This window comes from Caretta caretta, chromosome 1 (assembly GCF_965140235.1).
Source record: "Caretta caretta isolate rCarCar2 chromosome 1, rCarCar1.hap1, whole genome shotgun sequence".
Classification (NCBI taxonomy): Eukaryota; Metazoa; Chordata; order Testudines; family Cheloniidae; genus Caretta; species Caretta caretta.
This window is the reverse complement of record NC_134206.1, coordinates 172,709,267-172,853,445: the sequence shown is the minus strand read 5'-3', so window position 1 is coordinate 172,853,445 and position 144,179 is coordinate 172,709,267.

Genomic DNA, 144,179 nt, shown 5'->3' with positions numbered 1-144,179 from the left:
TCTGACTGGATATTAATAAATAGAAGCTGCATAACTTCTATTGTTTATATTTTATATATTTAGATTTATTTATGTATAAAACACTATAGGGGCTTCCTCCTGGGGTTTTTTTTAAGGTGCCTGAGATAGGTGCTCCAATGGTTCCAAATTGTTCAGCATTAAGGATTTTTTTTCTTTTACCCTGCAAAAATTCCATAAAAAGCCCTTCTAAATTAAGGGAATGGTAAGGCTGCATGGTTAAGTACCCAAAAGTCAGGAAACGACATAGTTATAGAAATGACATATATATGGACATATGACTTGTACCCATAAAAATATGGTCTTCAATTACTTGATTGGATGTTAACTTTCAGATAATACCATTTCATATACTTTTTATTCTAGAATTTTAGACATGTAGTATATTTTAGAACTGAGTATATGCTAGTCTTTTTATGCAGACAAAGTCTAAGAAAGACATTTTTATGAAAAGCACACAAAAATACTATAGATTGAATGTAACAAAGAAAAGCAATAGCAAAAAGTGTGCTAACACATTTAGAGGCCACTTACGTGTTCTGTTAATTACCTTTTGGATTTAACAGCTTTATTCCTGGAATTGCACCTAAGGTAGTAGGACTGGTAGCTGAAAAATAAACATAAAGCACGTGAAAGTTGATTAGGGGTTCAAATTTCCAAAAAAATATTACAGGGTGTAATGATTATGACTGGGCCTTTTGCTATTGACTGTATCTGATAATATGTACCACCCCCCAGTAGTAAATTTTTGTTGGAAGAAGCACAAAATTATTTAAATCTAAGCTTACAGAAAAGGCCACTTTTTTAAAAGAAATTGATGCATGAAGTCAGACTTCTAAATCTGATTTTAAATAACTAAATAAAGTACTGAGACCCCTGTGGCTCCCATTAACTTCAATGGGATTACTCATGTGGGTGAAGCTATGTGCTTGCATAAGAATTTGCTGGGTCAGGGTCTTAATCAGGAAAACTTTCCTTATAATTAGCACAGATGTTATGTTGTGTCATTGTAATCTCAGACTCAGTAACATGGGTAGTTTATACAAAAGAATAAAAATGTTAAGCCTGTTTTATTCATCCTGTGGACTTTGTCTTGAGCTACGTATTAGGTCATATTTAGAACATAAATTAAAGCAGAACATCATCTGAGGATTCTTTACAAATTAGATTACCATGGACTTTTAACTGTATCTTCAGTTTCATTGGATTTTAATTGTGAGTATGAGCCTATTTTCATAAAACCATAATTTGTTTAAATGTGTACTGGTGGATATTCTACAGAGCACTTTTAAAAATGTCATGTTATATATTCTGTTAAATTATTACTAATACCTTAATACTTTTCTACTTCACTCCCAAACATTTTACTTGATTTATAACTTCTGTTCTTTGGCACCTCTGACAGTCCAAACCAGATTAAGGTAACATGGGCTCTCCCTATGACTCTGTTTTGGGGCCTTGCACCCCGATTGGCATGGCAGTGGCAATCTCCCTCACCTTTATCCCTCCCGAAGAGTCAGTGTAATGGGTTTACTTTCTCCTCCCATAAATGGCAATAGGGATTATAGGGATTATAAATTCAGCTCAGTGTCAGAAGCAGTAATTTATCTAATCCTTCCCCCAAACAGAAAGGGAAGGCATACCGGCAGAACATTCCAGTACTTACCCCAGAAGCAGCTGGTCTGTTTGTGATCGATGTGTAGTCAGGAAGCCTGAGTCCACTGTACTCTTGTCTTCTTCCTATGCTTACAGACCTTTGCTGAGGTGCTGATGATAGGAATCTGAGGGCAGTGGAGTTGAGTTAACACTTTACTAAAATGAATGGGGCTCCTACCTGGTCAATTGTTTCAGGCTGTCTACAGGCATTTGGGTCATGTTGTCAAGCTTTTCTTCACAACCAGAAGGCTGGAACCTTTTTTTAATAAAAGCTAATGTTTTGTTGTAATCACCTGACTCCAGAATCTGGGGCCATGAACACAAGCCTATAATGCCTCTGCTCATCTGGTCCAGCTCTCATTATACCCTTTCTATGTGGCAAATCAAAATGTGAGTTATTTATTTATTTATTTATTTTGTTTCATCTGATTCCATCAGTATCCAAGTAATAGTTAAGCATTTCATACATTTTAATTAACAGTAAAGAAACATGGATTGTTACAATTTTACTACAAAAGGATGACTATGGTGAAAAGGAAATTGACACTTACTGTAGCTTTTCTTCTATTTTTATACATTTAAACAAGAGCTTAAACAAATTTGTGTGTATAAATGCATAAATAGCTTCCCTCAGCCCTAATCTGGAGAGGATACATCTGGGGTATGACCATAGTTTATTCTCCATGTGTTGTTCTACCCCCTCCTGACATTGCACTGTGTACACTTGCTGCAGCATTCATTTAGAAATATTTTGTTGCAGATTTTGGTACCTAAGTGAATGCTGATTTTTACATTGGCTATACATATTAGTACTACAACAGACTGAATGAATTGAATCAATATTTTTGATAGGGATGCTCACCATTTTCCAATTAAACGTTTGCTTTTGATGGGCAATGTGGTTTGGGAAAACTGAAATTTCTCCTAAGAACATGTTTGTCAAGTTTATTTGATTTTCCATTGGGAAATTGAAACAAAATATTTAGAACTATGTCACGTAATCTGGTATTGTAACATTTTGGTTTGTCAAACTTAATCAACCTTTTTTGTTTCAGAAAAGTTCCATGTTGTGTCTGCCTGAGCTGCCAGGGTGCTTCAGGAGAGTGATCATTTGGATGCCTCACTCTCCTCTATGGGATGGTCTCCCTCCCTGGCTAAAATACATATCTCCATGATATGCTGAAGTTTCTCTTATGGCAGCCTGTAATTTTAACATGAGTTGCAAGTTGAGTTAAAGAATGTGCGAGACCCTAGGGTTTAACTTGACCTGCTGGCTTGTGTTAAAACTACACACTACCTTGTCTTCCCCTAGAATTTTTCCTTGTGTTAATTAGCATGTCAGTTAGCATGATTTAAGAATGCACCTTTGCTAGTGTAGACAAGGTCTAAATTAAGGTAGCTGAACTGAAAAAAACAACAAACCATGCTCCCTTCCCCTCCCCCACCCCCCCATCTTCCTTATCTGGACAAGACCTTAATTGAGTTAGATTAACGTTACTGAAAAGCTTCCTTAACCTGAGTAGACACAGTTCAACACCTTTTCCATTCTATTAACTGATCATATTATTGCCGCTAGGCTAAACCTAAGATTCAATTTACATTTACTTTAACTACAAGACAGGCAGCTAACATAATTGTAACCATATTAATATCTGTGTAGACACAGCTTAAGGGTGTCTTCAACTTGTTAAACTAACAGTTGATAAGAACACTCTTGTGTTGTGTTCACATAACTGAAGGAAATTTTCTAATGGAATGTTTTTTCATTCAGAAATTACCAATTAATAGAAATTGAAACATTTTGCAGGAATGTGTTGATTTCAACAAAATTTCATACTGACCTTATTGGAACTGAACAGTTTTATTTCTAAACAATTTTTCACTTCAATTTTTATGTATTTTTTGTGCATATATAATATTTTATTCAGGACATTTGCTTTGAAATGTGGACTTTCCATCAATACAGAAATTCCAGGTTTCAAAGTGCTCCACCCTAGGGGAATTTTCTCCCCAGTAATTGAACAAAACAGTTGAGTTCGGATGGTTTGGAAAAGTTGCAATGATAATATTTCATTTTTGTAAAATTGTCTTGTGTTAAGGGAAAAATAAATAAAAATTATCTAAAAACTTCTGTGTTTGGTTTGTTGTTCTCAACAAGAGCAAAAGGTTTTAAATATTTTAGAGGATACTGTTGACCAATGCACTGCCTTTGTAATATACTATGGGGTATAGTATGGATAAGTTTGAAATTTTATTAGCTTGATACATGCTGGCAAGTCGGAATACATACATTATAGGAATGTTAGGCTTCGCCATTAGAGAGAGGCCTTGTTACCCTGGATTTTAGGGGTATGTATACCATAGAATGTGATCAAACTAATTGCAACCATATTATGTGCATTCAACCACCCTGAATTAATTAAATAGAACACCACATAGTTAAGGTTTAATCGGAAAACAGGCTTTTAGAGGCAAAGTCAAAAGTAGCTGGCAATTTCTGCTAATCAGAATGGGAGGAGAGAGAATTAAATAACTGAGAATGAAAGAAAATAAGTGGATGGAGGGCTTTGAGTCTGGACACCTCTGATATTAGAAGTTTATTGAAAGTTAGGAAAAAATACCCCTACTGGATCATTACATGACCTATGTGTTTTGTAGAAGTTAGCTATAAAAACTATAGATAATACAGTGTACTTTGGAGCATTCCTCTGTAGCTATCCTTAGAGAGACTTCTGACACCTTTACTCCCCAGAAGGGAGGTGTTTGGCCAGCTCTGACCCATTGTTGATTGCTCAATACTGTCTCAGAATTTAGGTAAATATGTGGGATGTTCTAAACTTATTGCTTATATCTGTGTGTACTTAAATCTAATAAACTTCAGTGTTAGACAAGAGCATGCTTATTTGTATTAATCTTTGATCAGATGGAATTGCTGTGTTCCCATTTATTTATTCTTGACACTGGCTGGAGTGAAATAGTTAAGTTCCCACTGTGAGAGGTTCCTAAACCACTGGAACCAGCCTGTTTTATTAGTCTAAGACCCAGTGTGATGAACTTATGCTAAGGGTGGCTTTTTCGTTAGGCAAACTGGGCCCTAGGATTTAACCCCACATCAAAAACTGTTCCTTCTTATTACGTGTGATAAACAAGTGACTGCAGAAAGACAGGTACACCACAAGCTTGCAAAGTTATCGCAAAATAGTGGGACAGTTTGGGGGTTTTGCAAGATTTTGTAATATAGGAACTAAACAGTTAGACTGCATTTTTGTATGATAGTTATTAAGAAACTGATTGATGCAAATGCTTAGGCCAATGATTAGAAGTATAATTATGGATACCAGTAATGCCACATATGGATGGGGAAAGAATAAAGTTTATAAAGTTTATGATGGTCACGGAAAAGGGTCAGATATGGGTTACAAAAATGGTCTGTATGGTTACAAAAGGTATAGGTATAAAAGATCTGACTTTGTTTCCTAAATTTTTGGTGCATCGAGTTCCTAAAACTGTAACAAAGAGTTTGTGATCTGTTCTAATGTGCTTCACTGACTGAATTCTTATATCTTTTTTTGCCATAAGGCTTAAGGATATATGAGTATGCTATCAGTCCTAAAAACCTGTATCTCTGTATATTGCTTTAGGTTGTTTGGTTATATTAATGAGTGGACTTATTTGGTTGATAATATCTTATATTGCTCTCTCTAGTGTATTCCATCAGTCTCCCAATCAACAAGAAAGAAAGAACCTTTGCTAAAATAATATTAGTAATCTTGGTACAATAATTGATTGGGCTACAATGCTGAGTGTTTTGGTTCTAAAATTATTTGTTATGGCTTTTTTGGATAGCTGATATCTCCATTCAACTTGATGGAATTTAAAAGTATTTAAATTCATTTAGATTCCCAGACTAAACTTAACTTTGACACCTTATCATTGCCCAACCTTTTCCTATAATCAGTTATCTATTTACACTACAGCTAGTTGGAAATGTTCAACTAAAAACATGTTGGCTATCTGAAAATTTAGTCGAATTGAAATTTTCTGTGGGGAAAATATTGATCTCAATTAAAAGTTTCTATTTTCTAACCAGAAAATTATAAACTAAACATTTTGTTTCACACACTATTCTTGGGGGGAAATGTATTGTTGACCATCTCTGATTGATACATTATTGAGACATAAATTCAGGTTGTTCTACAAACCTGCTTAATCCTAATATGATGAACACAAAGCTACTAAACTTGCCCCCCCTAATACCTTTCCTTTTTCTCCTTTCTGAATTGTGGTTGATAAGAATACCATCACCTTTGCCTCCGGGCTCACAGCCTCTGTCTCTTTACTTCTTTCTTCCCTGCAACCAAAGATATTGCCAAATCCTGCTGGCCTTTTCCCCTCAATATGCAGAGGACCCAGCCGCCACATTTTTCATGAGATTTCCATGGGTGACCCTGCTTTGGAGAAGTGGTTGGGCACGGAGTCCAGGCAAAACATGGAGGAGTCAGAAACCATAGGCTCTTCCTCTTCCATGATAAGAAAACCTGAAAGGTGGTTTGAAATGGTCAGGGTCCGTTTGGAGAGAAACTGGCAGGAATTAGTAGGGCTCCACCTTGTGGACAGTGAAGTTGGCTTTGGTTGGAGATGAAGAATACCATTGAAATAGAGAATGTTAGCTCTATTTATAGGAACTCCAAATACTTTATTTGGGTATAAAATTTATTTACACGCACATAACGTCAGTTAAAAGTAGAGATGGACGACATACACCCAACCAACAAAAAAAAATCTCCCCTTCCTCCTCGTTTTCTGTCCAGCTGAGCAGCACATCAGAGATGTTTGTTTTTTTTTAATTCTGAATTTTCATTTTTAAAGGAAAAAAATTGGAAAAATTTGAAAAACATGGCCTTTTATCAGCTTTACATAAAAAACAAGGTGTTAACATACATGGGGAAAAAGGAAGTTCTGTTCTCTACTGGCCCATTGAAGGCCATGTAAGCACTGTTAGGATCCCTAGTGTAGACAGAGTCAACAGCATTTAGGTGCCTAACTCCACATTTCACACAGTTATTACACTTAGATTACAATGGTAAGTTGTCAAATGAAAGAACCAGATTTTAGTACCACGGTCAGATAGGATGATGAGTATGTATTCAGCTGCATAGATTTTTTTTTTTTTTTTTTTTGCTGTTGTCTGCATGAGCATCCAGTGAAACTGAAACTAATGAGCTGGCTGATCTAGGCAGATATATATATATATATATATATATATATATATACTTTGAGAAATGCAGCTCTCTTATGAATGCATTAATTGTTTATAACCATATTTTGTCCTGTATATAAAAAATAAATGAATACATTTGATTTGAGGAGGCTAGCAGGTCAAAAAGACTATTTCTTTAATTTGGTTGGAATTATATCCTGAGAATTTCTGCTGGAGTCTGTTAACAATATAATCAATAATTGATGAAGCAGAATGATAAACACACACAGATATTGATTGTATCAACAAAGTGACTGTTGTAAAATAGAGAGCTTTCCCCCCTTTGCCTTTTTCTATTACAGAGACTGCTTGCTATTGTAAAGATATACAAATTCTAAACTGATACAGAGCAAATTTTTGATAACAATGTAAAGTTAGATTTACAGGCTTTAAGAATATGAAGCACTTTTCATATTCCAAGCTTCCACAGCTCCCCTCAAACTATGGATAGCCAATTTTTCCTCTCTTTTATTCATCATCACTACTTGGGCTTTGGGTTCCACTGCTACAGCAAAAATCTCAATAATGGTTTGGATCCAGGTCCCATTAACTCAAATTTGAATCACTGTCAACTAGAAAACATAAATCAATTTTGGGGATTAAAAATTGGAATTTTGCTTTTATTCTATGTTAAACATATTGTTTGGTTTTAGCCTCTTTCCTGCATATGCACTAGAATCAATCATTGAATGCTACATTGTCCATAAAATGACATATTTTCAGCATTACTTAGGCCTCTTTGATCCTGATGCTCATGCTTTTCAAAACGTTCATTTAAGTCAGTGTGCATTTTACCTTCAGAGTGACAGAAGAATTAGCCTTCTGGAAAAATGAGTTGTCAATGGCAGGAGGATTGAAAATGCAATGTAAAGATGATTCTCATTGACTTAAATGGCTTTGGATTGGGGCCTTATAGGAGATCCTTTTATTTTTATAAAAAGGAAACTTCAGTATTGCAAACCTAATGAAAAAAGTCATCAAAGTTGTATCTTCATTTTCTGAGCTACCAGACCGTTGTTCCACAGCTCCCCTTCCCCCAGAGAGCCAGTGAGGAACTGCATCACTTCCTATTTCTGCAAGGCAATCCTTTGCAGCCAAATGCTTTCTTCTGAATGTTGTACCTGTCTGGGCTCAGTACATGACTGGATGGACCCAGCCACCGTCTGGCTAATCTGAACCTACAGTTGGTGCTATAGCAATGTCATGTTATGCTTATTCCTCCTTTAGCCTGGCCCAGTCTCACGAACTTTCTGTGCCTGACACATAGATCTTTGGTGACATTGGAGGTGGGAGTCCTTTTCCTCTCTGGAGCCTCCTGATAATTTCCTTGCTCAGTATTGCTTCCTCATTTTTCCCTTCTGCTGCTGCTTCTGGGCTAGTGCCAGGGGGAGCTGCTTCTTGTAAACCCCCGGAACAGTGAGGAAAGCGGTTAATACTGATTAACTGATCTGATACTGTAACTGTGGGTTTACTTGTGCATACTTGTATGATACCTGCAAACAGCATTGGAGAAATATTTCCCTTTTCTGTCTGGAGCTATGCCTGTAGCCTATAGGAGTTGGGCAATATTCCAATAGTTTGAAAGTCCTCCAGTAGGCCTTTCTGTCATCTGTTGCAGAAGCCATTCAGAACCCTGCCACAGCAGTAGTATACACAGGTAGCTAGGTTTTGTATATTTGTATGTAGATAATAAATAATTATTTGGAATCCAGCTATGCCATTCTGGTTTCCCCATATTCTTAATGTTGTGTAGGACACAACAATGCCTCTATGCCTGCACACTGAAGGCTAAAGGTGATGTAAAACTATTAAGAATTATGTACCAGGCCAGTCCTCGCTAGCATGCATGGTATGAATTAAGAGGGAGTCAAGCACTCAAGAGAAATTCAGTTGAGTAGTGAACTCTATTTCCAGTATTAACTCTTTTAAAATGGAGGTTGCAAATTATAGTCATCCTTTTTAGGCACAGATTTCAAGTGAGGTGACAAATTCACTGAGCTACATTATCCATGTGAATAGAGCAATTTCTTGCATTACACCACAGACAGGGTGGATGAGACAGTAAATTTATTTTTATAGCAGACAAGTGCTTAGGAATCTGCAAAAAGTATTCTGGGTTATTGCCAGGAGTACCTCTCATGCCGAATAAAGGAAAAAAAAAGTTAAACAGGGGAAATATTTGTCTCATGTGTTCTGTCATTACCTCTCTGTGCCCTTCCTAAGAATGGAATGGGATTATCACCCGAGTAAAGCTAAACTTTAGTTAAGGTCAATATGAATTATAGGGAATGGATGTCAGCTACCATTATTAAAACAGTCACTAATCTCCTTGTTCCTTAAAAAAATGTAGAAAATTGGCATTCAACCTTTAAAAGATGATGAACCAAAATATAAGAATTAAGCTGACATCTCTCTGTAAGGCCACTGAAGTTAATTGAGTTACACCAAGGATAAATTTGATCCATGCTGTTCAGATGACAGAAATTGCATAAAAAGATTATTTATAGAGAAATAGTTAAAGCATTTATCAAAGAAGCTGAACAAAATATCCTATTTCAGCTAAAACATCAAAACAGACATTTTCACTTACTTAATTTAGCTACCTGTATAAATAACTATGTAACCCATCTTAATATCTTTTTTGTTCAACTTTAGGGCACTCATCATGTCTATTCCATACCATTATGCTGTGCCTTACTTCACCATCTAGATAAACATTCACTTGAGAGCTACAGATTGAGTATTCTTCGACAACGTAGAAAATTCCATTTGGTACGCCAATTTGTTCTTTTGCTCTCAGAATCTTATGTGTCTATAATAGTATTAATTGAAGCTCAGTTTTGCTCTGTATTAGTGTCCATCAAATTCTCTGATGGGATTAACTCCACACTAAATTCCTGTTCAAAAGCCACTGAGATCAGTGGAAATACTCTTGTTGAGTTCAGTGGGTTTTGAATTAGGGCTTTAGGCATGATCCAGCAAACACTTAATGCTTGTGGTTAGTCCCATTGAACTCAAATGGTTAGATATGTGCAAAAAGCCAAGCATGTGCTTCTGTGGCCTAAAATGACATATAAATTACAATATCTCTAAAATACTGCCATTTTCTCAATGACAGTAATTGAAAATTGAATAACTTTGCGACATGGCCGAGTTGGATGGATGAGGGGAACAAAGACAACTGGAGACTGTGAAACTAGTGAAAGATGTGCTAAGGTTCAAGATTTCTTGATTCACCTAGGTTAGAAAGGAACTAAATCTGAAACTTTCTACTTCTCAGTGATGTTTCTCTGTATTTTTAGTGGCAACGTATTTAATCTTAAACTGAGTTCAGTGACTCTCAACTTTTTCCGTATTACAACCCCTCCCAAAATAAACTCCCAGCAACTGGGGATCCTCCTCCCTTCAACTTGTTTAGAACAGAAGGTGGCTAAAACCAGCTAGATAGCCTTTTGTGATCCCATCGTCTCTCATAACTCTGCAATTAATTGCGTTGGATTACCATTTACTCTTATTTCCTCTACACATTTAAATTCCTAAATGTGACCTCTTCCTGGAGAACTGCCAGAACCAAACACCAATTCTTTATGCCATCTGAAAAAGTGCAATGCCACTAACTGAAGTAGTTAATGAATTGACTGCTAAGATCTCATTGTGGCTCATGTAGGGGGGGAACGCAAGAAAATAATGAGAATAATATGATTAACAATTGTATCATCTATACAAATCAAAACAGACCCCTGACATTGACCATAACTTGTTCCATTTTTTTCTTAAATCCTCCAGAAAGGATGAAGTTCAATATTACAGCTGGATGAATAATTCTCCAAAAACATGTTTCCACTGAAATTTGCTTATTTTTGAGATCATAAAGTGTTCACAAATTGGGAAATGTTAGTAAAATTCAGAATTTAAAATAGTAAAAAATCCATCAAAAAAAATTGCTGTGGGGACAGTTGCAAATATTTTCACATCCATTAACCATGCTGTCTCAGAAGCATATGGTTATAAACAATTCTCTTCTCTGTTATGGCCCACTCCTTATCTCAATAATGGGGAAAAATAATCAGCAGTGAAAGAATTAAAATGATAAATTCAACATTATTCCTTTACCCTTTAGTCTCCAAATCACTTCTGGAGCTAAGAATATTGTGTTTTCATTTGCTCAGTCTCATTACTGGTTTATCTTACTATGTTCTAAGTAAGCCACTTAGCCCATATCTCAGATTTATTTATTTGGGATGCACAATCCTTTTCATATTCTGGAAAATATTACACTTCCATGATATCTACAATTTTTGTATTCCCAATTCCATAAAAATGTTGAAAGGAACAAGCCTCATCATCTTCCTAAAATATATCAGTATCTTCATTGACAGCTATATACACTGGTAAAGAAAAGGTACTATGAACTCTTTTCATTCTCCAAAGATGAGGGTGGTAAAGGGAGAGGGGACAGCTCCATTTTCTAACAAGCTGTGTCTTACTCTCATGACTTTTTTTTCCTCAGAGAGGGGAGTGTCACTTTAACAAAACTGGGAGAAATAATGTTTCCGTCTGGGGTACATCTTAATCAGGGAACTATTGTCGTGGTTCCCTACTTTCTGTGTAGATAAAGTTAACCAAGTTTTAAATTCAGCTAGCAGTTATACTTGTTCTACCCCTGCTGGTCAAAAATGGGGTTGCACAGGTGTAAATAAGGACCATGTTTATGAAGTAAGGGACGATTGTTGTCTGTGTCCTTGGGAACTAGGACGTTATTGTTTTCATTTTGTAATTATTGGTTAGTATCGGAATGATTTTGATTGTCTGGTTTTTTATAAATATGCAAACAAATGAGTACCTCAAAGCCATAGTCGTGGGAAAGGTTAGCACAGGAGTATGAGACAACATGTAAAAGTGTGCAGAAAATGTTCTGTGGGGTGGGGAAGAAGAAAGAGTAAAAAAATGTGTTTTCCTTTTTTTGAATGTATGGAAAATAAAGTCCACAAGGGTGGGTGTAACCACGTAGAACTTGTGGGAAGAAACCGGATTTTGTTTTCCTATTTGCTATAGGAAAAAAAGGTGCAGGATACCTGGATAAAGACTGAGAACTTGAACTTGATTTGAAATTCTATGAGAAGCCAATGTGGAAAGTTGAGGACAAGTTTGATATGTTTGAGGTATCCTGTGTTGCTGAGGAGATGTGCTGCAGTCACATTCTACCATCTCCATTTGGAAGGGAAACTCCATCCCATTCTGGTGGAAGAAGACCTGGCCTCAGTTATTCATGCCTTCAGCATCTGTTGGCTGGATAACATCAATGCAATATACCAGCATTTAGGAAACTCCAGCTCGTTCAGAACATTGCATAGAATTTCAACTCATGTTCAAGTTCCCAATCCTTATCTTCAAAGTGCTTCATGACTGGACAATGTATATCTAAAAGATTGTTTAAAGCTCTGGTATGAAGACCATGAGCAACAGCTATGCTTCTCTGGCACAATGGAACTCCCAACAATAAGAGTGAAGTACTTTTGTGTGAAGGACAGAACTTTCTCCAGGGATGGTCCAAGACTGGGAAATGAACTTCCCCAGGAACTAAGGACCATCACAAACCTCACCATTACCCAGTCCAAGAGTGTGGCACATTTCTTTGACCTTGCCTTCTAATATAAACACAAAGCAATAGAAGTGTGTGTGCAAGTGTGTGTAACTGCAGAAGCTTCTCCCTCCTTCAACCAATGGAGACTGAACCATAACTGCAAGCTCTTCAAAATATTGTCCTCCGCCCACCAGAATTACCTCTAATTTGCTTAGGTTCAGGTTCAGTCAGTTGTTCTTGATCGAAGAGCTTAACTCATCCAAGCACTTGGCCATCATGGAGAAGGTGTGCTTGTATGTAGTGAAGGACCAGAGAGAAAATTGATAGACCTAGAACTCCATAAGTGAAGAGTTTCATGGTGGAGCTGTAGTTTCCCATCACTACTCGTTTGGTGCATGCCCCCAGAAAGGGCTAAACCATTTTAGTGTAGCACCCTAGACACCTAGCATCTCACTCATATGAGGTAGCATAGTCTCATGGTTAGCAACATTGAATGTTGCAGAGAGAATGGGAATGGATGCCTATCCATTGACAGAAGGAGATCATCCATCCGTGCCAATCCATCAGTGCAATTTTGGTTCTATGTCTTGGCTGGAATCCAGATTAAGTTGGGTCTAGCGTGTTAGCATCAGTTAGATGAGCTTCTAGTTGGCCTTTTTCTAGCTTCTTAGTGAGTTTGCCCACACACACTAACACTGGGTGGTAGTTGGCTAGGACTGAAATATCTAGAATGTTTTTTTTTTCAGTGTTGGTCAGACTATTGCATGTTTGAAGGACAAAGTGAAGATTACTTTTCTGGATGAGATGTTGGATATTTTTTTTCAGGAGGGGCACCACTTGTCCATGACTCTCTTTCACAAGCCAGGAGAGTCATTGGTTGGATTCATAAGTCCTGGCTCAAGATTCCTTTAGAGTATCCGGAACTACTTGATATGTGAACATACTGAATTCTGGGAATGCAGCTGGGCTGTTGGTTGCTGGGTATAGATGGAGTGGATCCATGCTGTTTGAGAAGACTTCCTGAATTTGTGTGATCTTTTCAGTGAAGTAGGATGATAGTTCTTCACATCAATTCGTGCTTGGCTCTGATGCAGGTTGTAGGCATTCAGGATTAATGAACTGGTTTACGACCCCCAATAACTTCTTGGGGTGGGATTTGGCAGCCTCAATGGAGGCTTATAAACAAAGAGTTTCCTTAAGACTTGTCCTGGACCTTTCACACATAAAATGGACAGCAGATACTCAAAAGTACTCCTTGCACAGTCTAAGGTTACAAGATAGTGCATTTTTTATAGTGGATAAAAAAGATTAAAGATTAGATTCAAAAATAGTTATAGCAGCACCTCCCACTATGCACATGTGATTTTTTTTAAATCTGAAAAATACATTCAGGTTAATAGCCACATCCAAGTTGTTAACAATTGTTTCACACATACATTTAGGGTAGAATATGGCCTTTAATTTTTTTTCTGATTCCTTTTGAGTGCTCAAACAATTTATCACCTCTTAGTTCCTCAAAGATGGACCCTGTGTAGTAGGATGCCAAAATGTACAGATAAAAGCACAATGCTAAGAACAGAGGTAAAGAACAGGTTGGGTAGCAGGACTGAGAAAGTCATTTAGTACTTGGGGACTCTTTGACATTGTGCTAATTATAGACTGATTCAAACTGAATGTTAAAAACCTGTTAAGATACATAGTCCTATTTAGCTTGTTTTTCAACTTAGTTAATTTCAGTGACTCATGTTATTTATTGTGACTAAAATAGACCAATTCCATCCAAAGTGTAACTATGCTGACTGGATTAAAGATAAAAAAGAGATGGATTTGCCTACTAGACATGATTCTGTCCTCCGATATACAGGTCTAAATCCCATTCACTTCAATGGGAGACACATCCACATAGAGCCATATAACCCAGCCTGAACCTAATGGGACCTGACTACAAGTGTTGGGTTTGGGTCAGATATAAAAATAGCTCAACTCTGTTGAGCTTGGGTTGTAGTATTTGATCACCTCTTGTTACCCGTGGGGTCAGGGTAATGGTGGCTGTGTGCCCCATTCCTGCCAGCCACTGCTGTCCTGCTGTGCTGTGTGCGCTGTGGAGTGAGAAGTGCTTCAATTCATCAGCACACACACTCCAAGCACATACAGCACAGTAAGGTGGTGGCAGCCAGCAAGAACGGGTCACACGACCACCATGCTGACCCCCTGGGCAGGAGGTAGCTGGAGTTGGATTGTGGGCATGGGGTTTGGGGAGTGGGAAGCTCCAGCTAGGCCAAACCCCAAGGACGAGGAGATGTCTCTGAGACTGGTTCAGGGTGATCAGCCTGGAATGAGGGGGGATCTGGCCACCCTTCTGATGTGTGTTGCTGGGCTGGAATATCAAGCTATAGGACGGAGAGTGGGTCTGGGGCATAATTAACCTAGGTGGCTCTTCAGAGACAACAAAGTAAAGAAAATGGAGACCAGTCTGACAGCGAGACCCTTGCAATGTGAACTGAACCTGATGGGTCCTGGCTAAAAGTGTCAGATCGACTCAGGTATGAAAACAACACACTTCAGCTTGGGTTCAGATTGGCTGAGTCTAGTTAGGTTGGGTCAGGTTTTAAAATTAAGGCAGAGCAGACCTTTATATCCATGTATCTGAGAACAGAATGTGATTTTAAGGGAAATAAGATATAATAAAAAGTAGGAACAAATCCACACCATCTCCTCATCCTGTGCAACCCCACTGAGGGATGTGGGAATGTGCAAGGTTTCTAACCAAAGGTATATTTCATCCCTTGGAGCTTTATGAATGCTAACAACTAGGTGCTGTACATGGTTCATCTAGAAATTATTACCCATTTTAAATTGGGATGGGTTTGGCATTGGTGTCTCTCTTATGCAAACATTGCAAGAGGGTTCCAAATCTGAGCTGACACTGTTGGTTCAGCCTGACCCACCACATCCCTGCCCCTTACCTAGAATGCCTAGCCTCCGGAAGTGTATTTTAGTGAAGCTGGAATATTCCAAGTGCCTACCTGTGCCTTCTTAGAGAATTTTCTTGTAAGTGTGAGTAGAACCTAACCCTTAGAAAGAATCTGCAGGGGCTAGTTTCTATCTGTTTCTCTGAATGGACATTGTAGGGTCTATGTTGTGTGACCTCCATGAATTGTACCCAGAAAGGCACACACAGTCCAGCTAATAACAGAAACTACAGATTACCTCAAATACTAGCTACCTGCCAAATCCTTCTCTTTTTATTACTTCCCATATGTTTATGTCCGAGTCAAGTAAATGGGTCTTTAAAAAAACAAAACAAATTACACGTCCTATTTTATTAAGTGAACTCAGCTCTTTCTGGCACTAATCTTAAGTGGGTTGTACTCTATTACAGTGATTACATTGGCCTGAGTACTTGATTGTGAAGTAATAATACTTAGCAATTGTGCATTGCTTTACATGTGTCAACATAGCTAAGCATCATTATTCCCAATTTATAGAGGAAGAACAGGAGACAGAGAGGACCCAATCTAGATGGGTAAGTGGGTGAAATTACTCTGACTTCAGTGGAATTGCACACACGCTAACATTAGGCCAGAATTTGGCTGAGATTGAGAGAGATTAAGTCTGATATTTCCAAAGCAGTCTAGGAGATTTAGACACACATAGTCATAAATGTTCTCCTGGTTCTACCACAGTTTTTCTGGACAAGTCACTTAGGATGAGATTTTTAAAGCAGTCTAGGAGGATTTCTATGGAAGATGTGTGTCTAAATCCCTTCAATTCCCTTGAAAATCTCAGCCAAAGTGGTTTGCTCAAGTCTATACAGCAAGTCTATGGCAGAAATGGGAGCAAAAGCCAGGAATTTTCTCATCTCAGTTTCATGATTCAGCTATAATGGAATGCCTATGGTACCTATGGCAAAGGCGTATAGAATTTTATCTGTACAAACTGAGAGCCTCACCCCAGAATACCTCTTTAGATGCTGTGATTCATCCCTATAAAAAATCTTGTTGCGTGAAGGGTTGCTGACTTTCCCCTGCCCTCTTCATTTTTTTCCCACACATCAGTGGTAGAAATAGTGGAAATAATACATAATTTTATTAGGGCTGTCAATTAATCACAGGTAACTCACATGATTAACTCAAAGAAATGAATTTCAACTAAAAAATTAATTGTGATTAATCAGTTTTAATTTCACTGTTAAACAATAGAATACCAATTGAAATGTATTAAATATTTTGGAAAACATCCAAAATATTTAAATAAATGGTGTTCTATTATTGTTTAACAGAATGATTAATCGCATGATTAATCACAGTTAATTGTTTTAATTGCTTGACAGCCCTAGGTTTTATTAGTCTTCTTTTTGGCTTCATGGAATACTCAGACTGTAAGTCTGACTCTGTACTTATGTTTGTTTGGGTTTTTTTCAGTCACTTTGGATAATATTTATATGACCGGTTGTTCTCAGGTTGGCAATCTGGGTGATCTTTGTGTATTGTGGAACAGAATTCTCTCTCTAAGGTTAGGCCAGTCTCTCACCTTCTCTTCACTTTACTAAATAACACTAACAAATTAATCAGTTTGATAGTCTTGCTTCATTCCCCCACCTTTTATTTGTTAAAACCATTTGAGGGTTGTAACAGGGCGTAGCAGGGCCCCCCTTTGTCCTGCCTCTGCTCTGCTCCAAAAATCATTCAGAGACCTTCTGGTTCAGCAGCTGCCAGTGCAGTTTATTTACGTAGCAAAAACCCGCCAACTCTCACCACATATTGCTGGGGGTTCCCGCCTTAGGGGCTTCTCTTGCAGCCAGGAGGGGAAAGCTACTCCTCTCCTTCCACTTTCTGGCTTCCCCCTCCCCCTGCTTCCTTCTTCTGAGCCTGTATATAGCCCCTATATATGTTCTGCCTCTGCCAATCAGGCTCAGGTTCCTTGAGTCAGCTCCAATTCACCTTCCTTAATTGGAGCTGGAGTGACAGAGGGCTGGCTCAGCAGTTGCTGGTCACAAGGGTGCTCAGGAAAGGTGCTCCTTTGGAGCCTGAACTCTTTTTCTTCAGAAAGCAGATTTGGGCAGGGGCTACTTCCCCAAACTATCCCTCATCTAGAACAGTCTCTTGCCTCGTCACCTTCTCCACCTTCTGTAATAAAAAGTAGTTTCCAATGCATTCCAAGAACTTGTTGGATAAAATGTGTCCTGCTATATTGTTTTCCCGACAGATGTGTGGGTTGTTGAAGTCCCCAATCACCACCGAGTCTTGTGTTTTGGATTATTTTTTGGTTGTTTTTTAAAAAAGCTTCATGCACCTCTTCTTCCTGGTTAGGTGGCCTATAGTAGATACCTACCATAATATCACCCTTGTTTTTATCCCTTTTACCCCTTTCAGCAGGTCTGCCTCCTACTTCTATCTTAATCTCAGTGCAAGTGTATACATCTTTGATATACAAGGAACACCTCCTCCTTTTTTCCCTTCCTGTCCTTCCTGAACAAGCTGTACCCTTCTATACCAGTATTCCAGTCATGTAATTACCCTACCAGTCGCTGTGATGCCAATTATGAAATAATTGTGATTATTCACTAGTATTCATAGTACTTCCAATATATTCCCCATCCTTCTTGAATTAGTATATAGGCATCTAAGATGTTAATTGAATTTCCACTCTGTATTCCCTCTTGTCTCTCCTTTGGCTCTGCAGTGTTTCCCTTGTCCCACTCCCAGATAACGACCCTTCACCCAGGTCTCTGGGTTTTGAACTCAGCCCTGGGTTAGGTCAAATTTAGCCACGTTAGGTCGATTTAAAAATGACTGAGTGCACACAACCAACCCCGTTCCGTCAACGTAAAGGGCTCTTAAAATCGACTTCTCTACTCCTCCCCTCGTTGGGGAGTAGTGCTAAAATCAACCTTTCTGGGTCGAATTTGGGATAGTGTGAACGCAAATCAACGGTATTGGCCTCTGGGAGCTATCTCAGAGTGCTCCATTGTGACCACTCTGGACAGCACATTGAACTCTGATGCACTAGCCAGATACACAGGAAAAGCCCGGGGAACTTTTGAATTTCATTTCCTGTTTGGTCAGTGTGGCAAACTCAGCAGCACAGGTGACCATGCAGTCCCCTCAGAATCGTAGAACGTAGAATGTTTCTATGCTCCCCCTATCATTTCCGTCCCTGAGGTTATCACAGATTAGAAGGATGACATGTTTTCCAAGCTCATGAAGTCCTCCCACACTGATAGGGCACAGCTTAATGCATGGAGGCTTTCAGTGGCAGAGGCCAGGAAAGAATTGAGTGTAAAGAGTGGAGGCTGGACGCAACACTGAGGCTAATAGGGGAGCAAACGGACATGATGAAGCATCTGTTGGAGCTGCAGAAAAGCCAACAAGAGCACAGACCCCCACTGCATCCACTGTATAACAGCCTATCCTCCTCCCCATGTTCCATAGCCTCCTGACCCAGAAGCCCAAGATGGTGGGGGGAGGAGGCTCTGGGCACCCAGCCACTCCACTCCAGAGGATGGCCCAAGCAACAGAAGGCTGTCATTCAAACAGTTTCATTTTCAGTGTGGCTACAATAAGCAATGAGGCCTTGTCCTTCCCTCCTCCCCCACCCCACCCTGGGCTACCTTGTCCATTATCTCATTTTTTTTAATTAATAAAGGAAGAATGCATGGTTTCAAAACAATAGTTACTTTATTTTGAAGATGAAAAGGGGGCTAGCTTACAGGGAATTAAAATCAGCAAAGGGGGCAGGTTTGCATGAAAAAGAAAAACACACAACTGTCACACTGAAGCTTGGCCAGTCATGAAACTGGTTTTCAAAGCCTCTCTGATGTGCAGCACACCTTGCTGTGCTCTTCTAATCGCCCTGGTGTCTGGCTGCTCAAAATCAGATGCTAGGCGATTTGCCACAACCTCCCACCCAGCCACAAACATCTTCCCCCTTACTCTCACAGATATTATGGAGCACACAGCAAGCAGCAATAACAATGGGAATATTGGTTGTGCTGAGGTCTGACCAACAGCGCCAGGGAGCTTTTAAACATCCAAAGGCACATTCTACCATCATTTTGCACTTGCTCAGCCTATAGTTGAACTGCTCCTTACTACTGTCCAGGCTTCATGAGCCGTGGGAGCAAGGGGTAGGCTGGGGTAGGTGCGACTGCGCGGTGCTGCCGGCTGGGAGAGCAACCTGAGGCAGAAGCCTCCAGCTCGCAGGAGAGCAGAGTTGCAGTGGAAGCGGTGGAGCCATACGCCATGCCGTGGAGGTTGCTAGGAGCCGGGCGTTCCCAGAACCCCCAGCCAAGCTACATGTCCGACGAAGACGGCTACCAGTCCTACTGCGAAGGCACCCAGGAGATGCTGCTGTGTAGCAATGCCAGCTGCTGCAGGTGCCTCTGTGTTGAATGCTTGGAGAGCCTGGTAGGGCATGGTACCTTGGCCAACGCAAAAGAGCAAGAGCCCTGAAGCTGTTACAGGTATCAACCACAGAAGTGCTATGGGGTGTTACTGCGCCGACTGGACTGGAATGTATGGCTGCAAGACTTCTTCACCAGTGACAAAGGACAGGAATATGATGCACCTAAAATCTAAAAAGGCCTGCACATTTCCCAGAGTCACTACCCTTGATAACAGAACATCAATGATTGCATTAGCTACTTGGATCACAGCAACCCACACAATAGACTTGCCCACAACAGCAGCGGTGACGGTGAGCTGAGCGGGCTCCATGCTTGCCATGGTATGGCATCTGCACGGGTAATCCAGGAAAAAAGGCACAAAACGATAGTCTGCCATTGCTTTCAGAGAGGGAGGGGCAACTGATGACTTGTACCCAAAACCACCTGTGACAATGTTTTTGTCCTATCAGGCATTGGGAGCTTAACCCAGAATTCCAGTGGGCGGCGGAGACTGCGGGAACTGTGGGATAGCTACCCATAGTACACTGCTCCGTAAGTCGATGCTCGCCATGATAGTGAGGACGCACTCCACCATCTTAATGCACTTAGTGTGGACATATACAATCGACTGTATTGAATTGAATTCTAAAAATCGGCGTCTATAAAATTGACCTAATTTCATAGTGTAGCCATACCCTTAGTTGTGGGCTTCTGTCTCTTGCCCCTGTCAAACCTAGCTGAAAGCCTGCCTCAGTAGGTTAGCCAGTCTGTATCTGAAGATACTCATCCCCTTCCTTGAAAGCTAGACCACATCCCTGCTAAGCAGTCCTTAATATCAGAACAGTATCGCAGGATTGAGGAAGCTGAAGCCCTGCTGGTGATACCATCCTCACATCCATTGACCTCCAAAATTTGTTTGTCTCTGCCTGGGCCCATACCTTTGACAGGAAGATCTGATGAAAATATTTGCACCCCCAACTCCTTCATTCTCACTCTCTGAGTCCTATAGTCACTTCTGATCTGCTGAGGGTCATGCCTTGTGGTATCATTAGTGTCCACATGGTTGAGCAGTAAGGGGTAGAAGTCAGAGGGCTAGATAATTCTTAACAATCCTTCCGTAATGTCTCAGATATGGGCCCTTGCAGGCAGCACACCTCCCAGTATGCCAGGTCAGGCCCACATATAGAAAATGTAACCAATTTCATGTAACTAGAAAGTTTACTTCTCCCTCATTACTGTGCTTATATTCCTGAAAATCTTGCTTTTTATTTTTTTGGTTTTTTTCCAGAATTGTGAATGATAGAAAGGAAATATTAAATCTGTGTTTTTCTTCTTTTATGTATTCATGGTTATACTATATGGCAGGTAAAGCTAATTTCAGTGTAAGGTGAAAAAATGAAGTGCCAGAAGACATTAAAGATTAGGAGGTAATATGCCATGCTTCCATTCTTGCTCCCATGATCCTGTGGCATTATTCAACACTTTACTCTAAATTAGGGAAAATTGACTTTAATAGAGAGTGATGCATATTGATGTGGTGAGTAGTGACTACTCTATATGTAGTGCAGTTCCAGACTAGTGTTCTTCTACTCAAGTCAGATCCGTGTTTCATTTATATACTTGGAAATACACTTGACACATTTGAGTAACAGCACAGAATAAGAAGGAAAAGCAGTTGCTATTGAAATTTGCTGCCTAAAATTACTTCTGGACAGGAAATAAGAACACTTTGTTTCTCCATTCACATCACGAAGAGTGACATTTTTATCATAGTTTTGTTTTGTAATCCCAGTAAGTGCTGCTCATTACACTACACTGTCATTTAAACAGGTTAAGGGCTTTACAGTATTTGTTCAAAATACATATGCAAGCTTACTCTTATTCTACACTGATTTTCATAAAAGAAAATGAGTGAATTTTGGCTATGTAACAAACTGCTGCTGAAAAGGCAATTTGGCTTCTGTGCTAGAAGGTCAGAGGAACAGGTCAAAGAGTCTAGAGGACCTTAAAACAAACAAAGAAACAAAAATAAGGATTCCAGCCCTTTTTGACTTGGAAACTAGAAGAAAATATTATTTTGTTAATGTATTCTATCATGATTTAATTAGGTAGTCACTATGTTATACGGGTGCAGATAAAGATGGGCAGATTCTTTGGCATAAAGAGAGTGCAAAGCATCTACATTTTCCCTGCAGGGAATAGTTCTGCTATGGGCAAGTCCCTGCTGACCATAGAGTTGACATGGAGTATTCTGCACCTTCCTTCCCACAGCTTTTGGCACAGGGGATGTTGGTGCCAGGGAGAGTCCAGGGAGGTATGAGGAGCAGCAGTAGCGGGAGTACAATAAATTCTGGCTATCACTAGCTAGAATACTCATCTGGCACATAACCACCTTCATCATGCTCTACTGAGATCAGCAGAAGATGGATGACATACAAAATCTGGCCCAGAGGCTTTTTACACCATTTGGTTTCATATATAGCAGCCTGGAATATACTATATAGAGTAATTCTTCCTTCATCATGGACTGATTTGTCTTGACGTGATGGTGTGATACTATGTGATGGTACAAAGGATGCCCCTGTATAATGGCGAATATTGGAGAACTCTGTGGAAATTTCGGTCCATATACTTTGTCAAATGTATAAACTCCTTGATTTGTGACTTCAGTTTTTGCCCTAACACAAAATAAAGTGCATTCTACTTTGAGCAGAATCTGCTACTCAACTGCAACTACAGCTGAATCTGCTACCAAGAAAACTACTCAAATCACTATACTAAAGAACAAGACAAGCATTAAAAACCAACAACAGTTACAAAAATTATATAAGCAAGTTAAAGTAATGAAGCAACATATAATAACAAAGTGCTTCAATACATAGCTTTTAAATAGTTTTTCAACATTTTGTATTCAGAAAAGGCAAAACATGCCAAGGGGAAGGGCATTTCAATGATACAAGCCAGATTCTCATGTGGTTGAACTACTCTGACTGTTTTCAGAGTGGTAGCCGTTTTAGTCTGTATCAGCAAAAGAACGAGGAGTACTTGTGGCACCTTAGAGACAAACACATTTATTTGCGCATAAGCTTTCATGGGCTAAACCCCACTTCATTGGATGCATGCAGTGGAAAATACAGTAGGAATATATATATATATATATATATATATACACAGAGAGAGAGAGAGAGAGAATATGAAAAAATGGGTGTTGCCATACCCACTATAAAGAGAGTGATCAATTAAGGTGGGCTATTATCAGCAGGAGGAAAAAAACCTTTCGTAGTGATAATCAGGATGGCCCATTTCCAACAGTTGACAAGAAGGTGTGAGTAACAGTAGGGGGAAAATAAGCATGAGGAAATAGTTTTACTTTGTGTAATGAAAGCTTATGCTCAAATACATTTGTTAGTCTCTAAGGTGCCACAAGTACTCCTCATTCTTTTTACTCTGACTGTGTCTTCTAATATACTCATAGTTTATTTTTTATTCTGCAGAAAATTTCATATAGTCATTTAAAAAAATCATTTAATTTTGTCTGTTAGCTTATGGCTTTATTTATAGCTTATTGTTTTATCTTGTATGTACAGCTTCATATTGTTTCATTCATTGCAACTGTGTATTTGTTATTAAAAGAAGAGCAGAAACAATCTCTTTCTACATTAGAAGACAAGTTCAGCAGGAAGTTTATCAGTTGACAAGATTTGGGGCCAGATTGTGAACCCCTTACTCATTTTGAACAGAACCTTAACCCACAAATAGTCTCATTAAAATTAATTGGATTACTTCAGTAGTAAGATACTGATTAATGTGAGTAGCAGAATCACAATGTAGCCTTTTGTGATTTGACCTCTCTAGTCAATTTTGCTCTTCATGACCTGAATTGCCAACAGTGTTTCTTCTCTTTAAAACATTATACTGGCACCATTGTAAATACCTCTCTGAAATGTTACAAATTAAGTAACCCAAATGGTGTAGCTGTATACTAGAGTCCAAAATTGTGACACAGAATAGATTCACAGTTATGACTGAAGGGCTTAAGAGTGATTTCTGAGTAAAGATCAAGGGCTTGAGTGTGATTGGCTCTTAAGAGGCTAGGCAGGATGAAAGGGCACAAGGAGCCTTTTATTTATTGGTGGGCATTTACTCTTTGAAATGGGATAGGCAATTCATTATACTATACAATGATTTATATTGGACTAGATCTTCAGTTTGTGGTCTAGCCCTTAGTAAGGGGAAACAGGTTGCTGCAATGTACCTGAAGCAGCCCAGGAGTGAGATTGTGACTTGTGGAGTTAATCTCCCTCTTGATCTCCATACTGGTTGCAGAAGGGAGTAAACAGGGACATGTCTATACCCCCAGTGTGGCAGTAAAACTATGCCACCAGTTGCACTGGAGGATGGGGTCTAGGCTCTGCCTCCCCCAGCCCACTCACCTCGTGGCTTTGCTGAGAGCACATAGATGCTCATGGTTTTATGCAAGGTTTTTCTGTTTCTATTTAAAATACATCTGGCTTCTGATACAATACAATTAAAGGCTTCTCAGCAGGCATCACTGCATGCTTTGTCCCAAACAGCTAGATAAAGAAAGGGAGAGAAGAGTATGTGAATAAAAGAAGCTGCAGTCAGACAGAATTAGCCCTCAAACCCTGCAGTTTGATACTCACTGATATGGGATTAGGAGAAAGACATGCTGAAAGACTAAGGATTTTACTGGGACCCTTCAGAATGATATTACAGTGAGATCTGTAGCACCAGACTTGATGAAAATTAATGCTTGCTGTGGAAGTTGCTGTCATGCTGGACTGAGGAGCATGCTTTCAGTGGCCTCCAGAGTCCATTCACTTGGGATTTCTTGATATTAACACATTTCCAACTAACTTGGTGGAAAAACTACATCCTTGCCAATATTTACTTCAGCAGAACTAGTGGAGAGGAAGCTGCAGTATTAATGCTGAATTCCAGGTCTATTGTGGGGAAAAGGAGGCTTCCACTTTCAAACAGAGAAGAGGGATGATGAGAGGGAGAGAAAAGAAAGAGAGTCTAACTTTAGTTATCTCTTTTAACTTAATCTCCTTTTTTATCTGGGTCCCTTATTGACATTTTTCTTTTTTTTTTAAATCTCTTCCAATTTAATACCACTGCTCCTAACTGTCCTCTTTAACCTGCTTTATCAGGGATCATAAGGTACATTGTAAATGGGATTGCACTGTAACACAAGTGGTTTTGAGTTCACTACTTCCTACCCTTAGCATCAATGCTAAATGTACATTGTAGAATTGTCCACGGGGTCAGAATTTGCACTAGCGTGTGTCTTTTGTCTTTAGAGAGAGGGGCCCAATTTGAAAAATCTAAGTCTAGATTTGAAACACCTTAATCATGATCAGGGTTGTAGTCTATGCCAATATCTATTTAGTGTAACTATTTTTTAGTCAGCGTTGAGAACAATGGGCCAAATCATCAGCTGGTGTAAACTAATATAACCTCAGGGGAACTACACTAATATGCACCAAATGAGAATGTGCCCCAATATGTTCAGTACAGAGAAGTTATATACCACACAAACCTGATGATATTACCATAACATATGAAAATGTATGTTTCTTTTCTAGTTAAGTAGGTAGAGAAGTATGGACTTGGCCCCACCTTTTCAATGATTATTTCTAAATAAAAATGATAAATTACCATGTTCCAATTTTATTTGAATCTGCATTTTCTATGATGTCATGATGTTATGCCACTACCAGTGTGTGTGTGTATGGGGGGGGGGGGATAAAATGGAAATGTTGAATAATTCATGAAGAAAAGGGCTTGTTCCAGGGTTTGAGGTAAGAAGGACAAGGGCTAAACAACAGGTATAATAAAGAGAAAATCTGCTACTCTTTCCCCTGACTTTTGCAGTATATCACATTTGTCTTTTAGACTCTAAGCTCTTTAGTGCAAGGACTATTTTTATATTGTGTTATGTATAGTACTGAGCACATTTGCTGTGTAACAAATAAATAATTTCAGAAAGCCTCCTTTATTTAGAATCCAGTACTGCTGAATGGGATTGGGTAAGGAGTGTTGTAGCATTTCACTTTGGTTAATATACATACCGGAGGGGAAGGCTTTGTTAATCACTCCATCCACACTGATTACTACAGGATGAGAAGAACCAGGCTGTCCTCCCAGTATTGGAAGGTTAGCAAATAGTCTTGTAAGCTACTCCCCACAACATAGAAAAAGGTAAACAGGGGTTCTCATAGCATCTTGGAGGAAGGGGTTCTGAGGGCAACAAAAGGGAAAAGTGCTCTTGACTTCCACCTGAAACCATAGGAAACTTGGAATCTTAGCTGAGATCTGCTTTTAGTCCTTGGAGTTATTTGAGCCTGAAATGTTAGGCAAAACACAAACGATGTGAAACTTTATGAACTGGATATGGTGAAAAAGTTTTCTTAGAATCATAGAATCATAGAATATCAGGGTTGGAAGGGACCTCAGGAGGTCATCTAGTCCAACCCCCTGCTCAAAGCAGGACCAATCCCCAACTAAATCATCCCAGCCAGGGCTTTGTCAAGCCTGACCTTAAAAAATTCTATGGAAGGAGATTCCACCACCTCCCTAGGTAACGCATTCCAGTGTTTCACCACCCTCCTAGTGAAAAAGTTTTTTCCTAATATCCAACCTAAACCTCCCCCATTGCAACTTGAGACCATTACTCCTCGTTCTGTCATCTGCTAATACTGAGAACAGTCTAGATCCATCCTCTTTGGAACCCCCTTTCAGGTAGCTGAAAGCAGCTATCAGATCCCCCCTCATTCTTCTCTTCCGCAGACTAAACAATCCCAGTTCCCTCAGCCTCTCCTCATAAGTCATGTGTTCCAATCCCCTAATCATTTTTGTTGCCCTCTGCTGGACGTTTTCCAATTTTTCCACATCCTTCTTGTAGTGTGGGTCCCAAAACTGGACACAGTACTCCAGATGAGGCCTCATCAATGTCGAATAGAGGGGAACGATCACGTCCCTCAATCTGCCGGCAATGCCCCTCCATATACATCCCAAAATGCCATTGGCCTTCTTGACAACAAGGGCACACTGTTGACTCCTATCCAGCTTCTCGTCCACTGTAACCCCAGTTCCTTTCTGAAAAACTGCTGCCTAGCCATTCGGTTCCTAGTCTGTAGTGGTGCATGGGATTCTTCCGTCCTAAGTGCAGGACTCTGCACTTGTCCTTGTTGAACCTCATCAGATTTCTTTTGGCCCAATTCTCTAATTTGTCTAGGTCCCTCTGTATCCTATCTCTACCCTCCAGCATATCTACCTCTCCTCCCAGTATAGTGTCATCTGCAAACTTGCAATCCACACCATCCTCCCGATCATTAATGAAGATATAGAACAAAACCGGCCCGAGGACCGACCCTTGGGGCACTCCACTTGATACCGGCTGCCAACTAGACATGGAGCCATTGATCACTACCCGTTGAGCCTGAGAATCTAGCCAGCTTTCTATCCAACTTATAGTCCATTCATCCAGCCCATACTTCTTTAACTTGCTGGCAAGAATACTGTGGGAGACCGTGTCAAAAGCTTTGCTAAAGTCAAGGAACAACACGTCCACTGCTTTCTCCTCATCCACCGAGACAGTTATCTCGTCACAGAAGGCAATTAGATTCGTCAGGCATGACTTGCCCTTGGTGAATCCATGCTGACTGTTCCTGATCACTTTCCTCTCCTCTAAGTGCTTCAGAATTGCTTCAGGCCCTTGAGGACCTGCTCCATGATTTTTCTAGGGGCTGAGGTGAGGCTGACTGGTCTGTAGTTCCCAGGATCCTCCTTCTTCCCTTTTTTAAAGATGGGCACTACATTAGCCTTTTTCCAGTCATGTGGTACCTCCCCCGATCACCATGAGTTTTCAAAGATAATGGCCAATGACTCTGCAATCACATCTGCCAATTCTTTTAGCACTCTCGGACACAGCGCATCTGGCCCCATGGACTTGTGCTCGTCCAGCTTTTCTAAATAGTCCCGAACCACTTCTTTCTCCACAGAGGGCTGGTCACCTCCTCCCCATGCTGTGCTGCCCAGTGCAGCAGTCTGGGAGCTGACCGTGTTCGTGAAGACAGAGGCAAAAAAAGCATTGAGTACATTAGCTTTTTCCACATCCTCTGTCACTAGGTTGCCTCCCTCATTCAGTAAGGGGCCCACACTTTCCTTGACTTTCTTCTTGTTGCTAACATACCTGAAGAAACCCTTCTTGCTACTCTTAACATCTCTTGCTAGCTGCAACTCCAGGTGTGATTTGGCCTTCCTGATTTCACTCTTGCATGCCCGAGCAATATTTTTATACTCTTCCCTGGTCATTTGTCCAATCTTCCACTACTTGTAACCTTCTTTTTTGTGTTTAAGATCAGCAAGTATTTCACTGTTAAGCCAAGCTGGTCACCTGCCATATTTACTATTCTTTCTACACATCGGGATGGTTTGTCCCTGTAACCTCAATAAGGATTCTTTAAAATACAGCCAGCTCTCCTGGACTCCTTCCCCCCTCATGTTATTCTCCCAGGGGCTCCTGCCCATCAGTTCCCTGAGGTTGTCATAGTCTGCTGCTCTCCTTTCTTCCTTGTGTCAGGATCCTGAACTCGACCATCTCATTGTCACTGCCTCCCAGGTTCCCATCCACTTTTGCTTCCCCTACTAATTCTTCCTGGTTTGTGAGCAGCAGGTCAAGAAGAGCTCCGCCCCTAGTTGGTTCCTCTGGCACTTGCACCAGGAAATTGTCCCCTACACTTTCCAAAGACTTCCTGGATTGTCTGTGCACTGCTGTATTGCTCTCCCAGCAGATATCAGGGAGATTGAAGTCTCCCATGAGAACCAGGGTCTGCGATCTAGTAACTTCCGTTAGTTGCCGGAAGAAAGCCTCGTCCACCTCATCCCCCTGGTCCGGTGTTCTATAGCAGACTCCCACCATGACATCACCCTTGTTGCTCACACTTCTAAACTTAATCCAGAGACTCTCAGGTTTTTCTGCAGTTTCATACCGGACCTCCGAGCAGTCATACTGCTCTCTTACATACAATGCAACTCCCCCACCTTTTCTGCCCTGCCTGTCCTTCCTGAACAGTTTATATCCATCCATGACAGTACTCTAGTCATGTGAGTTATCCCACCAACTCTCTGTTATTCCAATCACATCATAATTCCTTGAGTGTGCCAGGACTTCCAGTTCTCCCTGCTTGTTTCCCAGGTTTCTCGCATTTGTGTATAGGCACTTGAGATAACTTGCTGTTTGTCCTGCTTTCTTAGTATGAGGCAGGAGCTCTCCCCTCTCGCACTCTCCTGCTCGTGCTTCCTCCCAGTATCGCACATCCCCACTTACCTCAGGGCTTTGGTCTCCTTCCCCCGGTGAACCTAGTTTAAAGCCCTCCTCACTAGGTTAGCCAGCCTGCTTGTGAAGATGCTCTTCCCTCTCTTTGTTAGGTGGAGCCCATCTCTGCCTAGCACTCCTCCTTCTTGGAACACCAGCCCATGGTCAAAGAATCCAAAGCCTTCTCTCCGACACCACCTGTGTAGCCATTCATTGACTTCCACAATTCGACAGTCTCTACCCAGGCCTTTTCCTTCCACGGGAAGGATGGATGAGAACACTTGCGCCTCAAACTCCTTTATCCTTCTTCCCAGAGCCACTTAGTCTGCAGTGATCCGCTCAAAGTCATTCTTGGCAGTATCATTGGTGCCCATGTGGAGAAGCAGGAAGGGGTAGCGATCCGAGGGCTTGATGAGTCTTGGCAGTCTCTCTGTCACATTGTGAATCCTATCTCCTGGCAAGCAGCAGACTTCTTAGTTTTCCTGGTTGGGGCGGCAGATAGATGACTCAGTCCCCCTGAGGAGAGAGTCCCCAACCACCACCACCTGCCTCCTTCTCTTGGAAGTGGTGGTCGTGGAACCCCCATCCCTAGGACAGTGCATCTCATGCCTTCCAATCGGCGGAGTCTCCCTCTGTTCCCTTCCCTCAGATGTATCATCTAGTCCACTCTCCGCATTAGTACCTGTGGAGAGAACATGAAAACAGCTGCTTACCTGTATGTGCGTTGCTGGTACATGGACGTTCCCCTTTCTTCTTCTGGAGGTCACATGCTGCCAAATTTCTTCACCGTCCTCCTGTCCGTGCTGCACAGCCTGCTCTGAATCTTCAGAACATTGTGTCCGTAGAAGCATATCCTGACGTCTGTCCAGGAAATCTTCAGTTTCTCTTATGCAACACAGGGTTGATACTTGTTTCTCCAGACCTTGAACCTTCTCTTCCAATATGGAGACCAGCTTACACTGTGTACAGACAAAGTCGCTTCTGTCCTGTGGAAGAAAGACAAACATGGCACATCCAATACAGGTCACAACAGCTGAACACTCCCCATCCATATTACCTTCCTTCTACGAGCTTCCTCAGGAGCTGTAGTGACTACTCAGAGAAGCCGGCAAGATGTAAGCCTCAGTGGGCTCTCCCCAGGTGAACTCCCAGTCAAACTCCCTCTGTTCGCCACTCAGCTGGTTCACAGCTGACTGGCTTTTTATAACAGTCAGGCCCACTCAAGGCTCACCTGGAACAAAGCACTCCCAATTCACACTTTTCAAACAACCAATCAAGCACATGGTCAAACTGTCAAACTGTCCCCACAACAGACACTCAGGTACTCACCAACACAGCCTCCCTAATGGAGCCCTTAGCATATCTCCTCTCAGACAGATCCCAGGCAAACTCTCTCTGTTAACCTCTCTGCTGTTTGCTGCTCAGCTGGTTCACAGCTGACTGGTTTTTTACCCAATGTGAAGTGAAAGCTGCAAACCTTAAAATTAGGGCTTCCATGGTCTAATATGAAAGGCAGACTTTTTTTCCCCTTCTCCTTTTTATATTTAATATCTGAAGCAAATTGTTATTTTTGAGGATTTCCTGTCATTGCTTTATGGGCACTTTATTTTTCAAAATCTTTGGGCTTTTTATTTTCATTTAAGAATATATTATAAAAAATACTGGCTTAACTGTTAGGTTGTTTATTTTTTGCAAAGAATACTGTACTTTCAAGAAAATGAGAAAACGATGAAAATAAAATGAACAATTGAGACTTCTGGACTGTAATCAATGTCAGGGAGAAATCTTATCATCCTTACATTGACTGAGATTAAAAAATAAAAATAAAAAAGTACCCAAAGGTTGGCTCCTAAATCTATAGTTAGGTATTAAACTAAGGACTGGATTATGTGCCTTACCATGTGTTCATGCAGGGGAGTGAAAGTCATCTATACCCACCTTCTTGAGCTACCCAGAGCTTGGGTTTGGAGTGTAGGTGTAAGCAGAGCGTGACAAATAGAGCAATCTCATGGACAAACATTGAATTGAAGTAAACCTTATCAAATTGAGTTCAATATTTTTGGAGTCCATTGTGTTAAATGAATGGTTTATGTATCCTTATGAGCCAGGAATTGTATGCATGCCCATGGGAAGGGTAAGTATAGCTTCTTCAGGAACTGAGAAGAGTTGACAGTGATTAGTGAAAGTCACTCAAGTTGTAAGACCTTTGGAGAAGCTCTGCCCCCTGGAGAAGTTTGCATAAACTCACTCAAACTGGATTCTCATGGGACCAACAGACAAGGGATTTTTGGATAGCCTGGTGGTGAACTGACTCAGGCCCTTCTTCCTGATCCACCAATTGGACAGGACCACTGGTCCATGGAGGGTCCCAATCATTAGGGAAGGGTTGGACGCACTTTGGACTACTTTGGCCCATAAAATTATGTTCTTATTCTGAGCAAAGGATGCTATGAACCTGAAACCACAAGAAAACTCCTCTGTGGGACTTGAAGAACTGCTCCTGACTGAGCCTGTGTTGGAATTGGGTTGATAACTGGTAAGCTTATTAGCATGAATATCAGTTCTTTTATTGTTTTTTAATTTGTTTTCTCTGTATTGCTTTTAACTTAAGAATAAAGTATGTTTGCTTTGAAAGATCTATATGGTGTAGATTAACTGTGATAGTTAAACTGTGTACTGCCTTGGAAGAGAAGGCAGACTTTTGCTGGGGATATCACAGCATGGACAGTGAATTGTTTAGCCTGGAAATATCTTGATCAGAAGGGAGAGAGATGAATGTCTCCACCCGAGAGAGGCAATGGTTGAGGAGCTGGAAGCTCAGAGTGGGTACCCTTGCTGGACCATGGAAGGGGAATACAGGGGCAGTTGCCCTGAACTGTGACACAGGGCTACTGCCTTGCTTCCCTGACTCCTCCTCGCTCATTGGCCAGCAGTAAATTACTGTCCTCCACATAATATCAAGGAGGAAGCAGTGGAGTAATTGTTATTCAGAGAACTGTCTGTGAGTCACATTACTTCACTGCTTCTGGGGTGTTGCCGTTTATGTACTACCCCTTGCTCAAGACCATGCCTAAGTTTTTAAAGGGCCAAATTGTGCCACCTATACCCACATTGGGTAGCATCTTATTTTGCAGATTGTCTTGATTTTAGCAGTGGCATCTCTCACAGTGTAAAGCACTACAGTGTGAGTAAAACTGGCACAAAATGGCTTCCAAAGTTCTGAGCACCCAGCAGCTCCCATTGACTTCACTAGGAACTACCAGGTACTCACGACAGTTGAAAATCAGGCCACCTATGTATATGGAAGGGATGGCAAAAGATTCATAGCTTAGAGGAACCTCAAAACATCTAAAGTTCATGTACTCTTTTTTAATGTTGTAAATAATAGATATGTTTGTGCAGCATCTAGCCCAATGGGGACCTGATCTGTGATTGAGCCCCTAAGTGATACTCCAATACAAATCACATGTGATATCAATGATGATGATGACAAAATGTAATTAAGCCTTCCTACAGTTTTCCATAAGACAATTATTTACACATTAAATGGATATTTTTTTCTGATGAATATAACAATATTTGCAATATGTTTGTCTCTCACAATCACATGTTTAATGTTTTGAAGATCTTTATTGTTGGATGGAAGTTTCTATAGAAATGAAAAACACTACTTTTGATTTTAGTTAGTAGATATAAGTGACCCGGTATTTAAATGGGTTATTCTGAGGTCAGGCATTAATTGATGTGACAGTGAAGGGACAGCAAGAGGAAAGGAGGAGCCTGTTTAAGAACATTGGGTAGATGGCCTGGGTCTTCAAAAATTTAAGGTAAATATCAGATATGCGTTGAGTCACTTGAAAGCTTTTCAAAGCTAGTGAATATTTTGAGAATCAGACATTGCTAATGCTGTATGAATCTTTATAGATTTACACAGCTTTAGGCTCCTGGAAAACAATAAACATAACTAACAAAGCTTCATTTATAGTAAATAAGTTGCATAGATCTGATGTCTTCAGAAAACAGATGAAATTAGGTATATTATAATACATCCAAACTATCACACTAGCCTTAAGTCATACCATTAAAAAAAACAAAACAAATAAGTTGCAGAAGCCGGATGACTATTGTACATTCAGAAATTTGAAGGCCTATGGCACAGAACATCATGAAGTTAATGATTATAACTAAATTATTTGAGTATGCCAGTGTTCAAAATTTAAACATATAATAGAATTAGGCATAATTTATTTTTAGTACTCCAGTATAACACAGAAAAGCAGCAGCACCAGCCTGTTATGATGTGACTGGCCATGATTAAAGAAAGAATGGAGACATTTTTCTTGATTTATTTAAATTATTCATCAAAACCTTAATGGAATTATCTAGCAGAAAGATTTTGTGTCTGATAAGCGTGTTTATCCTTGCAACTAGAGCTGTTTAATGTTTTAATTCTTCATTTTAAGCAAAAATTTGTGATAAATTAATAATCAACAAAGCCCAAATAAATCAGTACAATGACCAATTTCTCTCTCTTCTGTACCATAAATTCACTCCATCCCTTTTGGAAAACATCTAACAATTTAATTTTTATTACAGAAAGTCAAGAGGATTAACTAATAGAAAAAACACATCAGCAGTTGTATTAGAGCATGAAATTAAGTATATTGAATGTAAAACAGCAGTATTCTTTTTTTGCTCACATGGGTAGTATCATTCAAGTCAATGGGAAGGTGCACATAAAGAAAGGTTTGTAGGATGAGGACCTGAAACAATTGTTTGCAACAAATGAGCATAGTAATATTATGTATACTTCAATTGTATGATACTAATGTTCACAGATCCTTTCTTATTTTGCTAGCATGAGACTATTTTCTCCACTCAGTTAAGGTTGCTTTGTGCTTTCCTTAGGCTTTGATTCAGGAAAACACTTAAGCAGGTGCTTAAGTCCCACTGAAGTCCATTAGGATGGATCTAATCAAATGCTTAAATGATTTCCTGAATCAGGGCCTGACATCACAAAGCAACTCTTAACTGGACTTAGCTGGCTACTTCAATGACATAAGTCAGGGATCAGCAATCTTTGGCATGCGGCCCACCAGGGTAAGCCCCCTGGTGGGCCGGGCCCATTTGTTTACCTGCCACATCTACAGGTTCGGCTGATTGTTCCAGGCCAATGGGGGCTGTGGGAAGTGGCGCGAGCCGAGGGATGTGCTGGCTGTCGCTTTCCGCAGCCCCCATTGGCCTGGAGCGGCGAACCGTGGCCAGTGGGAGCTGCAATCAGCCGAACCCGCAGACACAGCAGGTAGACAAACTGGCCCGGCCCTCCAGGGGGCTTACCCTGGCGGACCACAGGACAAAGGTTAAGTATTTGTAGGTTTGGGACCTGCAATGTAAAGCAGTCAAAATTAAGTACTAGATAAATACAATATAAAAGATCAGTTTGTGAGGTGTGCCACTGCAATTCAAGACCATAAAAAAAGTAAACAGACTTTAGTGCTGTTGTGAAAACTTGATAGATAGCCAGTTCCTGTAGTATGGAATCAATCAATCTATTTAGCTTACCAAAAAGAAGAATAAGGGATGACTTGATTATGTAGTATACGTACTTTCAAAGGAAGAAAATATTGGTTACTAAAGGACTCCTGAAATAAGAAAGGTTTATCAAGAAACAATGGCTAGAGTTATAATCATCCAAATCAAATTAGAAATAAGCCATACATTTTTAAAGTAAGAGTCATTAAACACTAGAGGAAACTACTCAGGGAAGTGTTTGATCTCTTTTTTGTTTTCAGATCAAGACTCAGTGTTTTTCTGGATGATATGATATAGCCAAACATAAGTTGTTGAGCTCAAAGCGTGAGAAACTAGATAAAACTCTGTGGGCTGTGTTATACAGAAGGTCAGTCTAGACCAGTGTTTCCCAAACTTGGGAAACTGCTTGTTCAGGGAAAGTCCCTGGAGGGCCGGGCCGGTTTGTTTACCTGCCACGTCCGCAGGTTCGGCCAATCGCGGTTCCCACTGGCTGCGGTTCACTGCTGCAGGCCAATGAGGGCTGCGGGAAGCAGCGGCTGGTATGTCCCTTGGCCTGCACCGCTTCCCGCAGCCCCCATTGGCCTGGAGCTGCGAACCGTGGTCAGTGGGAGCCGCTATTGGCCGAACCTGCGGACACGGCAGGTAAACAAACCGGCCCGGCCCTCCAGGGGCTTTCCCTGAACAAGCAGCATCCCAAGTTTGAGAAACACTGGTCTAGATCATCTAATGGAGCCTTATGGCCTTAAAATCTATGCATCTGTTTTGTAAAACTAATAAGGGCCAGATTCTGTGACCCTGGAACATAGCTGAGTAGTATTTTATTCCACAAATCATCCATTTGAGCTCAATGCAATTACTTGTGCAATAAGGTACTTTCAACATGAGTAAGGATTTTGTAAGTTGGCACTGAAAATTAATATGTTCTGCATCATTCTCTTATTTTTGCTACAAAATAGCAAATAGCTATTGGTTCTTTGCTACAAAAATCAGCAACTTTCTGTATGTGGTATTTTATTCCTTAATGAGGCTATGTCACTGGGAACAGTATAGGCATGAGCTCGGAAAGAAATATTAACATGTGTTGACAGACTCAATGGGAAGGCTGCAAATTGGTACTGAGACCCAGGAACAAACCACTTGAGCATCTTAGTAATGCTCTTGGCAGGATTTTTGTTGGGAAGGAGAAGAGAAATATAAATGCTTTCAAAGTAAAATACAGAAAGGAACATACATATCTTTAACCTATGAGTTTAAAAAAAGCGGAATTCCGTGTTTACTGTTGCTGTCACTGAAGTTGTTTATTATTACTAGTAAATATTTACATTATCATAGTGTCAAAGGCCTAGCACATCATTATGCTTGTTATTGTATATACATGGAAATTGGGAGGGAAATCCCAAAATACTGCTGTTAAACTTTTATTGTGTTTGCAATGGGATATTCAAGTCCTCAGTCCTGAAAGCAACTATGCATGCAATTACTTCAATACCAATTTACTTCAATAGGGTTTGCATGGATGGAGGGATCCCCCCTGCAGAATTATTCACTGTACTGGGCCCAAATCTTCTGATGTTGAAACTGGAACATACAAACCTCCCCGCTGAGATACAGATGATAATTCAATGTTAGTTTTTTCCCTAATGTCACTAATAAATTAACATATTGGTAATGTGAGTAAATATTGGGGGACATCTGAGAGCAATATATCAGGTCTACACCATTTAATGCTGTTGGGGAAAATACAGCACTTTTTATTCAGGTAAGAAATGCTGGACACTTTTCATTCTTTTTCTTCTCTCCTGTAATGCAGTATTACCTGAATTCTCATTCGGAGTCTCATTGTAAATCTTTAAAGAAGTTCCTGTTCTTGGCAGGTGCTAGACTGAAAATGCCTGATAATTAAGTTCTCTATGCAGCAAAGAGATCAAAGATTGAATGGCTGTGGCATCTGAACTGCCAACTTATATGTGGCCCTTTAATGGGGCATCACTGGGCAGCAATGAATATCAGTGTGTAAAAGCATGTACTACTGCTAATTTTGTTGCACCTGTTTGTGAAGCTAAATGAAAATGTGCCACGAAATATTTCACTCGTTGTATGTTGCTACCAAGAAGATTTAGGATTTAGAAGATCTCTGAGAAAGGAGAGGAAGTTAAGCCTAATTTGGAGTAATCTTTAAATGAGTGCACAAGCAAAGAATTAGATTCCTCAGGTGAGTGAATTGAACTGCTGAGTATACAGCCAAAGAATTCTGTTTTGTCCCTCCCTGAGAATGAAAAGCAGGTCAGGCTGGATGGTTGACTCTGAGCTATCAAAGGATGGAGTCTTCATATTTCTAGGCAAACTTTTGAAAGGTTACAGAGTAGCAAAGATACAATGTTTCATTTTTCCTTTTGCCACCTTAACTTTTTCAGTTAAATAAATTTGAAATGTTTGAAAATTCAAAATTTTGCATTTTTAAAATAGTAATAACCCCCTCCACCTCCAACCTTTAATTTGTACCCTGTGAAATGGAAACAACTTTGAAATTTCAAAAAACCTCATGAATTATTTTCTATTTTTTGAGTAGGTCTCTTTATAATCCTAACTAAGGAAATACATAACAGTTCTAGCACCATCTCTTCCCTCCCTCCCCTCTTGTATCTCTGCTTAAGGGCTGGTGGTCTTAATATTTGTATTGGTATTTGTTTTTTGAAGTCTGTTTCAAGTACTATGTCTCTAGTTTTGCATCTTTGTATATAGCTCATTAATAATATTGGATTCTGCAAGTATATTATTTTTATGCTGGAGATTTGAAGCTCATTCTTTTCTGTATCTCCAAAATAGACACAACTCTGCAAGTGTGCCCCCACTCTCACCAGAAGCCCATCTCTGTGACAAAATGATAGATCATTAATGGTACTTTCAGTGCCTCTGGGTTCTATATGTGTGCTGGATACTACACCAAGTCAAGCAAATTCCTTTGAGGCAATCCAGTAGTCTTTGAATAACAACAGGTTTTCAAGCACTATAGAGTGCAGAATTGTACCTGGCTTGGAGACATAGCAGAGAAGGTGCAGCAACAGTCTCATGTGCTGTTCAGTCCCACTACTTTTTGACTTTATAGTCAGCTTTCTTTATACAGCTCTAAAATGAACTAAAATGCTTCCTCCTTATATCATGCTATTTATCTTTTGATAGTTTAAGTACCACAATCTGCCCAACGGTATATTTAATATATGATCTAACAATTCAGGGAAATAAAACACATGTAAAAGGGCATGCAGTGTGAAGCCATACTGATAATGGAGAGCTTTAATAATGACTTATTTAAAAAGGGGAATGAAAAATACTGTGTCTGAATAGGTTTCAGAGGGGTAGCCATGTTAGTCTGTATCAGCAAAAACAACGAGGAGTCCTTGTGGCATCTTAGAGACAAACACATTTATGTCTGAATAGAGACATATAAAAATGCTTTTAGTAAAAATTGTCCTTAATTTTACTTGATTATAACACTTCCCAGGTGGTGATTATTATAGTTCAAGTTACAAAACTGTTTCAATTATAAATCACTTCTTACACATTCACAACTTTCCAAAACACTGATGCCTGGGACTAAATTTTCCCATGCTTGTTGTTTGCTTGTTTTGTTTTGACTAGAGAGAGTGATGTTCCCCTGGTGTTATCTGGACAGGTGATCTTGTTATCTGGACAGGTGATCTCCTAGGTCACTCCAATCCTTGACTTTGGGAGCCAGCCTTACCCTGCTCTGCTGTGAGAACCCCCACTACTGAGATGTTCACACACAGCCTCTGGAATGTATACTGCTCCTTGGATTGTGTAACCGAATGACACTAGCCAATATCTCCCATCCCAGACACAACCCTAGGAACCTCCGTCTTGCAGAGTCCAGTTATGCCCACCGGACACTGCAAGCTTATATGAGTTCATCAGTTTAACAAAGAAATTGATATGCACCAGGCTTGTTATTCCAAGGGGAGTCTCTGACATGCTTTAAACCAAACACACTGCTTCAGGTAGAATAAACAAACAACTTTATTAACTACCAAGATAGATTTTAAGTGCTTATAAGTCAAAGCATAACAAATCAGATTTGGTCAAATGAAATAAAAGCAAAACACAATCTAAGTTGATCTTAACACTTCAGTGCCCTTACAAACTTAGATGCTTCTCACCACAGGCTCGCTGGTTGCTCTTCACCCAGGCTTTCCCCTTTGATCAGCGCTTCAGTCGCTTGGTGTGGTTTCTGTAGATGTGGATGGAAGAGAGAGAAAGCATGGCAAACGTCTCTCCCTTTTATCATGTTCTTTCTTCACTCTTATCTTTCCCCCCCCCCCCCCGAGTCAGGTAAGCATTACCTCATCGCAGTCCCAAACTGACCAAAGGAAGGGGGTGACTCACTTGAGAGTCCAACAGATCCTTTGTTGTTGCCTAGACCAGTGTCCTTTGTTCCTGCGAGCCTGGGCTGGATTTGTTCCATACGTGCCCTGATGAGGTGTGAACTGCCCCTCTGTTCTTGGAGAGTTTTTGCCTGGGCTTGCTTTAAGCCATGAGGACACATTCTCAGCCCCATAACTATATACATGAAATTACAACCTATAACATTACTATAACAACAATTACTATAACAACAATACTCAGTTCATCATAAGCCTTTGGAAGACAGACTTTGCATTAGATACCACACAATCATATTATGAGGATGAACATGGGAGTGCTGGTGTTCCCCTGAGGTACAGAATGTTACAGAGAGGAACTTAGGTGTAGATCCTGCAAAGCATTATGTATGTGCTTAATTTCAAGCACATAAGCAGTTCTATGGGACTTTAAAAGTAGACATGTGTGTACATGTTTGTGTGATCTGGACTAATTTTAAAAAGTATGGTAGCAGCTTCTGAGTTGTGCAAAGGTGGAAAAAAATGTTTCCCATTCTTTTTATAAAGTATTGCTATACTTTTTTAAATATGCAGTCTCAACAAAGAGTTAGCTTTAAAATTTACTTCAGTGAGCCTAGGGATATATGAAGTTAAGTGTGTGCCTTGTAGGATCAAGACCTTGTCTGGTAAATAGTCCTTAATTGGTAAGTAGTCTCCATGATGAAATTATCCCTTATGATTTGTTATTGTATAGGAGAGTGGAAAATCTGTTTCAACTTACATTTCCTGATAATTGTTCAGTTGGGAGTTGGAAGATAGGGAATGTGGGTTGCCCTTTGTCAAAAGAAGTTGGAGTATCTATCACCTTTAATGTGCCTTGTGGTCTGCTGGAGGCAATAAACATCTATGAACAGGTACATTGCCACTTGGATTCCACTGGGCCTTGCTGTCTGGAGCTCCCGCAACCATAGCTGTCCCTGAACTTTCCTAAAGATTTCCCTTCAGTCGACAGAGGGAGAAGCAGTGTGTATTACTGCAAGTTGTGTGTGTGTGTATGAGACTTTCAAGGAACTATGTTGCTCTCACCAGTAGGGCTTCCTTAAGAGGTTTGTGGGGTGGGAGACAATTAGAAAATATGTCATGTAACTAGCACTTTCCCTTTTGAGTGATCCCCAGCCAAAATTAATGGAGTGTTCTCTCCTCTGCACTGTAGAATTTTTGTAGGTCAATATTATATGTTTTGCCATACTTACAAATGGCTAGTCAACATAGTAATAATGGTTGAAATGGTTAGAAGTAATATCAAGTAAAGAATATTATATAAGTTTTAGAACAGAGTTGATAATCTCTGAACTATTTATGGACAATATCCACAGCAATACTAATGTCTGGGTGAAATCTATAGTTTGTGCTATGTAGGAGGTTTGATGAGGTGATTATAATGGTTCCTTCTGGCTGAAAATCTATGAAAATGAATGCATGTGACTAATAGGACTAGAAGTTTCAACTTTCCCTTTGTAAATACCTAATTTAGAAATGAAGTACCTTGATATGTGCATGCTGTTTTCCATACATATTTTCAAAAAGAGTCCTTTATGCCAGTGGTTCTCAAAGCTGGTCTGCTGCTTGTTCAGGGAAAGCCCCGGTGGACCGGCCGGATTGCTTACCTGCCGCATCCGCAGGTTCGGCTGATCACGGCTCCCAGTGGCCGCGGTTCACTGCTCCAGGCCAATGGAGGCTGCGTGAAGTGGTGCGGGCCAAGAGACGTGCTGGCTGCCCTTCCCGTAGCCCCCATTGGCCTGGAGCAGCGAACCATGGCCAGTGGGAGCCACGATCGGCCAAACCTGCGGACGCGGCAGGTAAACAAACAGGCCTGTCCCGGCAGGGGCTTTCCCTGCACAAGCGGTGGAACAAGTTTGGGAACCACTGGGTTAGACAAACACCTGTCAGGAGTAGTCTAGGTATATTTGGTCCTGCCTCAGCACAGAAGGAATGGATTGCTAAGTGACTTCTTGAGATCCATCCAATCTTACATTTCTATGATGTTATAATTTAAAGAAAGGTTACCACTTTTGATTTTGGATGAGCGGAGTTAATTCCACTCTTTATATTCTGGTTTTATATTTTTCCATTTATCTATCTGGGTCTTTCTTTTCTGTTTTCTTTACTTATAGGAAGGAGAAAGCTCTGAAAAGTTATATTCTTTTAGGGGAATATGTGTATTTTATGAGAATGTTTAAAATTCAGAAAAAATCAACTGTATAGTGATTTTATTCTAGGTATTAAACTGAAGAAAGATGTAACGATAAAGAAATGGTATCAGTGTAGTTGACTGATGATCAGATAATTATCGCCTGAAGTTAGATAAATGCTTAGGAAAAGGCAGACAAGATATCAGAATTAAACTTGATTTTGTGCCCATGTTTTCTTGAAATGACGCTATTATTTCTATGAGGCTAAATGCCTGATGTATGTTCTCTTGCTTTACCAACTCCACAGAGACTAGGTGAAGTTGTCATGGGAAGATCCTTAAAGGAAGTACTTGACTCAGAGTCCAGGCTGACACCCCAGAAGAGGACAGCTTAAGTCCACATGGAGAGTGGTACAAGAATCCCTTGCTAGTCCTAAATTTCCACTCTCATTGTAGCTGTACAGGGATAACTGCAGTCCATGGGCTGAAGGTACCTCCACGTGGTTGAGAGGGCTGTGAGATATGAATATGACCAGTTTAGGGGTTGGAATGGGGGAAGGAGATTGTTTGCCTTCAGCAAATCTATGGACTACACCAGGGGCTAGGTTAGCTTAACTATGGCACTCATGGGTGTGAATTATCCTCTGAACAATGTAGATAGGTCAATCAGAATCTAAAGTATAGGCCAGGGCTCAATCACAGAACTTTATGGATCTGTTTTGCACTCATTCTGTGGAGGTAAGACTGGGCTGAGGACCAGGCTGGTATGGTTGATTCTTATATGGAAGTAACTGGTATACATATTACTTTTGCTTAACACAGGACAAGATTTTAGCCCTTTGTGGATTGAGGGGTTTGATTGGCTGAAGGTTTGCCTAATTTTTTTTATTATTTTGTGTCTTGGGGAGACAGAAAGAGTGTTTTGCCAGCAGATATATCTATTTTATGCATCTCTTATGAGCATATGGCCTATAACTATTACTGCTTGCTTGAAAACCAATATATAAAACAGAAAGTATAAGGGAAAAAATCAGGAATTAAAACAAATGGGGGGAAAAGTTTGTTCATGTGCCCTTCCAAGTCTTTTTATTACTTTATCACCAACAAATGGAATTAATCAGGAAAACATATAGAGTATCTGCCTAGAATGAGAGAATTATCTTCTTAAGCTAATATAAGCTATTTCTGAGGTCAGCAAATAGCAAGTGAACATAATTAATTGAAAGCTACTCTGTGTTTGCACTGCAAGTTCCAAAGTAATTCCCTAGGATATGTGAAAAAATGTTGGATACAGGAGCTGCTTCAGCTGAAAATCCTCTTGTAATAGTCAATTGTATAATCAATATTTTAAGTGTGGATGTAACAGTCACTGTGGCAAATACTTCACAGCTTCAAAAATACCGTAAGCTATCATAAAAGATGGAATAGTCTCAACTGTGATAGAAGGACATGGCCAGCACAGACTGCAAATCCACTTACTCTAAAACAGTGTTTCAATAGTTTTATTGGGTACTCTGAAGTAGTATTTAATTGTATTGGATACTACCCAGAACATACAATTTGTGGAACCCATTGCACTTGTTATCAACGTCTACCACATTGTAAAGATACTACAAGCGAAGGAAAAACAACTAGTGACTAATTATTGTGAATGTGACATTACAACTCTGGAAAAACGCACACAAAAGCAGAGGAACAAAACCAGCTTAGCTATATTTTGGCAATGCACCAAATTCCATAATTAAATAGTGGAAAATATTGTCCTCATATATGCATGCACAATTCCCACTACCATCAGTGTTGGCCGGGATGTCTATAAAACTAGAGATGTCATCCATGTGGTACAGATCAAATGACACAAGAAAAGAGAATATGAATGCCCAGCTGTTTCATTAATAGACCTCTAATGAATGAGACCGTCAATTTAAAACTGTTGGCATGGAGATTAGTGCATTCTCAGGCTGTGTCAACATTTAGAGCAGGAAGTGGGGGGGATTCCCAGCGCTCAGAGACGTGCTCAGGCTAGTTCTTATCAGGATAGCGCGCTGGTAAGCAGGTGCCTGGCCTAGGCACCCTGATATGTACCCACCGGTTCGGGGTGGGTTTGTACTGAGGGTGGCTGGACTGTACTGCCACTGCTTGTGCAGTCCACAGCTATTTTCAGTGTGCTAGTTCAATGACAGCTAGTACGTGTGTGCGTCAGTGTGAGCTGGGACTCACGCCCCCAGCTCCAAGAGTAGATATAGCCAAAGAGTCAAAGCTTCAAGAGTAAAAAATCCAAATGGACAGAACCAAAGGCAGGCCTAATGCTCTCAAACAGTTTGCTACAGAATTTAAATACCAGTGATCAAGAAGCCTCCCATTTAAGGCAAGCTTTCTGAAGGGAAAGTCATAATCAAAGCAATATCTGCCATGGTATTACACCAGTGTTGAGAATGGAAAATATCCCTAGCCACATTCAATGACCATGTATTTCTTACTCCATATAAATCATGTTAATCTGATATTGATCAGACTCAGAGACTGATCCTGCACTATTGTCTCAGTAACACGCCCCTCTTCCCTTAGTGTATCCTAATGATGGCACAATAAATGTGAATGCTTAGCACAAACATGAATGTATACACTGCAATGCAGCATCAGAGAGATCCTTCCCAACTATGTGTTGATTGCTGGATGAGAGAGATCCTTGGCCCCAGAAAGTCTGGCGTGAGGTGCTCTGTCTTAACTGGCCACTTGAGGATCTCCCTGATGTGTGTTAATTCTCAGTAACACTCCCACCCCCCAAAAAGTGGGAGAAGAAGATGACTATAGGGGCTTCTCTGGAGAAGAAGGATGAGCTGCTGGTTAGGGCACTGACTGAGGAGAGAGACACCTAGGTAGCTGCTCTTCCACAGACTTCCTGTGTGACTTTGGGAAAGTAACTTAGCCTCTCTGTGCTTCAATTCCCTATCTGTAAAATGGACCTAAACTTGAGATGGCTGACAGTCAAGTTACCAAAGTCAAAAAACTGACAACGGTTGGTCCTAGCCAACCTTGGTATTAGAAACAGAAGATGATGATGATGAAATATGGAGCACAGTGTGAATTAGTCCTTCCATATCCAGTATTCATTTCATGCATCTTTAAGGCAACTGTCTTCTAGTACTCTGTTTTTGCTACTAAAGTTCTTTAAGAGCCATAATTACACTTCCAAATTTGCTAAGTAAGTCTTGAAGAGAACTGTCACCAGTTGGTAAAATGTCGAGCCATTCTGAGGCTCTTTTACTTTATGCTAGGGCAGAGGTGGGCAAACTACTGCCCGTGGGACCCTCTTGCCCAGCCCCTGAGCTTGTGGCCTGGGAGGCTCGCCCTCAGCCCCTCTCCTGCTGTTCCCCCTCCCCCACAGCCTCAGTGTGCCGTGCTGCCAGCTCAACGCTCTGGGCTGCCAGGGAGCGCAGTTGCAGAGCTGTGGCCTGACCCGGTGCTCTGAGCAGCATGGCTGTACCACTGCCAGCCACCGGTGATCCAGGCAGTGCGGTAAGGGAGGAAGAGGGGTTGGATAGAGGGCAGGGGAGTTCAGGGGTGTGGTCAGGGGTCAGGGGTGTGGATAGGGGTCACGGTGGTCAGAGGGCAGGGAACAGGGGGGTGGATGGGGCAGGGATCTGGAGGGGGGAAGTCAGGCATGGGGGTGGTGGATGGGGCGGCAGGGGGCAGTCAGGGGTGGGGGGGTCTGGGGGTAGTCAGGGGACGGGAGCAGGGATGGGGCAGGAGAGTCATCAGGGAACGAGAAGCGGGGGGGTTGGATAGGAGGCGGGGGCCGGGCCATGCCTGGCTGTTTGGGGAGACACAGCCTCCCCTAATCAACCTTCCATACAATTTTGGAAAGCCGATATGGCCCTCAGGCCAAAAAGGGCCAGGGTTGACAAATAGGGTATATCTACACTCCAATGTAAGCCAGGGTTAGTAGAATTTGAGTTAGTAGACTCTGGGTTTGTTAGCCTGAGGCTTGAGCTTCTACACTGCATTATGTGGGCCTGAGTCCAGCCACCCAAATCCCAGACTTCCTGGCACCCTCCCAAAATGTGGACATATAGCACTTTGTTCATGGTGCAGTGTGGGAAAATTTGACTGACCACCAAACTTGTCTGTCTAGAGGACAAAGAAAGTTAGCCTGTGGGATTGTGGAATACTTTTGGCAGACTCCAGAGCATGAATCCAGTAGGCTGCATCTACACTGCAAAGCAATAGGGCTTGAACCCTGGGTCGTGGCTTGAACTCTGGGTACCAGCTTAACTCAGGCTAGGACCCTCCATGCCCAAGGGGTCCTGGGTCCATGGGTCAATGACCTGTATTAATGCTATTTGTGTGCAGACAGAAGGGGGATTAGATTTGAGCTTCAGTTCAAACCCTGGGTTTACAATGTAGTGTAAACATACGCTTAATGACGCAAGGATATGGGAGTTGTAAAATTAGCTGAAAGCCATCTTTGCACATACATCCTTCCATTGTCCCCAGTTGTATAAAATGCAGCTCAGAGGCAGATGAGGAACTGACCAATGAAGTCAATGAAGATTATGAAGTCAATGAAGATTAAGAGGCAAGCAAAATTGATATTAAAAACTACATTTTGCTTTAAGTTGTTATAATTATGACAATTTAGTGTTAGCTGTACTGAAATAAAAGAGGAAAGATTTAGTGCTGTGAAGTAAAACTTGTCTTCAAAGATCTGAGAGGAAAAACACTGAGAGCTGACGGAATAAAGAAGAAAGTTATCTCTTGAGGATTATCCTACATGCCCATGTAATTGTTTAAAAGGTGTTAAAGTGCAGTTTTCCCCCATCTTGTACTTGCCTACATTCAGTACTCATGCACAGCTGTTCCAGGAGTCACTCAAGCATGCAACAACATGCAATGTGTTGGAACCTGCTGTTTAAGAGTGTCTTTTGGCACCCTGCTTTCCTGTAATGATTTAGTATATTGGCCCAAGTCATCTCTTCCTTCAGTAAAACCTGAGTGGTGGCTCTCTGGGTAACAAATCTCTGCATGAATCTCATTGCGCAGACCACCCCCTCACCACTCTCCCTCCTCAAAAACAAAACAAAACCAAAACACCACACATATTCTCACGTTGGATTTGTCCTTCCTGCCAAATAGTCTGTTAGACAGGTCCCAAAGCTGCTGGATTCCAGGTATCAGTGGGATGTCGGGTATGTCCACTGAGTCCCTCTGTCTCTGAACCAGCTACGACCTCAGCAGCTCCCTGACTCCCACAAGATAGGCTCCATGGAAAAGATACTACAGCTTGACTCTGTAATATCTTCAGCTATTCCCTGCATGAATGGAGGATGTAGAGAAGGGGATTGTCACACATTTTCTGTCAAAACTGTTTTTCAGCAGAAGATTGGGTTTTCAACTAAACAAGCTTTTTCATGAAAAGCATTTGGTAAATTTAAAATGTTCGTTGAAAATAGGAATGTTCCTTCAGCCCCAAATAATGTGTTTTTTTTCAGCTTTTGGTAAAAACTAAAATATTTCATCCAGAAACTGAAATAGTTTCTTCAGAGTTTCTGCCGTGCCCCATGGGAGTTGTAGTTTGGATATTGAAGGTCTTCATTTTACCCTGTTGAGAGACTTCATCTCCCATTACTCACCGTGGACAAAAGTTTACCATTGTGCATTGTCTTACCTCAACCACAGACAAGACTGTGATGCTTCATGTCAGATATCATCTGACTGGGGAGCTCAGCCACTAGAAGACAACAGCAGCATGAGGGACCCAAACTACAACTCCCAATAGGCACTGCAGAAGCATTTCAGAATCAACAAATTTTTTTTTTTTGGCCAAAATTTTCTGGTTTTTATTTTTTTGCACATAACTTGATGTTCCCTGGGAGAAAAAAAATTCTGACCAGCTTGAATGGAGAGGAATAATATTTACCTGGACCCAGAATGCCCCCATTCTGGCTGGGTTACCCAGTCCTACACCTTCTACCACTATGGATGCCAGACTTATGGCAAAGCCCCTATGGGGTTGTAGGTCTTGAGGTATGGTACTTCATAGGTGGCCAAGCTGTCATTCCCCACGCCACATCCACACCATGCGTGGCTTTCAAGGGACAATGTAGATTATTGTAAGGTTACCTCTATATTGGGAAGACTTTGAGCTGCAAAGTTTGGATTTGTATCTGAACTTTATGGAGCTTCTGAGAATTCAGATCTGGGATTTTGGTTTGAGCCTCTCTCTTCACCTAAAATATTGTACATGTTCCAGTTGTTAGGGCATGTGAAGCATGATGAGTGTAAAATACCTGCCACCTTTTAGTAGAATTCTCTGATAAAATAAAAGTAAAGCTTTCCTGGAGACAAGTTTGCTATAATATTGTCACAATCTTTGCTGTTTATTGATTATACTGTGGTCTTATTCAAATAACCTCTTCATTGTAAAATAATATGAGGAACTTTGCATCTGGTGCAGATTTCTTACTATGAGGTTGCCACACAGTATAATGAACTGTTTAACTGCTGATAAATAGAGCAGTAGTGCTGGGGGCATATTGCTTTTCTGTCCTTCATAGTCTCTGCATACATCACTCCTGTCTACACAACTTCACAGAAAAATGAGCTAGCATCTTTTGAGAAGAATGTCTGGCAAGTTGCCCAGGTCCTAGATATGAGAAACAAATTCTCTGTTCATTTTTTTAAGGTTCCCTTGAAATAACAGCATTTGGAATGCTCTCTCTATGTATCAACTACGTAAATGTTCTTTTCTTCATCTTTGGTAACTAGCAGTTTAAGAACATTGTGTATTTTATTTTCAAGATCAGTTTCAATTGTGCAGATTGACACAAAAAGTTACATTATTTTTATCTATACTGATTGCATATGCAAAAAGCATTTAACTTAATGTATGCATGATCAGGGACAATACGTATTTGAAAGGTGTCATCTCTCTTTGAATATTACTGCAATTTGTGTGTTGTTATAGCATGTCCATAGTTTGGTATCTGGCCGGTAGATCTTTCTCTTACTCACACACATTTCATCCTTTATCCTAGTCCCCTTTGTTGTCTTTCCACATATATGCCTTCTAAGTGATGCTTGGACATTTTTGTAACAGGAATTGTTCTGACTGACACACAGCAGGATGACATAATTCTCATTCTGCTCATGGCTATTAGCTCAGCAGAATTTTGAGAAGACATATTGTCTTAGTATTTACTGTGAGAAGTGATTTGGCATTACTTTTGGCACGTGGCTTCTACTCTGGTTCTTATTCTACTCTGGTTCTACTCTGGTTCTTATTCCACCCTCAACATCAATTCTTTCATCTCTACCTTTTTAGGGTCCCATTGTAATTCTCCCTCAGCAGTGTCTGTTCCATGGACTCCCACAAACAATCAGAACTTATGAGCTTAGCATCTTCTCTTTTCCACTTTAGCTTTCCCTATTCTTTTTTCCACCTTAGATGTTCATTTTCAACATTTCATTTGAACTCTTAAGCCTGTTGCTTGGTGATTTCTGTTTGTATTTTGATCTTGAATGAAGATATAATATGTGGAGCAAAATGGCCACTCTTTGAGTACATGCAGATTTATCATTCTTTTCATTTCTATGGACAGGCATTGCTGACATTGTACAATACCTTAAAAGTGAGGTCTGTTCTGCATTTTGCCATGCATTTGATTAGTTTTGTTTATTTCTCTTGTGATTTTTTTCTTTTTTTGGCCACTTGTCAGAGAATTTTCCAGGTGTGTGAACATCAATATAGTGGTTTGAAAGCACCTTAAATCACCAGGGGTGGAATCCTGGCCCTATTGAAGTCAATGGTAAAACTCCCGGGGAAAGGATTTCACTTCATATTTTCAAGGATATCTGAGATGATACCAGTTCTTTATTATAATTAATTATTATTATTAATAATAATTAGCCTTAAAGGTAGGGATGGAGGGAACTTTTTTGACATAGGAAATTTTTTGATATAACAAAATATTTCTTAAAGAACAGTATTAGCAATAAACTCTTGGTACTAAAGGCAGCAAGATTCAGGATCTCCCATTGCTGATCACTAATGCAAAATGCATCAGTGTTTTTGTTTGTTTGTTTGTTTTTTTTTTGTGGTGGGAGATGCAGAGTGCAGTTCTTAAGGGGGTTAAACACATTAAGTGGGTCAGATTGTCATTGTCACAGAAATAATTCATGAATCAACACATCCTCTGACATACTACGTTGTGCTAAGGTGTCTTGAACTACATCAAGCAAATTACATCATTTAAAGAGTGCAAAATACAATAAATGAAGCCATCTGAATTCTTGAGGATCTGGACCAACTTTGAATGTCCCACAAGAAAATATATATGGTTAACTAGCAATTAACTTGCTTCAAATATATTTTTTCCTGAATTTTCTTATAGCTCTGGGTAGATTCAAATATTGTTAATTTATGATCCACATGTGCACGTTTCCCCTAAAAGCCTCCTACTACATAAAGACATTATTAACCATCGTGCTTTTCCTTTAGATGAAACTACATTTAGAAATCAGTAGCAGATTAAAACTCCTGCTATTTAGATCATTATTGCTTAAGAAAAGTCCTCTGAGGAAGAGAATTTTTTTTTTCCTTTTTCTCTCTCTCTTGCCTTAGAGTGAATGTTCATTTCAAAATACTGCAGGCAGCACAATGAATATTCAATGAGAAGTTTGGTTGTGATACCTGCATCTCCTGCAGAGCTTTAAAAGTGACTTAAAGGGTGACAGAGAGATGATATTATGTGCCTGTAAAAGCAATGAGTTTCATTTAAGGAGATATATATTAAAGTTGCCGTGGATGGTTTGATTAATAGAGCACTTCAGTGAATTTATCGTTTGCCTCAAAGCAGCACCAAGCAATATTTTATGCTCAAAACATGTATCTGGATTGATCCTCCTGTTAAAAACCTCAGTTTTATAGATAATCTTTTGATCCTGACAGCAGAGTGAATTCTAGTTATGGGGGGGAGGGGGGAGCCCACCGTCACCACCTTAGAATGCCAGAATACATGTATTTGTATTTTTTACATAATTGCAGCACATTTGAGGGCAGTAAATTGTGACTATTATAAAAATTAGTAAAGATGAACCATGTATACTGCAAAGATAACAGCAGAAAAAAATCTAGTCTTGTATCTATTTTTAAGGTGCGGGGAGAGGGAATCAAACTGCTATTCTTTTTAGAATTCTTATTAGAATTCTTCTGAGGCATCCATGCTAGATACCTCTCACATATAAATATACTGTCATACCACCGCAGTGAAGTTGAAGAAAGTGGTATATATTATACTATTTAGCAAACATATGATCAAACAAATAGCACCAAATGGACTCCCTGTGTAGTGGCATCCTCTTCTTGTGAGTCATTCAAGATATTCTCTGTCTTCTTAGGGAAAAAAAAAAAAGATCATACACACGTCTATACAAAGACTAACAGCCTCCTAAGTGAGAGAAGAATTAGTGAGGCAAAGCATTCCTTCCGCTCAATTGTTTTCAACACAGAGTTGCCACTAGCGGGAGAAGTTTCCAAAATCTTTGGTGTATAATGCATTTCCTTTCTTGAATTCAAGGTGTAAGGCCTAATATATGAGAAACTGTCCAGTCTCGTGTAATAGTATGTAAGAGTGTGGAGGACTCATGATCTTTAGACTTCAGGCATAAATTGATATATACTAGCTATTAACCAAATTATGTTTTTGTTGTGGGTTCTTTTTAAAATCTAAAATACTTCATTTTCATTTTTGTCTCTTTAATACACCATATCTCTGTATTTGCAATTCATCTGGATTCTCATATAAATATTTATATAAGGCATACTTCATTTTCTTCAAGTTATACTATGTTTGTTTTAATATGAATGGGGAAACAACCAGAGAAATTAAGAACAGACCCTAACCTTGGCCCATTCTCATTCTAATTTATTTTAGGTAGCAAAGAGACCTGTAAGGTCTAGTAGCCTAAATTGAGAGATTTTGTTCATAGATGAGTCCTGCAGCTCTTCTTCAATCCCATGTTAGATAAAACTCTAGCTGACTTCAGAGGGAGTTTTGCCTGAGACTGTAGAATTTAAGCCTTTTTGGAATAACTATATTCCTATAATTTTGTTTCCTCTAAATAGCATCCCACAAACTAGCCAGTACATTCTCCCAGTAATCAACCAAGGAGTAGAAGAAAGAAATATGCTGAGAGAACCCTCTCAGGTAAAAAATACTTCCTTGCCACTGTGTGCAGGATGGGGAGAAACCAGGTGATTTCGCCTAGCCGTGGATCTCTGTACCCTAAACCTGTCCCACCTGCTCCTTGTGCACTTTCATGCAAGGAGCCACACCCACAGAGCTGATATACAGATACACAAAATGTGAGAGGTGTGTATATCCTCCAAATCCCCCAACTCTAAATCCACACACCCCCTCCCAGCACAGCAGAAGCATATTGGTTACACTGCCTGGGCTAATTTTATAGGTGGGAGAATTGTTTTTTCCTTGCTGCTGTGATCTTCAAAATTTGGCTGAAATGTACAAGATCTTACAGTAATTATTCAGAAATAGGAAAGTCTTTTTATTCTTTTATGTGGCCATGGGAACAAAAGAAGAGATGTGTAAAAAGATCTAGTTTTGAGAAGAGATGAAAATTTAGCCTTCATTGAATTCCTGCAGCATTTGCTGTGTGTGCTGTCTTTCTATGGACAATATATTGAATTTATACAATTTCCTCAGACTAGCACCTACTAATTATGCAATTGCACGTTTGCCTGGATGATGGCTGTGAAGATTCTGAGAATAAACTAACAGATCTCACAGCCAGCAAGCCTATCTGAAAACTGAACCACTACATACAGAGTATGACTTCTCTTGGTGTGATTTTTTTCTAAATATCTTCTCAGTAAGTCATTTCTGCTCTAACTTGCATAAAACAGCTCTAATGTTCTGCTCTCTTTCCCTGCAGACATCTATTGAATGAAAGCCCCATGTTTGGAGAGAGTATAATATCTAAGTCAAGATTTTGACAGCTGGATTCTTGGTAGTAACCAGAAATTCTGTACACCCACTCTCTTTAACTCAGGATAGTCAGAGGAATTTAAGCTCCCAAATTAGGGCCATTTTTTCTTCCCTTCTTCATTTGAATATTTTAATAACATTAATGGAACTCTTCATTGAGTAAGAAGAGCAGGATTTTGTCATTTTACTTTTTCTGATGTTCACAATACTCAAATCTTTGAAAAACTAGCCCTAAGTAGTCATGAAAAGAACAAATAATAAACATGTGTAATCCAAAATTCTCTCCTATGACAGATTGAAGATTTATTGCCTTTCTTCTTGGGAATAAAATCACCATCAGGATAATTTTTTTCTTTATTTGAAAGGAACATAGCTACTGTTTGAAAAGTCAGAGAACAAAAATCTGCAGTGCTGTTGGCTATGAAGTCTATGCATTATGGTGCTGATGAGGAGTGTTTTTCAATGCTAAGATTTTGCCCTAATGAAAATCTATTAAAAAAATGTAAAAAGGAAAATCTGCATAATAAAAGAATGATTATTTAAACAAGCCTCACTTTAGGAAAAAATCTAGTTACTGTTGTTTTTTCACTAACCCTGTTGAAAACAGTCAGAGGATTTATAGCGTGCAAGATATGTGAAGGTGAATTTTTTGCTACTACTACACAGTATGGAAAAAGACTGTGATTTTGGTTAATGGCTTCTTTATAATAAAGACTTGCTAGTCCAAATGAAATATTTGCACTACTTGTTTAAAGAACTGGTGATTTCTGATTAATCAATATCTATTTTAATATAATTGTCTACTATACATATTTTTTCATCTTCTGTAATGGACATGTCAGGGAAAATAGTGATATAAAAATACTGCCATTATAAGAAGCATAACTAACTTCTGTGCTGTAATTGAAATGAATGAAGGTTTGCTCTCTGCATGAGCAAGAAGTAGGGGAAGAAATTAAATGTTGCTAATTAATGCAGAATCAGATTAAGTTCAGTAGATAAATTGATCATTCTGCAGGGAATTCTTTAACCATGAATCTATAAACTCACAGGCCACCATCAATATTACATTTTAAATTGCTCAGTGCCCCAAAGGAAAAAACAAACAAACATGGACTATTGTAAAATAAAAACATATTTTCCATTGATGTGGGTCAGTCAAAATGGATTTTTATTATCTCACCATTACTCACACTGCAAAGGTCTCAAATATTAAAACTAGACTCACTTTTTCTATCTCAGCAAAGAAATAGACTTTCTGCTGACAAAGGTTTTTGTGGTATGATTTTTGTTTCTTTAAAACTGGGACCAAAATTAATATGGAAACAATTTCTATAGTTGTTGCTAAACAGGAAAATACTTGTTTTCCTTTAATACTTTAAAATGGACTTTTTGGGGAATTTGATTAAAAGTTGCATTAGTATAATTATAGTTTTCACTTATAAAGTAATATTAAAAAGTTGTCAGAGCACATCACATAAATTAATGTACAGAGAAAGGATGCTTCTGCAGTGACGGAGCTGGCCTGAGAGAGAGAGAGAGAGAGAGAGAGAGATGCGTGCATGAAGAATCCCTATCTGGAATCCTAAGGCTTGTTTTTGTAGGTTTTGAAGTTCTCAAACCAGTGAAAATCAAATCCACAGCTTGACCTAGAGAAATCAACTGGGACTTTAATCTAATTGCTCAGTCCTTTAGGTCAATAGATGGGCATGGAAGTTTGTTTCCAGTTGTCAAGTTGAACTCCAGGGTACAGTTGAACCAGTTGAACTCTAGGGTACAGATGTGGGGACCTGCATGAAAACCTCCTAAGCTTACTTTTACCAACTTAGGTTAAAACTTCCCCAAGGTACAAATCGATTTTATCCTTTGCCCCTGGATTTCCACTGCCACCACCAAACTTTAACTGGGTTTACTGGGAAACGTAGTTTGGACACGTCTTTCCCCCCAAAATCCTCCCAACCCTTGCACCCCACTTCCTGGGGAAGGTTTGGTAAAATCCTCACCAATTTGCATAGGTGACCATAGACCCCAAACCCTTGGATCTGAGAACAATGAAAAAGCATTCAGTTTTCTTACAAGAAGACTTTTAATAGAAGTAAAGGAATCACCTCTGTAAAATCAGGATGGTAGATACCTTACAGGGTAATTAGATTCAAAACATAGAGAATCCCTCTAGGCAAAACCTTAAGTTACAAAAAAGACACACAGACAGGAATAGTCATTCTATTCAGCACAGTTCTTTTCTCAGCCATTTAAAGAAATCATAATCTAACACATACCTAGCTAGATTACTTCCTAAAAGTCCTAAGACTCCATTCCTGTTTTATCCCCGACAAAAGCAGCATACAGACAGACACAGACCCTTTGTTTCTCTCCCTCCTCCCAGCTTTTGAAAGTATCTTGTCTCCTCATTGGTCATTTTGGTCAGGTGCCAGCGAGGTTACCTTTAGCTTCTTAACCCTTTACAGGTGAGAGGACTTTTCCTCTGGCCAGGAGGGATTTTAAAGGGGTTTACCCTTCCCTTTGTATTTATGACACCAGTTCAAATGAAGGATCCACCCAGAAAGAATCCTTTAGCTCAACTGACCATCTCTCTTTTTTGTAGGATTACGTCTAGAATCTGTGGTCTGTTAGCTTCTCCAGCAACTGGTATATGGCCAGCAGCGAGAGCCACACCACCCAGTTGTGACTTCTGGGAGACATGCACGGTTGTATTAAGTAGCTGAACCAGCCCTTATGAAGTTGCAGAATGCATTCTCTTTACAGGTACAGAGCATGTCCCTGCCTTCTCCATGCATTATTTAAGATGGTAACCTGAGAACTGCATGTGTGGGCAGTATGCATGGTCAGAGTGCAATGGGAGTTAGTAATACTGGAGACCACCCCCAGAACAGACATTCATCTTTATGCACTTGTACAATAGCCAGCCATGTTCTGGCCCTTAGTAAGCTTTGTTTAGGAGACACAGCAGCAAAAGTTGGGCACTAGCCAAAATGACTCTTCCATATAGTAAGTGAAAGCATCGAGATCAAATACATTATCAATGGCTGGGTGAAAACAAAAAAGCTCATACAGTCCGATAAGCTGTATCAAAGCATAGTCTTTTCCAGCATGCCAGTAAGTGATACCATTAACAGAACAGATTACTATTCAAGCTAACATGCTGCCTTTCCCCCCTTCTTTTCTTTAACAAACATTGCATCCATGTGTCTGTCTATGCATAAAGAATAGACACTAATCTACTATGGCATCCCAGTCACATTATGGTCATACAGTATCATAGTCACTTCTCATCACAATCATCTCTCAGTACTTTGGTTTGCTATGTGCAAAGTTAATTGCAGTTACATTGAACTGATAAGAACTGACAGCATTAGATGCTATATGAACATCAATGAAGTGGCTATGTTTAAAAAGGGAGAGAGAGAATATTTCCTCCCCTTCTCTTTTTTTCCTATAGTTGTTGACAAGTGTACCCTGGTAGAGATGTGCAAATCTTGAGCAGAGTTTAAGAAGGTCATTGGACACAGTTCTCAGTTGATTGATGTATGTTTTATAGGCCTCTTACAAATGTTTGGATGATAGAACCTGATCCTTTGTTTTTAGTGTGGCCTGTAGTTCCTCAGTTTGGTTACCCCAAAGATGAAGACACTTACTTACAGGTGCCATTTATTTAGCATTGATGGGTTGAGATATTTTTCTCCTGTGCATCTGATCAGACTTACAACAAGGCAATGAGAGCTGGAAAACCGAAGTAAAGCTCCCCATTGTCTTCAAATAACCATTTCCTAACCTGTGTGATGTGATTTAGGTCTGACATCTCGGCTCAGCAAGCCATTGGAGTTTGTCTCTAACTGTGAGACAAACATCACCTTGTTCATGTTAGTAACATGTTATTTCATTTTAGCAGCAGATGAAAGGTGTTGGGTGTAACTGAGAGATGTCATTCTCTCTCCTGGTGGTGTTGCCGGTTAGGAAGAGTTAGTAGAGAGATTAAAAAGAAGGAAAAGAAGGAAAAAGAAAACCCCCAGAAATAACAGAGCAAATCGTTAAAAGATTATCTTTATTTGAGAAAGCATTTGTGGGTTTTTTGGCTGTACATAGGGTGACCGGATGTCCCGATTTTATAAAGACAGTCCTGATTTTGGGGTCTTTTTCTTATATAGGCTCCTATTACCCTCCACTTGCTGTCCTGATTTTTCATACTTGCTGTCTGGTCACCCTTGCTGTACATGGGTTGTGTATCACTGAGTTGTATGCAACAACAAATAACATACTGTAGCAGTGATGCCAAGTACGGTCTGTATTCTCTTTATAGAACTGAGGAATAGCAATGTTACATTTTGAAGGTGAGGTGGGGTGAAAGAAGGGGACAGATTATGGACAGGGTATGTGATGACTAGGCTCCTGGCACATTCTAACTATAATCACACTTTGGCATTCCCTACTGGGACAAAATCTTCGTTTTAAATTATCAGAAACCCTCCTACATACATAAAATTCTCTTAACCAAGCATAAAACATTGGAAGTGAAATCCTGGTCCTGGCAAAGCTCCCATTGACTTCAGTGGAGTCAGGATTTCACGCTGAGTAAATAAATCTTGTCACATTCCAGAAGAAGGGGGCAGAGAATCCTTACTTGACTGCAGGTGTTTGCTTCTGCTCACACATCCTAGGGCCACAGGAAGTTACGCTGTACAGCCTCTTGCGATGGGGAAAAGGGCAGTGGGTGCTCCCTACTGCTAAGACTCCCAGAGAGCTTCTTCAGTGCAGTTTCACCATAGAGCTGAGATAGAAGTTAAGACTCTGCACTAAGAACCAGGCCTGCAATTGCAGAATGAGGCGGGGGAGGGGAGGAATATAGGAGGGGGAGTGTGACCCGAGATGCCTAGGGTAGCCCACACTGAAAATACCAAGGTCAGGGCAGGCTGTAAAAAGCAGTGCAGATTCTCCCAAAACTGGTGGTTAACACTGAAGTTAGATTCACCAACCAGTCACAAACTGTGCTTCTGATCCCCCATGCTGGTTATCAAGAAGCCAAAAAGAAAAGAAAAGAAATCACACAACCCCCTTTATTGAACTCCAGTCTTAGATTCCCAGTCAGCAAATAGGTCCAGTAAAGTGAAAAGTTATGTAAAAGTCTACTCATTATACAAAATGTTCTTGTGATCCCCAAAGGGCCAGACACATTTTCAGATCAATACTAGTTTGGGTCTCACCCAAAATACCTCGTTGCCAACCAATCCTTTGTTATCTAAAACTAAAAGAAAGGAAAGAGAAGAGAGCTTTTAAATGGTCAAAACAATCAGATACATACATATGACTTCAGAATCCGTATATCAGGTTCTTAGCAGCATTAGTGAGTTTGCTGGCTTGTAAAGTCCATCTGTAACGCAGCCAAAGCTTGGAAGGGCCTATAAGTCCTTTGTTCAAAGCTTCAGTCTGTAGTGAAATTGGTGCCAGGTTTACAATGGTACCAGTGGCTCCAGGCCTGTGGTGCCCCGCCTGTCTCCCTGGAGCTGAGCCGCCTGGGGCTGGTGCAAAATCCTGGCCAGTCTCAGACTGGGGCAGGGCGGACAAGAGAGGCTGGGGGGAGCTTGGCTGGGCCTCTCCAGGCAAGTGCATCTTGAGGGAGCCTGGCTGGGGCAGGACTTGGCCTGGCTGATCGCGCCACCGCTGAAGGTACAGAGCAATTCCCGGCCCCGGGACCAGCCCTGGTTGCGCTGCTGGCTCAGCCCAGCAGACACAGTCACCTCCCAGCAGGGCCAGTGAGTGCGGCTGGGAGACAGGGCATGGGGGAGTGGGTCTGTGTGTGTGTGTGTGCGCTGGGCTGTGAGGGGGCAGGGAAGATGTATGTGTTGGGGCACCAGGGAGTCGAGGTTCTCTTAATTGGTTCATTGTATAGCTGATTGCCCTTGATAGGCCATCAAAAAGTCTATGTAGTGCTGATGCCAATCTGTCTGGGGGTGTCACCTAGAAACACAGCACTGGTTTGTGATGCAGATATATCACACATATTTATAACTCATAATACAAAGATAATACATACATATAAACAAGATTATCATACTTAGCAAATCATAACTGATACCGTACATGGCATTGTTAGGTATAAAAAAAAGTAAAAAAATGTTGGTGTTGTTTAATAATGTACTTTTGAAATAATGTTAAGTAAATCACTGACTTCAATAGAATTTAATATGGAGTATATGAACTATGACCCTTGGACTCCATCTTTGTAAGCAAACTTGTTTACAACTTAGACACTGGAGTCCTCTGGCTCAAACCGGACTGAACCAACTTTTCCTGCCATAGCCAACCCCCAACATTCTGTTCCCTCAAACTTTTCCCACCTTAGAGAATTTATAAGATCTTGCTCAGCACCTGCGTGGTGCTGCCCATTCCAGTGGCAGCATGTCCACGGTTGGGTCTGCCCAACTCTCCAAAGCTGGAGAGAAGAATGCCATCTATCCCACAGCAAGTTTGAGAAAGGAGAGGCCTGTCATCACTATCCCCGCCACAGCAAACTGAATCCATTTTACCTGTGGAGGGTCCTGCTTTCCTGGTGTCCATCATCCCAGAGGGTCTTCCCGCCTGCGACGAAATCCAGCAGTCGGGACTCCCCAGCAGTCCTCCACAAAGGCTTCCAATTAGCAGGAAAGTAGAAGGTCCTGGGCCTCGCATAGTGTCCACTGCGTCTAAATCGTAGGAAAGGTTTCTGTATTGGGGTTTCATTTATTGTTTTTTCTGAATGCCACGGGAGCTTTAGTGGGTCTGAGCTTCAAGCTCCTAGAGCCAGTCACTGAATTGCTGTATGGTTAAGTTTGTGTTTCTTCCCCCCCCCCTACCCCCACACCATGCCGTTTTCCCAGTTTTCTGTACCTTTACCCTTAATACACTTACCTTTTTTTGCACCATATTATCTTGTTTTTTCTTCATTTTTATTACATCACACAGGGAGGGAGGGACACTCTTATTGTAAGCTAATTAGACTCCTAAGTGCTAAAGTCACTATTGAATATGAGACTTGGGTGCCTCAATCAGTTAAACTTTGTAAAAATCTGGGCTAAGTGACTAACTGTATGCACCAAAAGGTGAAAATTTTGGCCTGGTAAGCAGGCAATGTTGTCATCCAATGTCATGATATTCTTAATTCTTACTTAATTCTTCTCAAATTTAACTGTATTATTATTTATGATTACCACACCCAAAGGTGTTCCAGAGAACACACCAAGAGCGAGGTCCCTGCCGCAGAGAATTAACAATCTAGATTAAGACATAACATACAAGTGAGCGTGTCTACAACAAAAGAAGATATATGGCTGAGCACATGACAAGTAAATATGATTAATCAAAATATAGATTAGACATTAATGTTTCTGTACTAGTTCATTTTGTTTTGTCACCTATTATTGTCCATCCCATTGCAACCTTAGTACAACTTCAAGGATTCAATCTAATGGATCTGTTGTTCACCTAGTTGACCATATGTAACCTACGTGCCTAATAGGGAGATATCACTTTAAGAGATCTGGGGGCAAGGGGTAGGAATGAGTTGCATCTGGGTCATTGTTCCTAGGCTGATGCACCATTAGCACTCCACACCTAGAAGTTTCTGGAATTGGGTGTTGTAGTTTTGGTTATGCTCAATAGGTTCCCTGTGGCTCAAGTCAGACTTCATGGGGACAACTGGCAAACAGTCATGGCAGCTGCTTTAGAAAAGGCCACGTATACTGTGTGGGCTGCGAGAAGCTGAGTTACAAGAACAGAAAGCAGGTTGTTTCCTCCTAGCTCTTAAGCATGTTGCAGTAGGATGGTGATATTGTTAAACTTTCTAATAGGGAAGCCCTGGCAGTGTTAATTATAGAAAGGGGAAATTGGGAGGGAAAACTAATTTAGTTTAATTGTATACTTGGAATGTTGTTTGATTTAAGCTAGACTGTTTTAGTTAACTTGTCTCAAGGAGTATGATTCACCCACTTTTCTCTTACTTGAATGTGATGAGGGGGAAAGAGTCATTTATATTTTGCTATTCTCAGTTTTATATTTTTCTTGTAGCAATTTTTAAAAATCAAAATACTTAATCTAAGTAGCTGGTTAATTAGTTAGCTAATTGAGTGATTTCAGAATAGGAGTAGGAAGAGTCTACATGGACTCCAGCTGAAGATTTTTACAAGTAAGTGGAAGGAAAATATTATTGAAGTGCCTTTGACTGTATAGACTGTGTAGATTTTGGTGATCAAAGACTGTAGCTGAGACTCAGATGAACTAAACCTAAGTTTTTGGGAACTCTGACTTTCTTGTTACTGTTTCTTGCTTAGATTTAATTACTTTTTTTTAATTATGTATATTGTGAAGACAGTGTGTGCAGATTATAAAATAGCCATGTTATGTTGTTGAACTTTATTTATTATTTATCATGTTGCTTTATCATAATGCCAGTAGCTAAAAATTAACCTCACTCCTTTTTTTGGACTTGATTGTGGGGAGGTGGACCCTGTGCAATCCTTGCTGAAAATCCTCAGTGACTGAATTCTGGGCCTTCCCTTTTCTAAGGAGGCTGGGATTGTTTAGGCACTGGAGAAGAGCAGTGAAGTATACTCTAGCCCATCCAAAGATTACTCATAGTCAGGAGGCAATGTGGACATCCTTTCCTTTCAAATACTCCTGTTATACAATCAATGATCTCTCCTATCTACAGGATATCCTATAGACTGTAATTCACTTATTGACTCAGCAGTGATGGGTTTTGTGTAAAATGCATTATTTTCTGGGAGTTCTGTAATTACAGGTCACTTCATAAACTACTACAGTTCATTTCATTCACTCTATTAGTGGGCATCATTCTTCCACTCAACCACATCTTGCACACAGCCATTTTCCTTGTTCTATCATTTAGAAGGGGAAAAAAGACTTGTCAATTTCACTCCATAAACTTTACCATTTAATTCAAAATAACCCAGTAAATGACAGCTTTGAGGTTTCATTGTAATGTGGTTAGGTAGCTGAATGTGGTTATGATGTTAAATATACCATAGCAGTAACAATAAACTTCACCACCATCTTGCTAAGAATACTTCCAGTTTACATGATTGGGTATCATTTAGTTTTAACAAGTCCCAATGACCAATGTCTGCATAGCTTTACAACTTCACTGGATTCCTTGGAAGACAGCCATACAAGAAAGACTTTCAGCTGTTATGCTGGCCTGGGAGATAGTCAGATAATGGCAGGCTATCTTCTACTCCATCATGACACCCTCCACCCCCATTGCCATAACACAGAGAATGAAAACACTCAGGAAATTAGCGGTAAAGGGGAAGACTCAACAGTGGAGGTGTTTCCTCGCTTGCCTTCCTCGGGCTTCCTCAAGTAATCTCTAGGCCAGCCTATAGTTTGGTCACACTTTGGACCTAGTCTTCATGTTGGATCCCAGCAAAGAGGATATCACAATCCAGTCCCTATTTTGGTCAGACCACCACCCCCATTATACCAGTGGTCTCCAGGCAACAAGAGCATTGGTTCATCCATGAAGGCCTATTGACTCCATCAAATTCAAAAGTCTGCTAAAGAACAGCAACACACACCCAACAGACAAAGTAGATGAAGGTCTCCTGAAACATTGTCCTAACTCTAGCCATGTCTATTGTCCTCCTAGTTCACAAACAGCCCCTCACTCCCCCATGTCCATACAGATAGCTTTGTTTTTTTCTTATCCCCGGACCAGATGAAGGCAGGGATGGAAACATGATTACCGGTGATGGAAAACAAAAGATGAAACATACAGATTGAAAAACAAAACAAAAATCATCCAAAATTATGCTGAGGCTGTACTGCAGGCCAAGACAATCTTCCTATCATCCTTCACTGAAGTGGCAAATCCCACCCTAAGTAGTCATCCAGTGTGGTAAACAACTTCTTCATTGTGATCCCCAAAATATCAAAGATTTTGTGTGGCCTAGCAGGGAAAAAAAGAAGTGTAATGGCTCCTTTAAGTATACCCCTCCCACAGGAGTAGGAAAAGAGGGATGTCTGTAGGGAGGAAAAGACATCAGCTGAGCTGACAGACTGACTGGTGGGGTTCAGGTAAGCTATTTGCCCTGGCACACTCGCAGAAGGGTATAAAATCCCTGTCCCTCCAGCCTGAGCCTGCTCTGCTGAAACAGAGGCAGGTATCTCTACTCACTGCTAATAAATAAGGGTGATTGCAGGAGTTGGCTAGGAGGACTGGGGCATCCAGGCTTATTACTTTGCATGAACTACAAATTTGGTCATCTTCAGCTTTGCACCCTGGGTTTTGCTCTTTGGATAGGTAATTTGCATGTTGTAGTCAGCTGCCTTCTCAGTCATTGCCAGGTTCAATTTATTATTAAGGAAAAAATAAGAGATGGTGGTTTTACTGCATTTTGGACAATCAGTGCAATAGGGTTTCCTTGAAGGGTGGATTGGATGCAAGACTATGGACTTGAAAGTTGATTTGAATGCCTTGGGGTGGGGTGGGGGGCATTGGTATGGCGTTTCCACCTGGACAAGTGGTGCTCTTTGCATTTGGGAGGGGATATGGACATAACTTTTTTGGATCTCTTTCCCATCCTGGTAGCAATACCTGCAAGAATGAAGTCAGGAGCAAGTGAGGTGATTCTGAAGTTAAAATGTCACTTTGAGGATAGTGAGCAGAATTTAAGAGTTGGTGTTTGGAGCCAATGGAGAGCCTATCTTTGCACAGCTAGACTTCTAGAACCTTGGATCTTGACCAATTTTGTCTTAGGTGCAAAGCAACTAGCATCTTGAACATTTAAATGTATATTGGAGGAATACACTCAGCTTCCCTTGAGGGCACGGGTGAGCCCTCTCAGAATTTGACATTACAATCTATGAAGAGACAGTATCTACCAGGGCTAATAAAGGGTTCAGCAAGGAAATAGAGCTTTGAGTGTTAGGGATCTGCAAGGGATGTGAAAAGAGAGGTGACACGCTGTCTCTGAGTGTCAAAAGCACAGTTGAAGGATGATAGGTAAGTGATGACAAGGTGAGTTAGAGTACTAAAGGACTGTGGGGAGGTGGGGATTTGCACATCAAAACAGTATAGACTGCCCTAGTCTTGAGGCTGCTAGTGCCAGGCCAGTCTTTCTTCATGGAGAAGAAAAGGAAATTTCAGTTCATGGCAATTCAAAGACTGCATATTGTTGAGGTTCCCCCTGGTGAACTGGGATCACATTCATTCAGAATTAAACTGGTTGAATCCACAGCACAATCGGTGAGGCAGCTCTGAGTTGGCATGGATAGACTGCGGGGCACACTATGGGGAGCATGAAACAGGTCATAAAAGCCAGTGTTTGGATCTGAGGGGACTGAGCCACAAGTGGGCAGCCAGGTCCTCTGGAGCCAGACCTCGGTAAATCTGAGTTAGCATGGCAAGAGGGGCATGCTGTAAGGCTACCGGATGCCCCTTTCACACTCTCTTGAAGCCAGGAAGTAACCACCTGAAATGTATGTTTGTACACCTGAGTGAAAACAATTTGGGATTTTGTTAGTGGGTTGACTTAGTCATCAGGATACAGAAAGATTTAGGGCAGATTCAGGATCATTTCCCAGTCACAACTGTAAACTGGTCTGAAATGCTGCCATAGAGGGTGGAATGGGGAGCCACCAGGCCTCTGTTTTGACAAGGCCAGAAGCGGTGTGATTCTTCTGGCATGGAGAGAATAGATGAAAATATCTGAGTTATTCATGGCAAAGGAGGTACACCTTTCCGATGAGGAAACAAATATATTGTTGGCTGATGTGAAGGAGGGCAGTGTTAAATATCTGGGAACCCAGCTTGGAGTGGAAGAAGGCTGCCAGCTTACATACTGGCACCCGCTGTTGGCAAGTGTCCAGTGCAAGTACTGATTCCATAGGGAGTCTGGTTCCCTGATAAACTGGAAGTGGGCTTAAAAGAAGGTATCCCCTAAAGAAGAAGGGGCTCAAAATTCTTAGTACAGTGAGCAGACAACCTCTTTTCCTCTGCTGCTTAACTCTCATATAAGGAATGGACGACGGGCTGGGCACCAACTGTGGAGGGGTGGGAGGCTAATGGCAACCCTCCATTAGGTGGAAACGATTAAGGAAGGAATCATGACCTGCACAGTATGAGGTATCGATGGGTAGTTCTCAGATGAGTTAAGTTACTAAAGTTGTGGCCTAATTAAATGACATTCTTCATCTGTTTGGTGTTCCTGCATGTCTAGGACAATAACCTTGATGGCATACAGTCCACAGCAGAACCCAGAGCAAAGTACTGCAAAGAATTATTTAATTTATGATAGTGAATCATAGAATATATCACCTAAAGAACATAGAAACCACGGGACAGCAAATAGCAGAAAATGGAGGTTCCCCAAAGAACATCACAGAAAAAAAGAGAGAAATCATAGCAGAATATAATGTCACAAATATCTCCCGTGAATCTCTCCCTTGCGGTTTCTGACACTAAAAGCCATTCTCCAACTTCAAAAGAGGCATGTAAGAAAAGAGAGTTTAAAAATGAGTGCAGATGTTCAAGACCCTAGCAAGTTTCCAGTGAGCTAACTGGCCTGACACAAACAAATCCCAGAGTTTTTCATTTGGCTTAAAAAGAGAAGAAGGGAGTGGGGCAACAGAAAATTCAGGGCGGGGTCAAGCACCCATTAGCTGTGACACAGGAAGCCATAGTTGATTATATTATCAGAGTCTATGTCAAACATATCTTTGTTATAGTGTTCCTGAAAGTGACACATGCAAGATAGGATTATGGTGCCCAACATTTGCAAGCAAATATTTTCTTTGATTAAAGGCATTAGGTTAAGAATTATGTTTAGTAGTGTCTAATGGTAACAATGAATTATTTTGTTACTGATTTTTAGAAGGGTGTACTGCATAAAATTACAAATTCTTACTTACAGGGTCCTCACATTTATAAAGATCATTCCATTAATTAGAGAAAGTGCCATTTTTAGTGCTACTCCCTAGGTTATTATCAGGAATATCATAACTGCATAAAATCTTTCAAATCAGAATTGACCATTTCAGTGCAATCACTATGTGAATACAGTGGTCTTTACAAAATGAGACCGAACATTCTGCTTTACATTACATCCACATGCTTAAAATGCATGTTTGTGTAAATCCTAAATGGGTCTTTTTTTCCTGTTTTGTCCTACTTATGCACATGAAATCCTACTCAGTGAAAGTTTTGTGTTTGTTACTCTGTACCAGTTTATGTAAAGCATCCTAAAGGATATATATTTCCTCTGAGTAACCAGACAAAAACATTAATTTGGATTATACTTCATCCTTATAAATTAGGCCAGGTTTACATTGTTGAGGTGGTCATACTAATCCGTGTGGCCACATTACTCACATATTTAACATGTTTTGATCTCCTTCAGTAGTACTGTATTTGTGTTTATTTACATGTATGCATTTAGATTGAAATAATGGATACATTTGAAAGAATTTAGTGAAAATTAACAGTTGTAGAAATAATGGGAAATAAACTGTGTGCAAAGGAGACAAAGGTGAATAGATAGTGTTGGATTAAAATTGTACATCAGGAAAAGGAGATGGAGAATGTAATAGAACTGGGTTCTGTGAAATGAAAAGGTTGTGATGGTGGAGATAAGATAGATTGGTGAGAAGGAAGACAATGAGTTATAATATGTATAACTGGGAATAAAGTAATTGGGTGCACATTTGTGAAAAATAAATGAAGATATGATCTTGGTGAGGTGTGATCATTCAGATTCCAGCTACTACTAATTATGGAAATATCAGTAGACACAAAGGCCAGGATTTTCCAAGAAGCATCAAAAGTAGTAGGCACCTAAAATCAGATTCCACACAAGAGATCCACTTCCTGGACACTACGGTGCTAATAAGCGATGGTCACATGAACGCCACCCTATACCGGAAACCTTCTGACCACTATTCCTACCTACATGCCTCCAGCTTTCATCCAGACCACACCACACAATCCATTGTCTACAGCCAAGCTCTACGATACAACCGCATTTGCTCCAACCCCTCAGACAGAGGCAAACACCTACAAGATCTCTATCAAGCATTCTTACAACTACAATACCCACCTACTGAAGTGAAGAAACAGATTGACAGATCCAGAAAGGTACCCAAAAGTCACCTACTACAGGACAGGCCCAACAAAGAAAACAACAGAACGCCACTAGCCAGCACCTTCAGCCCCCAACTAAAACCTCTCCAACGCATCATCAAGGATCTACAATCTATCCTGAAGGACGACCCATCACTCTCACAGATCTTGGGAGACAGGACAGTCCTTGCTTACAGACAGCCCCCCAACCTGAAGCAAATACTCACCAGCAACCACACACCACACAACAGAACCACTAACCCAGGAACCTATCCTTGCAACAAAGCCCGTTGCCAACTGTGTCCACATATCTATTCAGGGGACACCATCATAGGGCCTAATCACATCAGCCACACTATCAGAGGCTCGTTCACCTTCACATCTACCAATGTGATATATGCCATCATGTGCCGGCAATGCCCCTCTGCCAAGTACATTGGTCAAACTGGACAGTCTCTACGTAAAACAATAAATGGACACAAATCAGATGTCAAGAATTATAACATTCAAAAACCAGTTGGAGAACACTTCAATCTCTTTGGTCACTCGATTACAGACCTAAAAGTGGCAATTCTTCAAAAAAACCTTCAAAAACAGACTCCAAGGAGAGACTGCTGAATTGGAATTAATTTGCAAACTGGACACAATTAACTTAGGCTTGAATAGAGACTGGGAGTGGATGGGTCATTACACAAAGTAAAACTATTTCCCCATGTTTATTCCCCCCAACCCCTGCTGTTCCTCAGACGTTCTTGACAACTGCTGGTAATGGCCCACCTTGAGTATCACTTCAAAAGATCCCTCCCCCTCCCCCCCCCCCCCCGCTCTCCTGCTGGTAATAGCTCACCTTCCCTGATCACTCTCATTACAGTGGGTATGGTAACACCCACTGTTTCATGTTCTCTGTATATATAAATCTCCCCACTGTATTTTCCACTGAATGCATCCAATGAAGTGAGCTGTAGCTCATGAAAGCGTATGTTCAAATAAATTTGTTAGTCTCTAAGGTGCCACAAGTACTCCTTTTTCTTTTTGTAAAATCACATTGAAATTCAATAGGCATTGGATGCCTAAGTCCTTTAGACTTCTCGGAAAATCCTGGCCAGAACTGGCATATCTACCAATACATACCTCCTAGAGTCAGATCATGAGATTTATTACATTTACATAAAGACCAAGATTAGAAAAAAAAATCACATCGGTTTGGGTGACATGTTCCATTAACTAGATGATGACGATGATAATGAATAAAGTCCTCTGGTGACCATTTTTTGATTTTTTTTTCCACTCACCAGATTTACAAGGATAGGGACTGATCTGAATTCAAATATCCATAGCCACAGACTGCTGCAATCCCTTCTTAATATAAAGAGTGATGATGGTACGGTCTCTGTATTAATGGATTTTCCAAGTTAAAGATAGCAAACACTTACAAAAGTGTCTTGTCAAAATTAAATACATTTTACAAAGTAGGTTTGAAAGTTTAGTGAGAGGAAGATTGAAGGTTAATATCCCTATGGGACCGTTACAGTTGTTCTGATACTTTAATTGTTCATTTCAATATTTTCAGATGATTGGGATTCTTCTAAAAGTGTTAAACTAATGGTTGTTTTGATTACTTTAATGTTCTCGCAAGTTTTAACTTTTCACTTACTAATATATGCTCTCAACTTTAACTTCACTTCAACAAAGTGTTGTATCTGTGAAATATGTATCTGACAAGTGTTGTCAATAAGCCATATTCTTAAATTCAAGGGTAGGGCTTATGGTTACTGTGAAATACCATATGAATTTCTTTAGATAATGGATGTATAGTGTGCAAATGGGAATGACAACATGAGAGAGAGAGATTTAAAAGAGGGATTTATGCATGGCAATGCTGTTGCACTGCCTAACTTTTAGGTGCTCTGCCACCTAGTGGAATTCATAACCCCAAGTTAGGTGCCCAGGTTCCTTATACTATGCATGCAGACAGTTCTTCCTTCTTCTTTATTTCCCTCAACCTCAGGTGTATAAGATGTCCATCTATTTCTCCCATTTATTTAGGTCTTGTGCTGGTTCATTTAGGCTTCTGAGTGTGATGCAGATGAATTTGGCTTTTTTATTGATCTGTGTGATGTCTCTCTAGGTCACTCTTTTTTGTTCCTTGCAAGTGATTTCATGAAAGTTGTGTTGATGGCATCCGTAAAACATGTCCTAAATATGTTCATCACCATCTTCTTACCATGTTTGATGCTCTAGATTAGATTGCACTACTTAAAATTTCTGATGTTTCAAGAAACCGTTTCCAGTGGACTCTGAAGATCTTCTGAGGCATTTTCTTTTAATGATTTGATCTTCTCATTAATTTCTGTTGTAGGCTTCCATGATTGAAGAAGGAGAGACATGATGCTGGTGTTAAAAAAAATTGTATTTTGTGTCGGTGCCAATCATGCTGCTTTTAAATCTCTCTTATGAAATTTGTTTGCTGTTTTTGATATTCCTTGCATGACATCTAGCATGGTGTCACCATCATTGCACATCTCTCTCCCTAGATAGGCAAAATAAGTCTCCTAAAATAACCAATAGGAAAGGCCAAGTCGAGCTGTGTAGTCTTAGTCCTGCCCCTCTGTCAAGGTTCCTCCCCCACTCTGAACTCTAGGGTACAGATGTGGGGACCTGCATGAAAAACCTCCTAAGCTTATCTTTACCAGCTTAGGTCAAAATTTCCCCAAGGTACAAAATATTCCACCCGTTGTCCTTGGACTGGCCGCTACCACCACCAAACTAATACTGGTTACTGGGGAAGAGCTGTTTGGACGCGTCCTTCCCCCCAAAATACTTCCCAAAACCTTGCACCCCACTTCCTGGACAAGGTTTGGTAAAAAGCCTCACCAATTTGCAAAGGTGACTACAGACTCAGACCCTTGGATCTTAAGAACAATGAACAATCCTCCCAACACTTGCACCCCCCCTTTCCTGGGAAATGTTAGATAAAAAGCCTCATCAATTTGCATAGGTGACCACAGACCCGAACCCTTGGATCTGAGAACAATGAAAAAGCATTCAGTTTTTACAAGAAGACTTTTAATAAAAAATAGAAGTAAATAGAATTAAAGAAATCCCCCCTGTAAAATCAGGATGGTAGATATCTTACAGGGTAATTAGATTCAAAAACATAGAGAACCCCTCTAGGCAAAACCTGAAGTTACAAAAAGATACACAGACAGAAATAGTTATTCTATTCAGCACAATTCTTTTCTCAGCCATTTAAAGAAATCATAATCTAACACGTACCTAGCTAGATTACTAAAAGTTCTAAGACTCCATTCCTGGTCTATCCCCGGCAAAGACAGACTATAGACAGACACACAGAGCCTTTGTTTCTCTCCCTCCTCCCAGCTTTTGAAAGTATCTTGTCTCCTCATTGGTCATTTTGGTCAGGTGCCAGCGAGGTTACCTTTAGCTTCTTAACCCTTTACAGGTGAGAGGAGCTTTCCCCTGGCCAGGAGGGATTTCAAAGGGGTTTACCCTTCCCTTTATTTTTATGACACCCTCAAAGGGAATGAGGGGCCTATCTCCAGGCTGGAGGGAGGCACCACCTCCACTCAAAATTCACAGCTGTGAACTCTCTCCTCAGCCAAGTCAGTCCTCGGAAGAGCGGGGAGGAGCTGGTGGGGGGCAATGGCAGATCCCTTATACCTAATAACTAGTGTACACACACAGTATGTGGAAGACCCGTCTTTAAATCCTCACTCTGACTGATTTAGAGCAGGGACTAGAACTTTGATCACTTCTCTTCCAAGTGAGTGTACTAACCCCTGAGCTATAGAGTCCACTCTTTGTCCAATGACTATTATAAGTATGTATTCAAAGCTGAATGGTTTTCAACAGGAGGGATTGAGAGCCCTACCCCAGCAGTAAAGGTACTCACTGGAGGTGGGACAGTGCAGGTTCATAGCTCTGCTTCAAATCCTGCAGAGAGAGGCTTTCAACCTAGGTTTCCTGGATCTTTGGTCAGTGCTCTAATCACCAGCATATTAGGGGGGGACCTCCTTCTCTGCGGTCTTTTGTCACACAGGTAAGGAAACACCTAGCTTGTGAATCCCTCTGGACCTTATACATGACCTAGTCACCAAGCTAATTGGCAGTGTCAGAACTTAGGTTGTTGCACACATGCCCTTCAGCAGAAATGTAGGTGTTATGGGGGCTGTGGTGGTGTTTATACTCCATCCTGGCTCTGAAAGTATTTATTGTGTGCTTGAGAGGCCAGTTAATCCATCTGGCTGCACCTGGAAGGTAATTAAATATAGGCATTTAAAGATGAAGCCCAGCTGTGGAGGAATTGAGGGTGCTGGCCATAAAGAGAGGACAGCTGGAACACAAGGTTGCTGCAAAGAGACAAGGAGGAAATTTGTAGTTGCTGTCTGGGTAGAGAAACAAAAGACCAGGAGGGTCAAGGAGGAAGCCCATGGGTACAGTTGCCCCTGGGATGCTCTCCCAAATTGACATATCTGGCAGAAGCCCAGAAGAAATGTGGACTCGGCTCTGGTGGTGAGGAGCACTGATAAAAGGGGAGGATCTACACTTACAGGGAAAGAATCCTGGGAGGTGTTCAGTGGAGTAACATAGCAAGGGAAACTCAAGAAGTCTGAAAGCTCAAGACCCAGGAGGGCAGAAGTTGGTTTAAATGAATACTTTTGGCTTAGGACAGGGATTGGCAACCTTTGTCATGCGGCCCACCAGGGTAAGCCCCCTGGCCAGCCAGGCCGGTTTGTTTACCTGCCGTGTCTGCAGGTTTGGCCGATCGCAGCTCCCATTGGCTGCAGTTTGCTGCTCCAGGCCAATGGGGGCTGCGGGAAGCAGTGCGGGCCGAGGGATGTGCTGGTCGCTGCTTCCCGCTGTTTCCCGCAGCCCCCATTGGCCTTGAACGGCAAACTATGGCCAGTGGGAGCTGTGATCGGCCAAACCTGCGGACGCAGCAGGTAAACAAAGCGGCCCGGCCCGCCAGGGGGCTTACCCTGGTGGGACACATGCCAAAGGTTGCCGATCCCTGGCTTAGGATTTATTGGGGGATTCCAGGGGACAGGCTTGTTCACCACAGCTGGGGACAGCTGTGAGAAAGGCCTTCTGGTAGGCTGTGGAATGAAGAAGTCCAGGAGGCAGCAGCAAAGAATCTGATTGAGCAGATCTTGACTGCTGGTTATAGGGTCCCTGGACTGTAACCCAGTGTAGTGAGAGGGCTGGGAAGGTGGCATGAATGCCACTAAAAAGGGAATGAGGACAAATGAGTGCTCTAAGCCAGTGCTCCAAAGATCATGTGGCCTGGACTTGGGGCTGAAGATTTTTTTTTGTAAGGATATTGGACTTTGTTACCCCACAAGGGTGGAGCTGCAACATGACCTGCCGGAGTGTTGACTCATGAGAAGAGGGAAACCAGCTCCAAACCAGAGCATTCACTGGCAGGGAGCACTAGAAGAGGAGAACCTGTTACTTCATGCCCAGCTGCGAGGGAGGGGGGTACAAGTAATGAGTCAACCCTTCCACAGGTGCCTAATGACTTTAGGTGTCTACAGAGTAAGTGGTAGCTGAGTGAGGTTGTTGTGGATGGATTGCAGTGGTGCCTGAATATTGTACTTAAGTGCCTCAAGGGCCAAATAGGCACCTAAGTTCCCCTTGTTAAACTAACCCATATTTAATTCTACCACTTTTCTTTAAAATCAATTCAAAGCCACGTGTGGTCTGTATTTTCTGATTTTTAAATATCATTGCACTTAGACTGAGACAGTCATTCACTAGCCCCATTTTCTCCCATCTGTGTGATGTAGTGGAACAGCTATGTAAAGTTAAGTGCCGGATCGCCCTGTGTGGATGGTTTAGAAATGTAACCTGCTCAAACTGCTTGCTGTGTGACAATGATTGCTGAAGTGTGTGTGAAGTTATTTTGACCATTTATTTCAATCACATTTCAGGGTTTCAGAACAAGAGGTGGAGGAGATGCGTGTAATAAAAGTGCTTATTCAATTAATTTTACAGTAAGAGGTTGGCTTACATGGGAAGCTGGCGTGCCCCTTAAAGTATGTATAGAACAATTGTGTTGCATTTGTTTAGCTTCCTGATCTTGAAACATCTGAGCAGGCCACTGGAGGATGACATTGATTTATATTTAGTTACAGATGAGGCACTTTTACAAGTCATTTGAAAAAAGGTTGGTTATGTGATATACTACATGCTGTTCCTTGTGCACAGAAGACTTTAAATAGCTTGTGGTTCAGAGGACCAAGTTACCTATCTATCTCTGAATGGAACAGATAGCTCTTCTGGAATATTCAGAATTTGCTCAACAATTTTGTCTATTCTGACTTATGCTTCCTACTTAGTCTGATTTCCGCCCCCAGTTTAGGGAACTCAGAATAACTGAAGTATCATCTTCCTTCCAAAATCATGACTGTTTTTTCAGTTGCCTCAACACCCTCCCCCCACCTTTTCTTTTCTTTTCTTTTCTTTTCTTTTCTTTTCTCCCCTGGGTCTTCAGGGGAAGGATAGCATAACAGCACAACTCCACTTGAACCATCTTTGCACCACATGAGGATCTCTGAACTGTCTGCATTTCAATTATGGTGAACAGCTGCACCAGATTTCCAATCACTTCATATTTATTCATCTGCATCAGCCTCCCTTTGGGCTTAAAATGTAATTCTACTTTGAAAAGTGATTATGTAAAATGTGCACCTTCTTCACTCTGCAGATCAGCTCCCTGTCTGACACATTCTGCATTACTGCATTTTGCTTCTGTTCTCCTTGCAAACAGCTAGAAGACAGTCATCTGTTCCAATAAGTTACACCTGTGTAACCCCATTCAAAGCACTGGCATTGCACTGGTGTCAATGACAGCCTAAAATGAAGACAGCGGGGGGGACGAAGGGGGGTATATGTGAATCAAACTGCCTCCGGTGATAAGTCATGAAAAGAACCCTGCCTGAGTTTCAGAATCCAGGCTGAGTTTACTGGTCTAGTAATTAAGGGGGGAAATGTTAAAAAATAATCCAAATATCTGACAGGTCCTTTGTTAAACTTATTCTTTGTGGTGGCTATAGAAAGCTTAGTGTGGACAATCTAATCAATGCAAACCTTATTCTATTAGAATGTATTACATATCAATTACTCCATGCTGATAATTTATTTACAAACAAGCATGATGCATCATCTCCTAATATCTTTAATGATTAGCAGCATTTTTATATTGTCTCTTATTTTTCATACAAATTCTAATAAAGGAGATAGGTTATAAGATTTGCACAAGAGCTCTGTATATTTACTAGTGAATTTCCCTTCACCCAAATATCATGCTGAGGTATATGCATCCTCCATTTTAAAATTTAAATATGTCCTCCCCTGACAAACAAGATTTAAAAGATTTTACAAACTAGAATTTTATCCTGGTTTTCCAGATTAACTGGTATTAAAGATGAATCTTCTCCCTGTTGTAATTACCTTTGTCAGGTCCTCTCTGTCTGAGTACCCTTGAGTTAGCTGCAAGTGAAAAGTGATTTATTAAGATAGGTTATAGTAGGGAGAAAATAATGAAATGTAAAAGATACTGATATATCAAAAGAAAATGTATTATGATCTACCCATCACTGCATAATCTGAGTGCATCATCAGTATTGGAAAAAGAGAAACAACAATTATCACTTTCCTCTTCTCTTTGTAAGAGGGAGTAAATAGCTTTTTTTTTTATATTATATAATTTTTAATGTTTATGCGCTTGTCTACTGTGACATTGCACCCCATAATGCTTTTGGGATATGCTTATGAATCTATATATGACATAACTGAAATATGTTTTATGCTACATATGTCATGTAACATATCTTTGTAAAGGTTATGATCTACGGAATCTGTTCATCCTATTTGTATGCATGTGTCATAAATATAAAGGGAAGGGTAAACACCTTTAAATCCCTCCTGGCCAGAGGAAAAACCCTTTCACCTGTAAAGGGTTAAGAAGCTAAGATAAACTCGCTGGCACCTGACCCAAATGACCAATGAGAAGACAAGATACTTTCAAAGCTGGGGGGGGGGGGAACAAAGGGTTCTCTCTCTGTGTGTTGCTTTTGCCGGGACCAGAGCAGGAACGCAGGTCATAACTCCTGTAAAAAGTCAGTAAGCAATCTAGTTAGATATTCATTAGATTCTGTTTTGTTTAAATGGATGATAAAATAAATTGTGCTGTGTATATACCTGTTTTTGTGTCTTTTTGTAACTTAAGGTTTAGCCGAGAGGGATTCTCTATGTTTTGAATCTGATTACCCTGTAAGGTATTTACCATCCTGATTTTACAGAGGTGATTCTTTTACTTTTTCTTTAATTAAAATTCTTCTTTTAAGAACCTGATTGCTTTTTCATTGTTCTTAAGATCTAAGGGTTTGGGTCTGTGTTCACCTATGCAAATTGGTGAGGATTTTTTATCAAGCCTTCCCCAGGAAAGGGGGTGTAGGGCTTGGGGGGATTTTGGAGGGAAAGACGTTTCCAAGTGGACTCTTCCCCTGTTATATTTGTTTATTGCTGCCACCACCAAGCGTCTAAGTCCAGGGACAAAAGGTAAAATAGTTTGTACATTGGGGAAGTTTTAACTTAAGCTGGTAAAAATAAGCTTAGGGGGTTTTCCATGCAGGTCCCCACATCTGTACCCTAGAGTTCAGAGTGGGGAAGGAACCTTGACATGGTGGCAGAGCAGTGGGATTAACTTGAAATCATTTTGAGATCAATTTGAGATTTTTTTGAACCAGAAGCACAGATTTTAAAAAGGAAATCTTTTTTTTCTTTGGGCTGCTGGAAAGCAAGTTTTAGGCTGATGGCAGTTAGAGGTTTTTTTGTCTCTGCCTTGGGGCCAGAGCAGAGACACAAGGGAATTGTCTTTTGTGAGCTGGAATTTTCTCTACCTCAAGGCAGGGTAGTTAACCTCCTGCAGGGAAATTCACAAGTCTTCACAGATCTGAAGAGGTTCTTTATTTTAGCTGAGAGCAACTCGAGGCTTTTTCTGTCTATTTTCCTGGAGACAAAGGCGTTAGTTTTTTTTTTTTTTTAAAGGATTTTTCTGTAGGCTGACAACCACTATCAGAGAACATAGGTACCTGGTTACAGAACAACCTATTTTTTTTTTACAAGCCAAGTTTTGTTTGTTTGTTTTTGTTTTGTTTTGTTTTATTTCTAACTCTCGGGTGTAAAGTTAGTTAAAAACAGAGAGGCAAACATGACAGAGCCCAAGGCAGAAACAGCCAAAGAGGCTGCCCATAGGAGAGCTATGGAGGCAAAGGAAAAAGAATGGAAGCACGCTGAGGAGGAAAGGGAGGCTGCCCACAGGAGAGCTATGGAGGCAAGGGAAAAAGAAGTGGAGGGGAAGGAAAAAGAGGAAGCATGCTAAGGAGGGGAAGGAAAAAGAGAGGAAGCATGCACTGGAAATGGAGAAGGCAAAGGCTGAGCAGAATCTACTGGATAACCCTAACCATCCTTCCCCAACAATCCACAAATGGGAGTGACTATGTCCACAGTATGATGAATCCAGTGATATTGCTGAATATTTTTTCACCTTTGAGAGACTGTGCACTCTCCATAAAATTCTCGAAGCTCACAAGATGACCACATTGGTCGCAAAATTAACTGGAAGAGCTCTGGACATATTCAATAAGATGCCTATTGATGAGGCTTCTGACTAAAATAAATTCAAGGATTTGGTTTTAAAGCAATTTCAAATTACATCTGAAACATATAGAGTAAAATTTCGAACCCTTAAAAGAGGGCCTGGACTAAGTAATGTGGCTTATCTAAACCACATGAAGGATCTGTTCAAGTCCAACTCTTTCAATTTGCCTACAGCCAAGTTGCTGGTCCAGAACAAGGGCTGGTCAGGAACGTAGACTTTTGCAGACTATGATGATTATCTCATCCCCATGCTGTTGGGGGAAGACTTGTCCAATCATGTGAAGCTAGCCAAGAGGGTGGGAATGGTCACCCACAGCCAGGCTAAGCAAGCCGTGACGCCTAGCTCTGTTCCAGAAACTTCTACCAGGACCCGGTCAGAGGTGATGGAACCGGACCCCATGCCAACATCTGCAAGAGCAGTAGTGGATCCAGTCCCAGAGACCCAGACAGAGCCAGCCCCAAAATCGGAACAACCAGCACCAGAGCCATTGCCAGCACTGAATCCAGTACTTGCAACCCCAACACCAGAGGGCCCTACCGAACCCGAACTGGCAGCAGCCAATGACCCTACACAAGAGGCTCAGCTGGAGCCTGAACCTCAACATAGTGCACCAGTGGAGAGTGGTACATAGTCAACGGAAACAGCCTCATCCCCTACATCGCTTCCAGAGGGACCAAGCATAGGTCCACAATCCAATGAGGAACTGATGTCTCCAGCATCAAGGGAACAGTTCCAGACTGAACAGGCAGAAGAGAAAAGCCTCCAGAGAGCTTGGATGGTGGCACGGAGCAACCCACCACCTCTCAGCTCTTCTAATCAATCCAGGTTTGTTGTAGAAAGAGGAAACTCTTTCTGGTGGCACCAGGAAGACTGGCATCCTCAGAGACAGTTGGTATTTCTAACTAAGTACCGGGTCAAGCTCTTGAGTTTAGCCCACGATCATCCTAGTGGCCATGCTGGGGTGAACAGGACCAAAGACCATTTGGGGAGATCATTCCACTGGGAGGGAATGGGCAAGGATGTTTCTACCTATTTCTGGTCTTGTGAGGTATGCCAAAGAGTGGGAAAACCCCAAGACCAGGTCAAAGCCCCTCTCCAGCCACTCCCCATCATTGAAGTTCCATTTCAGCGAGTAGCTGTGGATATTCTGGGTCCTTTTCCGAAAAAGACACCCAGAGGAAAGCAGTACATACTGACTTTCATGGATTTTGCCACCCGATGGCCGGAAGCAGTAGCTCTAAGCAACACCAGGGCTAAAAGTGTGTGCCAGGCACTAGCAGACATTTTTGCCAGGGTAGGTTGGCCCTCCGACATCCTCACAGATGCAGGGACTAATTTCCTGGCAGGAACTATGAAAAACCTTTGGGAAGCTCATGGGGTAAATCACTTGGTTGCCACTCCTTACCACCATCAAACAAATGGCATGGTGGAGAAGTTTAATGGAACTTTGGGGGCCATGATACGTAAATTCGTAAATGAGCACTCCAATGATTGGGACCTAGTATTGCAGCAGTTGCTCTTTGCCTACAGAGCTGTACCACATCCCAGTTTAGGGTTTTCCCCATTTGAACTTGTATATGGCCGTGAGGTTAAGGGGCCATTGCAGTTGGTGAAGCAGCAATGGGAGGGATTTACACCTTCTCCAGGAACTAACATTCTGGACTTTGTAACCAACCTACAAAACACCCTCCGAACCTCTTTAGCCCTTGCTAGAGAAAACTTACAGGATGCTCAAAAAGAGCAAAAAGCCTGGTATGATAAACATGCCAGAGAGCGTTCCTTCAAAGTAGGAGACCAGGTCATGGTCTTAAGGGCGCTCCAAGCCCATAAAATGGAAGCATCGTGGGAAGGGCCATTCACGGTCCAGGAGCGCCTGGGAGCTGTTAATTATCTCATAGCATTCCCCACCTCCAACCGGAAGCCTAAGGTGTACCATATTAATTCTCTTAAGCCCTTTTATTCCAGAGAATTAAAGGTTTGTCAGTTTACAGCCCAGGGAGGAGACGACGCTGAGTGGCCTGAAGGTGTTTACTATGAAGGGAAATGTGCTGGTGGTGTGGAAGAGGTGAACCTCTCCATGACCCTTGGGCGTATGCAGCGACAGCAGATCCAGGAGCTGTGCACTAGCTACGCGCCAACGTTCTCAGCCACTCCAGGACTGACTGAACGGCATACCATTCCATTGACACAAGTAATGCTCACCCAATTAAAGTCCAACCCTACCGGGTGTCTCCTCAAGCTAAAACTGCTATAGAATGGGAGATCCAGGATATGCTACAGATGGGGGTAATCCGCCCCTCTGGAAGTGCATGGGCATCTCCAGTGGTTCTAGTTACCAAATCAGATGGGGAGATAAATTTCTGCGTGGACGACTGTAAGCTAAATGCTGTAACTCACCCAGACAATTATACAGTGCCAGGCACAGATGAACTATTAGAGAAACTGGGGCCCGTCCTCTACCTTGGACTTAACCAAGGGGTATTGGAGATTCCGCTAGATGAATCCGCCAAGGAAAGGTCAGCCTTCACCACACATGTCGGGCTGTATGAATTTAATGTACTCCTTTTCGGGCTGCGGAATGAACCTGCCAGCTTCCAAAAACTTCTAGATGGTCTCCTAGCGGGATTAGGAGAATATGCAGTCGCCTACCTTAACTGTGTGGCCGTATTTTCAGATTCCTGGGCAGAACACTTGGAACATCTACAAAAAGTCTTCGAGCGCATAAGGGAGGCAGGACTAACTGTTAAGACTAAGAAGTGTCAAATAGACCTAAACAGAGTGACTTACCTTGGACAGCAGGTGGGTCAAGGAACTATCAACCCCCTACAGGCCAAAGTGGATGCTATCCAAAAGTGGTCTGTCCGAAAGTCAAAGAAACAGGTCCAATCCTTCTTAGGCTTGGCCGGATATTACAGGTGATTTGTACCACAATACAGCCAAATCGCTGCCCCACTGACAGACCTAACCAAAAAGAAACAGCCACATGCCATTCAGTGGACCGAAGAGTGTCAGAAGGCCTTTAACCAGCTTAAAGCGACACTCATGTCTGACCCTGTACTAAGGGCCCCAGACTTTGACAAACTGTTCCTAGTAACCACAGATGCGTCTGAGCATGGTGTGGGAGCAGTTTTAATGCAGGAAGAACCGGATCAAGAATTCCACCCTGTGGTGTTTCTCAGCAAGAAGCTGTCTGAGAGGGAAAGCACTGGTCAGTCAGTGAAAAAAAATGTTACGACATTGTCTACTCTCTGGAAAAGCTATGCCCATACATTTGGGGATGGCATTTCCACCTGCAAACAGACCATGCTGCACTACAGTGGCTTCATACCGCCACGGGGAATAACAAAAAACTTATTCGGTGGAGTTTAGCTCTCCAAGTTTTTGATTTCGACATCCAACACATCTCAGGAGCTTCTAACAAAGTGGCTGATGCACTCTCTCGTAAAAGTTCCCCAGAATCTACTGGTTAAAATCGTCCTTGAGATGCAGAAAATATTGTTAGTCTTTATCTACTTGGTAGTATATTTAGAGGTACATGTGTCTTATTAACTCTCCTAGAGCTCCAGGAAGAAATCACAGCCAGCATTTCACTCTATCTGTGATTTGGGGGGTGTCTCATAAATATAAAGGGAAGGGTAAACACCATTAAATCCCTCCTGACCAGAGGAAAAACCCTTTCACCTGTAAAGGGTTAAGAAGCGAAGACAACCTCGCTGGCACCTGACCCAAATGACCAATGAGGAGACAAGATACTTTCAAAGCTGGAGGGGTGTGGGGAAAGGGTTCTCTCTCTGTGTGTTGCTTTTGCCAGGACCAGAGCAGGAATGCAGTTCAAAACTCCTGTAAAAAGTCAGTAAGCAATCTAGTTAGATATGTGTTAGATTTTTGTTTTGTTTAAATGGCTGATAAAATAAGTTGTGCTGAATGGAATGAATATTCCTGGTTTTGTGTCTTTTTGTAACTTAAGGTTTAGCTTAGAGGGATTCTCTATGTTTTGAATCTGATTACCCTGTAAGGTATTTACCATCCTGATTTTACAGAGGTGATTCTTTTACTTTTTTTCTTCAATTAAAATTCTTCTTTTAAGAACCTGATTGCTTTTTCATTGTTCTTAAGATCCAAGGGTTTGGGTCTGTGTTCACCTATGCAAATTGGTGAGGATTTTTTATCAAGCTTTCCCCTAGAGTTCAGAGTGGGGAAGGAACCTTGACAGCCTGTATCATTTTTGTATTCAAAGTTATGAATATTGGCTGTGTACTTGCTTGATTTTTAAGTAGCCTTAGTAAAGCGTTTGGTCAGCTCCTTGAGAAAGGAATGTGCATATTAAGTGTCCAATCAAGAAGCACTTAAAGGAGAATGGAACTTGGAAGGCTCCAATCCACATAAGAAGTCTACATGAGGATGTTCAAGGTAGCATGTAAACCATGGCTACTACCCGTTAATTCTGAGTCATGCATGGACATGTGACTTGCCCATGTAACTCCAAAACTCCATCTTGTAGCTGGAATTCTACACAGGGGGAGTGAGGTGTGTCCACCCACAAGAGAGAGTCTGTTTAAACCTTTGGGAGACCCCTCTATTTTGTCTTCAGCTGGCTCAAGAGATACCTGAATGAAACTGGAACAAAGGACAGTAACTACTCGGGCTGTGAGTGATTGCTGGACCCAGACTAGAAGGAGACTAGTCTGTAAAAGAAGCTTACTGGAATTCCTCTGAGGGTGAGGTTTTATCTGTCTTCAGGTTTCTTACTGTATTATGCATAGACTTGCAGGTTTTATTATATTTTACTTGGTAATTCACTTCGTTCTGACTGTTACTACTTGGAACCACTTAAATCCTACGATATGTATTTAATCCCTTTTTACTTATTAATTAACCCAGGGTATTTATTAATACCGGGGGTGGGGGGAGGTGCACAAACAGCTGTGCATATCTCTCTATCAGTGTTTATGGAGGGTGAACAATTTGAGTTTACCCTGTATAAGCTTTATACCGGGTAAAACAGATTTATTTGGTGTTTGGACTCCATTGGGAGTTGGGCATCTGAGTGTTAAAGACAGGAACGCTTCTTAAACTGCTCTCAATTAAGCCTGCAGCTGTTAGGGGACATGGTTCAGACCTGGGTCTGGGTTTGCAGCAGGCTAGCAGGTCTGGCTCAAACCAGGCAGGGCACTGAAATCCCAAGCTACCAGGGCAGGAAAGCAGGGGCAGAAGTAGTCTTGGCACATCAGTTAGCAGCCCCAAGGGGGTTTCTGTGAGCTAACCCTTCACATCTACATTCTGCATTAGTCCTCACAAAAGGGGTGTAAATTCTAGTGTGCACTAGCACGTTGCTAACTGGCTCGTGGGTATCCTTTTGGTGCATGCTAAAAGTTCCCAAATGAGTATTAACATAGTACTGTTTGAAGCTGGACTTTAATGCTCAGTAGGATGTATTAGTGCTTGCTGGCAAGGTGCACATGGGCTAATTAGTACTCCACATGCTAATGTAGACTAAAGGAACCATACAGACAAGCCCTTAGTGTAAAGAATTTATTGTGAAAAAGCTAAACCAAAACAATGAGTGGGTTTTTTTGTTTTTGATTTGTTTTTCAGTTTACTCTTTGTACTTCTTCACTCTTGTGGGAATGAGTTCAATTACCTTGATCCAGCTCCTGACTTCTGTCTCCTCCATTCAGAGGCTTTCCCCTGTTACTTAACAGTTCTACTGATCCAGTGGATGACAGCTGTCATGGGAGATGATGGAGTTAGTTAGGGCTAAACCCACTGTAAGAAATATAAGTCTAAAACAGATCTTAATTAAGCAACAGATTACCTGTGCCAACTTCCTCAGGATTCTTTTAATTTTGATTACTTCACTAAAGAAAAAGACTTGAGAGTTGGTTTAGTGGTATAGAGTTTATTAAAGATCCTTAACATCAACTAATAGAATTTGCTAATACAAAATTTGGTCAAAATAACCATTTAGTTCTTCAGAATCAATTTGCACAACCAAAGTAGAAAATAACACATATTTAATGTCTTTGGAAGGTGTCTTAGGGGTTTTTTTTGACTGGGTCCCTCAGAATAGGGCCTCATTTGGGCAAAATGGTTACTAACTCTGGTGTTGCTAACACAACAGAGGAAAAACAATCCCAAGCTAAATCACAATCAGTTTGGTCAGTTACTTATCTGTAAATCACCAATCACCTTCTGAATGGTTTTGAAGTAGTCAACCCTTTTAACCTATTTCCCAATGAATTATATTAGATCTTGGAGACAACACTGATAATGATCTAAGATAAACTCCGACATTTACAACAAGTTTATGAGGCTTGCACACTTGGTCTGGTCTATGTCTGTACGCACCTAAACCGTGAAAGGCAGTATGAAACCATTAACTATGGTAGGCACAAGTGCAGTGTTATGCAATATTAACTTGTTCACTTTCCAATCTATTTACAATAATCTTGATAAGAACCTCTTACAAAATGAGGACATACACTATAATTCTAACAACCTTTAAAGCACATATACATGCATGTATACTTATTAATTAGGTACTGTGACAAAGTTCCTCCTCTGCTTTGGTGGGTCCTGCACTTATTGGTGGATTTGCTCATCTCAGAGGTTGATGGCAGCCCTCAGTTTGGCCACTTTCATGGCTCAAATCTGCCGTTCACTCAGTTAGCCTCATCACTGGCCAGCATGGGGAAAAGGAAAAATAACAATTCCCTGCAGTCTCTGCTGATCCACCTAGTGGATCAGGGAACAGGCCAGAGACTTTCCCCTCTGGTGGAACCCACAGTCCAGTTCAACTCCTCCGGTATCAAGTAGGGAGTTGGGGAAGATGGAGGGAACTTGGGCCCATCCTCTACTCCGGGTACCAGCCCAGGGCCCTGTGGAATGCAACTGTCTACAGTGGCTCCTGTAACAGCTGTGTGACAGCTACAACTCCCTGGGCTACTTCCCCATGGCCTCCCAACACCTTCTTTATTCTCACCACAGGACCTTCCTCCTGATGTCTGATAATGCTTGTACTTCTCAGTCTTCCAGTAGTACGCCTTCTCATTCTCAGCTTCTTGTGCCTCTTGGTCCCAGCTCCTCGCACGCACACCATAAACTGAAGTGAGACCCTTTTTTAAAACCCAGGTTCCCGATTAGCCTGCCTGTCTTAATTGAGTCTAGAAAGTTCCTGATTGTTCTGGAACCTTCCCTGTTCCCTTACCCAGGGAAAAGGGACCTCCTTCGCTTGCTGCTCAGCTATCTGCTTTCTATTCTCTCCTAAAGCCCCCTGGCCTGGATTTTTCTTACTTTTTGACCCAGCTTCAGTTCCTCCCCCCCGACCGGTCCAGACGCTTTTTCTTCGTTTTGTTTTTTTTTCGTGTTTTTCTGCTGCCGTTCGAGTGCTGGTCGGCTGCCAGCTTGCTGCCAGCCCCACCACGACTGCCCTCGGACACTGCTATTGCTTTAGATGAAACCCCGGGAGGAGGTGGGGAGGACTGCTGACCCGCTCCCCGGAGGAGAGGAGTGGAAGCCCCCAGACCCAGCTGTTTTGCTGTATGTTTATGGCCGAGAGGAATCTTCTTATCTCTCTGACATTCCTGGCCTGCTGAAAGCCTCATTACAAAGCCGGAAGAGAAGATAGCCAACAGAAAAAATCACCCAGGGAAGCTACAAACCATCGTGGAGGGGGCCATAAGACTGAGTAATTTTTGAACTGTACTCTCGTGTGGGGGGAGTTTGACTGTGTCCTAATGGCGTTTGTAGCGGCACAGGGGGTGTAGCACGGAGCTGCCCCCCGATCCATCGGTGCCCCCCCAACACTACTACAACTGTCACAGCCCCCCTGCCGTCCGTTCCTGCTGGCAATTTGCCATCTGCCTCTGGATTTAGCTGCTTGCTCTGAATTCCGCTGTCCGGACCAGACACAACAGCCGACCAAACGAGACTCTTTCGACAAACGTGTGTGGGTCCACGGTTCCCCCCCGCGACTGCCCACCCCACAGTTTGCCCCTACTACCTGACCCCAACTCCTGTTTCATCCCCCTGTCCAGTCCGACCCATTTGGACCTCCACCCCCCCATTCAGCCCAGCAGGGAGAAGTGATTAATCTGCTTTCCCCTCCCCCATCCTCCTTCTGGTGTCTCAGTTGCCCCTCCCCCACCTACCCCCCTGCTCAACCCCCAAGCCTCCCCCCCGACCACTGCTGCCAAAACACCTGCCACCGCCCCCACTGGGGAATCAGCAGCAAGAGGCACCAGGGCGACTACTGCCGCTGCTACACCCACCGCCCCGCCAGATTCTAGGAGAGCACCCCGGTTAGCCGGAAAGGCCAGGGTGTGAAGAAGGGAAAGGGCCCCGCTACAACCACCAGGCCCTCCATGGCGGGGGCTGCCCCCACTGCTGTGGCCTCATCATCGACCATGGCGTCCCTCGTCGCTGTTCCCTCCACCAGCTCTGCAAGCGTCTCTCCCCGGGCCCCCAGGACATATGCCCGGGCGGTGGCAGCCCCCCGCACGCCTGCCACCTCGTCATCTCGCCCACCCACCGCCTCCGCTACCATCAGTAGCGGTCGGGGCCCCTTTCCCACCATGATGAGGAAGCACGGCGTCCGTTGTCTCCTGGTGCCCGCCTCGCCCCACATGGAGACATACGTGCAGGCGTTGACGAGGGTGGTAGGACCCATGGCTATTGTGGCCGCCTCCAAAATGTATGGGAAGGTCGTTCTCTTCTTAGCATTGGAGGCTGTCGCCCAGGAGGCGGTGGAGAAGGGCCTGGCGGTGGGGGGGGTGTTTGTCCCCCTGGAGCCGCTAGAGGACCTGTGCGTCCGCTTAGTCCTCACCTCCGTCCCTCCCTTTCTACCCAGTGCCGCCCTGTTACCCGCTCTCTCCACCCTGCGGAAACCCGTTTCTGTCATCAGCCCTCTCCCGCTGGCCTGCAAGGACCCCACCCTCCATCACGTCCTCTCGTTCCGCCGGCAAGTGCAGCTTCTACCGCCACCACCGGCGCGTGACGGAGAAGCGCTCGAGGGGTCCTTCCTAGTCCCCTACCAGGGAGCCCGCTATCGGGTCTTTTACTCCACGGGAGAGGCCCGGTGCTAACTCTGCTGATCAGCGGGGCATGTCCGAAGAGACTGCCCTTTGGCCCAGTGAGGAGGGGCACCCGAGACCCGGCAGGACATCGGCTCCATCGTTGCCGACTCCCCTGGCTGCCCGGCACCTGAAACCACCTCTCCTCCTGCTCGATCCACCGCTGCTCCCGTCCGGGCCCAAGAGACACCTCCCCTACAATGCCCAGACGAGCGAGAGAGTCCCACCCTTGCTGTTAACAATCCGGCAGAGCCTATGGAGGAGGGTGCAGCAAAGATATTACTGGGCATAGGAGAGGACCCGCCCCAAGGAGAACGCCCCCCCCCTCGTACTGCCTCACCGTTACCCCCCTGAACCATTGCCTCTGCCCCCCGACACGACCCCTGCTAACCAGCCACCAGACGATGCTATGGAGGGCTGGACCCTAGTCCAGGGGAAGGGAGGCAAGCGGAAGGCTCGAGCTCCGCTGCACCCATCCGATGCAGAGGCCCCCCGGAAGACCAGGAAGGGAGGCACTGATACTGAGCCTTCCGCTATGCCCACCAGTGAGATCCATCTGCCGGTGTCGGGAGGGGAAGACACAAGAGCATTGGAAGGTAGGATCTCCCCTCCATAGGAGATCCTCCCCTCTGAGACACCTGAGGAAGCCCCTTCTGCCCGAATATCACCCGAACCCCCCGCAAACCCCGAAGCGACCGTCGAGGCGGGTGCCAGAGGAGAGACCCCCGGGGTGGCAGAAGACGACCTCTCCTCCATGTATGAGGAGATCGAGGCCCTAGGTTAGACCCCGGTCACCCAGGGAGAGGATGACCTACTGCCGGCTGGCCTCAATCTGGGCAACCTCACCCCAGGCTCCCTTTCCCCATGCTCCCTCCCCCTAATCGCCTTCCCGGGCGGGCACCCTACAGAAGGTAGTCCACCACCAGATGCCATGGCTGCCAAATCCACCACAGAGCCTGCGCCAAGCATCACTGGGAGCCCCCTCCCCCACCCCTTAACCCTTGAATTTGCTCAGGAGGCACCACCTCTCAATTGCTTGCCTCTTGAAGACCAGAGCCTCGCCTCTACCCCGCCCCCACCCCTGTCCCTTTCCAATCCACCTCCTCCTGCAATGCTATTGCCGCCCCTGGGGTTATTTCTTTCCTGTTTATTGCGGATTCCCCCCAAGGAACGGCCTTTGCATTTTCCTGCCGCGACCCACTAGGAGCTGCAATTTTCCCTCCGACATCCCCTTCTACCCCAAGGCTTGAGATGGACCTAATAACTTTAGCCTGCCAGACGCCCCGTCGGTGATCTGCACCCTGTATGTCCGCCTCAGCGGACCACGAGGCTGCACCAAGAGCCCCACCAGGGAATAACCCGGAAATCGCAACCCCACCCCCCCATGAGCTGCGAAAAGCATTGTGGGAGTTTTTAGAAAACATCTGTGGCTCCCGCAACAGGGTACAGCTGGCTCTCCAGCTATGGGGGGACTTTGATCAACTCCTCCAGGCCACAAGGGCCCTGATAAAGGAGGGTAGAGGGAAAGGAAGGCACGGTGCCTCGGCCTACGGGCGGGCCCGCAGCTTCCATGATGATTTACTCACTTACGGGATGGGTCACAGATTGTTGGGTGACCCGCCGGGGGCCGCAAACACCCCGCCAACAAGGAACCCCCAGCCCCCCCAGCCCCCCCAGCCCTCCACATGACGCCTCTCATTATTGCAACTTTGAACACCAGGGGCTGTAGGATGGGTCTCCGCAGGTCCCAGGAGCTCTCTTACCTTTGGGGGGGGGGTACTCTGTAGTTTTCCTGCAGGAGAACCATATGGATCCAACCACCAAGGATAGCTGGCGGCTGGAGTTGGGGGACGAGGTCTACTTTAGCCGCTTCACGATTCGACAAGCTGGAGTGGCGACCCTGTTCTCCCCCAACCTACGGCCCGAGGTGCTAGGGGTCACTGAGGCCGTGCCGGGCCACCTGCTGCATCTCCGAATCCGTATGGAGGTGCTCGTGGTTAACCTTGTTAACATCTATGCCCCGACAACGAGCCCGAAGCGGCCGCAATTCTATCAGCGGGTGTCTGACTTCCTCAGCACCCTAGATTCTCACGAGTGCCTGGTCCTGGGAGGGGACTTTAACACCACCCTCGAGGAACAGGACCGCTCAGGGGCCAAGCTGAGCCTGGCCGCCACGAACATTCTCCGAGGAATAGTCGAACATCACTCCCTAGTGGACGTCTGGCGTGACCACCACCCAGATGACACTTCCACGTTCACCTTTGTCCGGGTGGAGGCCCATCGGTCACACCACTCTCGGTTGGACCGTATTTATTTATCCCGTTTCCATCTTTCACAAGCCCACTCCTCTAACATTCGGCCGGCCCCATTTTCCAACCATCATCTAGCCACCATAACAGCCTCCCTCTGTGCAGAGAGGCCAGGCCCAGCCTACTGGCATTTTAACAACAGCCTGTTGGAGGATGAGTGCTTTGTGATGTCATTCCGGGAGTTTTGGCTGGCCTGGCGAGAGCAGCGGCGTGCCTTTCCCTCGGCGCGATGATGGTGGGATCTAGGGAAGGTGCGCAACAAGCTCTTCTGCTGTGACTACACTCGGGGCACCAGCCGACGGAGAAATGCAGCGATAGAGCAGTTGGAACGGGAGGTCTTAGAGATGGAGAGGCGTCTGGCCACCAGTCCCGAGGACCCGTTCCTCTGTGGAGCATGCTGGGAGAAGCGGGAGGAGCTCCGGGCCCTCAAGGACCATCGGGCCCGAGGTGACTTTGTTCGATCCCGCATTCGCCTCTTTCGGGAGATGGACCGCGGCTCCCATTTCTTCTACACCCTGGAGAAAACAAGGGGGCCAAGAAACACGTCACCTGCCTTCTAGCAGAAGACGGCGCCCCCCTCACGGATCCGGTGGAGATGTGTGGGAGGGCCCGTGACTTCTACACAAGCCTTTTCTCCCCGGACCTGACCGATCCTGGTGCTTGCAGGGTGCTCTGGGAGGAACTCTCCACGGTGGGCGACCGAGATGGACTAGAGCTGCCTCTCACCCTGGCCAAGTTCTCGGAAGCCCTCCATCGCATGCCCACAAATAAATCCCCGGGCATGGACGGGCTGACCGTGGAGTTCTACCATGCGTTCTGAGACATCCTTGGCCCAGACCTAGCCACTATCTGGGCTGAGTCTTTGCAGGGCGGGGTCCTCCCTCTTTCGTGCAGGCGAGCGGTGCTTGCCTTGTTGCCGAAGAAGGGGGACCTCCGCGATTTACTAAACTGGCGTCCCGTCTCGCTCCTTAGCATGGACTACAAAATTGCAGTGAAAGCAATCTCGCTGCAGCTAGGGTCCGTGATGGCGGACGTGATCCACCCAGACCAGACCTATACTGTCCCGGGTCGCAGCGTCTTTGACAACCTATTTCTGGTTCAGAACCTTTTGGAACACGGGCGTAGAGACAGTCTGTCGTTCACACTCCTGTCTCTTGATCAGGAGAAGGCGTTCGATAGAGTAGACCATGGGTACCTCCTGAGCACTCTGCAGGCGTTTGGATTCGGACCTCAGTTTGTGAGTTTTCTCCCGGTGCTGTACGCTTCCACGAGTGTCTGGTTAGGCTCAACTGGACCCTGACCCAACCGGTCAGCTTTGGGCGAGGAGTGCGACAGGGGTGCCCCCTCTCGGGCCAGCTGTACGCTCTGGCGATCGAGCCCTTCCTCTGTCTCCTCTGCAGGAGGTTGACAGGGTTGGTGCTGCGAGAGCCGGAGCTGCGACTGGTCCTGTCGGCGTACGCCGATGTCATACTCCTCATGGTCCAGGACCCGGGGGACTTGGCGCGGCTGGAGGCTTGCCAGGCCATCTATTAGGCAGCCTCCTCCGCCCGAGTCAACTGGGTCAAGAGCTCTGGCTTGGCGGTGTGGGACTGGCTGCAGGTGAGCTCCCTCCCACCCGCGCTTCAGACCATCCAGTGGAGCACGGGTCCACTGCTCTACTTAGGCGTTTACCTTTCTGCCACGCACCCTTCTCCGCCAGAGAACTGGCAAAATTTAGAAGGCGGGGTGATAGAGCGGCTCTGGAAATGGACGAGGCTACCCCGATGTCTTTCCCTCCGAGGAAGAGCACTGGTGCTTAACCAACTAGTCCTCTCCATGCTCTGGTACCGGCTCAACACCGTGGTCCCGGCCCCAGGTTTCCTGACCGACCTGCGGACATTGATTCTAGAGTTCTTTTGGTCAGGAATGCACTGGGCTCCTGTTGCGGTTCTTCATCTACTCCTGAAGAAAGGAGGGCCGGACCTGAAGTGTCTGCACACTCAGGTCCGTGTCTTCCGCCTCCAGGCCCTGCAGAGGCTCCTCTATAGTGCAGGTAGTTCGACGTGGAGCAAATTGGCGCACACCTTCCTGCGCCGCTTCCAAGGGCTGCGATACACCAGCAGCTCTTTTATCTCTGTCCGAGAGGTTTTCCGCAAGACCTCTCCGGGCTGCCGGTCTTCTACCAGAACCTTCTCCGGACCTGGAAACTGTTTTCAACAACCAGGTCCGTGGCGATCACCGTAGGAGCAGATCTCCTCACGGATCCCCTGCTACACAACACCCAGCTCCATGTGCTGGTGGTGGAGTCCTGCTCGGTGTGCCAGAGTTTGGTCCTGGCGGAAGTCACGAGAGTCGGAGACCTCCTGGACTAAGACCGGGGAGACTGGCTAGATCCCCTGACTCTGGCTCGGCGCATGGGGCTCTCCAGACCTTGTACCGCCCGGCGCGTACTTCAGGAGGTGAAGGCCACCTTGACGCCCGCTGCTCGGGCTTATCTCAACCGAGCCCTGCACGAGGGCGCACACCGCCCACCCTCTACCCCAGGCCCGCCGGACCTTTCCATTGGGCCCCTACCCCGTAGATGCCAACAAACCCCTCAGCCTTTCACTGTGAGCCGGCTGCATGAACTGCAGCCGGTCAGCTTCAAAAATGCGCCACGGAAATATCTATACACACTCACGCTTCACACCGTTCATGCCAACACCCTGGTGTCCTGCCTCGATACAAAGTGGCGGGACCTCCTGCCACCTTTGGAGGGTGAGCAACCCCGGTGGGCCAGCCTGTATTCCACCTTGGTCCCGAGGCCCGTCGGGGACATTAGTTGGCGGCTCCTTCACGGAGCTGTTAGCACGGGTGTGTTTTTGATGCGGTTCACCCCCATCCGGATACTTGCCCTTTTTGCAACGTGAGGGAAACCCTGGCGCACGTATACTTAGAATGTGTCAGACTGCAGCCCCTTTTTCGGCTCCTCACGAATATTTTATTACGCTTTTGGCTACATTTTTCCCCTCACCTTTTTATCTACACACTCTCCATCCGTGGCCCCACAAAATCGCGAGATCTCCTGGTTAACCTCCTCCTAGCCCTAGCTAAAACAGCCATTTATAAGACCAGAGAGGGGAGGTTGGCTAATGAAGCATCCTGCGATTGTAGGGCCATTTTCCGATCCTCAGTACATTCACGTATCCGGGCGGAGTTCCTCTGGGTGGCGTCCACCGACTCCCTTGACGACTTTGAGGAGCGGTGGGCGCTGTCCGAGGTTCTCTGCTCGGTAACCCCGTCCGGTTCCCTCCGTCTGACCCTTTGATTGAGGGGAAGAGCGAGAGACCCCAACCCCAGCCGTTGCCGCTGTGGATACCATCATCACTGTCACCTAGGAGGGGTCCTATCACACGTGGGTATACGTTCCCCCCCCCCCAACCGCCCACCCCGCAGCCATGCCCATCTTGCCGGGCCCTCTCAGGAGAGGAATAATCGGTGACACTGGGCATGGCACTAGGTAACTCGAGGGGGTGGAAGAGCATGAGTGTCGAGGAAGCCCCCCGGCTCTGGGCCCAGGCTAGGCTGAACACTTCTCCCTCTTGAAGGCTGCTGTGTTATACCTTGTGTTTGCTTTTCTTTTGTTGCATAGTTTTGCTTTATCCTTTTTGGTGATTCTTTGTAAGTGTTACACAAATAATTTTTTTTTCTGCTTCAAAAAAAAAAAATCAGTCTCCTGTAGCTATCTGGCCTAGAGGGAGAAGGAGGGAGAGGGCTGCTGCTGCTGGTACTGCTGCTGATAGGCCCTGAGCTCTCTCTGCTGCTACTGCTATTGCTGCTCCAGCTGCTCCCCTGGCTGCGCCAGATACCATCCCCCTTCTCTGCTACCTGGTTGCTGGCCGGCTGCTGGACCCCCCACCTTTGGGTGCTGCTACTGCTCCAACTGCAGCCCCTTGGGGCAGGGGGGCCTGTTGGCCTGCTCCCCAGAAGGGGAAATGAGGGACCTCAGCCCAAGCTGTTGCTGCTGTGGACACCACCACCACCTGACAGGGGTCCTTTCTGCCTGCCTGGACCATTACCTGGAGTTTCTGGAGCTGCTGAAGCCCCGAGGAGGAGAAAAAGAGCACCATCTACCAGTGGGGGAGCACCTAGAGACTTTGCAGACCACCATGGAGCGGGCCTAAAGACTGAGTAACTTTCAAACTGTGGTCTTGAGGTGGGGGTCTTGACTGTGTTTGCAGGGACACAGGGGTGTGGCGTGGAGCTGCCCCCCGATCCATCTGTGTCCCCCGCTATTTCCACCACCACCACCACCATTGCCTCCACCCCCACCCCCACTGGTTGTATACCATCTGCCTCAGCTCCTGCCTCTGGACTCATCTTCTTGCTTGGCTTGCCATGCCCTCCTTTCCACCCCTTGGGCCAGAAGCAGCAGCCAGCCAAATTGACTTTGTGCTAGCGCACTTGGGAGCACGTGCTCCCCTCCCCCCCCCCAGACTGCCCACCCCACAGCTTTTCCCTTTGCTACCTGCCCCATTCGCCACTTGCAGCCTCCCCCCCCTTTTGCCCCAGCCCCCCCTACTCGCTTCAGTTTGTTTGCCTGCCACACCCATTTGCCTCTGTAGCCTTTGTTTGTTTGCCCCGCCCCAGCCTCTGAAGCTAGCCCTTTGGTTTCCCTGTCCTACCTCCAGCCCGCTTAGCCCCTTGCTCCTTGCACCCATGTGCCCTCCCACGCACTTGTGCCACTCCCCATTTTAGTTTAAAACCTCTTCACTGCACCCCCAATGTTATTGTATATCCCCCACCCCTAATGCAGCTAGAGGAACCAGGAATTCCACCCTGTGTCGGCGACTGACCCCAAACCCCTGATTTGTCCTCCCGTCCAGCCCACCCCTTTTGGCACCATTTCCCCTGCCTGCAGCCTAGTGGGGAGGAGTGGTCGACCTGCTTCCCCTTTCCCCTCCTCCTTCTGGTGTCTCCCCTTCCCTCCCTGCTCACGATGGCGGGGGACGAGATGGGTGGGGCCCCTCCAGCAGCCCCAGCTACCCCTCCTCCGCCTGCCCCTCCGTCACCCCCCCAAGCCTCTACCTCCGCTGCCAAACCACCTGCCACCGCCCCCGCTGGGGCACCAGCAGCGGCGGGCACTGGGGTGACCTCCGCTGCTGCCATATCCCTCCCCCGCTCAGATTCTGGGGGAGCCCCCTCAGCCGGCGGGAAGGGCCAGGGTAAGAAGAAGGTGAAGGGCCCCACTAAAAAAGACCAGGCCCTCCATGGCAGGGGCTACCCCCACTGCTGCGGCCCTACCACTGGCAGTGGCATCCCTCCCCACTGTTCCCTCCACCAGCTCTGCAGGTGTCCCTCCCCCGGCCCCAGGGCATACGCCCAGGTGGCGGCAGTCCCCCTTCCTACTGCTACATCATCTCTCCTGCCCACCGCCTCTGCTACCATCTATACTGGCCGGGGCCCCTTTCCCACCATGACCAGGAAGCACGGTGTCCCTTGCCTCCTGCTGCCTGCCTCACCCCACGTGGAGACCTATGTGCGAGTGTTGGCAAGGGTGGTGGGGCCCACGGCCATTGTGGTGGCCTCCAAAATCTATGGCAAGGTCGTCTTCTTCTTAGCATCAGAGGCTGCCACCCAGGAGCCGGTGGAGAAGGGCCTGGCAGTGGGGTGGGTGTTCATCCCCTTGGAGCCCTAGAGGACCTGGGTGTCTGCCTGGTCCTGACCTCTGTCCTCCCTTTCTTCCCAGTGCTGCCCTGTTACCCGCCCTCTCCACCCTGGGGAAACCCATCTCCATGGTCAGCCCTCTCCCGTTGCGCTGCAAAGACCCCGCCCTCCGTCAGGTCCTCTCATTCCGCCGGTCTAGTGCAGCTTCAACTGCCGCCAGCGGCGTGTGACGGAGAGGCACTCGAGGGGTCCGTTCTGGTCCCCTACCAGGGGGCCCATTACCAGGTGCACTACTCCACAGGGGAGGCCCGGTGCTACCTCTGCTGGGCAATGGGGCACGTCTGGAGGGACTGCCCCTTGGCCCGGCAAGGAGGGGCATCCGGGACCCCCGAGCCCCGGGAGGGCACGGGCCCCCTCATCGCTGGTGCCCCTGGCTACCCGGCGCCCGAAGCCACCCCTCCTCCTTCCCAGTCCACCACTGCTCCTGCTTGGGCCCACAGGGTACCTCCCCCACTATGCCCAGACGAGCGGGAGAGCCCCACACCCGCTGCTTGCAAGCTGCCAGGGCCTGTGGAGGAGGGTGCGGCAGGGACACCGCCGGGCATGGGAGAGGGCCCGCCCCAAGGGAAATCTTCCCTCCCTCATGCTGCCCCACCGTTAACCGCCCTGGCCGAATCCCTGAGCCATCGCCTCTGCCCCCTGACATGACCCCTGCTAGCCAGCCCCCGGATGATGCCAAGGAGGGCTGGGCCTTAGTCCAGGGGAAGCGGGGCAAGCAGAAGGCTTGAGCTCCACTTCTCCCATCTGATGTGGAGACCCCTCCCCGGAAGACCAGGAAGGGGGGCACTGATGCTGAGCCTTCCTCTTTGCCCACAGGTGTATTACATCCACCAATGCTGGCTGGGGAAGACAGGGCAGCACTGGAAGGCAGTATCTCCTCTCCACAGGAGTCCCTCCCCTCCAAGGCCCCCAAGGGAGCCCCTTCTGCCCTGGCACCATATGAAGCCTCGGTGAGCCCCAAGGCGACCGTCGCATCGGGTGCCAGCGGGGAGAACCCCAGGGTGGCAGAAAGCAATCTCCCCTCCATATACGAGGAGATCGAGGCCCTAGGTCTGACCATGGTCACCCAGGGGGAGAACAACCCTATGCTAGTGGGCCTCGATCTGGGCAACCTCATTCCAGCCCCCTTTTTCCCATGCTCCCTCCCCCTAACCGTTGCTTCCACTCCCACCTCCGAGGAGCCCCTGGACTTTTCCATCAACCCGGCCCCAGAAGGCACCACGCTGACTGCTACCGAGCCTGTTCAGGTGACAGCCAGTGCAACGCGGCTGGGACCCGAACCACCAAGTGCACCTCTTGTTGGTGTGGAGCAGTCGACTTCCTTCCCGGGCGGGGGCCCTATAGAAGTTAGTCTACCTCCTGATGCCATGGCTGCCAAACCCACCATAGAGCCTGCGCCTGGCATCGCTGAGAGCCCCCTTCCCACGCCCTCAACCCTTGAGCCTGATTGGGAGGTGCCACCATCCAGCTGCTTGGCTTCTGAAGCCCAGAATCTTGCGTCTGCCCCTGCCCCTAACCCTGTCCCTATCCCATCCACCTCCCACAATGTTATTGCCACCCCTGGGGCTGTCTCCTTCCCTTTTCCAGGAGATGACCCCCAGGGAGCGGCCTTTGTGTTTACCTGTCCCGACCCACTAGGGGCTGCTATCCTCCCTCCACCGCCCCCTATTGCCCCAGGGTTCGAGGCGGGACTAGTGGTACCAGCCCATCAGGCGCCCCATCGGGGGTCCGCACCCTGTCTGCCCATGTCGGTGGGCCATGGGGCTGTACCAAGGGCCCCGTCAGGGGATAACCAGAAGACCATAACCCCCCCCCCCCCACCATGTGCTACGAGAGGAGTTGGGGGAGTTTTTAGAAGATGTCCATGGCTCCCGCAACAAGGTACAGCTTGCTCTCCAGCGATGGGGGGACTTCCATCAAATCCTCCGGGCTGTGAGGGCCCTCATGGGGGGAGGGTAAAAGGACTGGGAAGCAGGCCTCCGTGGCCTACCAGCAGGTCCACCTCTTCCGTGACTCCTTACTCACCTACGGGATAGGTCACGGACTGTTGCGTGGCCTGTCGGGAGCCGCAAGCGTCCCTGCCAGCGAGGATCCCCCCCCAGCCCTCCTCATGGCACCTCTCACCATCGCAACATTGAACACCTGGGGCTGTAGGATGGGTCTCCGCAGGTCCCAGGTGCTCTCCTTCCTTCGGGAGGGGGGTACTCTGTGGTTTTCCTGCAGGAGACCCAAACGGATATGACCGCCGAAGACAGCTGGCAGCTGGATTGGGGGGACAGGGTCTACTTTAGCCATCTCACAGTTCATACGGCAGGAGTGGTGACCCTGTTCTCCCACAGCCCGAGGTGCAGGGGGTCGCCGAGGCTGTGCTGGGCTGCCTGATGCACCTCCGGGTCTGTATGGAGGGGCTCATGGTCAACCACGTTAATGTCTATGCCCTGGCATCAAGTCCAGAGCGGCTGCAATTCTATCAGCAGGCGTCCGCCTTCCTCAGCACCTTGGATCCTCACGAGTGCCTCGTCCTGGGTGGGGACTTTAACACCACCCTCGAGGAGAGGGACCACTCAGGGACAGAGCACTGCCCGGCCGCAGTGGACGTCCTCCGGGAGATAGTTGAACACCACTCCCTGGTGGACGTCTGGCGTGACCACCACCCGGATGACATCTCCACGTTCACCTTTGTCCAGGTGGAGGCCCATCGGTTGTGCCACTCCTGGTTAGACCACATTTATTTATCACGCTTCCACCTTTCACAAGCCCACTCCTCCAGCATCTGGCTGGCCCCATTTTCTGACCATCATTTAGCCACTGTGACAGCCTCCCTCTGCGCAGACAGGCCGGGGCCGGCCTACTGGCATTTTAACAACAGCTCGTTGGAGGATGTGGCCTTCGTGATGTCCTTCCAGGAGTTCTGGCTGGCCTGGTGAGGGCAGCGGCGTGCCTTTCCCTTGGCACAGCGGTGGTGGGACCTGGGGAAGGTGCGCGCCTGGCTCTTCTACTGTGACTACATCTGGGGCGCCAGCCGATGGAGGGATGCAGCGATAGAGCAGTTGGAAAGGGAGGTCTTAGAGCTGGACAAGCATTTGGCCGCAAGCCCCGAGGATCCGCCCCTCTGTGGAGCGTGCCGGGAGAAGCAAGAGGATCTCCTGGCCCTTGAGGACCATCGGGCCCGGGATGCCTTTGTTCGATCCCGCATCCGTCTCCTTCGGGAGATTGATCGCGGCTCCCGCTTCTTCTACGCCCTGGAGAAAAGGAGGGGGGCCAAGAAACACGTCACCTGCCTTCTGGCAGAAGACGGCAACCCCTCACGGATCCAGTGGAGATGTGCGGGAGGGCAAGAGCCTTCTACACAAGCCTTTTCTCCCCGGATCCGACCGATGCTAAAGTTTGCAGAATGCTCTGGGAGGAGCTCCCTATGGTCAGCGTGGGCGACTGAGACTGGCTAGAGCTGCCTCTCACTCTGGCCAAGTTCTTGGAAGCCCTCCGTCGCATGCCCACCAATACATCTCCGGGCATGGACGGACTGACCATGGAGTTCTACCGCATGTTCTGGGACATCCTCGGCCCAGACCTAGTTCCCGTCTGGGCCGAATCTTTGCAGAGTGGGGTCCTCCCTCTTTCGTGCAAGCAAGCCATGCTCACCTTATTGCCGAAGAAGGGGGACATCCGCGATTTACGAAATTGGCATCCCGTCTCGCTCCTCAGCATGGACTACAAAGTCGTGGCAAAAGCAATCTCGCTGCAGCTAGGGTCCGTGCTGGTGAATGTGGTCCACCCAGACCAGACCTACACCATCCCAGGCCGCAGCATCTTTGACAACCTATATCTGGTCCGGGATCTTTTGGAACTCTGGTGTAGAGACGGTCTGTGGTTTGCCCTCCTGTCCCTAGATCAGGAGAAGGCGTTCAATAGGGTGGACCATGGGTACCTCCTGAGCACTCTGCAGGCATTTGGCTTTGGACCCCAGTTTGTGGGTTTTCTCCAGGAGCTGTACGCTTCCACAGAGTGTCTGGTTAAGCTCAACTGGACCCTGACCGAACCGGTCAGCTTCGGGAGAGGAGTATGGCAGGGGTGCCCCCTCTAGGGCCAGCTGTACGCTCTGGCGATCGAGCCCTTCCTCTATCTCCTCCGCAGGAGGTTGACGGGGTTGGTGCTGCAGGATCTGGAGCTGTGGCTGGTCCTGTCGATATATGCTGATGACGTGCTCCTCGTGGTCCAGGACCCGGGTGACTTGGCGCTAGTGAAGGCTTGCCAGGCCATCTATTCGGCAGCCTCCTCCGCACGGGTCAACTGGGTCAAGAGCTCTGGCTTGGTGGTAGGGGACATGTGGCAGGCAAGCTCCCTCCCACCCGCGGTTCAGGCCATCCGGTGTAGCGCAGGTCCGCTGCTCTATCTCGACATTTACCTTTCTGCCACACATCCCTCTCCACCGGAGAACTGTCAAAATTTAGAGGGCGGGGTGATAGAGTGGCTCCAGAAATGGACAGGACTACTCTGGTGCCTCTCCCTTCGAGGGAGAGCGCTGGTGCTTAATCAACTAGTCCTGTCCATGCTCTGGTACCGGCTCAACACCCTGGTCCCAGCCCCGGGTTTCCTGGCCAATCTCCGGACATCAATTCTGGAGTTCTTTTGGTTAGGACTTCACTGGGCCCCTGCAGGGGTTCTCCATCTACCCCTGGAGGAGGGAGGGCCGGGCCTGAAGTGTCTGCACACTCAGGTCCATGTCTTTCGCCTCCAGGTCCTGCAGAGACTCCTTTATGATGCAGGTAGTCCGGCGTGGATCGTACTGGCACACGCCTTCCTGCACCACTTCTGAGGACTCTGATACAACCGGCAGCTCCTTTATCTCCATCTGAGAGGTCTTCCGCAAGACCTCTCCAGGCTGCTGGTCTTCAACCAGGACCTCCTTCGGAACTAGAAACTGTTCACAGCGACCAGGTCTGTGGAGGCCACCGAGAGGGCAGATCTCCTCGCGGAGCCCCTGCTACACAACCCGCAACCCTGTGTGCAAGTGGCAGAGTCCCCCTCTGTGTGCCAGAGATTGGTCCTGGCAGAAGTCACAAGAGTCGGAGACCTCCTGGACTACGACCAGGGAGACTGGCTGGATCCCCTGACACTCACTCAGCGCATGGGGCTCTCCAGACCTCGTGCTCTGTGGCGCGTATTTCAGGAGGTGAAGGCTGCTTTGCCGCCCGCTGCTTGGGTTTATCTCGACCGGGTCCTGCACGAGGGCATACCTCCCCCCATCCTCCACCCCAGGCCTGCCAGACCTTTTCATCAGGCCCCTGCCCCGTGGACTCAACCAACCTCCCCACCCCTTCACCATGAGCCGGATGCACAAGCTGCAGCCAGTTTGTTTCCAGAACGCGCCAAGGAAACATTTATACACGCTCGTGCTCCACACCCTTCATGCCCTCACCCTCATGTCCCGCCCCGATACAAAAGGGCGGGACCTCCTGCCACCTTTGGAGGGTGAGGAGCCCCGGTGGGCCAGCTTTTATTCCACCTTGGTCCTGAGGCCCACTGGAGATATCAGTTGGCGGCTCCTTCATGGAGCCATGAGCACGAGCGTGTTCTTGGCGCGGTTCACCTCTGTTCCAGACACCTGCCCCTTTTGCGGTGTGAGGGAGACCCTGGCACACATATATCTGGAGTGTGCCAGGCTGCAGCCCCTATTACGGCTCCTCACCAATATTTTATTATGTTTTTGGTTGCACTTTTTCCCTCACCTTCTTATTTATGGACTCCCCATCCATGGCCCCACAAGGTCACGGGATCTCCTGGTCAACCTCCTCCTGGCCCTAGCTAAAATGGCCATCTATAAAACCAGGGTGAGGAGGTTGGCCAATGGAGTCTCCTGTGACTGTGGGGCCTATTTCCGATCCTCCATCCATTCATGTATCTGGGCAGAGTTCCTCTGGGTGGCGTCCACTGACACCCTTGACACCTTCGAGGAGCAGTGGGTGCTGTCCGGGGTTCTCTGCTCGGTGTCCCCATCTGGTTCCCTTCATTTGACCCTTTGACCACACTCCTGCCCCTGTTATTTCATTAGTTGTCCCCCGTACTCATTTGGTGTCCAGGTCCTGTGGATCCCCCTCTAAGGCTTTGCCCACCCACTTCCCGGATCCCAATAGAATCACTCTCCTGTAGCCATCTGGCCTGACCCTGTCACAGTACCCATTTTCAAGAAGTGGACTGTTGAATGATTTGAGTCATCATAAAAGAGAGTCTGTATGTTACTTATCACCAGATCGTTGCTCTGAAATCAGCTTTCAGCTCAGTTATTCACAGCAGGAGTTGACATAGCAAACACAGGTGGAGCAAAGGACAGACCTGTATAGCCTTTTTCCTGATTTGCTAGGGGGCAAGCCAAATTGTTGGAAAATACACATCTTTAACTCTCTCTCTCCAATCTGAGATAGCTACTTGATGTCACTAGAAGACTCCCAGGTGGCCGGGCTAGATCTTTGGCCTTCTCCCTTCTGGCTTTTTGGAAGCAATATGCTAAATGAGATGTGCTGTTTTATCCCACTTCTGCTGCGTGGTGAAACTTGGTTCCTTTTCTTGGACATGCTGGCATGGACCAATCAGACGGTGACCCCACACTTCTGCTGAAGATTCAAAATGTCCAACCAAAATGAAGAGTCATGCTCTCACCATCCAATCAAGGAACGAGCTGTCAGCATTTCAGTTTTTTCAACTAAAACGAGAATTTTCCAGTCTTTGTGCAATACACTTTGTCACACCAGCTTGTTTAAAACAAGTTGGCCCATAGACTTTGGCACAGCCATCTTGGGATATACCTTGGGACATACTGGCTGATTTGATCTGATCAGCAACTAACCTCTTCAAGTCACTTTCTCTGGGCCTCTTTGCAGTGCATCTATGAGCCAACTTTGCAGTCATGCTTGTTCAAGTTTCATTTTCTCTATCAGCACTCAGCTAGTTGCTGAAATGTCCAGTTTAAAGTTCCTATTATCTACACAAAGTCCCTCCACATTCCTTGATGCTCGTAATGGACTGTTTAAATGTACTTTATACAATGCAAAGTAATTTCAAGGCTGGAATAGCTGTATAAATCTTCCACTTCTGTTTTCCTTGCTCTAACAACAATGGTGGAATGTGTGTATACATGGCTGAGTTGAGTCTATGCAGTATTAACCAGACCATTACATTTCTGATTGTTCCACTCTGCTCAATGGTTCTTATAAACTAGTGTTCTTAAAACACTATTTCAGAGCTTCTTATTTACTGCATATTTCAGCACAGGAGTATTTCACTAACTTGATAGAATAAGCATGCTTCACTGCAAATATTAGTCTGACTGCTTTACTTAGTCACTTACAGTAAATGAAATCATTATGAACCCAACACCTTTCTTTCTCTAAGAAGATTGTTCAGGAGGTAAGCCCTGTCATTAATGCTTACAATATTTTGTCCAAAGGTGCATCTTTTATAGTCACTTTCCTTTTATACACATTTGAATAATATTAGATTCCATCACATTCCCAATTTTCACTCTGTATTTAGCACATCATATAATCTCTTAATGTTTGATTAGCTTAAATGTTTGTTTGCTTTAATTCATTCAAGACAGGGGAAAAGGGAAGTATCTTTTTGTTGCACCAGTGATACTTTCTTGTGAAAGGCTGCAGCAACTCAGATTTCTTCAACAATCTGAGGAAATTCAATCTGCTAGACCTTAAGTTTTTATTCCCTCAGCCTTCAGTTCTACCTTTGCTAAAGCTGCCTTGTTGCCTGGGCAATTTTTAAATAATAATTCACAATTTTGTGGGCTTAGTTTCTACACCATGGAGACCTTTGAATATCAAGGTACAGATTAGATTTGGACACTATTATCAAAAGTGCAGAGATGAGAGCATCCTTGGGATATGTTCATGGCAGCCTGCGTGGCTAAGCAGCAGATGCTGCTTTCTGTACCTCTTGAAGTTTTTCAAGGTCTGTGGCTTCTGTCCTAGATAAAAGTTTCAGTAATCAGCCCTGGAAGCCATGAAAGCATGAATTACCATGGCCAAGTCTGTGCCTGGTAAGTTGGGCACAATCTTATGGCCAGTTGGAAAAGGAAGGTGGCTTTTTTTTCATGATTTGGGTTTCCCATATATGTGAGGAGACCAAAAGGATCCCAAGGCTGCAAATCAACAATCGTCTGAAGGCACATATCCATGATAAGGGGCATGTTATAGAGCAGACAAGTCCTTTGAAGTACTTTTCTCTTCCCACAGATATTATCTTTCTTACCTGGGTTTGGCTTCAGCCAGTTGCTGATTGCAGTGAGATCTTAAGAAATGTGGAAGATAGTGCTGTTGGTTGGTTGGTTGGTTGTTTTTTTGTTTTTGTTTTTGTTTTTTATACAAAGGCGATGTATGGCTGGGTGATGTCCTTGCAGTGCTCACACTTCCACTCAAGTGGTGTCACTGTCTTCCTAATTGGTTTCATAGAGAAGCCTCACTAATCTCCCTCAGTGTATTTGCTACATTGAGGAAGAGTATTTAATGTTGTGTGGTTTCTATAGGTGAGAACTCTGGAGATGGAGGCTCATTAATGACCCTCTGTGTTTGGTTTGAGAAGAAGGACCCAAGTAGTTCAGGGTGTGTGTTTTGTTTGTGTGTTTTTTTGTTTTTTTTCCCCACCTCTGCAGTCACAATATCAAATTACAGTTCTAGCAGGTTGAGTATAGATGTACATTTGTTGTTGCATTGGTCACCACCTCCTATCCATGAACAAGTGCTGTTTCTGTGCCATGTCCTAATATTTCTCTGTATGTGTTCTTTACAGTGGTGTAGGATGCTGGAAGTGACTAATGAAGTATATAGGGTTTAGGCATATGTCTACCATTAAGTTAATCTTCATGCACTACAGTTATAAACTATGGAACACATCTTTAAGGTCTAGATGTTGGTTTTGTCAGAAACTCAGTGTATGGGGTATTGGTAACTACACCAACCCAGACTAACTCTGAGAGTCATGCTTCCCTGCCAGCTTCAAGTGGAGGGGCCAAATAAGAGTATTAATTTAATCAACTAGACCAGCAGCAAATTACTACAGCCCCCACACCAGCTTATTTGCACTGGCTAGTGCATTGTGGGTGCAGAGCCAAGTTTCCTGTCATTTCCTATTGTTCCCACCCATCTGCTCCAGAGTAGATCTGTATAGCTCATACAGAAGTGGAAGGACAAATGGCAAGCCTCAAATTAATAAGTAAGAGTGAAAAGCTCATTTTGGTTGAGCACATTAGAGACTTAAGAGACAAGTTAAGTGAGATAATATCTTTATTGGACAAAATTATGTTGGTGGGAGAGGCAAACTTTCAAACTTATACACAGTAGAAGAGATCTGTGTAAGCTGAAGGCTTTTCTCTCTCACCTTTCATGCAGATATTTTCCAGATTTGGTCACTGGCTGAAAGTTAAATTCTATACAAAGTATTAGCAAAAATAAGTTCAGTCATTTGCACATAAGGGAAGTGGTGAAAATATATAGTTTTCACATTATAAAAATCTTCTTGCAACGCTTTTGTTTTTGAACTGCTATCTAGATGAAACAGCAATGGGTAGAAAGATTAAATTTTGCTTGGACTATTCAGTGAAGATTAGTTTTGATGGGCCAAACTGTGGCCCTCTGAAAAGAAGTGCATGGGAAATTCCTCATGCATGGGCTTTTCACTAAGTTCATAGAAGTCAACAGGACTTAAACACATGCTGAAAGTTAAGCAGTGCTTAGGTGCTGTGCTGAATTGGGGGCCTAAATTCATAAGGTGAGGAGCTAAGGAAAGCTGAGCTGTACCTGTGGGCACAGCTTGCTTAGCTGTTTGGAAAAGGGTGCATTAAAGATAGACTTGGGCTTGAGGAAAAGGCTTCAAAGGAACCCTTCTTTTAGTCCCTGGGAACTGTGTGAGGGAGGGAGAGAAAGATGTTGTGAAATTTGTAAGATTATAGAATATCAGGGTTGGAAGGGACCTCAGGAGGTCATCTAGTCCAACCCCCTGCTCAAAGCAGGACCAATCCCCAACTAAATCATACCAGCCAGGGCTTTGTCAAGCCTGACCTTAAAAACATCTAAGGAAGGAGATTCCACCACCTCCCTAGGTAACCCATTCCAGTGTTTCACCACCCTTCTAGTGAAAACGTTTTCCTAATATCCAACCTAAACCTCCTGCACTGCAACTTGAGACCATTACTCCTTGTTCTGTCATCTGCTGCCACTGGGAACAGCCTTGATCCATCCTCTTTGGAACCCCCTTTCAGGTAGTTGAAAGCAGCTATCAAATCCCCCCTCATTCTTCTCTTTTGAGGAATGATCACGTCCCTCAATTTGCTGGCAATGCTCCTACTTTTACAGCCCAAAATGCTGTTAGCCTTCTTGGCAACAAGGGCACACGGTTGACTCATATCCAGCTTCTCGTTCACTGTAACCCCTAGATCCTTTTCTGCAGAACTGCTGCCTAGCCATTTGGTCCCTAGTTTGTAGCAGTGCATGGGATTCTTCTGTCCTCTGAGCGGGACTCTGCACTTGTTGTTGTTGAACATCATCAGATTTCTTTTGGCCCAATCCTCTAATTTGTCTGCCTCTGTATCCTATCCCTACCCTCCAGCATATCTACCACTCCTCCCAGTTTAGTGTCACCTGAAAACTTGCTGAGGGTGCAATCCACGCCATCCTCCAGATTATTAATGAAGATATTGAACAAAAACAGCCCCAGGACCAACCCCTGGGGCACTCCTCTTGATACCAGCTGCCAACTAGGCATGGAGCCAATGATCACTACCCGTTGAGATGCACAGAATGGAGCCCTACTCTGAGATACCCTTTGGTAGCTTCACGTCTCTTAAAGTACACATAATAGCGGGGCCCTTTCTGCAGACCTCCTAAACTTGGAGCATGGAAATGGGACAAAATATTCTGATATGGCTAGGAAGATATGTAGAGTGTGAAATGTATTATTAATTGGAATAATGAATTTCCTTTTATGTGTGTGTCCCTCTTCTTTGTTTTCTCTCTTTCTCTCTCTCTCTCTCTCTCTCTCTCTCTCTCTTTTTTTTTTAAGTGAACTCAAGTCAGGAAATGATAAAGTTATTGTTGTACACCTTGACTCTGCTCTGTTATGACTATGCATTATGACGTAAATCAGATCTTCAGCTGGTATAAATCAGCTGACTTTTACTAGCTGAGAATCTTGCCCATAATCTTTAAGTATATGATCATATATTAATATGTAACACATCCTATAGTTTGTTTTTACAATTCTAGAAACACATGTATCATCTTGTAATAATGCATATTGATATCTTATGTCAACTAGAATCCATGAAAGTCATTTTATGAAAAAATAGGCAGCAAATTGTACTTGCAAAGTATAGTGCAGATTAAATTTAAGAATGTCAAAGGACCTAAGGGAGTTGAGGCCAGGTTTTTTCAAGGTATTTAGGTGCCTGAAGGTGCAGATGCCTTTGAAAAAATCCCACTAGGCACCTTCTGCCTTTTTAGGAGCTTAAATACTTTTAAAATCTGGACCTTAGAGCCCAACTCCAATTGGATTTCAGTGGCAGACGGGCAACAGACTCCCTAAGGTTCCTAGATAGTTGAACCTAAGAATGTTCCTGTTATATATTGGATACCTAAATTTCCAGCTAAATTAGTTGTATAGTTTAACTGCAGTTTTTTGGGCAACATTTAAGGAATCTGAACTCTGCATATAAGTCTAGCTCAGTCAACTTCATAGCTAATTGCATCACCTTCTCAATTTCACCTAGGGTGACCAGATAGCAAGGGTGAAAAATTGGGTCAGGGTGTAATTGGCACCTATATAAGACAAAGCCCCAAATATCAGGGCTGTCCCTATAAAATCGGGACATCTGGTCACCCTAATTTCACCTAAGAGAGACTGGCGCTATTTGGAAAGAAATTGTGGACTCTTTAGATGCTGCATAAATTGTTAGCTATGAGTGTTAGAGAGATGTTTGTAGAATATTATAACTTAGAGACACTCCCTCATAAGGGACACTATTATGAACATCAGAACTGTGCCCTGAAGGCTGGAGTTGGGAACACTGCATGGCTGTGTGCAGCAGTTGACCAGAAAAGCTCTCCAGTTTGTTTTATTAAAGATTTTTCCTTTCTCATTCATTGGTTGGCTAATTAAGGAACCCCAAGATCATTAAATATGTCTTAGAGAACTTTTTATATGTATATATTTTAAAAGTACAAGTCAGTAAAGGGAAAATTAACAATTCTTACAAAGAAACTAGTGTAAATGAGAAAGAATGAAGAAATTATACAATGTTACATGCATATCTAGATTTATAGAAAAATAGAATGATTGTGCAAGGAGTAGTAAATAATCAGTTAAATTTCAATGCATAAGAGTGCAGAGTTAAGGTTGCACATGTGTTTCCTGATTTATTTATTTTTAAATGCTTAACCAGTGGAATTTTAAAGTTCTCTTCTTCGTAATCATAGAGGTAATGAAGGGTATTTTACTGCAAGAGTTCAGTCATTTTTTTTTAATTGTGCCTGGAAAAAATTGTGTTAGATCAATTGTACATATTTCTTTTATACAACTTTTTTAATGCAACTTAAAATAGTAATAACCAAAATATTCTTAAAAGAAAAAATAACCTTCCATTTGCTCTATAATAACACCAGGCAAAAATATACAAGTATGATTAATGCCTTTTGTTTGTAGTCCTGAATTAACATGATTTCTAAAACCACGTTCATGATTTTTCTCTCATGGTATCAGTACAGGGAGGGGCTCAGGCTGCTTGGGTGCCCTAACTGTATGTTTCCTGGGTTTGTAATACCTGGGGGCTTTTTGGAGGGTGAGGGGAAAGACAGGGGAATTGTAACAATTTTATTTTAACCATTCCCTTGCTGATACTCCCACTATTTAAGGTGAGAGGATGTATGTGGGAACTTCCTTTTTAACTATTTAAAATTTCATACATGAACATTATGTAAGAAACCCCAGAAATAATGTTGCCATTTGTTGTTTCTAATCAGATACATAATTTTTAATATCCACCTTAAATTAAAAAAAAAAAGGCATTCACCAGTTGAAGTAGGACAAAGAAGACAATTCATACTGCCAACTTATCTGAGCTCCTGATCATATATTCCTGAATACACATTCACCAGTTCCTCTCTCTGTGCTATCCCTCATACTCCCCTATTCCCCTTGCCCAACCCAATTTTTATCCTGCTCCTGATGCCAACATTCTCTTGCATGACTTCCTGTATTTCCCCTTTCTAGTTTCCCCTCTCATTCCCCTGCATGCACACACACTAATCAGTTTCTTACTCACTCCTGAGCACAAGTTTCCCTGCTTGCCACCTCCAAATGTTTCCCTCTTTCCCCTTCTCACTGAGTAGATCTAGCACAGTAGGTAGAAATGAGAAATTTCAGGATTAATGGCCATTTTGGTTGGTCTACGAACTACTGCCCTCTCTCAAAATATCTTTTATCTTCTGCTGATCTCAGTGACGGTCAGGTTACACAGCTTATATTAGCCACATGTCTTTCAAACTGACCACCACCTTCCATTGTTCCCAAATGAAGTGAAGTCAAACTGCGGATAGTGTCACCTATGCTAAGATACCTGGTCCCATGGGGGAGAGGGGAAGAAAGGGAGAATCCCTTCTCAAAATGGCTGCTCAACAAAGGGTAGCTGTGGCTGCAATCCCAATAAGACAACAGGAAATGGTAGCCATTTTGAAAGAGCTACATGGAATTCTTCATAAACATTATTTATCTGTCCCTCTCTGTTATGAAGAATAATCGCCAAAAAAGGACCATCCTAAAACAATTATTTGAAATGTTGTCTATGCACAGATTTCAGTGAATGTTAACTATATGGGGAGTTTGAAGGGTCTGTCTTCCATTAATATCATTTGGGATATAATAATGTCTGACACAGGATGCTAACTTTTAATGCCCTGCTTTTAAATTAATTTTAACTCTAATTAACAGAATTACTTGTAATACTCAGAAGAATCATTTTGTGCTCAAAGAGTAAATCATTTCATTTTGGGGAGGATACAGTGTGTGTTTCATATGTAACTATTTAAAATCCTGCTGTAAGTGTTCCAACTCCACCATAAGTATTGAACCACGAGTGGCATTTCCATAAATATAAAAAAGAAATTGTCAAATATCTGCTGATAAAATAACAGTTCACATTCAGGGAAAAAATTACAATTAGCATTGGCATGTCCATTTAATTTAATTTTAAGAAACTCCAGTGTATTGACACACACAGATCTCTTACACAAAGTTAATTGTGTCCACAGCTTTATTGTGAGAAGTAAAGCAGATGAGTACAGTACTAATATAAAGTGTTTATATAAAATAAGGAAAATAAGGGGTTATTTTGATTTTTGTATAGATTGTTTTCCTTGAAACAACTTCTGTTTATGAAAAATTAATAATCTGAGAGCATAGCAGCTCAGCATGCTAGGAGCTAATTTAACTGATGACTGCAGCTCAGTTCTTGACATACTGGCTTGAAGAGTAGGGCAGCTGTGGTTAGCTCTGATTTTGTAGGTGATGATGTACATGGAAAAAGGCAGGGGAGTTTTCTCATACAGTTTGTGGAAGAATGAATGACCGCTATTCATTGATCACATACAGAAAGCTGTTATGCTACTTGGCACATTATCTCATGAGAATGTAACCATAAGACGTCACAGCATAACATTAGTAGCAGTGGCCATTAGGAATGTAGAGAAAGACAAATAGAAATACCATGAACAACATTATGGTGTTTGGAACTTTTGTTTCAGGATAGAAAAGTCCACAAATTGTGATTGAAAAATATATATATTTAAGTTGGAATTGGAGACTTGCATGGATATCCAACAAAGTGATAAGGCCTTCCAAACAAAACTGCACAGGGCTGATTGAGAGAGAGAGAGAGATGATACAGGAGAGAGACTAAAAGTTATTACTGCTAGTTGTAAACACTTTCACTCTTCTAGGCCCCAATCCTGCATCATTGTACACTAGTGTAATCCATTAATCATTTTCATGAGTTTTCTCTGAACCTTCCCCAATTTAGGAACATCATTCTTGAATTGCGAACACCAGAACTGGACACACCATTCCCGTAGTGGTCCCCCAAATGCTAAATACAAATGTAAAATAACCTCTCTACTTCTACTCAATATTCCAATTTACACATCTGAGGATCATATTAACCCTTTTGGCTAGGGTGTGACACTGAGAACTGATGTTCAGTCCAGCATAGAATCATAGAATATCAGGTTTGGAAGGGACCTCAGGAGGTCATCTAGTCCAACCCCCTGCTCGAAGCAGGACCAATCCCCAACTAAATCATCCCAGTCAGGGCTTTGTCAAGCCTGACCTTAAAAATATCTAAGGAAGGAGATCCCACCACCTCCCTAGGTAACACATTCCAGTGTTTCACCACCCTCCTAGTGAAAAAGTTTTTTCCTAATATCCAACCTAAACCTCCCCCACTGAAACTTGAGACCATTACTCCTTGTTCTGTCATCAGCTACCACTGAGAACAGTCTAGATCCATCCTCTTTGGAACCCCCTTTCAGGCAGTTGAAAGCAGCTATCAAATCCCCTCTCATTCTTCTCTTCCGCAGACAAAACAATCCCAGTTCCCTCAGCCTCTCCTCATAAGTCATGTGTTCCAGTCCCCTAATCATTTTTGTTGCCCTCCGCTGGATGCTTTCCAATTTTTCCACATCCTTCTTGTAGTGTGGGGCCCAAAACTGGACACAGTACTCCAGATGAGGCCTCACCAATGTCGAATAGAGGGGAACGATCACGTCCCTCGATCTGCTGTCAATGCCCCTACATATACATCCCAAAATGCCATTGGTCTTCTTGGCAACAAGGGCACACTGTTGACTCATATCCAGCTTCTTGTCCACTGTAACCCCTAGGTCCTTTTCTGCCGAACTGCTGCCAACCCATTCGGTCCCTAGTATGTAGCGGTGCATGGGATTCTTCCATCCTAAGTGCAGGACTCTGCACTTGTGCTTGTTGAATCTCATCTGATTCCTTTTGGCCCAATCCTCTAATTTGTCTAAGGCCCCCTGTATCCTATCCCTACCCTTCAGCATATCTACCTCTCCTCCCAGTTTAGTGTCATGTGCAAACTTGCTGAGGGTGCAATCCATGCCATCCTCCAGATCATTAATGAAGATATTGAACAAAACTGGCCCAAGGACCGACCCTTGGGGCACTCCACTTGATACCGGCTGCCAACTAGTCATGGAGCCATTGATCACTAGCCGTTGATCCCGACAATCTATCCAACTTTCTATCCACCTTATAGTCCATTCATCCAGCCCATGACTCTCTAATCTTTTTCAGAGTCACTGCTTCCCAGAATAAAGTCACCTATCCTATAAGTATGGCCTACATTCTTTGTTCCCAGATGTTTCATTTTCCATTTGGTCATATTGAAATGCATATTGTTAGCTTGCACCCCACTTACCAGATAATTCTGCTTCAGTGATGTGTCCCCTTTATTATTTACCACTTCCCCCAATTTTATTATCTGCATATTTCCTGTGATTTTGTTTTCTTTCAGGTCATTGATAAAAGTGTTAAGTAGCATAGGGCCAAAAATAAATCCTTGAGGGAGCCCACTAGAAATACGCCCACTCTCTCATTCCCAATTTACATTTGCAATTTGTTACTGGGCAGTTAGCTAGTTTTTAAATTACTTAATGTGCACAATGTTAATTTTGAATTGTTCTAGTTTCTTCCTCAAAATGGTGTATGGTACCTGAATCAAATATCTTGTAGAAGTCAAGTATATTATATCAACACTACCTTTATCAAACAAAGTAATAATCTCATCAAAATATTAGCTTGACAGGATCTATTTTGATCAATCCATGTTGATAGGCATATTTTACCCTTCTTTAATTCTTTATTAATTGAGTCCTTATCAGACATTCCATTATTTTGACTGGGATTGATATCAGGCTGATAGGTCTAGAATTACTCAGGTCATTCTGTTTACCCTTTTTAGATACTGGTTCAACACAAGCTTTCTTCCAGTCCTCTGGAACTTTCCCAAAGTTTCCAGACATTGAAAATCAACATTAACAGTTCAGTGAGTATCTCAGTCAGCTCTTTTAAAATGTTTGGATGCAAATTAATCTGGATTTGCTGATTTTAAGATGCTTAACTTTTGTAGTTTCTGCTTAACATCCTCCTGAGTTACTATTGGATTGGAAAGAATTTCCTAATCATTACGTGAAATAACTAAATCATCTAACATTGTTCCCAGATACAGCACTGAAATATGTCGTGCCTGTTCTCCATTATTATTGATAATTCATTACATGTCCTACTATGAACTACTACTACTAGGCAAAGTATTCTAATACAGTGGTTCTCAAAGCCGGTCCGCCACTTGTTCAGGGAAAGCCCCTGGAGGGCCGGACCGGTTTGCTTACCAGCCGCGTGCGCAGGTTTGGCTGATCGCGGCTCCCACTGGCTGCGGTTCGCCTCTCCATGCCAATGAGGGCTGCAGGAAGCGGTGCGGGCCAAGGGACATGCTGGCCGCCCTTCCTGCATCCCCATTGGCCTGGAGCAGTGAACCGCGGCCAGTGTGACGCGATTGGCTGAACCTCCGAATGTGGCAGGTAAGCAAACCAGTCCGGTCCGCCAGGGGCTTTGCCTGAACAAGCGGTGGACCGGCTTTGAGAACCACTGTTCTAATATACCAGGGATCGGTAACCTTTGGCCCTCAGCCCGCCAGAGTAAGCCCCCTGCTGGGCTGGATTGGTTTGTTTACCTGCTGCGTCCGCAGGTTCGGCCGATCACGGCTCCCACTGGCCAATGGGGGCTGCGGGAAGCGGCATGGGCCAAGAGATGTGCTGGCCGCTGCTTCCCACCGCTCCAGGCCAATGAGGGCTGCGGGAACCTGTGGCGCCTGCGGACGTAGCAAATAAACAAACTGGCCCGGCCCACCAGGGGGCTAACTCTGGTGGGCCGCAGGCCAAAGGTTGCTGATCCCTGTAATATACTGAATAGAGAAGCAGCTGTTTCCATTAACTGTTACCCTGGAATTTTTTTTTTTTAGAGAGAAAGAAACTGAAAACAGCAATACCTTAATACACCACTGAGTGTTTATTTTTATTTCAAGTGTTAGTATTTCCTTACAACATAAACAAGAGACATTTTGATCTGGAAAATAAGAGTACACATTGGAACATCATATATGTAGTGGTTACCCTTAATGATTTGAAACATAAAATAAAAAAATATATATTTCAACTATTTTCATTTGACTCATGTCACGTTATGTAGTGTTGTACATAATGATGTCTCCTGTCGTCTTCATGTGATGACTGTGCATGTTATGCACTGCTATTACTGATATGCCACAACTTATAAAATAATAAAAATATCAAAAGAAAATATCATTTTGAAACACAATTTTTTATTTGTTTCTCCCTCCCCAAAATGGAATTTTTCAAAATGGATGTTTTTTTTTAAAAATGCTTTCCCAGGACACTTAATCAAAATTGTTGTTATGGAAAAAAATTGGTTTTGTCAGAATGGCATTTTCCAATGGAAAAACTGTTTGGATGAATATTCTCCAACTAGCACTAGTCTCTGTACAGGGACAGAGTTCATGGTAGCAGATCCAGCATAAGATTGTGGTTTTCGTGTGAGTAAATGTTTGATAGATTAAACAGGTTTTTATTTCATAAAAATACTGTATCCCTTTTCACACCTCATTTAATAATAAATCACTTTTTTATCTGGTACTCTTGTGTGTTACCTAAATGCTGGTGAGAGAGAACCAAAAAAAAATTATAATTATAATTATAATAATAAGACAATTACATTTTCCCCTTCCCCTTGTGCTGTGTTCCCCAGGATCCCTGCTATAGGATTTGAGAAGTAGCATTTTAGGCCTTCCTCATGACAACAGGCAGAACTCCCTGATGGTGAGGGTCTTATATACCACCCAGATTGCATGGTTTTTTTTTGTAAATGACCCTAAAGTAGAGTATCACTGATTCCCCCCCCCCCCGCCGCCTTTTTTTTTAAACAAAGTAAATGTCAGGGAAAGAAATGAGAGAAAATGTCCTTTTCAACCTTTTCTCACTGTTTGTTTTATTTTTGTATTTAAATATTTTCTGCAGCATTTAAGCTTTCACAAAAAGTTTCTACATTAAGCAATAACAAAATGTTAATTACTTTCCTACTCCACTGATTTTTAGTGCAGAGCCATTTATGCTGTTTAGTGAGAAATATTTACTTTCTAATTACACTCAGTATTGTCATTCTGGTTTGGAAAAATGTCCTCCCAAATGTAACTCGATACTATATTCTCTTTTCAGAGTAACAGCCGTGTTAGTCTGTATTTGCAAAAAGAAAAGGAGTACTTGTGGCACCTTAGAGACTAACCAATTTATTTGAGCATAAGCTTTCGTGAGCTACAGCTCACTTCATCGGAGAGCTGTAGCTCACGAAAGCTTATGCTCAAATAAATTGGTTAGTCTCTAAGGTGCCACAAGTACTCCTTTTCTATATTCTCTTTGCGATTCTACAGAAACTGACAAGAAGCTCTGAGAGGTGTGCACTGACTTTCTGTATTATTATTTAGTGAAACACTTTGTGATATAGTTATTTAGTGGCAGGCCAGGTTGGTTTGTTTACCTGGTGGGCTGCGTGCCAAAGGTTGCTGATCTCTGTTTTACCCAGTTCTCAGTCAGACAGTACTAACAGTTTCTTGCATGAGGGAAGCCACTCAATGGATTCTCAATACCTAGGGTATGTTTTAGGGCTTTACTTCACACTGTCTGGTATGTTATCTAGTGATTATCAATTCCCCTGCATACTCCCAGGCAAAATTTTACAAGCCTTTGTTATCCCTGACAGACTCCCACTAGATACAGAGGAGGTGGGATTGGCAGTTTCATGCATGCAAATAGTATGAAGAAAATCAGGCTAGTTGATAGAATTAAATGAGTGTTAAGAGCTTTAAAATTGATTTCAGATTACGACTTATGTGACAGGGTCTGGCCAGATGGCTACAGGAGAGTGATACTGTTGGGATCTAGGAAGTGGGCAAGTGAAGCCCACTACAGGAGAGTGATCCTATTGGGATCCGGGAAGTGGGCAGGTGAAGTCTGCAACAGGCGAGTGACTTTTTTTTTTTTGAAGCAGAAAATAATTTTATTTGTGTAACACTTACAAAGAATCACCAAAGAGAATAAAGCAAAACTATGCAACAAAACAAAAACAAACAGAAGGTATGACACAGCAGCCTTCAGGAGGGAGAAGTGTTCAGCCTAGCCTGGGCACAGAGCGGGGGGGGCTTCCTCGACACTCATGGTCTTCCACCCTCCTGAGTTACCTGGTGGCCTAGAGCGGGGGGGGCTTCCTCGACACTTCCTCCACCCCCTCTAGTTACCTAGTGGCACGCCCAGTGTCACCGATTCTTCCTCTCCTGAGAGTGCTCAACAAGGTGGGCACGGCTGCGGGGTGGGCAGTTTGTGGGTGGGGGGGTGTACACCCACGTGTGCACCGGACCCCTCTTAGGTGACAGTGATGATGGTATCCACAGCGGGGAATGGCTGGGGCTGGGGTCTCTCGCTCTTCCCCTCAATCAAAGGGTCAGACGGAGGGAACCGGACGGGGTCACCGAGCAGAGAAGATCGGACAGCGCCCACTGCTCCTCAAAGGCGTCAAGGGAGTCGGTGGACGCCGCCCAGAGGAACTCCACCCGGATACATGAATGTACTGAGGATCGGAAAATGGCCCTACAATCGCAGGACGCTTCATTAGCCAACCTCCCATCTCTGGTTTTATAAATGGCTGTTTTAGCTAGGGCTAGGAGGAGGTTAACCAGGAGATCTCGCGATTTTGTGGGGCCATGGATGGGGAGTGTGTAAATAAAAAGGTGAGGGGAAAAGTGGAGCCAAAAGCATACTAAAATATTCGTGAGGAGCTGGAAAAAGGGTTGCAATCTGGCACATTCTAAATATACGTGTGCCAGGGTTTCCCTTGACCCAGTTGACTCGGGCAGAGGAGGCTGCCGAATAGATGGCGTGGGTGGAGGCTTGCCAGGCTAAGTCACCCGGGTCCTGGACCACAAGGAGTATGTCATCGGCGTACGCCGACAGGACCAGTCGCAGCTCTAGCTCTCGCAGCACCAACCCTGTCAACCTTCTGCAGAGGAAAAAGAGGAAAGGCTCGATCGCCAGAGCATAGAGCTGGCCCGAGAGGGGGCACCCCTGCTGCACTCCTCGCCCGAAGCTGTCCGGTTCGGTCAGGGTCCATTTGAGCCTAACCAGACACTCCGCGGAGGCGTACAGCATCTGGAGAAAACTCACAAACTGAGGTCCGAATCCAAACGCCTGCAGAGTGCTCAGGAGATACCCATGGTCTACTCTATCGAACGCCTTCTCCTCATCAAGAGACAGGAGGGCAAAATACAGACCATCTCTCCGCCTGAGTTCCAAAAGGTCTCGGACTAGAAAGAGGTTGTCAAAAATGCTGCGACCCGGGACAGTATAGGTCTGGTCTGGGTGGATCACGTCCGCCATCATGGACCCTAGCCGCAGCGAGACTGCTTTCACTACTATTTTGTAATCCGTGCTAAGGAGTGAGATGGGACGCCACTTTCGTAAATCGCGGAGGTCCCCCTTCTTCAGCAGCAAGGCGAGCACCGATCACCTGCACAAAAGAGGGAGGACTCCGCCCTGCAAAGACTCAGCCCAGACAGTGGCTAGGTCTGGGCCAAGGATGTCCCAGAACGCGCAGTAGAACTCCACAGTCAGCCCATCCATGCCCGGAGATTTATTGGTGGGAATGCGACGGAGGGCTTCCGAGAACTTGGCCAGGGTGAGAGGCAGCTCTAGTTGGTCTCGGTCGCCCATACTGACTGTGGGGAGTTCCTCCCAGAGCACCCTGCAAGCGCCAGGATCGGTCGGATCCGGGGAGAAAAGGCTTGTGTAGAAGTCACGGGCCCTCCCACACATCTCCTCCAGATCCGTGAGGGGGGTGCCGTCTTCCGCAAGAAGGCAGGTGACGTGTTTCTTGGCCCCCCTAGTTTTCTCCAGGGCATAGAAGAAGCGGGAGCCGCGGTCCATCTCCCAAAGGAGTCGATGCGGGACCGAACGAAGGCACCTCAGGCCCGGTGGTCCTCGAGGGCCCGGAGCTCCTCCCATTTCTCCCAGCACGCTCCGCAGAGGAACGGGTCCTCGGGGCTGGTGGCCAGGCGCCTCTCCATCTTAAGACCTCCCGTTCCAACTGCTCTATCGCTGCATTTCTCCGTCGGCTGGTGCCACGGGTGTAGTCACGGCAGAAGAGCTTGTTGCGCACCTTCCCGAGATCCCACCATTGCCGCACCGAGGGAAAGGCACGCCACTTCTCTCGCCAAGCCAGCCAAAACTCCCGGAAGGACGTCACGAAGCTCTTGTTCTCCAACAGGCTGTTGTTAAAGAGCCAATAGGCCAGCCCCGGTCTCTCTGCACGGAGGGAGACCGTTATGGTGACTAAATGATGGTCGGAGAATGGGGCCGGCCGAATGGCGGAGGAGTGGGCCTGTGAAAGATGGAAACGGGATAAGTAAATACAGTCCAACGGAGAGTGGTGTGACCGATGGGCCTCCACCCGGACAAAAGTGAACGTGGAAGTGTCATCTGGGTGATAGTCACGCCAGATGTCCACTAGGGAGTGATGTTCAACTATTCCTCAGAGAATATTTGCAGCGGCCGGGCTCGGCTCGACCGCTGAGCGGTCCCATTCCTCGAGGATGGTGTTAAAGTCCCCTCCCAGGACCAGGCACTCATGCGAATCTAGGGTGCCGAGAAAGTCGGAAACCCGCTGATAGAATTGTGGCCGCTTTGAGCTCATTTGCGGGGCATGGGTGTTAACAAGATTGACCACGAGCCCCTCCATACAGACTCAAAGGTGCAGCAGGTGGCCCGGCATGGCCTCATTGATCCTAGCACCTCGGACTGTAGGTTGGGGGAGAACAGGGTCGCCACTCCAGGTTGCCAAGTCGTGAAGCGGCTAAAGTATACCCCGTCCCCCCACTCCAGCCGCCACCTGTCCTTGGTGGTTGGGTCCGTATGGGTCTCCTGCAGGAAAACTACAGAGTACCCCCCTTCCCGAAGGTAAGAGAGTACCTGGGACCTGCGGAGAGCCATCCTACAGCCCCTGGTATTCAGGGTTGCAATAATAAGAGGCGTCATGTGGAGGGCTGGGGGGGTGGGGGTTTCTTGTTGGTGGGGGGGTTCGTGGCCCCCGGCGGGTTGCGCAGCAACCCGTGACCCATCCCGTGGATGAGTAGATAGTTTCGGAAGCCACGGGCCCGCTCGTAGGCCGCAGCACCGCACTTTCCTTGCCCCATGCCCTCCTGTATAAGGGCCCTTGTGGCCTGGAGGATTTGGTCAAAGTCCCCCCATAGCTGAAGAGCCAGCTGTACCCTATTGCAGGCGCCACGGGTGTGTTCTAGGAACTTCCATAGCGCATGCCGCAGCTCATGGGGGGGTGGGGTTACGATTTCTGGGGTATGCCCTGGTGGGGCTCTTAATAAAGCCTCGTGGTCCGCTAAGGCAGGTAGACAGGGTGCGGACCACCGACGGGGCGTCTGACAGGCTGGGGTTATTAAATCCATTTCACACCTTGGGGTGGAGGGGGATGGCAGGGAAAAAATTGCAACTCCTAATGGGTCGCGACTAGAAAGTGCAAAGACTGCTCCCTGGGGGGAATCTGCAAAAGACGGGAAGGAAATAACCCCAGGGGTAGCATTAGCATTGCAGGAGGAGGGGAATTGGGCAGGGACAGGAGTGGGGGGAGGGGCAGCGGTAAGGCTCTGGGGTTCAGGAGGCAAGCAGCTAAAGGAAAGTGCCTCCTGAGCAGAGTCAAGGGTTAAGGGGTAAGGGAGGGGGCTCCCAGTAATGCTAGGCGCTGGCTCCGTGGTGGTCTTGGCGGCCATGGCATCAGGTGGTGGACCACCTTCTGCAGGGTGCTCGCCCGGGAAGGCAATTAGGGAGAGGGAGCATGGGGAAAGGGGGGCTGGGGTAAAGTTGCCCAGCTCGAGGCCAGCCGGCTGTAGATCATCCTCTCCCTGGGTGACCGGGGTCAAATCTAGGGCCTCAATCTCCGCATACACGGAGGAGAGGCCAGCTCCTGCTACCCCGGGGGCCTCTACTCTAGGGCCCGCCTCAACGGTCGCCTCGGGGTTTGCAGGGGGTTTGGGTGGTATCCGGGCAGAAGGGGCGTCTTCAGGAGTCTCGGAGGGGAGGGTCTCCCGTGGAGGGGAGATTCTGCCCTCCAGTGCCAGTCTGTCTTCCCCTCCCGACACCAGCGGATGGATCTCACTCGTGGCCGTAGTGGGAGGCTCAATATCAGTGCCTCCTTTCCTGGTCTTCCGGGGGGCTTCCGCGTCGGGTGGTTGCAGTGGAGCTCGAGCCTTCTGCTTGCCTCGCTTCCCCTGGACTAGGGTCCAGTCCTCCATAGCATCGTCTGGGGGTTGGTTAGCAGGGGTCGTGTCGGGGGACGGAGGCGATGGTTCAGGGGATCAGGGGGGTAGCGGTGAGGCAGCATGAGGGGCAGGGGGTTCTCCTTGGGGCGGGCCCTCTCCTATACCCGGTAATATCCTTGCCACACCCTCCTACATAGGCTCTGCCGGATTGGTAATAGCAAGGGTGGGACTCTCTTGCTCGCCCGGGCATTGTAGGAAAGGTATCTCTTCGGCCCGGACGGGAGCAGCGATGGGTCTAGTAGGAGGAGGGTTGGTTTCAGGTGCCGGGCAGCCAGGGACGTCGGCAACGACGGGGCCGATGTCCTGCCGGGTCTCAGGGGCCCCTCCCCCCTGGGCCAAAGGGCAGTCTCTGCGGACATGCGCCGCTGAGCGGCAGAGGTAGCACCGGGCCTCTCCGGTAGAGTAAAACACCCGATAGCGGGCTCCCTGGTAGGGGACTAGGAATGACCCCTCGAGTGCCTCTCCGTCACGCACCCCCGCTGGCGGTAGAAGCTGCACTTGCCGGCGGAATGAAAGGACGTGATGGAGGGTGGGGTCCTTGCAGCCCAACGGGAGAGGGCTGATGACAGAGACAAGTTTCCCCAGGGTGGAGAGAGCAGGTAACAGGGCAGCACTGGGTAAAAAGGGAGGAACAGAGGTGAGGACGAGGTGAACACCCAGGTCTTCTAGCGGCTCTAGGGGAACAAACACCCCCCCCCCACCGCCAGGCCCCTCTCCATCGCCTCCTGGGCGGCAGCCTCCGAAGCTAAGAAAAAAACGACCTTCTCATACGTCTTGGTGGCCACCCCAATAGCCGTGGGTCCTACCACCTTCGCCAACGCCTGCACCTATGTCTCCACATGGGGCGAGGCGGGCACCAGGAGGCAACGGACACCGTGCCTCCTGGTCAAGGTGGGGAAAGGGCCCCGGCCGCTGGTGATGGTAGTGGAAGCAGGGGGTGGGTGAGATGACGAGGCGGCAGGCAGGAGGGAGCCTGTCACTGCCCGGGCATACGTCCTGGGGGCCGGGGGAGGAACATTCACGGAGCTGGTGGAGGGAAACGCAGGGAGGGGCGCCACGGTCGATGATGAGGCCACAGCTGTGGGGGCAGCCCCTGCCATGGAGCGCCTAGTCGTTTTAGTGGGGCCCTTTCCTTTCTTCCCACCCTGGCCTTTCCGGCCAGCTGGGGGGGGGTCCTAGAATCTGGGGGGGTGCAGCAGCGGCAGTAATCACCCCGGTGCCTCCTGCTGCCAGTGCCCCAGCTTGGGGGGGTGGCAAGTATTTTGACAAGAGTGGCGTGGGGAGACCTTGGGGGTCGGGCGGGGGGGAGGTGGGGGACGGACAGCTAATTTTGTTAGAGGGGCCTCGCCCCTCTCGTTCCCCGCCATTGTGAGCAGGGAGAGACAGGGAGACACCGGAAGGAGGAGGAGGGAGGGGGAAGCAGATTAACCGCTCCTCCCTGCTGGGCTGCAGGCGGGGGGGGAGGGTGCCAAATGGGTTGGACTGGAAGGGGGGAAAAACAAAAACTGGGGTCCGGTGATGGGGGCAAGCTGTAAAATAAACAATCCGGGGAGGGGGGGTGTGGACCCACGCACGTTTGTCCAAAGTGTCTCGTTTGGTTGGCTGTTATGTCCGGTCTGAAAGGCAAAGTTCAAAGCGAACAGCTGGATCCGAAGGGAGATGGCAGGTTGCCAGCAGGGACGGACGGCGGGGGGGCCATGACAGTTGTAGTAGTATGGGGGGGCAGGCACCGATGGATCGGGGGGGCTCCGTGCCACACCCCCTGTGCCGCCGCAAATGCAATTAAACCACAGTCAAACTCCCCCCCACGAGAGTATAATTCAGAAAGTTACTCAGTCTTACGGCCCCCTTCACGATGATTTGTAGCTTCCCTGGGTTATTTCTCCTGTCTTCTGAAATCTTCTTCTCCAGCTTGTTGGCTGTGTACCAAGGCTTCTGGCGGGCCGAGATAAGAAAGGAATTCCAAACAGACAGCAAAACGGCTGGGTCTGGGGGTTTCCGCTCCCCCCTCCGGATAGCAAAATCGGCAATCTTCCCCCCCTCCTCCGGGGGGTTCAGCTGTGGCAAATAGCTGCGCCCGAAAGCAGGCGTGGGGGTGGGCGGGTGCTGGCGGCAAGCTGGAGGCCGACCAGCACATAAACGGCAAGAAGAAAAGCAACAAAAAATTAAACCAAAACAAAAAGCGTCTGGCCTGGTCGGAGTGGGGAACTAAGGCAGGTTCAAAAAGTAAGAAAAATCCAGGCCAGGGGACTTTAGGAAAGAATAGAAAGCAGATAGCTGAGGAGCAAGCAAAAGACGTTCCATTTCCCAACAGGGAAGGCTCCAGAACAATCAGGAACTTTCTAGAATCAATTAAGGCAGATTAGAACACCTGCAGCCAATCAAGAAACTGCTAGAATAAATTAAGGCAGGCTAATCAAGTCACCTGGGTTTAAAAAGGACCTCACTTCAGTTTGGTGTGTGTGTGAGGAGCTGGGAGCAAGAGGCACTAGGAGCTGAGAGTGAGAAGGCATACTGCTGGAGGACTGAGAAGTACAAGCATTATCAGACACCAGAAGGAAGGTCCTATGGTGAGGATAAAGAAGGTGTTGGGAGGAGGCCATGGGGAAGTAGCCCAGGGAGTTGTAGCTGTCACACAGCTGTTCCAGGAGGCGTCTAGACAGCTGCATTCCACAGGGCCCTGGGCTGGAACTCGGAGTAGAGGGTGGTCCCGGGTTCCCCCCAAAACCTCCCAACTCCTGATCAGACACAAGAGGAGTTGACCTGGACTGTGAGTTCACAGAAACTGAGGACTGCCGTGAATCTCTGAGCAAATCTGCCAATAAGCACAAGACCCACCAAGGTAGAGGAGGAATTTTGTCACACTTTCTTTTCTGTCCCTCCTCAGAACACGGTCTCTGTCTAAAAATTGTCCATTCTTTTATCATCTGCCTTACTTTCTGTTGACCAAAATAGTGAAATCATTATCCCATCTAATCAAAGGCTTTATGAATTGTTTACAGATACAAAGCTCCTACTGCCCTATGATTTGAGATTGAATAATTATTTATCAGTATTCTTGTTATAAAATGTAACATTTAAAAATATATATTTACCAGTTTTCATCCCTGAGTTATTTTTATCAACTTCTTCACTCAGTGGTCTACCTACTACTTACTGATAGAGGACATACTGTGTAGCTGCTGGAAACCTAATTACACAATTTTTCTTTTAGGACATATATAGATTTAGTAGGAATGTTCCACTTTAATTACACGAGACTCAATCTTCATAGTTTCATTTTCTGTCTTGCCTGCTCTTTACTGGGGATAAAACTCCAAGTTGTCTTTTATCTTTACTCCAAACTTAAAAAAAAAAGTTCTCCAAAGACAGTGTCTGCCAGTCTGTGTACATGCACATTAAAACCTGGCATTTTGAGTGTAAAAAGTGTTTTGTATGTTTTTGATAAAATAGATTTTAATATCAAACCACTTTAGGGCTAGCAATATGCCTAAAGTTGATATTTGAATCTCCCTTTATCCCAAGCAAAAACATTTTTGTTAACTTTAAATGCAAACTCTATCAACACAATCTCTATTGTGTGGATACATACCAAGGATCTGAATGTGAAGCGGCCTTGGAATTAGTTTCTGCAACTTTAACTTACAGTATCTGAAGCCTGCATCCCAAGCAAGGGGAAAAAATCAGAGGGAGAGATTGCAGACCAAACATCTCAGACAGGTGATTAAGAGAAAGCAAAAAGCCTACAAGGAATGGAAGATGGGATTGATCAGCAAGGAAAGCTATCTCTTGGCAGTCAGAAAGTGTAGGGATAAAGTGAAAATTGCCAAAAGCCAAGCAGAGGTGGATTGTGCAAAGGAAATTATAACAAATAGTAAAAGGTTCTATAGCCATATAAATAAAAAGAAAAGAAAGAAAGAAGTGGGACCACTAAGCACTGAGGATGGGCTGGAGATTAAAGATACTCTAGGCATGGCCTAACAGGTAAACAAATACTTTGCCTCAGTTTTTAATGAGGCTAATGAAGAGCTCAGAGGTAGTGGCATGGTGGCAAATGGTCCCACTCAACTTCCCATGCTCCCCAAAACCCTCTCTCTCATACCTCTTGAATCTTCCTGGCTCCTCTGGATCCCTCTGAAGAGAAGAACAAATAACAGGAAGGCAGGCAAGTGACAGAACTAACAAGAAATTATGAGTAGAACATTCTAGTTCTGCCATCTTGATTTCTCAAGGATAATGGTCTCCAATGACCCGCTGAGCTGACATGCTTTTGCTTTGGCACTTACTCTAGGCTGTGCTTAACTTGCAAGAGTTATTCCTAAATTATTTTGTTACTTGGTTGTTTTAGAAGGGAAATGACAAGGAAAGGGACAGATGGCAGTTGAGTTTAAAGTTGCCCATCTTTAAAAAAGGGAAGAAGGAGAATCTGGGGAACTACAGGCCAGTCAGCCTCACCTCAGTCCCTGGAAAAATCATGGAGCAGGTCCTCAAGGAATCAATTCTGAAGCACTTAGAGGACAGGAAAGTGATCAGAAACGGTCAGCATGGATTCACCAAGGCCAAGTCATGCCTGACTAATCTAATTGTCTTCTATGATGAGATAACTGGCTCTGTGAATGAGGGGAAAGCAGTGGATGTGTTATTCCTTGACTTTAGCAAAACTTTTAACCCAGTCTCCCACAGTATTCTTGCCAGCAAATTAAAGAAGTATGGGCTGGATAAATGGACTATAAGGTGGATAGAAAGCTGTTTAGATTGTTGGGCTCAACGTGTAGTGATCAATGTCTCCATGTCTAGTTGGCAGCCGGTATCGAGCAGAGTGCCCCAAGGTCGGTCCTGGAGCCGGTTTTGTTCAATATCTTCATTAATGATCTGGAGGATGGTGTGGATTGCACCCTCAGCAAGTTTGCAGATGACACTAAATGGGGAGGAGTGGTAGATACACTGGAGCATCGGGATAGGATACAGAGGGCCCTAGACAAATTAGAGGATTGGGCCAAAAGAAATCTGATGAGGTTCAACAGGACAAGTGCAGAGTCCTGCACGGAGGACAGAAGAATCCCATGCACCGCTACAGACTAGGGACTGAAAGGCTAGGCAGCAGTTCTGCAGAAAAGGAACTAGAGGTTACAGTGGACGAGAAGCTGCATATGAGTCAACAGTGTGCCCTTGTTGCTTAGAAGGCTAACAGCATTTTGGGCTGTATAAGTAGGGGCATTGCCAGCAGATCGAGGAATATGATCATTCACCTCTATTTGACATTGATGAGGCCTCATCTGGAGTACTGTGTCCAGTTCTGGGCTCCACGTTACAAGAAGGATGTGGAAAAATTGGAAGGAGTCCAGCGGAAGGCAACAAAAATGATTAGGGGACTGGAAGACATGACGTATGAGGAGAGGCTGAGGGAACTGGGATTGTTTAGTCTGTGGAAGAGAAGAATGAGGGGGGATTTGATAGCTGCATCAACTACCTGAAAGGAGGTTCCAAAGAGGATGGATCTAGACTGTTCTCAGTGGTAGCTGATGAGAGAACAAGGAATAATGGTCTCAAATTGCAGTGCAGGAGGTTTAGGTTGAATATTAGGAAAAAAAAATCACTAGGAGGGTGGTGAAGCACTGGAATGTGTTTCCTAGGGAGGTAGTGGAATTTCCTTCCCTTGAAATTTTTAAGGTCAGGCTTGACAAAGCTCTGGCTGGGATGATTTAGTTGGGGATTGGTCCTGCTTTGAGCAGGGGGTTGGACTAGATGACCTCCTGAGGTCCCTTCCAAACCTGATATTCTATGATTCTGTGAGGGGGTGGTTAATGAGTTGAGGCCTCACCCGTCATAGAAGTACTACGCCTTTCAACTGTACTATGTAACAAATTAGTTGCACCTCAGTAAATAACGCTTTTGTCGCCATATGAACCTGCTGATGAGAAAGAAATGCTTTCACACTTTTGCAATGAATAATGCATTCATGGCTAATGACCCTACTTTTTATAAATACCAACTCTGCTGTGCATAGGAACCTACCTTCATTCAGCATCCCTTTACCAACACACTGACTCTGAGAATTATCATGTTCAGGTTCTAGAGCTAGCGACCAATTTCTCAGTGTTGTACATCAGTACAAGTCTTTATTATAACTCTTATACAATTCAGTTGTGTTTTTTTGGTGGGAACTAGAATGATTGAGAAGCAGTTTTAAATAGCTTTTGGATAGTGTCTATACAATATATATGTGCTATTGTAAGTGCATACTAAATTTAATCAGAGCCATCCACACAACGTCTAATACATTTTTCCATTGTTATTTGGAGTTGCTGTCCATTACATCTTAGTATTACTCAATTTTGCCAATCAAATTTATACATGAAGGTAACAGCACAATATGTAATTCACTAACAGGATGAGAAGGGGAATAGTTGCTCAACTTATCAAAAGAGAGAACATTGAAGAAAACACTGTGACGTTTCCTTCTCGCTACAAGACCAGTAGACCGGTTGTTCACTGCACCTTGGTAGGTGCATTTCTAATGAACATACAAAGAAAACCCATCTTCTTAATGGGTGATATCTCTGGACCTGCTTCTGCTGCCTTTACTTAAGTAAAGCCAGCTACATCAGAAACATTGCCAGGTTGACTGGAGAGTGGAAATTGTACAACCCACTTGCAACTGTGAAAGATAGAAGGTGGTGGTTGACAGCCTTTGTGTCGGAGATGTCACTTGAAGGAGTCCCTTAACCTTGGAATTAACTGAAGGATATTAGTGGGAATGATTGCATAGTGAGCTGCTATTCAGCATGAGTGAGGGTATCAGAATCTGGCCCTACATGTTTACTATTCAACAGCAGGCTGTAATGAGAACCCTCATTGTAATTCTGTTTGACACTTAACTCTACTTTGATTTTCATCACCACTAACAATTTAGAGTAGCCCAGGGGACCTGTGTCCTCACTTCATAATGTTGTTTGTTTGTCTGCAGAAAATATGCACCAAATCTATGCAGAAACACGTGCGCGCACACACACACACAAAGTAAAATGAAGACAGCAGGAGGGGGAATCTGCAGTGCTGCTAATTACAGTGCTACTCCTCATCAGCATCTTGCCACTGCTGATTGTTGTTGTGTCTTTGCCAGTGTTCTGACTGGCTTGTGACTGCACAGTACCTTCTCAAGTTTGTACATTACTTTTATTGAGCCTGCAATATTTGTTCTCAATGGCTTTAAACAACGGCAGCACAATTTTGACAGAGTGGTGCTGCACTCAAGGATGCTCAAGTTTTCCCAGTTCCATTCTCCAGACCATTTATCAGCTTTCCTCTGTTTATTTTTGACTTTTGCATGTACATATTTTCCCCCTTTACTTTGCATTATTTTGCTACAATTGGGAAATCACAGGTACTGAACCTACCAGGCTGCAAGCTGTCACTGGGGAATGGAAGCAGTGTCAAAGTAGAGACATTTGAAGAGTTCTCTTTGCCTGCCTGCAACTTGCAAAGAATCCTCATGAAATGTTGATGAACCCTGTATATTATGTGACTAATCTCCGCAGTTCTTTATTTAATCAGGAGCAAGTTCCAGACAGAAGGAAACCAAATGTAGGAAAAATGACAGAGGAGAATGGAAATGTAAATTGACAAAGCCAGTAAGAATGGAAACATACAAAATCTTCTGAGTTGTTTTAAAGTTCATTTGATTAGTCCTACGAACTACTTCATAGTGATATGTCTATGGTGTCATGAGTATGGTTATATGATGCATAAATTAGGATGAGTTTCTATTGAAGAGGGTAGGAAATGAGAATTAATTAGCTTTATTTGACTAGTTTTTGTTTTGTCCAATTACATATTGTCCTTTGTCCTGGCGGGAGAAGGAAACACCAAAGACATTCATTTCTATTTTGTTTTCACTTTTTGTTCAGCCAAACTTTTTTAGGAATAGGATTCTGCTTTCATGATGGGATTGGTATTGGGGATGAAATTGAAGTACTGATTCAGAAGGCAAGGTTGTGATTTATTAAACTTTAACATTTCTCCACTCTATCAAATAAAGTTGTATTTCAGCATATTCAATCAGTTAGAAAGTTTGCTTTCTCATTCTTGAGTAAAATGCAGAGATTTTGTCTGATGCTACCTACTATTCAGTATTAAGGACAAATCCATTGATAGATTCTAAAGATTATATTTGAATTTAAATCCCTGTCCAAAAATGTAAGTAACTTGAGGTTAGCTTGCTGTATATTAAACCACAAATCTACATTCAAATAATATTAAGGGGCTGATAAAAGCAAAGACACTCACAGTACAGAGCTCAGCTGAAGTGTGACACTTGGAATTAACTTATGACATTCTAGAAGAGACAACAAATAAACCATTCGCTAAAAATTAAAAACCAAACCCAGGGATAATGGTATCAGCTCTTGGATAAAAGGTGAACCTGGATTTTACACTGTTAAATCAGTTCCTTTACCATAGTATTATATTGAGAGCTTTGTGAAAACTACCGCAGTTATTCTTTCAACCAAAAATGAAAACAAACTTCATGATAATGTATGGTTCATTGTCCCTTAAGGCCTTATGTCATGTCACGTTAACAAGAATGTGAACATTTTTTAGTTTCATAGACACTCTTTAATGCATCAGATCTGTCATAGGTGGCATTTCAAACAGCCTTTAAAGTGTCAGTAACAGGAAAAAATTGTTTGCATTTTGTGTAGTGTTTTTAATACTTAGCAATGTATGCCACATAATAGCATCAGAAATGTTGCTGTTCAGAAGATAGTTGTTTAGAAGGCCTCATGAAGTGCTTAAAGATTCCCGCAGAAGAATCATGCTTTAGAAATGGTGTACAGGGCATCCATGAGCCAACAACTGCAATGGCATTTTTTTGACTTAGAGTATAAGAGAGCCACCAGCATGAGCTATTCTATAAAGTCATGTTCAGAATACTGAATGTAAGAATGTCAAAGTACCCTGAGAGTAGGCTGATGAAATTCTGCTTAAGAAATGCCATAAAATGTTTGACTACACAATTCTTTTTGAGGGATGCGGTGTTCTCAAAACCTTTTGTAAATGCTCATTCATGGAAAAAACAAAGCTGTATAAATCTATATGATAGGATAACATGATTTTAGAAATTAATTGATCTTTAACTATTCATGGTAAATAGGCCCAATGGCCTGTGATGGGATGGGATCTGAGTTACTACAGATAATTCTTTCCTGGGTATCTGGCTGATGAATCTTGCCCACATGCTCAGGATTTAGCTGATTGCCATATTTGGGGTCGGGAAGGAATTTTCCTCCACGGAAGATTGGAAGAGGCCCTGAGGGTTTTTCGCCTTCCTCTGTAACATGGGGCATGGGTCACTTGCTGGAGGATTCTCTGCACCTTGAAGTCTTTAAACCATGATTTAAGGATTTCAATAACTCAGACATAGGTGAGAGGTTTATTGCAGGAGTGGGTGGGTGAGATTCTGTGGCCTGCATTGTGCAGGAGGTCAGACTAGATGATCATAATGGTCCCTTCTGACCTTAACATCTATGAAATCATGCAGTAATGTTTACTTTGATAGGCACTATTTTTACATTTTTAAAGTGCATGGACTCTCTTTATAGAGCTCTGTGACTTCTTATCTTACTCTTCCATATCTCACTGTGACAATTTTTTAATCTTTATGGAGAAAACAAAGTACTGAGTATAGTATTTTAGACTTATCTATATAACAGGAGCATAGGATCTGTAGGGCTTGGTGGGGGAGAGAATTCCCATCAAGCTGGTAGCTTCCTCTCTCTATTATTTCTTTCGGGCAAATCTCCAAAGCAGATGTAAGAATTGGGCAGGGGTGTGCCTCTAACTGAATCAGAACATATGCAGTACCCATTTTAGGATTTTAAAGGGCCTAGACACTTCCAAGATAGAGGGTTCTGTGACTGAGTCCTTTGAAGAATAGTTGTTTCAGGTAGGATCCGTGGCAGACATTTGGCGTATGTGCTTGGACGAGGAGCCAATGGGGCGAAGCTACCATCTGTGGGATTATGACTGAGTGCCTCCTCATAGACCTCATTCTGACCTCAAGTCAGAATCCCCCCTAAATGTAAGGATACAGCAGCGCAGTGGAGCCTCGGTTGGCCCCTGATAGGTGTCCCCTCCCCGCTTCGGGGGGTAGGGTTCAGTGAGGAGAGCCATTTGTGTTGGGACCGGAGTGCGGAGAGAAGGGAGCCGTCTCTAACCCGTTGCATACCGCCTGTTCATGGGGAACCTGGTGTTAAATCATTCGTAGATATCCTGATTCTGGGTCAGAATTTTGTGCGTAGCGGAGCAACTACCGTCCTGCGTTCTATGGAAAGTCAGCCTTTGACACAAGACTTTGTAATTTCTATGGATATTAGGAAAACCTTTTTCACTAGGAGGGTGGTAAAGCACTGGAATGGTTTACCTAGGGAGGTGGTGGAATCTCCTTCCTTAGAGGTTTTTAAGGTCAGGCTTGACAAAGCCCTGGCTCGGATGATTTAGTTGGGGATTGGTCCTGCTTTGAGCAGAGGGTTGGACTAGATGACCTCCTGAGGTCCTTTCCAACCCTGATATTCTATAAAACAGCCTCACTTTCGTTCTAGCAATACTGGGAGAATTACAGCTGTGATTTGAAACCCACTGTAAAGTCCACAAATGGAGGTTTTTTTTTTTTCTTTGTTATATATCTGAATGACCTGTGAGTATTTCACTGTGTCTATGTTGGCCCTCTGCAGAATGGGTATGATCCAAAGCCTAGGGAGAGTCTTTCCACTGACTATGATGGACTTTGGAACAGCCACTCTAACTGCAGATTTAAATAGTTCTCTGGAGTTGAATTGATAATTCTGCATAGAAAGATGAACACAGAGTAAAGGAACTGATATTTTGAAAAAAAAAACACTTTTTCAGCTCGTTCATTTTGAGGTTCTCTAAATATTTTTATTTCTATAGATGCATCAGTGTGTTACAGAAGCTATTGATTAATCTTATTGAACAATGAATGGGAAAGTTTAACTACAAACTCACATTACACAATTAATCTATCTGAAATAAATTGTTGTAGTAATGACCTTGGATGGCCATAGAGAGGAGCTAGAGCAGTGCATCTCAAACTGTGGGTCATGACCCCAAAGTGGGTCACCACCCCATGTTAATGAGGTCACCAGGGCCAGCACTAGACTTGCTGGGACCCAAGGCTGAAGCCTGAGCTCCACCCCCACCCAGGGAGGTGGAGCTCAGACTTCAGCCCTCTTTGTCCCAGCTGGGTGGCAGGGCTCAGGCTCCAGGTGCCTAATATCATGTAGTAACTTTCTTGTCAGAAAGGGGTCGCAGTGCAATAAAGTTTGAGAACTCTTGAGCTAGAGGATGTTCAGAGTGTCTGAGATGATCTCCTTATAAACTGCTGGATGTTTACTGAAAATAATTTGGTTTTAATTTTACACACATTGTTTTTCATACAAGCGCATTCTTGGTTTGGAAATATAAAAGCCTATTTAAAATAACATACAGCACTCAGTTTGTAATCTACTGGATCCAAATACCTGAAAGTGAGAGAGGGGAGCACCCTGGTGTGTAGCTTTTCCAAGTGTAAAACATTTGGAGTTCTGAAAAGAATAAGCTCCAAAGAATGGTGGTTGAAAGTGAATAAATTTAAATAATAAGTACACAGATAATTGTTAGATACATTCAGTAAACCTAAATAAAAGGTCTTTTCCAACTGCTTGAGATGGCTAATCATTTGGGACTCTCTTTAGCTAAAAAATCCCCACATGATCCTTGCATATACAGGACATGACCCTGTGAAAGGATATGAACCTATTCAGTAGAATTTCAGCTGATTCTGGTGAATTTGTTTGGCTAGGTCCCCTGAAATTGAAAAACTGTTAGTGAGAAGAGTAATAATGGAATATCTGTCTTTCTACTATTAGACTACTTTCTACCTGGCTCTGAATTTATCAACTATTTTATTATGGCCACAAATATTTTAATTATTATTTTGGGGAATTTAATCCAACAGGTATATTAGGAAATATCTAGCCTCTGAACAGTGTCACGTGGTGCACATTCTTAGCTAATATGTGCTGGGGCACTGGGACCTGTCTGTGCTCCCAGGCCAGCATATTGTGTCACCTAGAAGCAATTGCATCAAGTGATTGTATACAGTTTTGTTGTTGTACTATAAAAGTGTATGGAGTAAGGTCTTTTAGGAAAGCCAGTAATATACTGGTGATTAATATCATTATGAAATGCTTGTAATAATGCTACATGAGGAATTATGGATACTCACTGATGATATATTTTTAAAGTCTGTGCCCAAACAGAGGGAGAAACAGTTTAACTACATGTCTCCAACGTAAATTAAGCATTATAGAATAAAAGAAAACAAACCCAGAAGCCTCATTTACATATTAATCAGGTGGGAAATCAACAGGAAGGGAAGAACAGCAGTAGGTCATCATGACTTTGGGGGCAAAACAGTGAGTTTGGGAAACATAAGTGGAAGTAAAAAAGCCATTTGGCATCCATTACTTAGGGGACATAGGCAACTGCACCCTCTGAGCCTGTAAAAGCAGGATCCCCTAGTCTGAGGGGCTAGTGATGATGGTAGCTTGATGAAAATAAGAAAACTGCTTAGACAAAGATTATAGCTTACTAAGATTAAGTTGTAGTCACTATAAAGTGTGTTTTTTGTTTTGTATGGAACTTTACCCCCCCCCCTCATTTGGAATCACTTAAATCTCTGTGGTTTTTTTTTTTTTTGTTTAATCACCTGGTTCTTATTTTATACAAAACCTTCTCAGTTATGAGTATTAAAATGAAGTGTAAATCTTCAGTTAACCTAAGAGGCTGAATGTGTTCTGTCTCTTTGAAGGCAGCGAACTTGGTGATTTTCTGTGAGTGCCCAGTAAGAGGGAGTGATCAAGTCAATGAAGACATCTGTGGGAACTTGGAAGCTGGAGTTCACTTGTTGTTACCCGAAGGACAAGGTTTTGACTAGCACAGTCTTTTACTGGCAAGGCAGACAGTTCCCTGCCACACCAGTCTGCCTCACAGTTTAGCTTCAGCCGAGCTCTCATTCTTTCTAGGGCAGAGTGGTGGCTCACCACTCTGGGTGCTTTGAGCACTCTATAAGAGTCCAGAAACTCATTTTCCTTCAAGGACGTGCTGCAGTAAATACTCCACAAAAACAATCTAAGTAGTCTTATTAAAAACATAATTCATCAAAGGCAGAGAGGGAAATCATAATGAAAGGTGTAAAATACATGCTTTGATCTAAAATTCTTCAAGAGTTTTGAGTCAGTTTAATCTGGGCTGAAGTTAGAGACCTGGACTCAGAAATGATAATGCTTGCATGTCTAGAGAGTGCATTCTCTCCCCATAGCTATTTCATTCATTCAATGACCTTTACCAGGCAACTTCAGAGACCCAACCTTAGTTTTAAGGTCCTCATCTTGTGAGTCTTGCCCTCCCGGGAGTCAAATGCCTTTATAGTCTGTAACCACTTGATGCTCAATTGTGTCACTATTCATTCTCTCTCCCTCCCTGACATTTTCGATTGGCCACAATGATGCTTGCACAGGAGTCCTGATTGGAGATGTGTATTATTTTCTCTCCCATTCTAATACAATTTCCGATTGCATATTTCCAGTTACATTAATTATTGTATTGAAGCTGGCTTATTTTTATATGAGAAATTTCTAGGCTCATTTACAATATCATTATTGGTGTCCAGGAAGCTTTGATATCTGCAGATATTATCATTCTCTTTTCATCACCATGGCTTGTGAACATCTCTCTCCTTCCTAGATGCTACCTTTTTGGGTGCTTATTAGATTCCCATTGTCTAGGCCCAAGATGTAATCTGCAGTAATTCTTCCTCAGTTTTTGTTGTAGATTTAAAGACATGTTGCTCATATTCCAATGTCTACTCTGTATCAGATAGCAGTTATTGGCAGATCCATATTCTGTTACATCCTCCCTGGCAGGTCCTCTCCACCTTGTGAATTATGGTGGATGGATTTACGGTTGTGACAAATACCCCTCTAACCTTACCTAGGAAGAATTTCCACCAAGAGGGGCATGCAATCTGGAGTACTGCAGAATATCATTTGTTTGTTTTTTGAAGAATGAATATTCATGAATGAAAGGATATTTTTACTCTGAAAATAGGCAGAGGAGTATTTTTTAGAATATTTCACAGGAATAGGCTTTCAAAAAACCACAGGTTTGACAAACAAGAATTCAATTTCAGGGAGGAGCAGAAATGGTGGTTGTCAAACAGTACACTTATGCATCATCTGTGGTTGTCAAGGTAACACAGCCTTGGATCCTGTTCACAGAATACCTTCCCAATCACCACTGGAGACACCACAGGTGGCAGACAGTTAAACCACCTACCGCTGTGGAGATCAGTTTTTCCACTGCTGTTCTCAGAGGTAGTCAAAATATTAATTTTCCAAGAGAAACAGAGCACCATCAGAAAATTGTCAGTTCTGCAATATAGCTCAGATTCCATCTGTCCTGTGTGCTATTAACAACACCTAAATTCTCATCATTCCAGCAGCTGACAACCAGATAAATTATCCTTACTGCAAAGCATTCAATTATATGCATATGCAGGTTGTATGCATTACCAAGTAAAATATTACGGATATGGCCTCCAGCTGCATAGGTCACTGGCTATCTTCCTCATTTGCATTTCCCATATAACTACTCTTTGGGCCCGGTTGGAAGTTCTCATTATTTAGTATTCAGTACATTTAATGTCTAAAAGAAAAAAAAATGCTCTTGGCTATACTTGAGCTGCTGTTAGCTATGTTTGTTTTAACTTTGCCTTCCCACCCACTACCACTGCGTGACCCAACAGTTCACTGACATCCATCATTTGTCTCCCACTGTCTTGCTCTGCTTCTAACCTGCCCCTATTTCACTAACCTGCTCATCATCATGCATTGCCCTTGGCTGCCTCAGCTTTCCCGCCCACTCTCTATCTCCCTTTCTGTCCTCCCACAAGTCCTTCTGCTTCCTCAAATCCCCTTCTTCACGTCTTCCTAATCTTTATTCCTTTCGATAACCACATTTAATTTTAGAGGTGAGCAAAATTGTTTTGGTGAACAGTAAATTTCACAAAAATTGCATTTTTCAGGACACCAAAATGATGAGCCAATTTAGATCAAATTTAACAGATGGTTTTCAGCTGAGAAACAAAAATTGAATTTTTTATTTTGTAAACGTTGAGGTGTTTTGTCTTGACATGCTTCAAATGAACTTTTTCAGTTTTTTGAAATGACATTTTGGATTAAATGTTTTTAAATCAACATTTTAGATTGTTTCCCCCATTGTTATGGTAAGAGAAACTTTAAACATTGTTTGAAACAAACTGATTTTCATCTTAGATTTTTTGGGGATGACAATGAATAAAAAAAAATAATTATTCACTCAGCTGTAATCTGATTTGGACTGGGAGAAGGAGAGATAAAGGTCTGAAGGAAAATAACCTATAACTGTAAAGAAGTGAGACTAACGTAGCCAACATAAATTACAAGGTCTTTTGACACATCCACAGATGTCCACCCCACCTTTTATTTTTTCTGGAGAGTGGGCATGGAGTTGAATGTTCCGCTAAACTAAATTGATGTTTGACTCAGCTGAAGAGGTAGGAAAAGATGGCTGCAAGTTACCATTGCACTTCTCCATTCCTGGAGAGGCTTGGGACCAAAACAGCATAAGTGACACAGGCTGGAACCTTTCTATGGGTATCCTCTGCTCTCACATGGAGTGTTTGAGGGACACTGAGTGCTGTAGAGCTGCATACATTGGCTTTACGCTACCTGGAGGGTTCCCATACCCCATAGGAATTCCTGTCTTCTTCTGTAGGTCAGCTTTCTGACCACTTTGCATTGTCTCTGAATCTGGCCCTTCATCTGCATATTGTCTAATGTAGATATAAACTATTTTGAGGCAGGAGGAATTTTATTGGATTATTCACAGGGTAAGAGATAATCCAGTGTGAATACAGTGGCAGGATGAACCCCATAGCAAATTGAACCTAATATTGAGCCAGTGATTCCTTCCACCCCCCACCATAGGTAGTACACCATAGGTGGATGTGAACTTCAAGCTACAGAGTTAGATACATCTCTTGGTATAGCACAGTTAAACATAAACAAATGATGAAAGATGTTTGTCTATTAAGATAACTAACATAGCATAAGTCTCCTTGTTTATCCATACTGCTGTTCTCTAGAAAGAAGCTTAAAGCACCGTCCTGCATATCTTCATTGCTAGAGATGGTTAGGAATTTTCTGTCAATTTTTTTGATGGAAAATGTAGTTCCTCAAAACTGAAAATGTTTCATCTGGAGTCAGTTCAGCATTAAACTGCAGTTCCTTATAGGGCCATGGATGGGCAGGGATGGTATCCCTAGCCTCTGTTTGCCAGTAGCTCAGAATGGGTGACAGGGAATGGATCACTTGATGATTACCTGTTCTGTCCGTCCCCTCTGGGGCACCTGGTATAGGCCACTGTTGGAAGACAGGATGCTGTGCTAGATGGACTTTTGGTCTGATCCAGTAGGGCCATTCTTATGTTCATCTTGCCTCATGGTAGCTGCAGTTTTATCCTGATTCTTCCATATGGGCTTGGGCTCTATGACTGGACTATATCACCCAGGATGCAATGCAGTTACCCTCCCCCCCCCCCCCACACACATCTGACTGAGCCAAATAGTGCTTCATGGAAGATATAGCCCAACCAGAGTGCCCAGGTCACAGGAGACAATGTGGGATGAGATGCCTGAAATGCAAATCCAAAGAGGCAATGCAGTCCCTTCACAGGCAAATGCAGTTCAAGAAACAAACAAGCATTTTAATTTGGACTATTGAAAAGTTTCAGTTTAATAAAAAGGATAATTAAACATTCCACTGCATTTAAATTAAATTTTTCATTTTGCAAAAAAATTCAGTGTTTCAACTTTTTTATTACAATCCTGGATAGATTTTTTTTTTAAATATCAGAATTTGCTGCAGAATGGAAATTCTGCTTTTCACTCCACTCTGACAATTTATATAAAAAAAATTTTTGAAAAGAATATACTGCCTGCAGAACTTATCCCTTTATGACACACACCGATGAAAAGCTGAGAATACGTAGGTGTCAAAATAGTATAGAAGTTTTCATACTTGTCAACTGATGATGGCAAGTCATGCAGATCTTTTGCCAAGGATGCAGTTCATGTATGGACGTTTTCTCAGTAAAATCACGGAGCTAGAGTTTTCTGTTGATTCTCATCAGTTTTTTCTTTTTATGGAATATAAGTAAAATTAGATGTTTTTTCCCTTCAATTGTGAAAAGATGAGACTAAGAACTCTTAAAGAAATGCAGAGGAGGTAAAAAGGAACACAGAAGCCTTCCAACACTTGTTGTGATCTAATTGTTTGAATACTGCAAAGTAGAAAGAGGTCTTGATATGCAGAGTAACCACAACTGACGTGATCAAAACAACCCATCGAGTCATGAAACCTTATCTGGCATATCTTTAAAGAACCACTGATACCTTATGGAGAATCTTGAAGAACTTTCTCTGTTCTGCTGTCATGTCATCTATTTGCAAGTTGTCTTCACCTGTTTTAAGGAATATCTGATTAGAAAACAAAGGCATTTATATAAAAGTGGGATTTTAATTGCTCAGCGAGTGGTCGCCTTCACTTTGAATAGTAGTGACCTGTGATGGGATAGGGGTAGGGTGCAAAAAGAGACAAGGTTCATGATAGGGCCTTGATCAAAATGGGAGAGGGATAGCTCAGTGGTTTGAGCATTGGTCTGCTGAACCCAGGGTTGTGAGTTCAATCGTTGAGGGGGGCATTTTAGGATCTGGGGCAAAAATTGGAGATTGGCCCTGCTTTGAGCAGGGGGTTAGAATAGATGACCTTCTGTGGTCCCTTCCAACCCTGATATTCTATGATTCTATGAAAAGCCCTCAAATGATCAAAGAAAGTTAAGTATGTTTAAAAGAAGGAAAGGGAGGAGTAATGAACTGGATCCTTAAATGAAAGTTGAGCTAGAGAGAGGGGTGAGCACACACTGATTTGTATTACAGCACAGTAGTATTCTGCAGATTTAATTTAGTTGCTCTGTGGGTTTAGGAAGTATGATCTAGCCTGATTAAATAATCTGGATTGTATTGCAGCATCTTAAAAGACAATAGACAATTGAGAAATGTTTCAAAGTCTAATGACATTTCTAAAAAGATACCTCAACCTGTTGGCATGTATGCATCCAATGCCTTTCAATTATTTTTTATATATTTTAAACTACTCAACTCTTGTTCAAAGTGAGGGCAACCACTCACTGAGCAATTCAAATCCCATTTTTATAGAAATTCCCTTGTGTCATAAATATAAAGGGAAGGGTAAACCCCTTTGAAATCCCTCCTGGCCAGGGGAAAGCTCCTCTCACCTGTAAAGGGTTAAGAAGCTAAAGGTAACCTCGCTGGCACCTGACCAAAATGACCAATGAGGAGACAAGATACTTTCAAAAGCTGGGAGGAGGGAGAGGGACAAAGGGTCTGTCTGTGTGCTGCTCTTGCCAGGGACAGAACAGGAATGGAGTCTTAGAACTTTTAGTAAGTAATCTAGCTAGGTATGTGTTAGATTATGATTTCTTTAAATGGCTAAGAAAAGAATTGTGCTGAATAGAATAACTATTTCTGTCTGTGTATCTTTTTTGTAACTTAAGGTTTTGCCCAGAGGGGTTCTCTGTGTTTTTTTAATCTAATTACCCTGTAAGATATCTACCATCCTGATTTTACAGGGGGGGTTTCTTTATTTCTATTTACTTCTATTTTTATTAAAAGTCTTCTTCTAAGAAACTGAATGCTTTTTCATTGTTCTCAGATCCAAGGGTTTGGGTCTGTGGTCACCTATGCAAATTGGTGAGGCTTTTTATCCAACATTTCCCAGGAAAGGGGGGGGTGCAAGTGTTGGGAGGATTGTTCATTGTTCTTAAGATCCAAGGGTCTGAGTCTGTAGTCACCTAGGCAAATTGGTGAGGCTTTTTACCAAACCTTGTCCAGGAAGTGGGGTGCAAGGTTTTGGGAAGTATTTTGGGGGGAAGGATGCGTCCAAACAGCTCTTCCCCAGTAACCAGTATTAGTTTGGTGGTGGTAGCGGCCAGTCCAAGGACAACGGGTGGAATATTTTGTACCTTGGGGACGTTTTGACCTAAGCTGGTAAAGATAAGCTTAGGAGGTTTTTCATGCAGGTCCCCACATCTGTACCCTAGAGTTCAGAGTGGGGGAGGAACCTTGACATGGTGGCATAGTGGTGGGATTAACCTGAAATCATTTTGAGATCCAGTTGAGATTTTTTTGAACTAGAAATACAGATTTTAAAAAGGAATTTTTTTTTTCCTTTGGAAAGAAAGTCCAGAAAGCAGCTGAAACTGAAAGCATATTCTTTTTTCTCTGCTTTGTGGCCAAGCAGAGACAAAAGGGGATTATCTTTGTGAATTGCAGGTTTTCTTTGCCTGGAGGCAGGGTACTTAACTCCTGCAGGGAAATTCACAGTCTTCCAACTCAGAGTTTTTTTTTTTTTTTTTTCTTCCTAAAAGTAAATAGGGTGTGTGTGTTCTACCCATTTGCTTTTTCTTTGGGCTGGGTAAGCAGGTTTCCAAGTAGTTGGAGGTTTTTTGCTTTAATTTGGGCCCAGAGCAGAGACAAGGGAATTGTCTTTTTCTGTAGGCTGACAGTCACTATCAGAGAATAGGTATTCTATTCCAGCACAGCAAAATTTTACAGCCAAGTTTTGTTTGTTTATTTCTAAACCTCGGGTGTAAAGTTAGTTAAAAACAGAGAGGTTAGAATGACCAAATCCGCAGCTTGACTACAGCTGGAATTAGCCAAATTTCAGGCCGAGGAAAAACAAAGGGAACAAGAAAGACAGATAGAACTCATGCGGCTGAAGAAGGAGGAGAAGGAAGAAGAGAGGAAGCATGTGGAGGAGGAGAAGGAAAAAGAGAGGAAGCATGTGGAGGAGGTGGAGAGGATAAAGGCCCGGCAGAATATACCAACAAACCCTAGCAATCCTTCTCCAGGTACCACTTCCCATCCCAGAAAGTTCCCCACCTACAAGGCAGGTGACGATACTGAGGCCTTCTTAGAAAACTTCGAAAGGGCCTGCCTTGGGTACAACATCTCTACTGACCAATACAGGGTAGAGCTGAGGCCGCAGCTCAGTGGACCCTTAGCTGAGGTGGCAGCTGAAATGCCTAAAGAACACATGAACAAGTATGAACTGTTTAAATCCAGGGCGAGAGTCAGAATGGGGATAACACCCGAGCAGTCTCGTCGGAGGTTCAGAGCCCTAAGGTGGAAACCAGACATGTCATTTACCCGACATGCCTACCACATTGTGAAACATTGGGATGCCTGGATATCAGGAGCAAGTGTTGACTCTCCAGAAAATTTGCCCTTCCTAATGCAAATGGAACAATTCTTAGAGGGTGTTCCTGAGGAAATAGAAAGATACATCCTAGATGGGAAACCCAAAACTGTAATTGAGGCAGGAGAGATTGGAGCCAGATGGGTGGAGGTGGCAGAGAAGAAGAAAACTGGTCGCAGTTGGAGCGGAGACCAGAAGGGATCACCCCAGACCACACCCTACTACCGGGGGCCGCCCAAGGCCCCACCTACCTCCCAAAGAACCCTCCAGACCCCTTATCGTCCCGCCACCCTGTTCTCCAGCAACCCTCCTCGCCCCAGTGACCCGTCAGCTGGACGATGTTTTAAATGTAACAAGCTGGGACATGTAAAGGCCAACTGCCCCAAGAACCCCAACAGATTACAGTTCATTGCACCGGAATCACACCAGAGGTCCACAGGCCCAGATACCTCCCAGATACCCTTGGAGCGGAGGGAAACTGTGAGTGTGGGCGGGAAGAAGGTCACCGCGTGGAGGGACACCGGAGCACAAGTGTCAGCTATCCATGCTTCCTTAGTGGACCCCAATTTAATCAACCCAGAGATCCAAGTGACGATTCAACCCTTCAAGTCCAACTCTTTCAATTTGCCTACAGCCAAGTTGCCTGTCCAGTACAAGGGCTGGTCAGGAATGTGGACTTTTGCAGTCTACGATGATTATCCCATCCCCATGCTGTTGGGGGAAGACTTGGTGTCAAGGTTCCTCCCCCACTCTGAACTCTAGGGTACAGATGTGGGGACCTGCATGAAAAAAAACCCCTAAGCTTATCTTTACCAGCTTAGGTCAAAACTTCCCCAAGGTACAAAATATTACACCCGTTATCCTTGGAATGGCCGCTACCACCACCAAACTAATACTGGTTACTGGGGAAGAGCTGTTTGGACGCGTCTTTCCCCCCAAAATACTTCCCCAAAACCTTGCACCCCACTTCCTGGACAAGGTTTGGTAAAAAGCCTCACCAATTTGCCTAGGTGACTACAGACCCAGACCCTTGGATCTTAAGAACAATGAACAATCCTCCCAACACTTGCACCCCCCCCTCTCCTGGGAAATGTTGGATAAAAAGCCTCACCAATTTGCATAGGTGACCACAGACCCAAACCCTTGGATCTGAGAACAATGAAAAAGCATTCAGTTTTTTTAAAAGAAGACTTTTAATAAAAAATAGCAGTAAATAGAAATAAAGAAATCCCCCCTGTAAAATCAGGATGGTAGATATCTTACAGGGTAATTAGATTCAAAACATAGAGAACCCCTCTAGGCAAAACCTTAAGTTACAAAAAAAGTACACAGACAGAAATAGTTATTCTATTCAGCACAATTCTTTTCTCAGCCATTTAAAGAAATCATAATCTAACACATACCTAGCTAGATTACTTACTAAAAGTTCTAAGACTCCATTCCTGTTCTGTCCCTGGCAAGAGCAGCACACAGACAGACCCTTTGTCCCTCTCCCTCCTCCCAGCTTTTGAAAGTATCTTGTCTCCTCATTGGTCATTTTGGTCAGGTGCCAGCGAGGTTACCTTTAGCTTCTTAACCCTTTACAGGTGAGAGGAGCTTTCCCCTGGCCAGGAGGGATTTCAAAGGGGTTTACCCTTCCCTTTATATTTATGACACTTGGCCAATCATGTGAAGCAGGCCAAGAGGGTGGGAACGGTCACCCGCAGCCAGGCTAAACAAGCCGTGAGGCCTAGCTCTGTTCCGGAAACTTCTATCAGGACCCAGTCAGAGGTGATGGACCCAGACCCCAGGTCAATGTCTGCAACAGCAGTAGTGGATCCAGTCCCAGAGACCCAGACGGAACCAGTCCCAGAACCGGAACCAGCCGAACAACCAACACCAGACCCCGTGTCAGCACTGAATCCAGTACTTGCAACCTCAACACCAGAGGGCCCCACCGAACCTGAACTGGCAGCAGCCGATAACCCGACCCAAGAGGCTCAGCCGGAGCCTGAATCCCAACATAGTGCACCAGCGGAGAACGATTCACAGTCAACAGAAACAGCTCCATCCCCTATATCGCTTCCCGAGGGACCAAGCCTAGGTCCACAATACAATGAGGAACTGATGTCTCCAGCATCAAGGGAACAGTTCCAGACCGAACAGGAAGCAGATGAAAGCCTCCAGAGAGCTTGGACGGCGGCACGGAGGAACCCACCGCCTCTCAGCTCTTCTAATCGATCCAGGTTTGTTGTAGAAAGAGGACTTTTATACAAGGAAACTCTTTCTGGGGGACACCAGGAAGACTGGCATCCTCAGAGACAATTGGTAGTTCCAACTAAATACCGGGCCAAGCTCTTGAGCTTAGACCACGATCACCCTAGTGGCCATGCTGGGGTGAACAGGACCAAAGACCGTTTGGGGGGGTCATTCCACTGGGAGGGAATGGGCAAGGATGTTTCTACCTATGTCCAGTCTTGTGAGGTGTGCCAAAGAGTGGGAAAACCCCAAGACCAGGTCAAAGCCCCTCTCCAGCCACTCCCCATCATTGAAGTTCCATTTCAGCAAGTAGCTGTGGATATTCTGGGTCCTTTTCCGAAAAAGACACCCAGAGGAAAGCAGTACATACTGACGTTCATGGATTTTGCCACCCGATGGCCGGAAGCAGTAGCTCTAAGCAACACCAGGGCTAAAAGTGTGTGCCAGGCACTAGCAGACATTTTTGCCAGGGTAGGTTGGCCCTCCGACATCCTCACCGATGCAGGGACTAATTTCCTGGCAGGAACTATGAAAAACCTTTGGGAAGCTCATGGGGTAAATCACTTGGTTGCCACTCCTTACCATCATCAAACAAATGGCATGGTGGAGAAGTTTAATGGAACTTTGGGGGCCATGATACGTAAATTCGTAAATGAGCACTCCAATGATTGGGACCTAGTGTTGCAGCAGTTGCTCTTTGCCTACAGAGCTGTACCACATCCCAGTTTAGGGTTTTCCCCATTTGAACTTGTATATGGCCGTGAGGTTAAGGGGCCATTGCAGTTGGTGAAGCAGCAATGGGAGGGATTTACACCTTCTCCAGGAACTAACATGATGGACTTTGTAACCAATCTACAAAACACCCTCCGAACCTCTTTAGCCGTTGCTAGAGAAAACTTACAGGATGCTCAAAATAGCAAAAAGCCTGGTATGATAAACATGCCAGAGAGCGTTCCTTCAAAGTAGGAGACCAGGTCATGGTCTTAAAGGCGCTCCAGGCCCATAAAATGGAAGCATCGTGGGAAGGGCCATTCATGGTCCAGGAGCGCCTGGGAGCTGTTAATTATCTCATAGCATTCTCCACCTCCAACCGAAAGCCTAAGGTGTACCATATTAATTCTCTAAAGCCCTTTTATTCCAGAGAATTAAAGGTTTGTCAGTTTACAGCCCAGGGAGGAGACGACGCTGAGTGGCCTGAAGGTGTCTACTATGAAGGGAAATGTGCTGGTGGTGTGGAAGAGGTGAACCTCTCCTTGACCCTTGGGCGTATGCAGCGACAGCAGATCCAGGAGCTGTTCACTAGCTATGCGCCAACGTTCTCAGCCACCCCAGGACTGACTGAGCGGGCATACCACTCCATTGACACAGGTAATGCTCACCCAATTAGGGTCCACCCTTACCGGGTGTCTCCTCAAGCTAAAACTGCTATAGAACGGGAGATCCAGGATATGTTACAGATGGGTGTAATCTGCCCCTCTGAAAGTGCATGGGCATCTCCAGTGGTTCTAGTTCCCAAACCAGATGGGGAAATACGTTTTTGCGTGGACTACCGTAAACTAAATGCTGTAACTCGCCCAGACAACTATCCAATGCCACGCACAGATGAACTATTAGAGAAACTGGGACGGGCCCAGTTCATCTCTACCTTGGACTTAACCAAGGGATACTGGCAGGTACCGCTAGATGAATCTGCCAAGGAAAGGTCAGTCTTCACCACACATCTCGGGCTGTATGAATTTAATGTACTCCCTTTCGGGCTGCGAAATGCACCCGCCACTTTCCAAAGACTTGTAGATGGTCTCCTAGCGGGATTAGGAGAATATGCAGTCGCCTACCTTGACGATGTGGCCATATTTTCGGATTCCTGGGCAGACCACCTGGAACATCTACAAAAAGTCCTTGAGCGCATAAGGGAGGCAGGACTAACTGTTAAGGCTAAGAAGTGTCAAATAGGCCTAAACAGAGTGACTTACCTTGGACACCAGGTGGGTCAAGGAACTATCAGCCCCCTACAGGCCAAAGTGGATGCTATCCAAAAGTGGCCTGTCCCAAAGTCAAAGAAACAGGTTCAATCCTTCTTAGGCTTGGCCGGTTATTACAGACGATTTGTACCGCACTACAGCCAAATCGCTGCCCCACTGACAGACCTAACCAAAAAGAAACAGCCAAATGCTGTTCAGTGGACCGGACAGTGTCAGAAGGCCTTTAACAAGCTTAAAGCGACACTCATGTCTGACCCTGTACTAAGGGCCCCAGACTTTGACAAACCGTTCCTAGTAACCACAGATGCATCCGAGCGGGGTGTGGGAGCAGTTTTAATGCAGAAAGGACCTGATCAAGAATTCCACCCTGTAGTGTTTCTCAGCAAAAAACTGTCTGAGAGGGAAAGCAACTGGTCAGTCACTGAAAAAGAATGTTGTGACATTGTCTACGCTCTGGAAAAGCTACGCCCATATGTTTGGGGACGGCGTTTCCACCTGCAAACCGACCATGCTGCACTGAAGTGGCTTCACACCGTCAAGGAAACTAACAAAAAACTTCTTCGGTGGAGTTTAGCTCTCCAAGATTTTGATTTTGACATCCAACACACCTCAGGAGCTTCTAACAAAGTGGCTGATGCACTCTCCCGTGAAAGTTTCCCAGAATCAACTGGTTAAAATCGTCCTTGAGATGTGGAAAATATTGTTAGTCTTTATGTACTTGGTAGTATATTTAGAGATGCATGTGTCTTATTAACTCTGTTTTTCCTAGAGCTCCAGGAAGAAATCCCAGCCAGTGTTTCACCGTAGCTGAGATTTGGGGGGCGTGTCATAAATATAAAGGGAAGGGTAAACCCCTTTGAAATCCCTCCTGGCCAGGGGAAAGCTCCTCTCACCTGTAAAGGGTTAAGAAGCTAAAGGTAACCTCGCTGGCACCTGACCAAAATGACCAATGAGGAGACAAGATACTTTCAAAAGCTGGGAGGAGGGAGAGGGACAAAGGGTCTGTCTGTGTGCTGCTCTTGCCAGGGACAGAACAGGAATGGAGTCTTAGAACTTTTAGTAAGTAATCTAGCTAGGTATGTGTTAGATTATGATTTCTTTAAATGGCTGAGAAAAGAATTGTGCTGAATAGAATAACTATTTCTGTCTGTGTATCTTTTTTGTAACTTAAGGTTTTGCCTAGAGGGGTTCTCTGTGTTTTTTTAATCTAATTACCCTGTAAGATATCTACCATCCTGATTTTACAGGGGAGATTTCTTTATTTCTATTTACTTCTATTTTTATTAAAAGTCTTCTTGTAAGAAACTGAATGCTTTTTCATTGTTCTCAGATCCAAGGGTTTGGGTCTGTGGTCACCTATGCAAATTGGTGAGACTTTTTATCCAACATTTCCCAGGAAAGGGGGGGTGCAAGTGTTGGGAGGATTGTTCATTGTTCTTAAGATCCAAGGGTCTGAGTCTGTAGTCACCTAGGCAAATTGGTGAGGCTTTTTACCAAACCTTGTCCAGGAAGTGGGGTGCAAGGTTTTGGGAAGTATTTTGGGGGGAAGGACGCGTCCAAACAGCTCTTCCCCAGTAACCAGTATTAGTTTGGTGGTGGTAGCGGCCAGTCCAAGGACAACGGGTGGAATATTTTGTACCTTGGGGAAGTTTTGACCTAAGCTGGTAAAGATAAGCTTAGGAGGTTTTTCATGCAGGTCCCCACATCTGTACTTTAGAGTTCAGAGTGGGGGAGGAACCTTGACACCTTGTTTTGCCAGACATTGGGGCA